Below are 144,179 nucleotides of genomic sequence, written 5' to 3'. Positions count from 1 at the left end.
CACTTTTTTTTTGAAGAGTAAATACATTCGGGCAAGTGGACCCTTAGGTTTTCAATGTACTTTTGTCAGTAACAGCTTTCATAGAGCAGTGAGGTGATGGTGCCTGCAGTCTATATTGTCAGAACAAGAGACCTTGTGTCCAATTTCATGAACCTTTAGGTACATTGACAGATGACTGATTGTCTTAAAATATAGTACATTGAGGGTGCCACAATGAATCTTCATGGGAGTATTACGTTTCCTGTAGACAAAGTGCTCACACTGTCATGTGGAGAGCTTTTGTTTTAGACTCTGATGTCATTGGTTAAATCTAATTCTCTGAAGGACCTTGAATCAGGAACCAATCAGATTGTGGTTCTTTGCATATCACTGAAATAATAATGAGTTTCATAAAGGTTTAATGAGTTCTTGTACAGGATGGTTGTGTTATTTTACTAACTGATTTTAAATTTGCAATGTCTCACTTATAAAGGAGTATTTTTATTTACAATTTAACATTTTTATTCAGGTACTTTATTTAAAATACAATAAATGAATTTTTAAAATAGATACAAAAATAGTTTTTAATCATATACTACATTTATGATTTACTTTCAGTGACAGATAATTTATCTTTATGCATAATGTGTCGTTACCAGACTGCAGACATAGATATTATATTAATATTGTACATTTACAGAACATAGCTAGTCAATTTGTCACAGACTGAGTAGTCAATACCTCTGAGCCTTATAAACACAAGCAGCCATTGGTAGTCTACATGCTTAACCTTCGTCTCTGGCAAGTGAAAACTGAAAGAGTGGTGGAGTGCCTCTCCTCAGCACCACCTATTCTCTAAATGTAGAAACAGAATGAAAATCATGTGTTGGAAGTCTATTAAGATTGACATTGAATAACCATTACATTTACTGTTCCCATTAAGTTTAATTTTCATGTAAAAATGCCCATACCCAGTCCATATGCAAAGCTTGACAATGTATAATTCTAAGTGAGCACAAGTCATGTGTAAAATCTGCATTAATAAGCTACATGGCAGTCTATTTGTTTGGTCTGTGGAAGTTAAAAAACTTTGGCAGTGTATTCAGCTTATTTTGCTTTCTATGTGAATTGGATATGAAAGATATAAATTCAGTAGTCATGCACGAAGAAAGTCCCTATGCATTTTCAGGTGAGTATTACATTCACATGTGTAAGCTCCATACTGTTCTTCAGCAAGCAGTATACAATGTATAACGTGTTAACACAAGAATTAATGACCTCCAACATGATGGAGTTGGACATACAGATGTTGCCTACATAGTCTAATTGTTCAGTTTGTGTAGAATCTGAATATCGATAGAGTTTATATTTATATATAGTTTCATGTTGAGTATGTTATCATATACATATATATTGGAGTCATGGAGTCATACAGGACAGAAACAGGCCCTTCGGTCCACTGAGTGGGTGCTGACTATCAAGCGCCCATTTACACTAATCCTACCCTAATTTCATTTTGTTCTCCCCACATTCCCCTCAATTTACCTCAGATTCCTACACTCACTTGCATGCTAGCGGCAAGTTACAGCGGTCAATTAACCTATCAGCATCTTTGGGGTGTGGGAGGAAACCAGAGCATCCAGAAGAACCCATGTGATCACAGGGACAGCGTGCAAGTTCCATACAGACAACACTGGAAGTCAGGATTGAACTGGGGTTGAGAATCCTGAAATGGTACCAGAGAATGGTAGCAGAGTGATTATGTTGCTAACGTTTTAATCCACATGCATGGACTAATGACAATGAGCAGTGGGGGAATTAGTTAGATAATCCAGAATAAAAAGTTAGTATCTGCCATAGTGACCACAAAACCACTGGATTGTTGTGAAAACACATTTGGTTCATTAATTACTGTCTATTAGGGAAGGAAATCTGCCACCCCTTCCAGACCAAACTCCAGACACATAGTAATGTGATTGATTCTAAATTTATCTCTGAAATTGTCTAACTAGTTGGCTGTGACTAAACATAAAATAAATCAACAGACTACCAAGTATGAACATGATACAGATGTGAAGATATCAAAGGCAAGTCAAGACAAGACAACTCCTCATGAACATGGTTGGGATTGTTAGAAGTTGATCATCTCCGCCCTAGAACATCATTTCAGAAGTTCCTCGGAGTAGTGTCCTAGTCCTAACCATCTTCAGCTTCTTCAGTAATGAGCTTTGTTCCATCACAAGGTCAGAAGTGTGGACATTCATTGATTGTGCAATGTTCAGTTCTACTTGCAACTCTCCATAAAATGAAACAGTTCATAGCTGCATTCAACAGGACCTAGCTAACGGGCAGGCATGGGTAGATAAATGATAAGTAACACTGGCACAACAAGGTTGTCTGGTACTTTAGTTCTCATAACAAGAGTCCAACCATCTGTACTTGATATTCAGTGGCATTTCCTTTACCAAGTCTCCCAGCATCAATGACATGTGGGTCACCATTGATGAGAAATTTAACTGGAACATCTTTATAAATATTGTGGCTGCAAGAGCAATTGGACTGGATATTGTGGATGAGTGATTTATTGCCTGACACTTTAAGGGCTTTCCTCCATCTACAAGGTACATTTCAAGAATGTGATTTAATACTCTTATCTTGTTTGGATGAAGGCACAGAGAGTCCATGTCTTTAAAAATGGCTGTTTTCGTGACCAATGCAAGTTCAACTACATACTCATATTTGCATGACTCCATTGGTAACATGTTCCTTGTGTGGACATTAAAGAGCATTGGAATGAGTACTGAGCCTTGAGGTACTCCATCACTGATGAACCAAAGCTAGTTGACCTTGTTGCAGAAATGGATAAACAGTACCTAAAAGCATATCAGAAAATAAAGGTGATTGCTATATCCAAATGTGACAGTCCAACCAAAGACCCAGGAAGGTCAGCAATGTCCAAAATTAGGTGCAGTGGGAGGCAGGGACAGGGACAGGGTCAGGGGCAGGAGAGGATCCTTTGATTATCAGGCTGATTACAGATCTGCAAATGTGGTCTTGATGTTCATTGTGAGCACCAAAATTTGTGCTTAGGCTAAAATTCCACATGTTCTTTGGGGTTGGTTGGCTCAGGAAAAGGTATGGTTCTCAAGAAGATGATGCATCCTAGGAGTTTGTAGATTGTGCATAAGAATGATGTTGGATTATAACTTCTTGGGTCTTTGATTGGCTTGTCAGATTTGAGCAATAGTCATTTCTTTCTGCCATGATTTTGGAATGCACCCAGATTCCAAGGCTCTGTTGTAGAATATCACCGGCCATCAGAGTCAAACAGCTTTCCTCCTTTCATTATAACTAACCCATTCTTTACTTCCTGTTAGCTGATAATGGTGAATTCTTGTAAAGGGATTGAGATTGGGTTCACTTAAATTTGCAATGGATCTTTTGCTTATTGTTTTTGTTGAGTTGTCCTTTAATGCTTTCCAACAGTTTGGAGGCCAAGGTGCTGTACTGGACTATGGGGGGGTGGGGGTGGGGGGGGGGGGAGTTAATATCCTTTTTGGGTGAATGATATTAACTCCAAAGCTGTCAACTCAGTGACCAAAAATCAATCACTGATCTCCTGGTCCTCACATCCAAGCAAGCACACTGTTCAATATGCTGAAACAGGCTAACATATTTATATATAAGAATAGAGGATGATGAATCTTTGAAGTTTATCTCACCCAGTCATTGTACCCTCCTGGAGCTTGGTCAATTGCCCCTAGGGATTGGAGTGAAATTTCAGAGCTTTTTCCCCAAGTTGGCCTAAGGGCTTTTCTTTGTCTTTTGCCTCTCCCAGGAGGATGCATGTTTTAGGGTGGGTGTGAGGGGGAGGGTGATGATATGCAGAATTTACAGCATGCCAAGTAAAGGACAGGCTTAATGGACCAGCTGGTCTTTACCTGTCCTTTCTCTCTCAATTATGCTCTCATGCAACATTGACTGGAAAATTCACAGAATGAACACAGAGTAGATCATTCACAGAAGATTCTGGAGTGTGCAGTTGGAATGCTTGCAAGCATTTGAAGTACCTCAAGCCAGAGGAGATAAATGGGCTGTCTTCCCCATTGTTTGAGTGGATGATGCACCACAGAAACATTGTAAGTGCTGTTTACAAACAACATGTTGTCACTCTGTGCAACAGATGGGTGCAGACTGTATGCAATAAGGCTGCTGTTTTCTGCCTGGGGCAAGTTGCCCACACACAGATGACATCACATAGCCAGTGCTTGTCTGCACTGTGAGGATACTGTTTATCAGATGAACATCCCAATGATAAACCTGATTATTTCAATAACTTTGGTAAGCATTCCACATGAGAAAATTATTTAGACTTCTGGCTCTTTACCACTTTAAGCAAGGTAAAAATTAAATAATCAGGTTATTTGGTCTAATGAATGAAACACCAACCAAAAGCAACTTTTTAGGGTTCATTATGCTTAAAATCTCTTTGAATTGACATGATGCTTTAAGTTTATTCAAGGTAAAAAGATTTGGTACAATGGACAGTTAATAACATAATGCTCTTATAAATAAAGTAACAATCCTTTGCCAAATTTTAAAATAATCTTTGATGAAGAAGCAAGACACATTGTCAGGTAATAGCTATTGAAAGATAGGCATATATACATTGATATGCAGACATTTTTCAATTTACAAATTTGTTATTTTACAAATTTTCACTAGAACACCATTGACTCTTTGGGGTAAGGTGTCTTTGACTTACTAATCTGTTTTTCATTACAATAAATAGTGCATCCCTTTCTGCCCAGAGTATTTTGGCAACCACTTTACCAAAATACCCACGTTGCATTTTGTCTAGTTCTTTTGATTTGTGAAATTTTGCTTAAATAAAATGATTTCCAGGAAATGACCCCTTTGGTAAATCGAGGAACACCTGTACTGTAAAACATGATATTTTAGTGCAAAGTACTTTAATATACATCAATGACCCTCTTCAATGACATCACTTGTGGGAAGCTTTGAAGGTTGTGAAAACCAATATCCTAGTCTGCCGTATGGATGTCCTGGCAGGGAAGGTGTCTCAGCTATGCATAGAACTGTGGTCATCCAAGAAGCCTGTGAATACCTGGCCAAACGTTTCTTGAATCAATTTTCAAAGCAAAATGATAATAGGAAAGAGTCCATCTTGAAGTTTGAACCCTAACACAGTGCTGATATAAAGTTATTGGCCAAGAACATTAACTCAGAAACTCTCTAGAGCACTAGAAACTGTCTCCACTAATGCTGCCTAATCTGCAGTTCATTTCCATTACTTTTTGCTTATATTTCAGATTTCCAGCATCTGCAGTATTCCAAAGTTGATTCCAAAGTATATCCAAAGTTGATGCCACCTGTGGAAATAAAATGGACTCCTGATCACTAATGCAGATGTCATGTGTGCTGGAAAAACCCAGACCAGATTATTAATCATCTAGGAGTAGTGGACTTAGATCTGGCAACATTGTATTCCAACATTAAGGGACTTGTTGTGGGTGGGGATTGTTTTATGTGAGGTTTGTTGGTAGGACTACAAGTGCACTACGGGGTCAATGGGCCAAGCTACCTCCTGTAGCCATGCAATTATGTTAAAAAGGGAAAGAGGAAAAGGAAAATCTAAAGTAAAATCAGTAGACTCTTAGCAGTTCAGCAGCATCTATGGAGAGAGAAACGGTTAACATTTTTAGTTGATTGCTTTAATCAGACTGGGAAATATTAGAGTTGAAAGAAGTTTAAACTTGCAGCGAAGGTGGGTGGGGGGAGGATTGGAGAGAAAAAAGGAGGATGCCTGTGATAGGATGGAGACCAGGAGCAATTGAATGACACATGTGCTGCCGGTGTCAGCTGAAAGAGAGTTGTACAGAGTGTTAGGTTTCTTTGCATTTCCAATTACTTATATTACATTCAGCACTCTTGGTATGCACTTCTATACACTAGAGAAAGTAAATGCAGATTAAGTGACTGTTTCAAAGAACACCTGCCTTCCATCCACAAAGGTTACCTGTCATATTGATTCTCCAATTCACACCCACTCTGACCTCACTGTCTTTTGCCTCCTACACTGCGCCAAAGAAATTGAACATAAATTTGAGGAACAGTACCTCATTTTCTGACTGGACACTTTATAGCTATTCCACACTTGCATCTCACATTTCCACCATTTGCTCAGGAGGACCAGGCAGATAATCAGAAGAGACAAGTTCTTACTTTGAGTCTTTAGTCATAGCTTCCATCGTGCTCACCCTAATCTGCACATAAAGCAAAGGTTCAGGGTAAACAGGGTAGTGACATCATCAGCCACTCACTTGCTGGAATTGTGGCTGCCTTGGGGATTCATGGCCTTGGTTGGTTTTATACAGTTGGCATCCTGTATCAGTGTTGAATGGAACATGTGGTATGTGTCTGTGTGTGTATGTATACATCTGTGTGAATGTGTGTTGAAAGATGCTGGAAGATGCCTATGTCCATGCCCACCTTTGTGTGAGCATTAAATTCCTGACAATTGAGCTTGGTCTTCAGTCATCTTGATTTCCTTTGCCACAAGATTAAGGCTTCACATTGTTAAGTCTGTATGGTAACTGATCTACCTGGGATAGAGAACTCCAGAGATTTGCCAACTTCTGTGAGAAGGAGTTCTTATGTACCTTAGTTTTAAATAACCACCCCTTTATCTTAACCCTATCTCCCCTTCATTCGAAATTCTCTCACCTGTGGAAACATCTGAACATCTAGCTTGTCATGTTCCATTAAAATCTCATATGTTTCAATAAGATGACCCCTTATTCTTCTAAACTCCAAAGATTACGGGTCCAAATATTTTAGCTGTTTGTGATAGAGCAACTTTCTCATCCAAGGAATTAACATATTAAATCTCTTCAGGACTGCCTGCAATAAGGGGATCAAAACTGCATACAATATTCCAGGTATGACCTCACCAACACTCTGTAGAATTGTAACCATATTTCTCTGTTTTTAAACTCCAACTCCCTACAATAAAGGCCAATATGACATTTGTGTTCTTAATTACCAGCCACATCTGTATGCTGACTCTTTTGTGTTTCAAACACAAGAATATCTAAACTCCTCTGTAGTCCACTCATTTACAATTTCTCTCAATTTAGATGATAGGCATAACCTTATGCTTTCTGACATTAGACTCCATTTGCCAGGTTTGTCCCCTCACTCAGCTTATCTAAATCCTGTTGCAAAGTCCAAATATCATGAGTGTGCCCTTTCCTCCAACATTTTTTGTCACCAAGATACCTTACTGTGTCCCTCCTTCTCCACGTCATTAGTATAGATAGTAAATAATTGAGGGCCAAGGATTTATCCTTGGAGCACTTCACTAGTTACATCTTTCCAGTCTGGAAAAAATCCTTTTTTTGGTCTCTCTTTTTTCTATATGATAATCAGTCTTCAATCCATGTTAAAGCAATTTTCCCAATACCAGGATCTCTTTTCTTGTGTACTAGCCTTTTATGTGACACCTTATCAAATACCTTCTTGAAATCCAAATACAGGCAGTTCCCCGGTTAGGTAAGAGTTCCATTCCTGAGAACTGTAAGTCTGTTTTCTATAGTAACCCATATCGTATCGCTCTGCATGCACTTACTATAATTCTTTTATTTCATTGATTATTCATCCTAAGAGTGACCATAATTAAACTAATGGAATATATGCTGTACCCAGTCATTAATGAATATCATAAAACATTTTATTATTATTTTATGACCATCTTGAAAAATGCTTTAAAAATGTATGGGAGTATTTGTGTAAAGTCAGATTTCCGTAAGTCAGGTCATCTGTAACCCAGGGATCCCCTGTACACAGGTTCCCCTCTCAACTCTGCTTGTTAGATCCTCAGAGAACTCTAACAAATTTGTCAAATGTGATTTCTCTTTCAGGAAACTCTGTGGACAGTTTGATTACATTCAGCTTTCCTAAATGATTAATTGTTTCTTCCTTGATTATAGACTCCAGGATCTTCCTAACAACAGATGTTAACTAACTGGCCTCAAGTTTCCTAGATTTTTTCTCTTCTTGAAAAAAGCATTATATTTGCAATTTTCCAAACCTCTGGTACCTCCCTGAACTCAGTGAGGTTTGATAAATTTCAGAGAAATAAAGGACTGCAGATGCTGGAATCTAGATGAAAAACACAATGATGTTGGAGGAACTCAGCAGGCCAGGCAGCATCTGTGGAGAAAAGCAGGCGGTCAACTTTTTGGGTCAGGACCCTTCTTCAGGATTCAATTTCAACCCGTTGTATAGATTTCAACCAATGGCTCTATTATCTCTGCAGCCACTTCCTTTTAAAACCTTAGATGTAGGCCTTTGGGTCTTGGCAACTCATCTGCCTTTAGTCTCAATAATTTTACCAATCATTTGAACGATTGATACAAGTTCTTCCCACTGATTTGAACCTAGCCCATCTGTTATTTTCAAGATGTTTGCAGAGTCATCCAATATTATTAAAATATTAGTTTAAAGTATCTGGCATTTCCTTGTTTCCTCAGTCTCAATCTCCAGGGGTCCCACACTTACCTTTGCTATCCTCCTTTTTATAGATCCAGAGAAGCGCTTGTTGTTTGTTTTGATATTACTTGCTGATCAATTTTCTCCCTCGTTGTTAGCTTTATAGTCCTTTGCTGCTGGCTTTTGAAAAATTCCCAGTCATCTGGTCTGCCATGAACTTTTACCACTTTGTATGCTCTAATTTTTGATTTAATACTTTCCTTGATTTCCATTCATTGTTATTCTTTTTCATTGAGTCCTTCTTTCTGATTTTGATACATTTTTGCTGAGCATTATGAAATAACTGATTAAATGTCTGCCATTGCTCACCTACTGACCTTTCCTTTAGCCTATTTTCTCAGTTCACTCAGGGCAACTGTTCCTTCATACTTTTGTAATTGCCTTTATTTAGTTGAGAACACTGATTTTGTACTTGAGGTGTTCACTCTCAAACAGTATCTGTAATCTTACCATGTTGTGGTCTCTACTTCCTAGAAAATCAAACAAGTAGTAGTGGCACTTAGAGCAACAGATGGTGTACTTGGTGTGGATAGATGGCCTCCACGAGCACTGTGCACTAGTCATTCCTGTCAATATTTTCGTGGATACATGCAAATACATCAGATGGATTAGTGAGGGTTTGGTCAAGTAGGCTTTTGTCCCTTCTAATGCTTCTTTCATCACTCTTGGCAGGTCAAACTTGCAGTTATGCACTTCAAGCGGTGGCTAGCAAATTGAGTTATTCTTGATGTGGGCATGTAATTTCCCCAACTTGGGTTCATTCTGTGCCTTTACTTTGTTCAGTTCTTCTTCCTAATGGTGTTCAGTATAGGTGAGAATTGATACATTGGCTGAAGGAGGCCATGTATGTCAATAGTTTTCTTGATCATTCTATATGAGAGGTCTGGAATCAATGTTGATGGCATCCAAGGCACTTTGCCATCACCTCAAATACTGGTGAATGGATCTGTGGCATTCACTGGAAGGTATGTTTACTTTGAGATGTTGTCTTCCCAATTTTCTTTAGACAATGTTTGTCATACACTGACACAGGGTTATTGATGAGGACTTTGCAGAATCTATTGGCTGGATATACCTTTACCTTTGTTATACCTAGTGCCTTGATCAATGCCAGGTGGTCTGTTCATAGTTTACATTATTGAGTTTTAGAGTAATTTGGCTTGCTGGATTACTTCAGAGGATAATTAAGATCCAACCATGTTACTGTGGGCTTGATGTCACATACAAGCCTGACTAGAATGGGTAGGCAAATTTTCTACCCTATGGACACAAGGAGGCAAAGTCAAGAGAATTCTTAGGCCACTCCATTATCATTACATAACATTCTCCAACCAGCTTGGGGATGGTCGCAAATATGTTTGGAAGATATGATTCTATATAAGAAAATATATCAGTCTGTGGGACACCTCTTGAGATTCTTCACACCCTTGGTATCCAGTTTGATCCTGTTTGTTCTGGATGTCACAGATATGTCATCACTAAAATTACATACTTCTACCTTTGTAACATTGCTTGACTTGTCCTCCCCTTTCTTCCACTATTTTTCAACTTCACCCCCACCATCACCCACTACCACCCCTACACTTCACTTGGCTTAGACTATCTGTCATTGAAACCATCACATGTATTTGTTACTTCTGGATTTGACAAGTTTAGTGGACATCTGGTTAGCCTCCCTTTTCTCAGAAACTCAAGGTCACCCAAAACTTTACTGCTTGTGTTTGAACTCATACCAAGTCCTATTAACCTATCATCCCCATGCATCAACTTCCGAATTGTCATCTTTTTCTAACACTTTACCCATTCATTTCTTTGTGATTTCCTCTAATGCTCCAAACTATCAACACTCCTCCATTTCTGGCCTGAGGCTCATTCTCCACCATTGGCAGCTGTGCCTTCAGATGTCAGGGTGTTACACTCTGGAATTCCATCTCTAAACTTCCTTACCAATCTATTACAGTGCCAGCGACCCGGGTTCTATTCCGGCCACTGTCTGTAAGGAGTTCGTATGTTCTCCCCGTGTCTGTGTGGGTTTCCTCCCACATTCCAAAGACGTACAGGTTAGGAAGTTGTGGTCATGCTATGTTGGCGTCGGAAGTGTGGCAACACTTGCAGGCTGCCCCCGGAACACTCTACGCAAAAGATGCATTTCACTGTGTGTTTTGATGTACATGTGACTAATAAAGATATCTTATTTTATCTTATCCAACTTTTTCATAATCTGAATTAGGATCACAGCATAAATGTTGTTTTGTTTGACAACTCTTTTGTGACGTGGCTTTATTACGGATGGAACTTCTCAAAGTGAAACAAAAGGGCTTTTACTGCAGCCAAGTTAATTTTTATTCTGTCAGTTTTTAATTCCAGTCTTTGTATATTAACTGAATTTAAATTCCACAGCTAACACAGTAGGATTTGTAGTTATGTCTCTGAATCATTTATTCAGGCCTCTGCAATGAGATAATCATGATACCACCGTGGAAATTAAACAAACTACAGATGCTGGAAATCTGAAATAAAAACTGAAAGTGGCAGAAACACTCAGCAGGTCAGGTATCAATTTTTAGAAAATGAAACAGAGTTAACACTTCAAGTCAAAGAAGGGTCCTGAAATGATAACTCTTGTTTCTCTTTCTACAGATGCTAAGTGACCTGTTGAGTGTTTCTAGCATTTTCTGTTTTATTTTACTGTATTACCATGCCTGGATAAAAGCAGAAGTAATTTCAAATTCTTTTCTCCCACAAAGGATTATTACCTTTTTCTAAAATTGACACTGTCTACAATAATCTTACTGCTTTCTCTGTTTGCATTTAAACAACTGCCAAATTTCCTCAAACTTACAACTTCCACAACCACCTTCTATCTGTCCATATCTTTACCCATCCCATTCTCCTCTATCTCGCTTCAGCATACGGCTTACTTACCTCATTAAGAAGCCATATTCACTCATTTGTTCCTCTCTGTTTCTAACACCTGTAATCTGAGGTTCATCTCCTCACTTTCATCTTTATTGACATCATTCACATGGTTTTGTAAGTTGGTTATTACAATTCTTTAAGAACTGCTTTAATCATTTTAGTTCAAGAAATCTATCCTAATTCCACCTCTTTCACCAGTATTGTCCTTTCTCAGATCTTCCCTTCCTTTTCCAATGCCTGGAGTATGTTGTTGCTCCCTCTCAACTTTCATTCACCTTTCTCATCCGGTTTTATTTGAGCCCCCAAAATCTGGCTTCTGACCAATCTGAATCGATCAACATTACTAAAAAACATTTTCTTCAAATGTGAATGAAACTCCTTGCCTCTTATTCTCCTTCCATTTTTTTTTCATCTATCAGGATACTGCTTTCACCTGATTAAGCTGTCACATAATCTATCTGTATTTACGTAGCTGCCAAATAATTTTTACACCTCTGATAAAAAGTTACCATTATTGTACCTTCCTCAGCCTCCACTCCGCACTTTACTATCCACATGAACGATATTACACAGAAGTAGGGGGTCATTTCCGATGTTATATTCAAAATACCCGCATCAACTTTGCTGCCTTACCCACTGAACCAAAACTTGTTTTCATTCTCTCAAATTTCTTCCTGCTATCTCTTTACCTGAATGTTATCTTTGGATCAGGGTGGCGGTGATGGGCATGCTTGACAAAATATTTAATAGAGAAATAAGTGGTTTAATGGGATTAATCTGAGAGCCAGTATCGACCTGATGGGCTAAATGACCTTCATCTCTGTTGAAAGGAAGTATGGATATGAAGACATCAATATATATGAACCCCGGGTCTTAAGTCTATTAAACAGAAAATTTGAGCATTGTATGTACATTCCTATTCACAAATTCTATAAACCCCATCACAATTATAACTTTTTAGGTGTTAATTACACTGGCAGTTGACAATTGCTTTACTTATGTCTTGTGATTAAGTCAAAGTTATCTGTATGGGGCTAAGAATCAACAAAATATATTGTATTTTAGTCACTTGTTGGCATCTCATTTCAAGAAAGATTGACTTCATGCTGTGATATGCCCATGTCTAACCTCTTATTCGTAAAGAAAAATAATTCTTGAAGCTTCTGCTGATACAATTGGGTAAGAGAGTGGGAGATATTGTTAAAGCTCAGACACAAAGTAAGTCATGTAAATGGGAACAGAAAAGTAAAAGGGGATATAATGCTGATGGGTGAGTGGCCAAAATGTTAACAAGTTTTTAATGTGGAAAAATATGGGGTCATTTACTTTGAAAGAAAAAAGTCACATTGGAATCTTCTAATATTTGACTGTTGATGGATAAATATTGTCTAGGATATTGAGGTCTCAGTAGATTAGTGGGTGCCATGGGATCTATTATGTCCAGATGGGAGGACAGATAGAGCTTCTATTTAACATCCTATCTGAATGAGTTCTCTCTTGGAGATGCAGCACTCCCTCAGTATTTCCTCGATGTCTTCACCTTCATTATTTGCTCAAATCTCTGGAAAAGGACCTGAATTCCAAGCTCTGGAATTCAGACGAGACTGCTTTCACTAAAGAATGGCTGATATGAAATATTGTTCAGTTAGCCAGAGGACTGAGAAAATGCTGGAAATATTCAGCAGCCAGGCAGCATCAATAGAAAGAAATTCAGAATCATTGTGTTGGATTATAAAAGCATAAATCGCTGAAAACACTTGACAGATAAGGCAGCGTCTGTGGAAAGAGAAACAGAGTTAATGTTTCAGGTCAAAGATCCTTCATCACAATTGTGCAAGAGAGAAAAGAAATTGGTTTTAAATTGCAGAGAGGCGAGGGAGGAATGGATAGGACAAAAGGAATATCTCAGATAAGGTAAGGCAAGGGTTGTCATGGAGATAAGCTGTAAATGATGTCATCTGGTTAATGGGTTAATCAGAGCAGTTAGAGAGAGAGAGAATCTGAACAAAAAATCAAAGCTATGAAATGAGGGCAGTTAAGGAGTGAGAACACCAACAAAGTTTTTAAAAGTAGATACTCCAGTAGGTCATGCTATACTGATGGAGAAAAAAATAAGCCTGGATTGGCCACTGGCCACAGATGGACTGGCCACTTGGTATACAGATAGGGCAAACATAAGCTGTTGAATTAGATATTACGTTCAGCAGCTGCATCATGCCTAGATGGAATATGAAGTTCTGTTCCTCAAGGTTGTGTTAAGCCTTGTTATAACAGTGCAGGAGGCCACAAACAGGTAGGCTAGACTGGGAATGGAATGGGGAATTAAAGTGAACTGAACACAAGTGCTCCATAGATCTGTCAAACAATTTGTGTTTGATTTTTCCAGCGTTAAGACCACTGTGAACATTGGATGCAGCCCAGCTTCACATCTTCAGCAACCCAGCCTCAGTAACCAAAGCATGTTCTCCCTGTGACTGTATGAGTTTTCCTTGAGTGCTCTGGTTTACTCCCACATTCCAAACTTATGCGGATTGGTGGGTTAATTGGCCACTGTAAATTACCTCCAGCGTGTAGAATCTAGAGAAATGTAGGGAGAATATAATGTTATTGGTGTAGGATTAGTATAGATGGGTGTTTGATGTTTAATACAGACTTTGTGGGCAGAATGCTCTGTTTCCATGCTGTATGAGTCAATGACTCTAGATTGGAAGAAATGCAGATGAATCACTGCCGGAAGGATTATTTGAATCCTTGGATGGTGGGAAGGGAAAGGTGAAAGGACAGGTGTTGCAGTTCCTCCATTGTTTGGAAAGTGCTTCAGAAGGGAGTGGTTGGTGGAGACAGAAGAGCAGACCAGGAAGTTGCATAAGAAAGTGTTCCTTTGAAATATTCAAAAGGGTGGGAATGGAAAGATATGTCTGGTAGTGGGAATTGTGAAGGATGATCCATTGAATGTAAAGACTGTAGAAAGTCTCACCTTTGGAGCAAATAAGGCAGAGACAGAAGCTGGGAGAATAGAATGGAGTCCCTGCAGGAGACAGGATGGGAGGAAGTATCACTAGGATTGCTGTGGGACTCTGTAGGCTTGGAATGGATTACTTGTCACCAGCCTCTCACCTCAGAGAGAAACAGCAAGATCTGGAAAAGGAGGGGAATTCTCAGTAGCCCACCCCCTGAGATGGAGACCGAGTGATCCAGAAAATGTTGTGTTAGATTACTGACCAATTCTCAGTTTTGACCTGAATTATTATCTGTTCCCTTCTCTACTGATGTTGTCTGGCCTATTGAGTATTCCCAGTATTTCAGTTTGTATTTCAGATTTCAAACATTTGCAATACCCAGCATCTCTCCAAAAGTTGCTGTGGGATCTTTTGTATCCACCTGAGGGGAAAGAGTTTAATATTTCATCCAAATTTAAGACAAATGTATGTTTATGTATGAAGGTGAAAGTCCTTGCAGTAGTTTCCAGATGGCATACGCATTGCAACGCTTGATTGTTTTTCCTTCACTTTCTTCAGTACTACCTATCTAAGCCCTCTCTGATTGTAGGGAAGCAATAGCACATTTTAAGGCATTAGCTTCAGCTTCAACTCCGTTTGGATGTTATCCACTGCAGGGATGCTCCAGGGAAGAGTGCACAAGTACCTGTTTTAATGTAATTGTTTTGCAGAGTTCATGTAATATTTAACATCCTGTCACCACAAATTAGGGGAATTTTATTGTGTGAAAGTACAAAGTTATCAACATGTTTCCCACAATAGATTTTCTCCACTAAAGTACAAAATTCCCAATCCTGTCTTTTTTAATGTTGGTGGGCATCACTGGCAAGGCAAGTATTTATTGCCCATCCCTGTTGCTCATGAGAAAGCCTTCATAAACTGGTGTGGTCCATCTGCTGAAGATACTCCATAGTGTTGTGAAGTAGGGAGTTCCATGGTTCAGACAAAGCAACAATGGAAAATGGCAATATAGTTTCAAGTCAGGATGGCGTGTCACTTAGGGTGAAACCTGCAGGTAGTGGTGTACCCATGCCATTCTCAGTGATAGAGGTCAGGGGTTTTGAGGGAGTTGTTAGCTGGAAGTGGAGGGAAAGAATGTTTGGGTCATGAATGGAGTGTTAATCAACTGGATTGCTTTATCCTGGGTGGCATTGACATCTGTGAGTATCGTTGAAGCTGTACTGATCCAGGCAAGTGGAGAGTATCCCATGACTTGTGCATTATAAATGACAGAAAGAAGTATAAGGTACACAGGATCACAGGAAACCCAGCCTCTGACCTGCTCTTATATCCGCATTGTTTATGTGACTGATCCAGTTGAGTTTCTGCCCAGGAATATTGATAATGGGGGAATTGGTAATGCTATTGAATGTCAGATGTGGATGGTTTGAATCTCTCTTGTTGGAGAGATGTCTGAATATTATCTAAGCTTTGCTTCATGTAGGTATAGACTGCTTCATTTGCTGAGGAGTTGTGAATTGAATTGCACGTTGCATACTGCCAATGAAAATACCCACCTATGATCCAATGATAGGAAGATAGCTATTGATAAAGCAGCTCCCTGAAGATTATTGAGCCCAGAACACAGATCTGAGAAGTTCCTGCAGTGACGTCTGGGCTCTGGGATTCTAGAATAACAGAATGGCTACAGCACAAAAACAAACCTTTTAGCCTATTGTGTCCAAGCCAGCTCTCTATGGCCTTGCAAGTTTTTCCTCTCCATGCACTTTTCCTGTTCTCTGTTGAAGGCCACAGTGGAACCTGCCTCTCCTACATCTACAGGTAATGTGTTGCAGATTACAACTACATGCTATATAAAAAATGTTCTCACATCATTCATAACTTGGGATTGGCTCTTTGATCCATATTTGGACCAAGGCTGTGATGAATTCTGGAATTGAGTGGTCCTGGTAAAACACAAACTGGACAAGAATAACACACAAAAAGTGCTGGAGGAATTCAGTTGGTCAGGCAGCATCCATGGAGGGAAATACAGAGTCGACGTTTTGGGCGGAGACCCTTCATCAGGATTGGAAAGAAAGAGGGCAGAAGCCAGAATGAGGGGGAAGGTAGTGGGTGGGGGAGGGGGAGAAGATGTCTCACCTGGACTCACCTATCACCTGATCTCACCTATCCCCTGCCTGTGTGTACTCCTCCCCCTCCCCTCACCTTCTTATTCTGGCTTCTGCCTTTTTCCTTTCCAGTCCTGATGAAGGGTCTTGGCCCGAAATGTCGACTCTTCATTTCCCTCCGTGGATGCTGCTTGACCTGCTGAGTTTCTCCAGCACTTTTTATGTATTGCTCCAGATTCCAGCATCTGCAGAATTTCTTGTATCACTGGACAAGAGTGAGCAGTTTATTGGTGAGTAAATGCTGCTTGATAGTGCTTTCAGTGATACTGCTTGTGTCACTTTGCTGATGATTTAGAGTTGACTGATTAGCCTGTGATTGGCTGTAATGGGTGTATTCTGCTTTTGTGTGGAGTACATATTTGGGCACTTTTCCACATAATTTTCTAAATGCCAGTGTTGTAACTGTGTTTGAACAGCTTGGTTAGAGGCACAACCAATCTGGAGTGCAAGTCTCCAATACTGGGGGGCAGCACACTGGAATCCATGTTCAATCTTTGTCTGTGTGAAGTTTGCATGTTCTCCCTGTGACCATGTGATTTTCCTTGGCTGCTCCAATTTCCTCCCACATCTCGAAAGCATGTGGGTTGATAGGTGAATTGCCTATTGTAAATTGCCCTGACTGCAGGTGGGTGGTAGAGAGCATGGCTACAATACAATGGGTTATGGAAGTTCTGGTGTAAAATAAAGGGTGCTTGATGGCTGGTATGAACTTGGTGCGCTGCAGGGTCTGTTTTCATGCTGTATCCCTCTATGACTATGACTACAGCTATTGCCTCACCCCATAGTGTTTGCTGTAGTGTTTTCACCTGTTTCTTGATATGACACAGATTGAATTGACTTGGCTGAAGACTGTAGTGGTGAGGATCTTAGGTAGAAGCTGAGATGAATCATCCATCAGCACTTACAGCTAAAGGTAGTTACAGATGCATTGGGTTTACCATTGGGTTGTACGTGCCAGGCTCCACTATTACTGAGGACGAGGATATTCCTGGAATCTCTCCTTTCCCCTCACTGGTCACCACCATTCATAGCCAGATATCACAACACTGCAAATCTTTGATCTCAAACCCACAAAACCCACAAGCTGTTGGTTTTGGCATTTTTTTTTGTCTATTACATGCTACTTTTGCTGTTTAGCATGAATTTTTAAGTTTGATCTGGTGTTGCTTCCTACATTGCCTTCTGCAGAACCATTGAACAAAGTTTGGTCCTCTGGCTTGGAATAACAGCAGAGTGAGGGATATGCTGGGGCAAAAGTTTACAGATAGTGATGGAATACAATTCTGCTGCTGCTGATGGTCCATAGTGCCTCATGAATACCCAGTTTGATCTGCTCTGTATCTATGTCATTTAGCACAATGATAATGCCAGACAGCACCATAGAGGATGTTAGCTATGCAAATATGAGACTTTGCCTCCAAAGAACTGTGCAATGTTCACCTTATGTTGCCATCTGTAACAAACAGATTGCTGAGGATACGGTCCGGTGGGTATATCCCACATATTGGTTCACTAATTACTCACCACAAACTTAATGTGAGAGCTATTGGCACACGTTATGGAGGCTGAATGTTCAAAGCAGACTATTAGGGTATCATTCCTAATCAATGAAATTGCCATATTTAGAGACTTATTTTGTGATGAATTAATTGCATAATGAGCTTTAAACTTTAGAACATGATTTGTTTCTACCAGAATGAAAAATAGCTGATGACTCTTCATAGGTCTGGCTGAGTTAAATAATTATAGTGTGCTTTTATTCCCTATTAGGTCTGACACTGAACTAGTAGCTTCTAAAGCTGTAGGCTGTGAAAGTAAATATGAATGGAAAAGAGGGCTCAGTATTATTCTTCATAAAATCTGGGAATACAATGGGTGGTAGTAGATTGTTCCTCTGAAAATAAAGCAGAGGGAATTGTTCCTTCCTACCTTGGCTGATTTACCCTTCTCATGGAATCCAAGATGTGCTCAAAAGGTTGACAATGGACCCTGTACTTGGGTCTCCTTACAGCAGAAGGGACAAAGCCATGCAGTAGATAGAACAGGGAAGTTAGAGATTTGCGGATTTTGCAAGAACGTTGGTAAAACCAGTTGGTGTGATGGTAACCCGAACTGATGAAGCAGCAGCAGCACAACTAATTTGATGCCATTTAGAATTAATCAATTCTCTTTTGAGAAAAGCCACAGAATGGAGGTAAGCTGCCATGTGTCTTCATGGATTTTGCTATTGATCACAGTTGCCCTCTGAGGTTTTAAGGGAAGCCATCTCCTCAATGTATTTTATACACTATATAGTTAGCTTTGGGGCAGTGGCTGGATTGCTGTCTCTATCTTGATCAAATAGCAAACACTTTTCATAACGCAATTAGACAACAAACAAGTCATTTAACATATATAAAGTTGCCTGCCTGCAGAAATGCTGGCTCGGATCAGAACAGCATCCATAGACAGAGCCAGAAGGTTCACATCAGAAGTGTCCACCTGATTCTTCTCTTCACCAATACATATTGATGCATAGGATTCAAAACACTTTGATAGCTGGTCTCATGAGTTTACCCTGGGCAATCTGCTGGTTGCAGGCTAGTTGCAGAATTAGCAGCCCAGCATCTCAGATAGGTTGGCAAAGGGTAGATGACTTTGAGAAAATCTAAGGTGTATGCTCCCAATAGTTGAGCCACTTAATACCTCCACCCATCCCTGCCTGGCACTTGGGGCCCTACAATTTGTGTATGACCCAAATTTGCAATGTTTTGCAAGCTTGTCATCCATGTCAGCTGAGTTGTCTCTACATTTATTTGATGATAAACCTTATGCAACAACAGAGTGGCAAGTACTTCCTCCACAAGCCTGCCCATTCACTTCCACCTACTCTATGTCCCAGTCCTCCTGCTTCCAACTTTAATCTCTTAGTCACCTACTTTTTTGACAAATAACTAGTAGCTAGCAAACAAAAATTGTTCCCATAAACTCTGGGAGTTGTTCTATATTTTGTCCTCCTTGATGAAGATGAAGAGACAGTCTACAGTGTCTACAAGTGGATTCAATGTCCCCTTGCTGTCTAATATCCTATGATGCTGCCTGCCTCCTTAAAGGAGTCATTAAGACGCGTCACTCTTTCATGTGAGGATTAACCCTTCATTACATTATATGTTGTCCTTACTTTCAAAACACATGCTGCTTAAGTTAAAAAATAATTTAATTCAATTCCATGCAGTAAATTGGAAGGGCATGCAGTGGCTATTTGTCTATTGGAAGATGAGCAGCTGATGTGTACAGAGTTTCACCAATGGTAATTTCACTGGAAGCATGTGAGATAATGTCAATCTAGCTGCAACTTTGACAGAGAGAGAGAAAGCTATGTACATGGGCATTGGTGCTTCACTTTGTCCATCCCGGCAACAAAATGTTGAGGCACTGATTGCTCCAAGGTGACATGATATAAAATACAAGAAGAATGTTAATGGAGACAGTGCACATTATTCTTGTAAAGTCATTACTTTTATTCCCAGGTTGACTTTCTGATCTTCTGGGTTATAAAGGTGGCACTAACAATCTCAGACACCTCTGTCCATTGGGTTCTTACTGTGGCCACACATGGTTTCATGCAAATAATTCTATCTGTCCCACCCTCATTTCTGTCAAGAGTAGCTCTGTCTTAGCAACAGTGACATTTGATATTCTAAGTTCTTTGGTTCTTCTGCTTACTGTCTATTGCTCCATGCTTTGATTTTCTTTCCTCTGAATGAATTGCTTTTCACTTTATCAAAAATTATAGTTCCATTGGTTAGATTAGACCAAAATCTCAGCTTTTCTCCTATGTAGCTTCAAAATGCTGAGCCAGTGATTCCTTCAAGATCATTTAAACTGCTACAGGCCTTTGCATCTTGTAATATTTTCTACTCTCTTCGATAATTGATAATTGAGCCTGCTTTGAGAAGCTGGTCATGGCACACATCAACTCCAGCCTCCCAGACAACCTCAACCTACTGCAATTTGCCTTCAGCCGAAACAGGTCCATGGCAGATGCCATGTCCCTGGCCCTACACTCATCTCTGGAGTATCTGGATAGTAAAGCCACCTATGCTAGACTATTGTTTATTTGCTACAGCTCCATCCTCAGTACTATAATTCCAAACAAATTCATCTCCAAACTCTTAGACCTAGGAATCAACACCTCCCTTTGCAACTGGATCCTTGACTTACTGACCAATAGACTACAATCAGTAAGGACAGGCAGCTACACCTCCACTACAATTATCCTCAACACTGGTGCCCCACAAGGCTGCACCTTCAGTCCCCTACTCTACTCCTTATATGCTCACCACTGTGTGGCCAGATTCTGCTCTAACTTCATTTACAAGTTTGCAGATGACACCACCATGGAGGGCTGAATCTCAAATAATGATGTCAGAGTACAGGAAGGAAATAGAGAGCCTAGTGGCATGGTGTCATGGCAACAACCATTCCCTCAATGTCAGCAGAACTAAAGAGCTGGTCATTGACTTCAGGAAGGGGGGTGGTGCACATGCTCCTGTTTACATCAATGGTGCTGAGGTTGAGAGGGTTGAAAGCTTCAAGTTCCTAGGAGTGAACATCACCAATAGCCAGTCCTGGTCCAGCCACGTAGACGCTACAGTCAAGAAAGCTCACAAGCACTTCTACTTCCTCAGGATGCTAAAGAAATTTGGCATCTGTCCCCTTTGTCACTCACCAATTTTTATCGATGTACCATAGAAAGCATCCTATTCGGATGCATCATGGGGTGGTATGGCAACTGCTCTGCCTGTGACCGCAGGAAACTGCAGAGAGCTGTGGACACAGCTCAGCACATCATGGAAACCAGCCTCTCCTCCAGGTAAAGCAGCATCTCCTCAGTAAAGCAACCAACGTAATCAAAGACCCCACCCACCTGGATATTCTCTCTTCTCCCCCCTCCCATCGGATACAAAAGCCTGAAAGCACATACCACCAGGCTCAGAGACAGCTTTTCTCCCACTGTTGTAAGACGATTGAACAGTCCCCTAGTATGATAAGATGGACTCTTGACCTTGCAGTCTACCTCGTTATGGCCTTTCACCTTATAGTTGGCCTGCATTGCACTTTCTCTGTAGGTGTAACACTATTCTGCATTCTGTTATTGTTTTCCTTTGTACTACCTCAATTCACTGTTGTAATGAAATGATCTGTATGGGTGGCATGCAAAACAAAGATTTTCACTGTGGCTTGGTACATGTGACAATAATAAACCAATTTACTAATTATGCCCAATCACTGGTGGCTTTGGGAAATTTTGATTCCGAGATAGCTTAAAGCTGTCATGCTTGATGATGGAAGATCAAAACTAAATCAGTCTTCTGTGGAAGATTTGGTTTTCCAGTACCTGAGTGAGGGTAGTCTGGGATCTGTTGATACTGACCAGTCAGTCTGTCACATCAATTGGAACTGGAGGAGTAAATTGATAACTTGGCTTCAATTATCCCTGCAAACCAATAATTACACGATAAGTTAGTCCTGCATATACAAGATGCTGAAGCATACCAATGATTTTTTAATCTTATGCTGCGTAATTTTGATCAATGAAACATCATCAGTACCGATATACGTATATATATATTTGATAGCTAGGGGTATTAATTCCTGCTATTGCCAATTAGATCTTTGAATTTTTACAAATGACTGTGCCTTATTAGGGAGAGAATGCACTACATATCAGGCTAACAGAAGCAATTTCTGTGTGGATCTCTCGGACAATGATTTAAAGACTTTTAACCCTGGTGATAGATTTCATTGGTATTGGTTTATTGGTATTGGTTTATTATTGTCACTTGTACCAAAGTACAGTGAAAAGCTTGTCTTACAAACTGATTGTACAGGTCAATTCATTACACAGTGCAGTTACATTGAGTTAGTACAGAGTGCATTGAAGTAGTACAGGTAAAAACAATAACAGTACAGAGTAAAGTGTCACAGCTACAGAGAAAGTGCAGTGCAATAAGGTGCAAGGTCACAACAATTGTGTATCATTGTGTATCATTTATCCAGCTGTCCAAATGGAAAACAATTTTACATGATTATAAGATTTAACAATTTCCAGTGGGCAAATATTTTGCAGACAGCAACATCTGAATCTATGACTGCCACCACACTCACATGTTGAAATTTTGACTTACTTCTTGTCTAATTTGTTGTGCACTATTGATCACTGATGACAAGAACCTCTGGTCTTATGGGTGCCATTTGGTGTATAATTGTTGCGGTAGGTCACCAAGCTGTTACTCAGAAACAAAGGAAAGCTCAACATTGGCCTAATTTTACTGGCCTTCATTTAAATAAGCTTAGGTGGAATTACCTACTGTTTCATGGGTGCTAAAACAGTGCCTGATGCAGGTACCTCAGGCAGCATAAATGCAACAGAGGACCAGCTCAGCATTTCTGTGAATACCATTCAGCCAGAAATGAGCAGAATCCATTTACCAATATAAGGCCAAAAGATTACATACTTTCAAATTTCGAATACTCATCCAGGTTGGGAAACACAGAAACATTATAAAATTTTAAGAAGTACTCTATGTTGTTTCATGGCAACAAGTCCCTACAAGTACAAGCCAAACCCTTAGCCCTAAATATTCAAGGGTAAAGGATGGAATTGCAGAAGACTTGATTGCTCACTGAAAGTTTAGATTGTATTTAGTTTTGCTCTGTGGAGCTTCTACAAAGCTGAGATGGAGCAAAGACGGGTAATTCAGTGAAAAACCTAAGCACAGGGAACCTGAGCAAACACTGTGACATATGCAATCCATTGTGACAGTCTGAAAAATAGAGAAAATAAATTATTTTTAACTTTTTTATATTCCATTTAATAGTGATAACATAAAAATAAATATATTTGAGTCAGTCACTTACTCGGGCCTGACATATTTACCAGGTGAACCAGCCACATCTGTTAGTTGGGTGTAAAATGTCTTCAATAAAAGATGTTTGCTGGTGGCTCTATCTCTGTCATTTGTATCAGTAAGCTGCAGTACCAAAGAGCTTATGGATACTACATTAGCAATGGGTTTGGTATGTTCCTGTTTGAAGGAGCAGCAGGGCAGTAATTAAGTTAAAAAAGAACAGGGTTGTCTAAATAGAGTCAGGAAGATGGTAGGCAGAGGGTGCAAATTACAACCACTAAACTACTTGCCATCTACATGGAACAAATGGAAATGTTCCTGAGGGCAAACAATATTATAAGGGTCTCAGGGGAGGGCACAGAACAGAGCAATACAGCCATATGCATCAGGTGAAGTCTGGTAGTAGGGCTGGAGAAATATGAGGTATTGGTGGGTTTATTACTGACACAAACCACAGATGAGGATATAATGAAGACCTTGAAGGCACATTTTAACCCTCTGCTAACAGAGATCTTCAAGACTTATGGGTTTAGCAGATACAACAGGGACCAGAGGAAAGATTTAGCAAATCGGTGCAAATTTCCTGCAAAACGAGCAAAAAGGTGCAATTTCCTGACCCCGCCATTTTGGATGCTGTTGGATTGTGTAGTGTGCAGATTATAAAATGGGATAATTCGGGGAAAACTATCTGAGGTGCTGGACTTAGCTTTTGAGGCAGATTCAGAAACCTATTAGTGTGGAGATGATGCTTAATAATTTGAGGTAGTTTCACACAGGACATGATTCTGAATCACAAGCGGGGAACAAGCCCACTGAAATGGCAATGGTGGTGGGGTCTTCTTCCTCTTAATGACTAATTACATGAAGACCATAAGTGGGTTCAGCAGGAAACTGGTAGTTTATAGGTGTGCAAATGGCAGGAAAGCTTCAAGTCATGTGGGTACAAAAGGCAGGACCTCTTTCTACAAGTGTTCTGTGAGTCTTCTGGCCTCAGCATACACAATCAGGATGACATACAGTAGTTGGCATTGTCCCACATAACAAGTGATTGTAGTTGTGCAATAATCCTCCTAGGGTTTCACATATATGATAGACACAGATAATGAGGAAGTGGATAAGGTGATGCTGAATAGCATTTATTGCATAATGGAAGAGGATGACTCAGACAGTAGATTTAAGGCACCATATTGATTGAAAAAGCAACGACAAGCATGCATATTGATACTCTGTCAAATCGATGAGATGGACTCTTGACCTCACAATGTACCTTGCTGTGACCTTGCACCTTATTGTCTACCTGCACTGCACTTCCTCTGTAGCTGTGACACTTTACTCTGTACTGTTATTGTTTTTACCTGTACTACATCAATGGACTCTGCACTAACTCAATGTAACTGCACTGTATTATGAATTGACCTGTACGATCGGTATGCAAGACAAGTTTTTCACTGTACCTTGGTACAAGTGACAATAATAAACCAATACCAATACCAATAAATGTATAATTGGTAAATGTTAACTCTGTTTGTCTTTCCACCTGAACTGCTATTTCCAGCATTTTCTGTTTTGTATGGTTGTAGCTACTATAGTAGTTGACAAGTTATTAATCTGTTAAGTTAAATATTAACAATTCATATTTAAAAAGTTATGTGATATCTATAGTCATGCATACTTATGGAGACAATTGTGGTAAAGTAACGATTGCAATACAGATTGTGAGATCAGGTGTGTATGAAGCCGACCTAGAGAAGGGATCCACTGGAATCATTCGTGCCTGGACTGGACACTTTTGACACGTTAACCACGGCCCATGAGTGAAGAGTTTTTTGTTTAGAAGGTGAAGTGCCTGAGTAAATTATATAATAAACACAGAAAATGCTGGAAACATTCAGCAGGTCTGCCAGCATATGCTGAAAGAGAAACAAACTTAACATTTCAGGTCAAGGACCCTTTGTCATGTTTGATTACATTAATAACTGTATATTATATATGTGTAAATAATTATTTGACTCCATAATTTCATATCCAAAATATATAACTAATAGTATAATTTGATGTATGTAAGTAGTATGGGTTTTATTAAGGGGAAGCTCTGTATGAGGTTCAGTGTACCTTTAAGAACTGATTATGTCATGATACATTGTTGTATATGCTGTTGCTGTTAATTGGGAGCTGACTGCCTTAAATAAAGGATGTTTTTTTTGGTATTTCTGCTCATGTTATTTGCCAGAGTTACCAACAGCACCAGAGTCTATGAACATTGCAGCTGCCATTTGCAGTGTTTTCTGATCGATGCATAAAAATAACTCGGCTGTGAGGATACACAATGATCCTGTGAGGAAAAGACTTTATGGCTTTGTATCTCAGATCTTCTGCCCTCATAAATATTCTATCATAGAGTCATAGAGCAATACAGTAAGGAAACAGGCCCTTCATCCCATCTCCTCTATGCTGACCAAGATGCCCATTTAAGCCAACATTTGGCCCATATCCATGTAAACACATCCTCTCCATGTATCTGTTCAAGTGTCCTTTAAATGTTGTTATTGTCCCTGCCTCAACCACTTCCTCTGACAGCTCATTCCATAAATGCGCCATCCTTTGTGTGAAGTTGTCTCTCAGATCCCTTTAAATCTTTCCCCTCTCACCTTAAATCTGTGCCCTCTAGTTTTTGATTCCTTTTCCCTGGGAAATAGACTGTGTGCATTCACTCTATCTATGCCCCTCATGATTTTACACACTCCTATAAGGTCATCCTCAGTCTCCTACACTCCAATGAATGAATCCTAGTCTATCCAACCTCTCCCTATAACTCAGGCCCTTGAATCCTGGCAACATTCTTGTAAATCTTCTTTGCACTTTTTCCATCTTAATGGCATCTTTCCTGTAAAAGGGTAACTGAAATTGTACACAGTACTCCAGGTGCGGCCTCACCAATGTCTTGTACAACTGCAACATAACATCCCAATGCCCTGACTGATGAAGGCCAGTGTGCAAACACCTTCTTCACCACCTTGTTTACTTGTGATGCCACTTTAAGGGAACTGTGTACTTGTAGTCCTAGATCCCTCTGTTCCACAACATTCCCCAGGGCTCTACCATTTACTGTGCCTTAGGAAAATATATTTTAAAAATTGCCACAGGTCACATCATGGTTTTAAGAATGGCTGCCATGTTTGTGGCTGTGACATATACATCTACCACCAACCTTTTGCCTCCATAATGTACTCCCTGAAAGATCCAGCTAACCCATAGCGAATCCCGGGAGAGTAGATCCCATTTAATAGACATCCGCATAGTGAACTAGGCAGACACATGGAAGATGAATTTTTCCCTTTTATGTATCTGCATAAGGATCTTTGCAGTGTCAGACTAGTTTTGTCCTTGTCAGAATGGCATCAGCAAAAACTATTTTCAACAGGTATTATGTCGTGACTCAGCATAATTGAACCCTGGGATAATTCAATTTGCCTCACCAGTAGGAGTAAATTACAATGGTCTCCATCATAAGGGTGAAAGACCAATAACTCACAAGAACTGAAGGATGAAGAAACCATGTCAGTTACCCATGAGCAGAAGAACTTTTTTTGAATGCTTGTGACATAGCAATGATGTTAGAACCTTGAAGTTATCCTATGGGATGCCAATGTTCAAATGCCTAATTTGTTCAAAATTCTTTTGGATGCTATTTGATCATGACATTGAACCTTTTATTTAAAATAAATGCACACTTTAGCTAAAGTAGAAAGGATCAGAATTTCAAATGCATGGAACTTAGTTCTCTCTTATATCATCATATAGATGCAAGTTTTTTTATGCAGATAGCCAGCTCTGCGTAAATATTTTATAGAATACTGGAACAAACCTCTGTCAACCACTAGTTGGTGCTTTGTGGTTTCAGGTTATGGGCTTGGTTTCTCATATAAGTATTAATGTATCAGGGATTTATTTGGGGGAGGGGGCAGATTTCTTCCTGCAGTCTTGCATTGATTGCTCCATATTCTTACCTGTCATCTGTGTATGCCTTTGTCTGATGCCCCGTAGTTTACAGATGCTCTAGTGCTAATGGACCTTCTGTGTATATAATTAAGACTGGTGTAGTCCCTTGCAGAGGGGCCTTCCTTCACACTGGTGAGGTTTATCTGCTCTCAGATGACAGTGCAGGGATTTGTTGATGAGGGACTCCTTCACAAGCATCACCTTCTGGCTATTCTACAACCCCTTGGAGGTTTGCTCACCCAATCAGCATTCAGTGGCCAGATGTCTGGCTCCCAACGGCCCTCCTGAGCCTGCCGCACCTCCTCATCCAGCTTCCCATAGGCTCAAAGATCAAAGGGATCAGCAGTGATAATATAAATTTATCATCTTTCTCTTTCTTCTCATATTTGTGCTCCCTGAAGCAATGCTAAACTCTGCTTTCTGCTGTACAGAGGGAATTGCTGCCAGTGTTGGCTGCTTCATTGCAATTCCCTGCTGCTGCTCAGTGCTCAGACAGCATCCCCAGCTTCCAGACCTACCCACATAGCTCACCATGTTCGCTGAACACTAAAGCTCGGAATCCTGTGAGAATCCAAAGAGTGAAGAAAAAGTATCACTTTATATCACATCCATCCAAAAAAAATCAGGTACATGAGGATGTAAACAATAAATCTAATTCTGACGGGGAACTTAACTCTTTGAGAACCAAGTATATGTCTTTACAGAAAATTAAATAGATAAATTTTATAGGGTTTAATAAAGATGTTTTGATTGAGAAATTACAATCAGTCAAGCAAGGATTGAGAATATAATGTGAAAGCTATCATTGTAGTGCTCCTCTGGGGCTCTCTTTATACTTGGAAGTACTTCCATGCTGCATTTAAACCAGAATAACTCAAGACTGTTTACATATGATAGTCACTTTGCAACTGTTTTCTTGAGGGTCACTGCAGGACTGTGATTATCCCATGTCACTCTCCAATTGTGTTTACATTGGGGCACTCAGGGGTGTATTTATCCTGGGATTATTCTCTTTATTTTTCTATTGTAATTATGCTAGAGGGGATGCAGTTATACCAGAAGGGTTGTAATTATACTGAAGAGTCTATGATGTTGAAGGATAGAAGCATTCATGCAGTGTATGTTATAAGGGTTAATTTTATTGGGGTGGAGGTGAGGTGGTTTAGCTATTTCAAAGAGGCTGTAATTATGTAATACTGGGAGGACTGTAATAGTACTGGAAAGAGTGTATTTATAATAAATGTAAGGATTGTAATGCTGGAGGGACTGTAATTATACCAGTGAAGGTGTATTTTATAATGGCATATAATCACTGGAGAGACTGTAATACTTGAGGGACTGTAATTATACCAGAGAGGGTGAATTTATAATATGGTCTATTTACTAGCGGGACTGTAATCTACAAGGGGCTGTACTACTGGAAGGGCTATAATTATGCCAGGGAAAGTGTATTTATAATGGCATATAACTAATACTTAAAGCACTGTAATGAGGAAGAGCCTGAAATGTGGGAATAAATGATTATGTTGGTAATTGATCTGTAATTATTACTCAGGATTTGCAGTTATACTGCAACAACTCTGTGCTGTAATAGCATTAGAGGTGTAATTATCCTTGAAGGAAACCAGCTAATCTTGAGTAACTCATTGGTAAATATATTTTGGAAAACTTGCATGTTCTGGAATCTAACCAGTTCAAATCTGAAGTCCCAATCTCTCAAAAGTTCAAATCTAATTCTACTAATTTCTCATCTGTTCATATATGATCCTCCAACATTTTACCAATTGAAACCTGACCTTTTGGTGACTAACAGATTTAAATCTGACCTCTCAGCATCTCCCCAGATCAAATCTGATCAGCTTGTTTCCCACCAGTTCATGTCTGATCCTTCAACACCTCATAGTTTTATATCTGAACTCCCAATACCTCGTCAGCTAAAACACAATTCTGCATTGTCTTCACCGCTTCAACCTGATACTGGGGTGTCTCACTACTTCAAATCTGTTCCTCCTGTGTCTCATTTGCCTGAATCTGACCCAATTGTCAGTTGAAATGTCATACACCAATATCACACCACTTCATTCTCATACCAAGTTGTCTCATCAGTTCAAATCTGCTTCTCCTGTGTTTCACCAGTTTGAATCTGATCCCCTGTCATCTCACCTGTTGAGATCTGATAGGTTGGTGCCTTATGAGTTCAAACCAATCCTGCAATGTCCCATAACTTCAAACCTGATCTTACAGTGTCTCAGCAATTCAAATGTCTCAGCAGTTCAAATCTGATCTTCCAGTGTCTCACCAATTCATATCTTATCCCCTAGTCTCTCATCAACTCAAGTTTGGTCCCTTAATGAGTCTATAGTTTCACTGGTTCTAATCTCATTCTTCAATGTTCCATTAGTTCAAATCTTAGTCCCCAAAGACTCCCCATTTCAAATCTGATTCTCTTGGAACCCAGCAGGTCAAATTTTATCCTTCAATGCCTCACCACTTCAAATCTGATCCTCAATTTCTTCCTGTTTAAATCTGTTCCTAAAATGCTTCAGCAGTTTGAATCTCATCCCTCAATGTCCCATCAGTTCACCTTTGGTCCTTCAATGTCTTACTAGGTCAAATCTGATCTCTCATTGTCTCACTAATTCAAAACCGATCCTCCATTGTCTCACCAGCCCAACTTTGATCCTTCAACGAGCCTCTAGTTGAAATCTGACCATTCAATGTCTTGCCCGTTCATACTTTTTTCCCCAATGTCGCATTGGCTGAATTCTTATCTCACAATTTTGCACATTGTGAGATAAGAGTTCAGCCAGTGAGACACTGGGGGTTCAAATCTACTCCTCCTATATCTCACAATTTATATGTCCTCCATGTTCTTACTGTAATGTTTCCAGGTTTTCCTCTGATTCTCCTCCAAATATGCCTGAAGCAAACTTGCATATAACTTTTCATCTTTAGACTTGCTGCCATCAAGCACATTCTATCAATTTGGATGTGTTTCTCATTAACAGCCCAATAATTTTCCATTTCATCATCTTGGGTGAACAGATCTGTCACATCCCTGAATCCCTGGCATGATGCAAAAGAATTCTAAGTGAAACAAAGATAAGAATGAAAATCTACTGTAGCATTTCATCTCCTTCCTGGGCACATTAGGCATAAAATAGAATGTGGATCAGTATTGGGAACAATTATTAGATGCAGAGAACTGATCATTTGTGTCTGAAAATGAACTTTGGTGGAATGTCTGTGCATGCACATGCAAATAGGGAACTTCTATCAGGATCCATTTCCAACCCAGTTCTTCATATGTGCTTGTTCTCCTCAATACTCTGGTGGGAGAAGTGGACGGGATTCCAGCTTCTGCCTAGTATCCAGTGACCTTTGTTTGAAAAACTTTCTGCAGAACAAAAGACTAGAGTTGGCATTGATATTCCTGTAGTTAAGCAACCAGTTTACCACTTATAAGGGTCAAGCATCAATAACAGCTTCTTGACGTGGTACAGGTAGGTACTTAGATGGGAGGGGAATTAATTTTAAGCTCTCTATTTTTGTCATGTCCTTTTTCCCATTAGTATTGTTATGTGTATAACTGTATTTGCATACTTACATCTGTATAACTGTTTCTTCGTGGTACTCTGTAAAACGGCACCTGGTTATGTGTGTGTTTTTACATTGCTGCATTAACTTGTGTGCCTATGCGTTAATTGTTAGGCAGAAGAATGTCAGAAATCAGGGATCACTGTTGAAGATGGAGGTGATGTGAGTCTTTGGAATGCTCTTCCTCAAAGAGCAGTGGAAACAGTCTTTGGATATTTTTAAGACAGGTAAGTAGATACTTAATAAGCAAGAGGGTGACAGCTCACCACAGGAAGATGGTGCAGATTTGTGGTAAGAATCGGATCAGAAATGATCTTATTAAGTACCAGAGCAGGCTTAAGGGGCTGAATGGCCTACTCCTTCTCCTAATGTGTGTGTTTGTATGGATCCAGTTTTGTCCATTCAAACAAGTTGATTTTAAATGAATCTGCCTCAGCTGTGCTAGGGTTAATTTCCCTTGTCCAGCTCATAGCTTAATGTGACACATCAGTATCAGCAATATTACTTAATGTAACTGCTGAATAAGAACTGATAATGATAGGAGTAGCAAAGCAACGAAACAGTTAAACATGATCATGTGACATTAGCAAATTTTACTGTGTCTGTTAGCCACACAGGCTCCTGTTCCACATTATAACAATGAAAAGTTGCCAATAGATGTATATAAATGGGCACTATTTCATGGTTTCCTGGTCAACACTTTGGCTTCTTCAACACTACAGTTCCAGAAATAAACTCAAACCTTCCCAAAGCCTTATCTCCACAATGTTCTGCTGACATCTCAGTATCTGTTGGACTTGGAAATATAGAACAAATTTTCAAAATTTTCATATGATGCAGAGTAAATAGTGAGAAGAATAGTGAAGAACACATAGTGAGACTGTTAGAAGGGGTGGGCACACACAGGAGAGTGCCAGCTTCCACCCTTTGGTGGGAAGAATGTAGCAAGAAAACACTTGCTAACTGGTACAATTTATAGTGCGTTCAGGAAGAGAGAGACATGAGCGTTTGTGTACACAGAACGGTTAGATCAAGAAACCAGTCAAGAAAGAATAAGTAATCCTGACTTTTATAAATGGAGGCTTGAAACAAAACCATGAATCATGCTGAGCTAATGGGCTGAATCGCGCTGAAGGCTACAAGTGGTTTCAGAGAGAACCACCAGTTTGCTGTAGTGCAGGGGTCAATGCACTTCATACTTTTGCATCAACACACTGCAGCAGAGAAGTGGGGAAAGAGATGAAGGTCAGATATGGGTGCATCTCACTCCACTAAATCCAGAATACTTCTGAAATGTATTTAGCTGAGGACTAGATACACTTATACTTGGTCCAACTGGCTTGGCCCTATGCAAGCTTCACTTAAAAGGTAAGGAAAGGTTTGATTATTTTGGTTTATTTTAACTAATATTGATGTTTTTAGTTACTTCCTTTACTTGCATATTCTGGGAAAAAATGGGCAATTCTCAACAACTTGGCCACCCATCATATAAACACATTGAATTCTGCCTCATATCACAACAGATGAAAAAAGCTTTGAGACAGCTGGCATTACCATATCCATTGGCTGGCTGTCAAAGGTGTCAAAAATTATACAAGTGCCTAAATGTTTTTGATATTCAGAAACATTCACAAACATTAAAAAGGGCCTAACACAATCAAATCTATAAGAATTATTAACAATTTAAAAACTAAAGCATTAAAAACATTTTAAAACATTTAAATAAATTCAAGCAATTAAAAAAATACGGACACTTACCTTAGTCTCTTGTAGCCACTCGCCTCCGAAGAAACTAATGGAGAAGAACCCCTTGCAGCAGATTCAACCTGATACAGGTTGTTTGAAGGAATTTCCCTCTGTAAGTGGTAGGGAATCTTGGTATTCTTGCTCCCTCACTGGATTTTAAAATGTATAGAATCCAAAAAATACCACACACAGTTGCCAGCAATTTTGAGAATTAGTCGCTTGTGGGAAAATACTGGCAAATACATTGGCAACTGTCAATTATTCTCTTCAAAATTCAGACGAATCAGTGTAGGAGATGGTGAGAATCTTTTGTTTTCAACAATGTGGTACATTGAAAGGCATACAGATTGAATAGCATTTAATAACTTGTGATAGTTTTAGAATATTTTAAATTGTGGGAAGTAGCGAGGAATACTCAGAGGAGTGTCAATCAAATACAGAGAAAGTGGAAAAGCTATAACAGGCAAGAGGGAGTTGAAAATGAATGATAAGAGGGGGATTTGTTATTTGATGACAGTGTTTTTCTTGAATTCTGTCCAGGAATGTCAGTAAAATTTTAAAATAATTTACAGAAGCGGCAAATAAAACTTGGAACTTCCTGGGTTTTATAGAAAAAGAACATTTCTGAGGGGAATTGTTTGGCATATTAAAAAAAAACTTGAAGATATTTATCACATGCTCTGGGAGTTCCATTCAAGAAATTTATTCACAAGGAGTTAAAGCCATAGATGTCACAAGTTAAAGGTGGAACCATTAAAGAGGCACTGCTTTAAGAACTAAATTGTCCCATCAAAAGCACAGACAAAATGTTACAGCCATAGTATTGCAAGAGGAATGGTTTTCGTGATAATTGGAATGTGCATATTGATAAGTAAAGAACTGAATTATCAAAAAGAACTGAAAAGGTTGAATGATCAGTGGAGCTAGCTGAAGAACTATTGGAATAAACACAGTCCTGAGCAGAGTGTCATCTGAGAATAAAAAGGATAGCAAATTGGGAAATCACATGAAATCAAATTTTTTGGATGCCAGACCCCTTCAAATGCTTTGGGTCATTTCAGAAAAAGATACATATGATTAATTGAAATCCTCAGGAAAACTACAGAAATGTTCATGAGTCATGCTGAAAATAAACATTAACGGAAATTGCAAAGCTTTTGAAGTGATGTTTTATCTCAGAAATGGTGACTTTCATAACTTTAGAAGATAGAAAAATGGTTGGAAAACAAGAACATAAGCAAATTGTTTTCTGTTTGAATGTAAACCTTATTTATAAATAAAAATAGCATCCTCAAATGCTAAAAAGGGCAAACTGGCTTGAAAGTCAATTCACTATGCATCATTCTCTGCACGATATCTAACATGTGCTACAACCTGACCTTTGAGTGATTGAATAGACTTTGTAAAGGAAACCTTATTCTATATCTAATCTGACCTAAGAGACTTTATGGTATAATGTATTCCTTATCAGTATCTTGATATTACTGTGTGAAGCTGTTGGCTGGAAGCACCCTAAAAGCTGCTGTTTAGCACAAAATTCATTCTGGTGTAATTTCATGAAGTTCAACTTGATACAATGAATAGGAACGGTAGGTCATGGCATTATTTCCCTTGATCAGATTCCAGCCTGTAACTCACTCTGAAACATCCATTATTCTATATACAAACCATCTGGGCCCTCAATCAGATTATTGTCTGCATCTCAACCCTGGAGTATCCATTTTTATTTGTAAATAGTTGAATGTACAAGTATCTAAAATATAATTTTATATACATAATTAATTATATATAAATAGTTGAAGCCATTAATTGGTCTTTAGTTTGTATGATACATTTGTTCATTTAATTAACTTTGTGTAGCACAGGTATTGCAGTCATATACACTTTACGATCAATAACCTCCAGAAATTCTTTGCCTTTTTCAGATGATTTTTCTCTGATTGGAGTTCAAGTGCCCCGTTTATTGTACTGACTTGACTTAGTTTTATTCATTTTATGTCAGCCATATATCTTAACATTCAACGTGTTTTGCGCTCACTACAGACTGTATTGCATAAATACTGTAGCTGTATCAGAAAATGAACTAAATTGAGTACAAGATTATACTAACCATGAACATCATTATACTAACCAGCAGGGAACACTATATGGGGGCCATACCATGCACTAAAATATATTATACAGTGAGTTACTTTAGATAGAAATTCAGTGTGAGAGTCAACTTGAAATTCTCTGTGATTTACAAATCCCTCCATGCCTTACCTCTTTTTATCTCCTTCAGCCCTATAAACCTCCAAGATATCTGCATTCCTCTAATCCTGGCCCCTTACTCACTCTCAGCTTTAATCATGCTACTATTGATGGCTGTGTTTCAGCTATCTCGGCCCTAAGCTATGGAAACCCTATCTTAAATTGTTCTACCTTTCTACTTTTCTTTCCTCTACTAAAATGCTCTTGAACAAGGTTTTAGTTGCCTGCTGTCATCTGTTGTTTGCTGACAATTTTTTTAATATCTCTTTTGTGAAGTACCTGGGGATATTTTTGCTATGTAAGGAGCTATATGTGTAACAAGTTATAGGCCATCCCCCAGTAATGAACGTGTTCTGTTTTTACAGTGTTCATAAGTTGATTTCATCTGTAAGTCGGAAAATACAGAAAAATCGCTCAATATGGTAATCGTACCTCTATGGTATTGTAATGAATGGCATCAAAAGCACATAAGACTGATAAGAAAGAACAATTACTAAAAGTAGCGAGAGAGAGGAAACTAGTTCTGCCATTTGTAGGAACAAATGTATGTATGTATGTTAGACCTTTGAATTTAATAACATTATGGGAGCTCGGTTGTATGTAGGAGAATCCATAAGTCAAGCGTTTGTAACCCAGGGATGGGCTATATTGTTGTTCAGTAGTTATGCAAAACTGCTGGTGGCAGTTTAGCTGCCATTATACATAATGCTTAATTTTCCTTTCCAGAACAATCAGTTTCAATGTAAGTTGACATCTGAGCTATTGCTTTTCTGAGATCTTCCATGCTGTTGCTCAGGTTATCCCTTATGGTGAGTTACATCACATTGATCTTATGTCACAAAAAGAGTTATTAAATTTACTGCTGCCTGTGACTGTGTATCACAGCAAACCACATCTTTTGGGCTCAGGCATACTCGTGGTATGTTGGATGTCCCATACCCAAACATTGGCAATATCCTTTCCATGGATCAACTCATCTCTGATTTCCAATTGCCTGTTGCAATATAAAAGCTGAGGATATTGCTGAGCTAACTTCTGCTTTACCACTGGACAGAATACTGAATTCAACGGCAGACAGAAACATACTGAGCTGAGCTCCGGACCAGGGAGGTCTGGTTAAGAAACATGATCCCACTCTTTTGAATGGGGTTGCTGACTATGTTTACAAAGATAAGTGCAGAAACATAGCTCGCTTACTTTTTAAAAATTAATTTTAAATTAATATTTAGATTATTTTTATTTTTGTTTTTTATTTTTTTATTTTATTATAGACATTTAAAAAGAGTTTATGAAAACTTTTGCCAGCGGCAAGCTGTCAAAAGATAAACACATTGTCCCAGTGTGCATCCTTAAGATCTGTCACCTGAGACCTAGTCGCTGCTTACACTCTGCTATGCCTTTGCAGGTAGCTGTGGCAACCAGCCATTAAGGTTGATTGGAACTGCAGCTCAATAAACGGTATGTGTGAGCACGGGACAAACCCATGGGCAAGTGAAGGAAGAGGACCATTTGAAGCATAATCCAGCCAATTAGTATGCAGGAGAGCAACCTGAGGTACAGTTCATCACTGTACACCAGATCACCCTACTGTACATTGCAGTACATTGCACTCTACATGGTTTGAACTTATGGATTGGAGTTCAAATTAATGAACAAGGTAAAAGTAAATGGCTACTGAAATTTCCCTGAAGGAGTTTTCCTCATTCTTGTGTAGAATAAATCATGGACATTTTGTATCACATCTGGTCTGATTAGAAACTGACTGTTTTCATGAGAACTTGAATAAATTTAAAAATAATTTTAACAGATTGTTTTTAGCAGAGCACAATTCAGAGATCCTTAGTTCAAGTGGACAGCTGCATTTTTGAACAGCAAACAAGATAATCCAGTTCTATTTTATATTCTTTATTAACACAGAATCATTGTTATGCTTATTGGTGCAAGCTAAATGCTATTACAAGAGGTTTACGCATTCTCAATAAAAGCAATTTTGCACCTGCTCTCTTTGATACTCACCTGTCTACCTAGGTTTCTTCTTCCTTTGTTCACCTTTCCCATCCTCTCCCCTACCCCTCCCCCACATGGTTCTATCTGCCCATTATCCCCCTCCCCCCCAATCTGGTTTCACCTATCACCTACCACCTCTGTACCACCTCTCCCTCGTACTGCTATATTGGCAATTTTTCCTCTTCTCTCTCAGTCCTGATGCAGGATCTAAGCTTGAAACATCATGCTGCCCATCCTTATGAGCATAACCTCATAAGGATGGGCAGAAGTACAAAGGCACAAGCACCAAATTACTGTTATCTGAAGAAACTAACAAAATGCTGAGGTAATGACTTCTCAACATGTTTTAACCAAGTATAAATTGGTGACTGCATTTACATCTGATCACTCTATGGTTAGGCATTATCTGTGATCAAACCCCTCCATCTGTAAGAGGAACATCATCTTATTAGCACCAAAACATTAAAGCAGACTTTTTAGGACGCAACCTCAGTCAGGTGATTGTTATTAATGAGTACAGCAAGGAATTACAATGAAAAAAAAATGATCACAGATGTGTTTCAGTATTTAGCCCCAGGCCCACATTATTCATTGAGATCATATCATAAAGAATATAATCAAGGCTACTGCAGTGGAGATGAAACGAATTGTGACTTTGTGAAGTTGTGAAGTTGTCTGTTTGTTTGACATTGCTCATGCTGAATGTGGGACAGGTAGAATTCCTCTGGGATCTGTGTCCTGTTTGTAGTACCTGTCCCAGGGATGAGTGTGGCTTTTTTTTTATATATAAAAAGTTATGAGATGCGAGATAAATGTGCACCTATTCATCACTGCTGTGGCATGTCTAGCATTGAGCCGCAGGCAGTTAGCTGTACTGCTGCCGTTTTAACACTCAAATATGCCTTTATTGCAGTCATGGACTTGTTGTTGAATGAGATCTACCAAAGCTTCTCCCTTTCCTGGATAAATGCAGACTAAGTGGTAACACATATTGTGCCTGATACACGATTTAGTCAATCGTTTTATCCTTGTTGATTATGATATGTTCATCTGAATGAATTCACTCCCCACCATCAGTATTCACCTGAACCCCTACTCCAACTACCCCACTGATCCTCCTGTTGCCAGGAACTTGGATCCTATTTAGAAAGCACATTTCAGCCTGAGGCAAGTAGCCACTGTTAAAAGGAAAGTGAGTGCCCCTTTAAGGCTGCTGACATCTGAATAACTGCTTCATCTGGGAGAGTAGGGCTTTTAATGTCAGCCTGATCCCCAGCACCCAGTCCACAGCTGGTGCAGCAGCAGGCTTCCCTGCCAGACCATATGCTGCATGTACTGCTACAATTAACCTCCCAGTAAAAACCTGCACTTGCAAGTCTGTTGGCTCTGGTTTCAGTGAGGTGAAAGGAATGAGCTGCCGCTATTCGTCGGCATTGTTACCACAACAAAAAGTTCGAAGACTGAGGAGTTTAACCTCTGTGTAATGTGGCCGCTTGCAACTCTTTCTTTATTGACAGCTGTCTGGGCAGCTATCATTCCATAAATTAGCAGCAACCACATTAACCCATGAGGTTCCAGTTAGTGTGGCGGAGAGTGTACCTATCTCATCCTGCAAAGTTGGGTTTGGATTAAGATATAGAAACTGAGAAGGGGCCCTATTTTTGCTTTTGATCAGATTTAATCAGTCAGAGGTCCACCTATGTTAGTTTTCTGCTGACTCCTGTGCATTATTTTCAAAACTAAAATCTTAGTTTATAAACCTATTTGTGCATTTGCCTCAGCTTCACTCTGCAGCTTCTCCTTTTATATTTTAGCCTATATGATGTTGGCCTTCTATGCATTTCATCAACTCTCCAACACCATTCCTTCCCCCCACCACCCCCCCCCCCCCCCCCACACACACACACACACACACATTCTTAATTTGGTGACAGTGCTTTCAGCTCTCAAGACCCCAGTGACTGAACACCCTGCACCCCGCCACCCCACACTCTTTTGTGGTGCTAAGGCCTTCCTGTATTTTAAAACATTTTCAAATATATCCTTGGAATCATCTGCTTAGTCAATTCTCTTACTTCTTCTCCCAGCTACTTCTCCATTCTGTTCTATTTGATGCTTTTAGAGTGTTACATTTGTTTAAAGGTAAATACAAGTTAATGATGTTGCACATAAAGTCTTGTGAAATGCATCTTCAAGAAAAAAATCTTGCTGCTTAAACAACTATTTTCCCCTTTTCTTTGGTTCAAAAGACTTTGCAGTACTAGTTATTAATGTTATTATTAAAGTTAATTGTAGCACAGCACCAAAACAACTGTCAAAACTCAAGCTCCATTACTTTAATCTTTGTCCCAAAGAATGATCAAGTGCCAAACATAAAGAAATACTGTGAAAACTTCCATAGATATGTAAAAAAGAAAAGATTAGCAATCGTTTATCTGCATCCCTTACAGACTGAGACAAGAACAAGTATATTGGGGAACAAGGAGATGGGAGAGAAGTTCAACCAATATTTTGTGCCTGTCTTCATGGGGGAATTCAGAGAAAACCCTTTGGAAATAGTGGACAACAACTGGGCTAGATTGAGTGAAAGACAGAAGGAGATTAACATTTAAAAAAAAGGTCAGTATTGGAGAAGTTAATGAAATTAGCAAAATTGAAAATGGATACATCTCAAGGACCTCATAACCTGCATCCTAAGATTTGAAAAGAAGTGGTATGGAGATATTGGGTACATTGGATCTCATCTTCCAAATTTCCACAGATTGTAGAATGGTTCCCATAATAGCATGTGTAACTCCACTATTTAAGAAAGGAAAGAGAGAGGAAACAGAGAACTACAGACTTGCTAGCCTGATATCAGTTGTATGAAAAATGCCAGAATTTTATTAAAGAAGTTGTAGCAGGGCACTTAGAAAATAATAATAACTTTGGGCAAAGTCAACATGGATTTATGAAAGGGAAGTCATGTTTGACAAGTTCGTTTTTTGATACTGCAACTGAGTGTAATATATCCAAGTTTGCTAATGATATTTAGTTGGGTTTAGAGGAAAAGGCAGAGGGACTTCAAGGAGATACAGGCAAGGACATGGCAGATGGAATATAAGGTGGAAAAATGATGGAAAAATAGAGAAAAGCTGAGTGTTTATTAAGTGGTCAGACATCGAAGGGTATTGGTGTTTAGAGAGATCTGAGTGTCCTTGTTCAGGAATCACTGAAAGTCAACATGTAGGTACAGCAATCAATTAGGAAGGCAAATGGTATGTTGGCTTATATTGCAAGAGGATTTTCATGCAAGAGTAAAAACAATTTACTGGAATTATACAGAGACCAGGTGAAACTGAACCTAGAATATTGTGTACAGGTCTGGTCGAAGGAAGAAGATACTTCTGATAGAGGAAATGTAATAGAGCTTCACCAGATTGATTTTTGGAATGTGGTTTGTCCTCAGAGGACACATGAAGCAGACTTTGCTTATACCCTCTCGAATTTAGATGAATGAGAATGATCTCATAGAACCATACAAAATTATCACAGGATATTGTTTTCCCTGGCTGCTGTATCTAGAACCAGGAATCCCAAGCTGAAAATAAGGGGTTGAAAATTCATGTCTGAAATGAGAAGAAACATCTTTACCCAGAAGTTGGTGAATTTTTGGAATTTGCTGCCCAAGCATACTGTGGAGTTCAGGTATTGAGTATATTCAACAGAAAAATTTATAATGTTAAGGGAATCAAGACAAATGGATTCCTTGGAGGAAAATGGCACTGAGTTCATAGATCAACCATGATCTTATTGAATGGCAGAGCAAGCACAAGGGGCTAAATGGGTGTCTCCTGCTTCTGTTTCTTATGTTCTGATGTTGTCTCAGCTTGGATCTAGCACAAAGTATTGACAGCTCACGTTATCTGAAAAAAGTATGTCCAGCAGGAAATGAAAAGGACAAAGTGACGCTGGAAGTCTTGAAGAGGTGAGTTGGCTCAGGTCAGCACTTGGGTGTTAATATCTATCTCAGCAACATGAATGGAACTTTGCAGGAAATTTGATCCCAACGGCCGTGATCTGAACAGGAAAATACAGTATTCATCTCAGTTCATCTCAGTGGTGAGGCAGCATGAGGCCAGAAAATGACAAAGAAAATACATTCTGAAATTTCCTTTCACTTTCCTTGTAGGGTGAAGAGTAAGAATTTTGTACCCCACCCTGCCACAGATTCACCCATACCCACCACAGCAATTGCAGCAGGATAGCCCAAGTGCTGTTTCTGCCTCTTACCTGCTGTCAGAGAATTGCATGAATTTTTGTAACTTCCTGCCAGTTTCCTAACTTGAATAATATCAACAGTCTTGATTTAAATCAGGCATGGGAGCAACGGATGACTATCTATCTGGCCTGCAGTTTATTTCGTAGCAAGCCCCCATTCTGTAAAAACATATCAACCTTTTAACATTCAATTAGTTAAATGAGTGTGTGGGTTGGCTATCAACTCTACTTTGTCCAAATCACAGTCTAGGACCCTGTTGCTAGCTTGGAGTCCAGTGGAAATCCAGTGTTGCTTTAGGTCTTCTTTCTAAAGGAAGTTCTCACACCTGCTTGTTTCTGCTGTTACGGACTCAGTGAAAGTCCCTTTAAGATACAGAGTGTGTGTTTGTGTGTGTGGGGTGTGCTTACGTCAATAGAAGATAAAGGACGTAATGACGTTGTTGAAGAAGTTAGAAGAAGAAGAAGAAGAAGAGAGAGAGAAGGGAGAGAGACACCAGCCTGCTAGTTTTCTCAATCGATGGATGAGAAACTATAACTGTGTCTGCCACTGAAATCTATGTATGGAAGTTGGAAGTAATCCGGTGGAGTTCACTTTGGTGCTGACCTGTAGAAGGAAACAGGTATTTGTGTGTGGACGACCACGGTTCGGATGCTTTTCGGGGTGAGGAAGTCACTACCGAGTAAACACTGAAGTGTCGTTTGGGTTCCATCGTGGAACATTTGGATTTCGTATGTACTCTCTCTATGTTTTTCTACATCCACGTCTTATCTTCTGACAACGGTGGTTGTTGAAGAAGCCCTTGCTCATGTTTCACCTTATGGCTTGTGGAACTGAACTTTAAGAACCATTCCGGAACTTGGAGTTTTGGACTTTGTCACACACACACACGAAGAGTTTAATTTTTGGGGTTAACGTTCAAGGTTTAACATTTTTGAATTCTAACATACTAACATTTTTACTTTTATTTTACGTATTATCATAAGTAGTGATTAATAAAATAGTTTTTAACACTGAATCATGCTCAGTGTGGTTCTTTTGTTGCTGGTTCGTGACACTGCTTTCAGGAAGCTCTAATCAGCAACTTACTGTGTGAAGAATCAATTACTACATTTCTGCAGTGCATTGTGATTGAACCTGGAACCTTTATCAGTAGGAGGCTTTCCTCAGAAGCCCTAAGTCAATCAAGTGGATGCAGTTTACTAGCTGCAAGGTCAGAAGTTTTACATCATATACCCATCAGCAACAAAAAAGAAACAAAAGGGCTGGGAAATTCTTTCAAATGGCCCTATATAAAGGAATTAAATGAAAAATCTGACTTGTGTGGTTATCCTAGAAGTCAATTCTGTTTTGGGTCCTCAATGCAGATGATGTGACTGCACACAGAAGCATTCAGACATGCACAGTGGTAACAAGTGTAATCAAATCACCCTTTAATACTATTTTTACATAATTCCTTTGTGCATGCATTGCCAATACCTCAGTATAATTTAAAGGGATCTACCCTGACCAGAACTGTGCATGTACATCCTTCCACAAGCTGATTCCCTTTATGTTTTCTGAGTCTTTGCTCATACCATCACGCAGCAATCTCTTCCTCTCCCTCATGGATCAGGCCCTCACCACCAGACACCAGGCTAATCATAGCCCTGATCAGGCTAATTGCAGCTAATAGCAACTCAAACCCTCCAAGTCAATTGGGAAAACCTTCCTCTCCGATTTCCTGACACAAGCCCTTGAGATCCCATCTCAATTTCCGGCTGAAGCCCCCCAGAACTTTCTGAACCATGAGCTTTCTATGACCTGTGACCTGAGATCTGCAACCTACCTACCTGAAAGGCCTTTGACAAGGTCCCACATGGGAGGTTAGTTCAGAAAGTTCAGACACTAGGTATCCATGGAAAGGTTGGAAACTGGATTTGAAATTGGCTGTGTGGGAGAAGACAGAGAGTGGTAGTGGATGATTGTTTCTCAGACTGGAGGCCTGTGACTAGTGGTGTGCCTTAGGGATCTGTGCTGGGGCCACTGTTGTTTGTTCTCTATATCAATGATCTAGATGATAATGTGGTAAATTGGATCAGCAAATTTGCTGATGACACTAAGATTGGAGGCGTAGTGGACAGCGAGGAAGGCTTTCAAAGCTTGCAGAGGGATCTGAACCAACTGGAAAAATGGGCCAGAAAATGGCAGATGGAATTTAATGCAGACAAGTGTGAGGTGTTGCATTTTGGAAGGACAGATCAAGGTAGGACATACACAGTAAATGGTAGGGCACTGAGGAGTGCAGAGGAACAAAGGGATCTGGGAGTTCAGATACATAATTTCCTGAAAGTGGCGTCGCAGGTAGACTGGGTTGTAAAAAAGGCTTTTGGCATCCTGGCATTCATAAATCAAAGTATTGAGTATAGGAGTTAGGATGTTATGGTGAGGTTGTATAAGACTTTGGTGAGGCCAAATTTGGAGTATTGTGTGCAGTTCTGGTCACCTAACTATAGGAAGGATATCAGTAAGATTGAAAGAGTACAGAGGAGATTTACTAGAATGTTGCTGGGTCTTCAGGAGTTGAGTTAGAGGGAAAGATTGAACAGGTTAGGACCTTATTCCTTGGAGCGTAGAAGAATGAGGGGAGATTTGATAGAAGTTTACAAAATTATGAGGGGTATAGACAGAGTTAATGTGAGTAGGCTCTTTCCACCTAGATTAGGAGAGATAAGTACGAGAGGACATGGCTTTAGGGTGAAAGGGGAAAGGTTTAGGGGGAACATTAGAGGGAACTTCTTCACTCAAAGAGTGGTGGGAGTGTGGAATGGGCTGCCATCTGATATTGTAAATGCAGGCTCACTCTTAAGTTTTAAGAATAAATTGGATAGATAAATGGACAGGAAAGGTCTGGAGGGTTATGGACTGGGTGCAGGTAAATGGGACTAGTGGAATAACGTTTCGGCACAGACTAGAAGGGCAGAATGGCCTGTTTTCTGTGCTGTAGTGTTCTATGTTCTACCTTGTTCTGCTAGTGTTGCAAAGGTGGAGTTAATGGAGGAAAGCACTTTGGGTGCACTAAGTGTGCAAGGCTAATTCTATTGCACAATATGCCTTCGGCCTTATGTGAAAGGAAGTGCTGCTTTGAGGGGCTGACCCACTCACCTGCTTTTTCCTCCTACCCTATTAATATTTCCCATGCAGGCCTGATTTTCCTTTGCAAGTTATTATGAAATAATATGACTCCCCCAAGCTTTAAGGCAATGGAACTCTAATCATAACAATTCATGACACAAAAATATGATCTCTCATGTTATTTCATTTGCCATAATGAAAATCGTAGCTAACTGTGTTCACTACTTCTGACTGGCAGTTATCAAGGCTGGATGGTTAAGACACCTTCCAAGACCCTTTGTGGAAGGTGTTTAGGGTTAGAGGAGGGATGCATTGTGACTGTTCACTATCACTTGCTGTTTTTTTTAGTATAAAGGAAGAAGGGGCACTCATGCTCATCTGGTCTCTCTAGTTAGGTGAATTAAAATAATCCACTTGAGGTCTTTTTAGCCCCTCATTTAGTTCCATCGAGAATTAGAGGTGAGGCCAACTCAGAGTTGCAAAATTAGTCACTGTTCAAATTCTGAACAGTTTAAATGAATTTGATAAAACGGGGACAAGATCCTCATTTCAGGTAGACTAAAAATTGACCCTATTGATTTCAGCTTTAGCTAAGCACACAGATGCCTCCACTGCAAAATGTTATTGTTGTGCTGTCTGATGCTCATAAATAGGGTGCAACTCTGTAAGAAGTTATATTCTTAGATTTACTAAGATTTGTTTCAAGTACACTTTATCATTAAGCTTCTCCACTAATTTCTCTTTAAGAGTACATTTTTTTTTAAGCTAGGAAATCCACTAAGACTGATCAAGTTTGATGACAGTAGAAAGATACGGTAAATCATTAACCCTTGACTTAAATACCTGTAGGTTGTGAGGAAGGAATAACACCCAAAGGTGTTCCTTGATTGTAAAACTATTAATATTTTCCATTTCTGAGGCTTTCCCTGGTACTACTCAACAAGTCTATTATCACCTGCTTATGTCCCCTTATGTTAAACCTTTTGTGAACAGCTTGCTTCAATTATCTCTGCAAATCCCCTGCATAATCTTAAAAATTTTGATTATCATCTTAATAATCTCCCCATTTTCAAAGAAAGTTTGCTTGACATTTTAATTTTTAAATCCTAATGCCCAGAGTCATTGATTTACTTCTTCTAAACATCAGTTCCTCCCAAATATTTCAGGACTTTCAAATCTACTATGAAAAACAAAGGACTACAGATACTAGAATCTAGATGAAAAATACTATGATGCTGGAGGAACTCAGCAGGCCAGGCAGCATCCGTGGAGAAAAGCAGGCGGCCAACGTTTCAGGTCAGGACCCTTCTTCAGGACTGAAGATAGGAAAAGGGGAAGCCCAATATATAGGAGGGAAAAGCAAAGCAGTGATAAGTGGACAAAAGAGGGGAGGCGGGGTGGGTACAAGGTGGTGATGCGTAAATGCAGGTGAGAGATAGTGATAGGCAGATGCAGGGGAAGAGGGGAGAGCAGATCCACTGGGCCATGGGTCAAAGGTAAGGAGAAAAAAAAGGGGGTAGAAAAAGAGAGGTAGGCTAGGAAGTGGAAGAAAAGAAGAAAGAAGAGGCATAGTTGCAGGGGGTATGGGGGGGAGGAGTGTGGGGATTACTTAAAGTGGGAGAATTCAATGTTCATGCCATTAGGCTACGAGGTTCCAAGAAGGAAAATGAGGTGCTGTTCCTCCATTTTGCGGCTTGGAATTCCCCTGGCAGTGGAGGAGGCCGAGGACTGACACATCAGTGATAGTGTGGGAGGCGGAGTTGAAGTGACTGGCAATGGGAGATGCAGGTCGCAGTTATGGACAGAGCACGGGTGTTCTACGAAATGGTCACCTAGTCTGCATTTGGTCTCACCAATGTAGAGGAGGCCACACTTGGAGCACCAAATGCAGTAGATGATATTAAGGGAGGTTTCACTGCCCCACCATGGGTGCAACACCTGCCCCTACACTACCTCCATCACCTCCATCCAGGGACCCAAACAATCCTTTCGGGGAGACAGAGATTCACCTTTCATTCAAATCTACTGTGACTGGTAATGAATCAGATGCAGAATGATTCATAACGCTTCCTGTCATGCTTCAATCCTTCTTTTGCAATTTCTCACTTCCCCCCCCCCCCCGCATAAGACTTATCCATATCCAGATACAGATAGAGTGAGAAAATAGGAAAATGGTAGGTTGTTACGCACAGAAAATTAACAAAGGAACTAATGTCAGAAAGCAGGGATGAAAAGGACATATTATCCAACTACAACTGAAAAAAAATCCATTGAAAATTAGTTGGATTGGAGTATTGTTGATTCCTACAACCTTTGCTCTCCACGAAGTGTCTTTACTGTTTATAATTATCATCAACCTTCATTATTACCTTTTATGGTAAGTAGAATTGTTTTTTCAAATTGTAATACAGAAGATTCAGAAATTCTAATTCACTAGTGTGCATGGTGAAAATGATTGCCCTTTGTGATCAGGACTTTATTTTATCTTCTGCTTCCTCACTTCTATCCTCATCTGCATTATATCCTCCATCTACGGATGTACATCTTAATAAAAGCAATTCAGCTATCTGATACATATCCATCTCATTTCCATTGTGGGCAGATACTCAGTAAAGGCAGTAACACGGGAGAACAATATGAAGGTTTTGATCTCCTTCATTTATGGTAAACACCTACAAGCCAGAGAAGAGTGTTGTGCTATTAAACTGCATGATGAATTTTATTATAAATTCTAGTCTCTCTAAAAGGGACCTGTGACAAGCCGATTTTCTGTTCAGTTGCTGCTATGAATTAGACAAAAGGCCCAGCAAATTTATTACTAATTTTGATGTCAGCTGCTTCAATCAGTTATTTGTAATTTTGGTCTAGGGATAGGTAAAGTTACACACAAACTTACCTCATTCAAAGTAAAGATTTTGTTTAAATTGATTACCAGAATGCAGGTATCACGAGTAAGGCCAGCAGCCATTGTCTATCACATAGTACCTTGTGATGAAGGCAATGAATGTTTAGCTTGGTGGATTGGGTGCCAATCAAGTGGGCTACATTATTCTGTACAGGGTTGAGCTTCATTAATGTTGAAATTGAACTCACAGCCTAATAAAGAGTATTCTATGGTATTGGGAAAAGGCTTTGGAGAGGCTGGAAGTGAGTCATTCAGTACAGGTCGCCCAGCTCCTGACTTGTTCTTGTAACCACAACATTTATATTTCTGATCCACTTCAGAGTTGACAGCACTGACATAGAATGTTGGTGATGGTGAATCCAGTGATGGTAAGGCCACTGAGTGCCAAAGGGAAGTAGGTCAACTCCCTAGTGTTCTTTATTTGTCACTTCTGTGCTATAATTGTTACATGCCATTTATCTGCTTGTGCTTCTATGCTTTCCTCTTCATTTTCTGAGAAGCCGCAAAAGGAATTGAACTTCTGATCTTATCATGGAAGGAAGGTTATGTTGAAGCATTTATATATTTTTGGGTCTGGGGCAATGTTCTGAAGAACTCCTGCAGTGAAGTGCTGGACAAAGTGACCAGCTTTTCAAAGATGGGAGCATACCATTTGAAATATATCACTGTGCCTGGTCTAGCTGTCAAAGTCTTTTCAGCTTTCTTGTGGACATAAATTATTTTGACTTCACTTGCATGATGGCTTTTCAGCGTGAGAGGTCTTGCTGACCAGGGATCAGTAAGTTCTTGACTTTAAGTTCTAATGATTACTAACATACTATTGCAAGTAAAAGCATTATTCTCAAACTCTACTGTCAGTGTTGTTTAAAACTGCAGGATTAAGAATGAGGACTCACTTTGCAATGCATTTGTTCAAGAAGGGAGGAAGACAAAAAGGGAGAACAGAGCAGTATAGCAGCATAGCCAGTAGCACTGCTGCCTCACAGCTCCAGCAACCCAGGTTCAATTTTGACCTCTTGTGCTTTCTGTGTAGAATTTGCATGTTTTTCCTGTGACTGTGTGGGTTTCCTCCAGTTATTTTGGTTTCCTCCCACATCCCAAAGATGTGTGGCTTGGTAGGTTAATTGACTGCTGTAAATTGGCTGCTAGTGTGTAGATGAGTGGTAGAATCTGAAGGGAGTTGATGGGAATGTTGGGAGAATGAAATGGGGTTGATATAGAATTGGTGTAAAATGGGTTCTTGATGGTTGACATGGACTTGGTGGCTGGAAGGGCCTGTTCACATGCTGTATCTCTCTGTGACTTCATGACTACAGCTAGGACATTGCTGGGCCCCATAGTGCTTACTATAGTGGTATAGGACTGAGTGTGGGTGCATCTCTGAATTCCCTACCCTGGAGATTTGTGGAGGCTAGAACATTGCAGGTACTTAATGAGAAGGTTGATAATCTTTTGAAAGATCAGGGAATTGAGGACTATGTGCAACTGGCCTTGGCAGATTGGCCATTGAATGGCAGGGCAGATTTGAGGTGCCACGTGCCAACTCTTGCTCCTATTTTCTTGTGTTCTTATGTTCCCGTGCTGTCCTGCTCACCTTCTTATTTACTAAATCTTGCCATTCTAGATGGTCTGCTGAGTTCCTCCAGCATCATTGTGTTTTTCATCTAGATTCCAGCATCTGCAGTCCTTTGTTTCTCTTGCCATTCGAGAAACTTATCCAGAAAGGAGAGAAGGAGATGGTGGAGAGATGGTGGTCATGATACATTGGATGATTACATAGCGGAAAAGGCCAGTGCAGGCTAGGGTCAGCCACCCTCAGAAAGTGAGCATGGGAAACTGCAAAGGTTTTTGGGGAGTTAATCTTCAACGCAGATGATGGGCAGTTTGCTAGGCAGTGGCACCTGATCTTTAGGGTGGCTTGTACTGAGTATTGGGACCCCACCTCTCCCAGCCTGGGTACAAGATGGAGTAAATAGCCCCACCCTCTGGGCCACCAGTCCTGAGTGCTGTCACCCTCTCTCCCCAGTCCTCACTGAAGGCTGGTGGTTGGTGACTGAGCAGCTGATTCTCAAAAGGAGCCACTAGTCAAAGACTTGTGGCAGTTATAAAACATTTTTTAAAAAGTATAAGAAATGTTTAGGCAACTTAAGCTTTTGTTCCTCTCAGAAATGAATGTGCCCAAGATAAATTACTGCTATAAATAAAAAGTCAGTATTTGTTTTCCAAGGTTTTGTCTGCCTTGCCTGCAACTCAGCCACAGTGTTTTGAAGTTCATCCCGCAAGTTAGGTAGGGCATTAACCATGAGCCTGATTCCACAGAATTACCTACTGACCTGGATTTGTGTGAGCAACAATCCAATTATTGTAGCACAGAATATGGCAGCAAAACTGCTGTTCATTCACACTACCCTATGTAGTGTGAATTATAGGGTGGCACAGTAGTGTAATGGTTAGCCTAATGTTATTACAGCGCCAGTTCAATTCTTGCCGCTGTCTGTAAGGAGTTTGTACGTTCTCCACATGTGTTACATGGGTTTCCTCCGGGTGCTCCGGTTTCCTTCCACATTCCAAAGATGTACAGGTTAGGAGCTGTGGGCAAGCTATTTTGGTGCCAGAAGGGTGGCGACACTTGCAGGCTGCTGCCAGCACATTCTCAGTAACGCAAAAAAACGCATTTCACTGTGTGTTTTGATGTACATGTGACTAATAAATATCTTATCTTATCTTAGTTGAGGGTAAACTCTACGTTTCAATGGCATGCATGTCAACATAGCATTCCCAGTGTTGCAGCCAGCTGAGCTCCGAAGCTGGAGACCAGTAAAGAGCTTGGTTATTGTGATACCTCTTCACCTGCATTGGCAAATCCACACAAGCATTCAGTCAGGCTAAACCCAACCCAACACGAGCTTCACCTACAGTTTTAAATCAGGGGAACAACTGCAAGAGTCTTTGATAAGTCGGGAGGTCATTTAGATTTTTAAAAAAATAGTTTGGTAGGGAATACATATTAAGTTAAGTTTTTAGGCTTCTTATGTAAACAAATATTAGAACATAGAACAGTAAAGCACAGAACAGGCCCTTCAGCCCACAATGTTGTGCCGACATAGCTAATCCCTCCTACCTACAGAATGCCCATATCCCTCTATTTTCCTCTCATTCATGCACACATCCAAGCCCCTCTTAAAAGCTCCCAATGAATTTGCCTCCACCACCCTATCAGGCAAAGCATTCCAGGCATCCACCACTCTCTGAGTAAAAAACGTACCCCTCACATCTGTTCTGAACCTACCCCCTCTCAATTTAAATGTATGCCCTCTGGTATTGGATCGCTCAACAATGGGAAAAAGATATTGCGTGTCCACCCTACCTATGTCCCTCATATTGTTTTAATAGTTTGAATAATTTTAGTACTTTTATCATTGAGTATTTTAGATAATTTGAAATAGTTTTTGTATATTTTTTTCCATGCAGTATTTTGATTGTTTTGACAGTTCTAGGTAAGCCAGGAACATGGCTTATTCATCCATCAGAGCTTTTTTTTCCAGTGTTTGTGGGTGGGGTTTGTTCCGACCCTGCTCACAGCATAGCTTTCTGATAATGGGAAACTCTTTTGATGTGCAGGACCTTACACGTCAGGATGGAACCAGTAACATGATTCCTCATGAGGCACCTGTGAGGTCATCAATGAATGTGGGTAATTCACCACTGACCACAAATGCTGGCCCAGAATAAATGCTGTCCTGTGTTCCTTTAGCCTGGGCCTGGATATTGGGAGGTTGGGATTATCCCAGTTAATTAAGATCTGGGAGTCATCCTAGGCCTGAGGCTAATTTGTCTCCAACAACCACAACAATTTTCCTTTGTGCAAGGTATGATTCCAATGTGTGGAGAGTTTTCTCCTTAATTCTCAGTGAATAGTTTTACCAGAACTCCTTGTTTCCATTGATCACCTGCTGCCTCACATCTGGACTTGCTTCATTTTTGTACAAGGTTCAAATTAAGTCTGGAATCAGTTGTTCCTTGTGAAATCCAAACTGAACATCAGCGTACACACATAATTGAACCTTGCAAATATAACACTGCCAATAACACCTTCCTGCGGTTTGCTGATGATTGAGAGTAGATTGACGTGGCAGTAATTAGTGAGATTGGACTCATTCTGCTTTTTCTGAACACGACATACCTGGGCAATTTTGCACGTTGATGGGTAGAAACCACTGATGTAGGTGAACTGGAGCTGCAGTGAAGGTAAGCGACTGTACACCATGACAGATATTGGGTTTGTTCTTTCCATTTCTGCATCTGCCCATCTTGGATCAAAGGTATGTAAGAAAAGACAGGAAGGAACATTGGCTACAAAGTACACATCCTGATGTTTCAGCCCTGAATTTAAAGATACATCCTTAGGATCCCTGAGGTTAAGAGAAACTCTTGGGAGAATTGCCTTCTTCCACAGTTAGGATGCTTAAATCGAGCATTCTGACCTGAAATTTCACAGCTGTGACCCTAATGCCTGACAGTGCTTTCAGCAGTATCCCTGCTAATGTTTGTCGGGCCAATGGATGTTTACCTAATTTGCATAGGGGCAATAGGTCACCATCTCATTGCAGTTGCATCCCTGATGTTTACTTGCCCCATGCAAATGGATAATCTGATGCTTGACTGACATTAGATGGGGCAGCTTCCCAGGTACCTTCACCCCTCTTCCAACCCACAATCCTGTTTCTTTTGGCATCCAAACCACTTGAAAAAATTTAGTTATTAAAAAGTATCTTGAAGACTTCTAAGTTCCACTCCAATTCCTCCTCATAATGTGGTTCACATGTCCGATTTACCAATTTTAATCTTGGTAAGTGTCAGGTGATTCACTATAGGAGGACAAACTAGGGTAGGGCATACATCATGAATGATTGTTCTCTGGGGCCTACTGAGGAATGATTGTTCTCTGGACTGTGGTGTATAAGTTCATGAATCCCTAGAGGCAGCAGCATAGGTTGATAAGGTGATGAAGAAGGCTTATGGGATATTTGCTTTCATTAGCCGAGGCATGGAATATAAGAATAAGAAGGTTATGGTATTATAAAACGTTGGTTGGGCTACAGCTGGAGTACAATGTACAGTTCTGGTCATCACACTATAGGAAGGACATGACTACACTGGAGAGAATGCAGAAGAGGTTCATTGAGGATGTGACTTCAGATGGAGGGTTGAGGCGATGATAAGAGACCAGATAGGCTGGGTTTGTTTTCTTTGGAGCAGAAAGGCTGAGGGAAGACCTGATAGAAGTATATGAAATTATGGGGGGCAGAGGTAGCGGAGATAGTAAGAAACCTTTCCCCATAATGGAAGTATCGAAAACTAGAGGGTAAGGAGTAAGAAGTTGAGAGGGGTCTGTGGAAGACCTTTTTCATCCAGAAGGTGGCTAGAACCTGGAATGTACTACCTGAGTGGGTGGTGGAGACAGCTTCAACATTCAAGAAGTATCCACATGAGCAATTGAATTGCCAAGGCATAGAAGGCTATGGACTGAGGGCTGGTAAATGGGATTAGTGTAAATACGTACTTGATGTTGGCATAGACAAGGTGAACTAAAGGGCCCATTTCTGTGCTGTATGACTCTATGACTCCAAGATTTAATGACAATGTTATATCAATGGGTATATTGTCTTCCAGTAACTGGGTGATTCCAAATTAGCCAGGTGGCAGGAAATCCTGTGCGGCCAGTTGTCCAGCTACTCTGAAGATATGGAGTTGAGCTGATCACATATGTAAGACTAAGCTTCCCTCATGGAGAGAAAATGATTATATTCTTCATGGATAGTGAGTGCATGTTGATACAGACTGGCTAGCAAATGGTTGTTCATATAAATGTGAAGCTGGACTGGATGTGTAGTGAATCCATGTGTGTTGAGCTCACTATGTAAAAGGTGACTGGAGGCATGTGTGAGTGTGGCACTGAGTTTGTTGTGTGCCTTGTAAGTGCAGAATTGTGTAAAGAAATCTCAGAAAACCATGCATGGATGCTGATCATAGGGTGACTGAGTTTATTGTGTGGATAGCAAGTGAAAACATACATGAATGTGACACCAAATTCACCATGTGGATATTAAGTGGAAACCCTTGTAAGGTTGAGACAGAGTTCCAGAGTTCCAAAGTGAATCTTTGTCTTTTTATGAAGCGAAACTTACATGGCTCTTTGTGTGTTTATGCCCCAAGGCTTGCACCAGCCTACGTACTCTAATACTATTTTGTTAGTTTCTGCTCTGCTAAGGTTTCTGGTCTCTGAGGTATGACAGAGGATCAAAGTCATCCCAGTAGCAGAGACAGCTGATATTTATTAAGAGAAAACCCTGGAGAGCTGGAAACTGTCAGCATTGAAAATTGCTGCAAAAAACACAAACAGTCCATGTGACGTGAACACACATAGCAAACTTCAGCAGGGTCCATGTATCAAGAGTTGAAGTTGCTGCTTTTAGTATTTATTTTTGTCACCTTGCAACATTGCTTGGTTTGGCTAATTTTGATTGGTTTATCTTTTAACTTAAAAAAACTGGAGCAAATAATTTGCTTTTATTTAACTTGCAATCAATGCTCACAAGGAAACACATCCTTCTTAAATATGGCCCAAGTATAAATCTATCCCACTCCCACTATCACCTCTCCATCCCCACCCTGCTGTAGCTGAAGCTCAAAGATCAACACATCATCTTTCATTAAGGATTCTTGCAACCTTTCAGCCTCAAATTTTGAACTTGATAATTTTCAGTCATAATCATTGCTTCAGTTTTTCTCGATAGCCAGTTGTACCATTACCAGCCTATGCCCGTCTAGGAGGTATGACTCCTGTATGAGAAGTGTGTGACTCCTGTACAAAATGTGTCTCAAGCATGAGGAGTGTGTGCCCCTTGACAACAATGTGCATATATTTTATAGGAGATATGTGTCTTCTATCAAGAACGTATACCTGCATGAGAAGTGTGAATCATATATGAAATATGTGCACATATTAACATATTAAGCAGTATAAATTTTATTTATGATCTGTGAGGATATCTCTCTCTCTCTCTCTCTCTCTCTCTCTCTCTCTATATATATATATATATATATATATATATATAGATGTGTGTGTGTGTGTATATATCTTTGTAGAGTTGTGGCTACTGTGTGAGAATCAGTAATCTTGCTTGAGTGATGTGTGGGAGAATTTGAGACCTCTTTGATCATTTTATGAGATGTTCCCTATGAGGGCACCATTCCTTAAGAAGATGAGTCCAGTATAGGAGTTCCCTGCAAGAGTTGTAGATATTCTGTATGGGAGGAGTTTCTCCATTGCAATTGAACATATCTCTTGTACACAGTACATGGGCAATTTTAAGGATTATTCACTCATTTTCAGAATATAGAACAGGCATTGAACATTTTTTAAAATCTTCTTTTTCTTAGCATATGTAAAAACCCTTCATTGTCCACTCAGCTGCCAATTTGTAACGACCTCTGATTAACCAGCCATCAACCAGTGTGCGCAGTGCCATTCTCCAATCAGCCCTTGACCTTTTCTAAGTGTATGCTAATAGATGTTAACTTCCTGTTAATTTCTGATTTGAGGCTTTAATTGACGTTCACTATAGGCTCTTCATAAATTTTTAACAACTGTTTATTCTTTGTCTGACAATAATTAATGCATAATTAATATTTAAACATTGCCTCTTTTGTGAAAATGAGCATCTGATTTATTTTAATTTTAAAGTTCTTGTGTTTGGGTCCAAGCTATTAAAAAGATCTCCAAACAATTGAATTTCTATTAATGTTTTTTAAATTAGATGGTTGTAAGGGATGATCTCTGATTTGTGGGGAGTTTGTCCTATGTTCCCTTGTGCCAAGCCCACTTGCCTTTAGGGGGGTCTAATTACGCTAAGCAGTGAATGTGGACTTAAGTAGCACTTTCTGTCAATACTTTACTATTAACCTCCTTGGATCTATACATCATGGTATGACTGGGGAGGATGCTTCCCTCTGTCACATGCAGACTTGCTGTGATTTAGTGCAGTTCCTGGGTTAATGAGCTGTGGAGGACAGCCGAGCCCCAGAGGGGAAGCACTCATCCAAAAACAGGTTTGAACAGGAGCAAGTGATAATCCATAGCACAACTTAAAGAGCTGGTACATCTTCAGCCACTTCATGTTTGCTTTGCCTTAAACTGATTTCATTAGCCCACCACAATGAAGGAGGATATTGTACACTAACAGCACCTCCCAGAACAAAGGCTTTCTGAAACCTGAAACTGAAACTAGAACAGATCGATTAGTGCCCTCCTTCTTAGATGCTAATCATGGAAAAAATCTATTTTACTCAGACTAGATTACGTCAGCAATAGTTTCTGGGTGAAACCATGCCAATCACAAAATTAGGCCAAGTACTTCCAGTAATTATTTTATGCATCAGGCATGCATTAAGTGACATTACAGCATCAACATTGCATCTTTGACCCTCTTACAATTTCGATATTGTATGACAGTCACAAATAAACAAGGTGCACAACATGTTGGACTCCCCAGTGAGTTGTGAATTAAAGTATCCAAGCCGACAGATGTTTTGATCATAACATCTGAGAGACCCGTTCTCCAATGGTCAACATATTATTCAGTCATTTTTTTCTTTGCTCCATCATTGTTCATAGCCTTTTTATTGCATGTGCTACAGTGCATCAAGCAGTGGTTCCTGTGTCAATGCATCCAGCAGCTTGCTGTGGTGTTGGGTCATTTGTGGCACCTGATTCTATCAGGGCAGTGGATCACGTGGAGTGACCAGACATACTGAAGATCACATTCCCACCTCCCTTCCCTGCATTTTCCCTCACCTCCATGCCTTTTGTGCCACTGGTCCATGGCTGCCATGGGAATGGGTCCTTTAAGGTCTGATGACCTTCCTTGTGAAATCTTGGCAAAGTTGTTACAATCACGATGATGAAGTGCAGCCACTATTGGGAAATGTGCAGGTCATGTTTTAGTGCATCTTTCTGGATATAAACCACCCTTGTGCTGTTCCAAATATCTCTTTGTCCAAATTCACATTTCTTTGCAGGTGACCTGCATTGTCATTGGTGCCAAACTCATCAAAATGGGTGAAATTCAATTTCTAGGTACAAGTCACCATACTTATGTTGATAATCAATGAAAAAACATTAAATGTTCCCAGTGTGGGACCCATATAATAGCAAAATGGACCCAACATAATATCAACATGTGCAGGTTATAACCATCTGGATAGCAGGAACAGCCTGAATCTTGTTGCGCTTGATGACAGAAACTTGAGTGTAAATAATATGGTTTTAATATTATGAAAGGATGTGATGGGAAGAATGAATAGAGAGAGAGCTTTCCCTCATCTAGAAGAACAAAACTGAAGTCAAGTATTATATGATAATTGCCAAGAAATCAAACACCTAATTTAAAAGGAATGAATGGTTTCACCCCAGAAAGAGCCAAATAGAGGGATTATGCTGATAAGCATAGATGAAGGATGGGAAGAGGCTTATTGAACAGCTTGCTTCTGTACAATCCATTCTATGTAATTCTCTGTAACGTGGGATCTTCGGACCACTGAAGGGAGTGTTCAGAGATACAGCTTGGGGGCTTTTAGGGAGTATGTGTGGAACTCAGTGTGTGAAATTTCTTCTAGCATGCTGATGACGTATTAAGTTAGCTTTTTTTAAAACCTATTTCCTTGCACTGGAAGGGCCATACAATTTCTTTCATTGCTCTTCCTGAATGTGTGGCTGTTTTAAAAGTACTGCATGGTTAACTAGTTAATCTGAAAGTACCTGCAGGAATCTGTGTGCAGAAAGACAGATGACAAATAAACAGAATTACAGCTACTTGGCAGAAAGAATTCAAAATCAATACCTTGGTGTCTGCAAGGGTGAGGATGGGGTGAAAATGGGGTTGAACCTCAACAACCAAAATGAGAGGACTAGTGTAAACTCTTAATCCCATATCTGCCTCCATCCTGTCCACTGCCCAGTACAAACGAGGATAAGGAGCAGGCAGACAAACTATCCAAGGATGTAAGTTCATCATATAACTATTATGATAAGACTGACACCCTTTGAATTAACCCTTTCTTGCACATTTTAGTGGCTGGCCAGGTCTTACACCCAAACAATGACCCAACATTAGGGATCAGATTCCTGGGCTGTGTCTAGAACCAAGCACGCATCCATGGATCAAAGTTCATATCCCCTTGGGACTGGATCTCTCCTGGGTAATGGATTGGAGTCCTCCCCACCAGAACCAGCAGCTAGGACCTTCTGCAAGGCTAATTGTTTGATGTTGCACCAGCAAGGACTTCAGATACACAGTTCCACAGCAAGAGACAATCCAGTGATCCATCCTGCCGAACTGTCCGCCCTTCTTCCTGGATTACATTTGGTGCCCAAGAATCCTAAAGGACAATAGGCATCATCTGCTGATACATTTGCGGCCTTCTGCTATATAAGGGCACTGTGGGGTCTGGAAAACATCATTGACACTGAGAACAACATTTTAAGTTTTTATATTAGTTCATCAGGTTATTTTGTAATGACAAAAGGAATAAATCACTTAAAAAATTGCCTTATCAGATAGTCCTGGGGCAATACAGCATGGAGATCAGAAAATAAAACATGTGACATAGCACAGATTTCCAGACTTCCAATCTAATGCTCTGTTCCCATCACCCCACTCCTGTAACCTATCCTTTTAGTTCAGGTCAGGATGCCTTTTGGAGGCTGCACTCTTGGTCTTCTCTTGGTCTTCTGCTATAGCTGAGTCTGTTACTTGTGTAGGGCCTAAAAAGAGAAGAAAGGAACAAAAGTTTAGCAATTAATACAAGCGGGAGCGGAAGCAGTGGAGAGTAAGCCCAAAACATGACTATATAATGTGTGAGAGAAAGAGAATAGTGAGAAATGAATGTTAATATGGTCAACGTCCTGGAGAATTTATCCGCCAGCTTTACCATTGGTAACACTCCTGAATAAACTACTTTGTCCCTGACCACTCCTTCCACGCCTTGAAATGCTTCTTCTTCAATGTAGTATCAGCCTGGCAGAGGGCAACAGAATTATCAAATTCATTGTGTACCCATTTCACAGTGGGAATATGAGGAAAACCTAAAATATAATTTTGGAGCAGGACGTAATGTTAAAAAAAAGTAACATGTAAGTGGTGATTATTGGAGTCAGCATGGATTTTGTCTGTGTTTGATAAGTTTAGTTTATCTTTTCTTTATAAGACCAAGGACTTCTTTGTTTTTCCATCTCTTTCTGTAAAACCTGAGAAGTGCTCTCTTTGCCCTCAGAAATCACTGAACATTTCCAACCCTTACGTTACACCTTCATCACCCACCACATGGGCACATCATATCACCTAATTCTCAGACCAAATGTACTCACCCCTTGCCTGTTGTCTTTACAGCAGTCACGAACCCCATTGTGCTCTCTCTCATGACAAATCGACTCCTTGTGAATTCACACACCAACTGAATGATTTCTATTAAACATCTCCCTATCCTGTGCAATTGTCTCTTCTTCATTCTCTCAATATATGATAAACCAGCAGAAATACACACAGATGTATTCTCCTCATGTGACATAGCTTTAATGATGCAGGGTTTCAACAATTCCTTTGCCTCCATAGATGCTGCGGAGTTCCTCCAGCAGACTGTTTGTTGCTCCAGGTTCCAGCACCTGCTGTCTCTGGTGTCTACCAGGAGCAGAGAACTCAGCATCTTGATCCTATGGATCACGATCAGGTAGCTAAGGACATAGATGAAGTATTTTCATACCTCCAACCATTATTCCCTTTATAGGCCTCCATGCTGTTCTAACAAGGCCCAATGTAAACTTGGGGAACAAAACTTCATCTTCTGCCTGGACACATTGCCACTTTGTGGATTCAATATCAAATCCAACAATTTCAGGTAGCTCACTTTCTCCATAACCGAATTGAGTCCTGATGAAGGGTCTCGACCCGAAACATCGACGATTTATTTCCCTCCATAGATGCTGCCTGACCTGCTGAGTTCCTCCAGCATCTTGTGTGTGTTGCTCCAGACTCCAGCATCTGCAGAATCTCTTGTGTCTCTGTGTGGCCAGTTCTGCTATATGCTATCCATCTGTAATATTTACTCAGTTCTTCTCTCTTCACTGACACTGACTGATCCATTGAGCATTTCCTACAGTTACATTTCACAGCTTTTACATGTCTCTGGCTTGTTTTCCCTCTCTCTAACTTCCCTCATTAATGTACCAAGCAGATGGCTTCATCAACAGTTTATTACTGCCGCAACTATGGCCCCACCCTATCAGAGCTATTCCCTTTGACCTATCCATTCCTGCACGACCCTCTCTGCAACTTAAAATTAACTTGCTTTCTCTCTTTCCCAGTTCAGATAAAGGATATTGGGCCTAACACATTAACTCTGTTTATCTTTCCACAGGTACTGCCTTACCTGGTGAATGCTTTCAGCATTTTCTGTTTCTCTTCCAGAACTCCAGCACTTTTTTTGATTTTCATCCCCTTTACATTGCCAGGTTGTACATACAGCAAGCTACAATGATACAATAAGCTACAATGATACAGCTAACCCTGTGTGGGTCACAACTCAAAAGGTTCCAGAAGGTTCACCTCATTTTAACCTCTGCTTCAACAGTCCAACAATATCCCCTATGATATTCCTAGAGTTCCCATGTTGATATTTGACAGCCACTTGGACATGTAAGTTGATGCAAACAGGGAAACAAAATTAGTCCTTTCCAAAGAAGCCACCCAGTAGCATTGCTGAAAGGATATAAAGCAAGGGAAGAATAGATGAATATTGCAGAATGAGTTCAACTAAATATATAAAATCCAATGAGATTGGACGCTAATGTTGTTGAAGCCCTTCCTGTGAAGAGAAGCTCATAGCTTATCTTTTGGCATATTTACGATGCCATGAATACAGTCTGTTATAGCCAAATACCAACCAATGTTGCAAATGCTAGGGTCTGATAGTTCTGACTGTTCTCATTGAGGGGAAGCTTATTTATTTTCAGCGTATTGCAAACTTGGACATGGAGAATGAGAACCCTTGTTGCTGTATATCATAGTGGTCTAGAAGGAGTTTTAAAGAAAAAAAGCTAAGCTTGATTTTAATCATGATTGTCATCAGTTACCTGAGTCAGCAGGCACAGGGATGGAGGCTGCATAGATCAGTAGCAGGCTGCCTGGTGAAGGACAACCTCCTGATTGGTGCCCTCAATTAGGCTCAGGAATCAGATGACCAATTAACATTCTGTCTGGTAAGGCCAGGTATTCCCAGGAACACTTGCCCCTTCCTTCCTCCCTCCCTCCCTCCCCTCCTCTTTTCCATACAGGAGTTGGGCGCACCTGTTGTTCAGCCCGGTTGTTGCACCTTCTCCTCCTCTGACTGTTCCAATGAGGTGCTAATGCAGCATAAAAATAAACTGCAAGAGCTACATCAGGGTGAGCGAAGCAAAAAGTCAAACCATTTCAAAGCTGAAAATTCTGCAGTAAATCTGCTATATAAGGAGAAAAACTGCAACACTATAGCCTGCATTTCCCAGTAACCTGTGTGATTCTTTAACTAATGGTGTCTCTGTCAGAACCAACGCTGAGTGATTTTACCCAGCTGGTAGGCCGTTGCAGGTGTTAAAATAGCATTAGCTCCTGTCATTGCTATTTCCATGGCTTCCTGAGGCAACTATTTTACTCTGATGAACATCTTGGACACCTAAATTAAGTCAGCTGTTTCTAAAAATAAAACAGCCGTTATGATTGCCGTGTGACTGGGGCAGTATGTCAAATCTATCAGTTGTTCATATCCTCCACACTCTGTTCATTTATCCAACATGAATGAGTTAAAATTGCTGTGAAACCCTAAGAAAGCAAGTAGAGAATCTTCGAAGAGGTAGTGAAAGCAACTTGAGAACCACAATAGAAATATTACTGTCAGTACATCCACTGCCAACATGATGGCAATTAGTACAAATGAGTACTACAAACTCTGTTATAACAAACTGCTGTTTACTCACTCTCGTTTTCACTCTGAATTGTTAAGCCACTAACAAATGATAATTATTTAATTTGCCAGTGAATTATTTACTTTGGATGCCCCGTTAAACCCAACATAAGACTCAGTAGGATGAAGAGGGAATCAGATATTGAGTGCATGAGACTTTAGGGACTGACTTGGGAAAACCCTCAGGTAATTCTGATAAATAAGTCATCTGGTTATTTATTATATATCATGGGAGTCATTACAAATGCAAATAATTAAGCATTGTTCCTTCCCCTGCTCTGAAAGTGATAAGGTTTATCCTAATTTCTGGGCATGATCACTTCTTTCATTTGGTACTTTAATGACTGAACCGTGTTCAAGATGCTTTACAAAATGACACAACTGTAAAACTGCAACACTGTAGCCTGTACAGAATGAAAGACTGCAGTAGGGAAGAGTTTATCAATGAAAAACCTACAGTACTTGAGGAGTCCTTATGTGAACCAGTTTGGCCACAATCCATTGGATATGATAGGGCACCAATTTTCGAAATAGCTAAATTGTATGTTATGGATGAAAATCCCCTTCAAGGAGATGAAGATAATCTGAGGGGACAATCTGACAGAAAAATATAAGTTGATTGCATTTAAATATACAAAACAACTCTGCTGATGTCTGAAATAAAAACAATATGTTGGAAACACTCAGGTGATCAGGCAGCATCTGTGGAAAGAGAACAGGAGTTAACATTTCAATTCTAGGACCCTTCAAACTGATGAGGGATCCTCACCCTGAAATGTTAACTCTGTTTCTCTTTCCACAGATGCTGTCTCTGATCAGTCAAGTATTTCTTGCATTTTCTGTTGTATTTCAGATTTCTGGCATCTGCAGTTTTCTTTATGTCCATCTCTGATATCCCAATGGGGTTGCCTTATAATTGTATGAGAAATACTGAGCAGGACAGCTAGACAACCTGCCAGCCAATTGCCCACACATCAATCCAGAGCAACCTGATGTCAAAGTGCAAACAGCCACAGCCACTAGGAATTCCCCTCCTTAACTTCAGCCCTATTAAAACATAGCGTTCTAACAGAAGCTGACCTGTCACCATCTGCTACAAGTCACCAGAAGCCTGTTAGCAATCACTGGCAGTGAAAACTGAGAACCCACTTACACCAAAGAGGCCAAGTATGCCCCAGAAATAATCAAAGAAATTCACAAGGCCTCTGATGTTCATCAGCAATAGCAGCTGGGCATCTAGCCCTTGGAAACCAATAATCTGCTGCCAAGTATCCCCAATGAGATATCTGCAGTCAGTTCATAACCACTTGCAAAACACTGAAAAGACAGAAAAGTTTGGAAAAACAGATTGTGCTAATTATTACTGCTATTGGAACAGGCTGATATAACATTGTTGTAAATCACACAAGGTATCCAGAGATGTCATCAATTCAATTGGGCTCACAAGAATTAAACATGTGCTTCAAGACAAGGTCTCTAGTAATGGATCCTCTGGGGTAAAGTGATCACTTTAAGGTAGGATTTAGTATTTACTCTGTGTGGGATATGATTTAGTCAGAAACCAGAGTTTTAAATTTTTTTTAATTTTTAAAAATTTTTTATTTACAGTGGTAACAGGCCCTTCTGGCCCAATGAGTCCACGCCGTCCATTTTAAACCCATATTAACCTACCTGTACGTCTTTACAATGTGGGAGGAAACCGGAGCACCCAGAGGAAACCCGCACAGACACAGGAGAACATACAAACTCCTTACAGACAGCGATGGGAATCGAACCCCTATCGCTGGTACTGTAATAGCGTTGCGCTAACCTAGGTTGAGGATAGACACGGATTCTTTAGATTGGGAGATTACATTAAACAGTTTGCTAGGTGATAAACAGTGGAAAAAATATAAAGTATGTAATAAATTTTAAATACGTATTCCATTGAAAAATAAAATCTCCAGGGTAAATGTAATTGACTTGTGGCTATTTAACAGATTAAAAGAAGAAGGGATGATGCCAACCATGGGAATGTTTCCATTTTGATAATCCTTGACTTTAATTTTACCATCTTCTTCTTATCAGTCCCCTTAGGGTCAAGGATGATTTGTTTCCACTCCACATATATGTGTTCTGAGGTGGCTGATGAGGCCAATATGGGACCCACAGACACTACCACTCTTGGGGCAGGAGGCCCTTGGTGGGGTAGGTGAATGAGTAGTGTAAAGGTGGTGTAGTCCTTCTGCCATTTAAGCTGGGTTTCTCTGCACTCCTGATGAATGGACACAAGGTTCTCAATGCCATCCCTAATGCTCCATCTTGAGCAGTATGAGTCAGTGGTATTCTTGGTGCCACAATTGATCAAATAATGGCTTAATGATTAAGATAGTTACTCAATCCTCAGCTCTGCAGTTCTGCTCTGATTGATGTTTGGACCAAGTATGTGATGTCTGGAGCCAAGTGGTCTTGGTGAAGTACAGACTGGGCACCAACGAGCAGTTTGTTGGTAAAATAGTTGTCAATACCTTCCATTACTTTACTGAACATTGAGTGTAGATTGACTGGGCAGTAATTAGCTAGAATAGATTTGTTCTTTTTGTGAACAGGGCATATCTAGGCAATTTTCCTCATTTTCGAGTAAATGCTACTGATGTAAAAGGACGGAAATGTCTTGGCTAAAGCCGTGGCTATTTAAGGAGCACACATCTTCAGGACTATAGCTGGATGTTGTCTGGTCTCATCACTTTAGCTATACCCAGTGCTTTCAACTAATTCTTGGTGCCACATGGAGTGAATCAAATTGGCTAAAAATTGGCTTTTGTAATGGTGGGGATCTCAGGAGGAAGCTGAGATGGATCATCCACTTAGCATTTCTTGCTGAAAATGTTTGTGAGTGTTTCAGAGTTGTCTTTGGCACTCATATTCTGAGTCCCACCACTATTGAGCATGAACATGTTCTTGTAGCCATGCCTTCTAAATAGTTATCTAATTGTTCACCTCAACTGATGACTTTAGAGCTTTAAAGCATCAGGGAGGAGGTAAGGGAGTCTGAAGACCCACACTCAATGTTTTAGGAACAGTTTCTTCCCCTCCCTCATTAGATTTCTGAATGATCCATGAACCTATGAACACTACGTCGTTATTCGTGTTCCGCACTATTTATTTATTTATTTGTTTGTTTGTTGTAGTAATTTTTATGTCTTACACTGTACTGCTGCTGCAAAACAACAAATTTCACGACATATGTCGGTGATAATAAACCGATTCTGATTCTGATCTGATTGGTTGGTGTCTATCACACACTGATTTTGCTGCTTAGCACACATACTGACTGATCTGTTTTAGCCAGCTTGATACCTTAGTATACCTGGGATTGAACCTGACATGCCCCTCTGCAGTCCCATTTGAACCCAGGTTGATCTCCTGCCTTGATCGTAATAGTTGAGTAAAGGATATGCTAGGCCAGGAGATTAAAGATTGTGGTTGTATACATTCCTGCTGCCGATAATGGTCCACATTGCCTCACGGATGCCCAGTTTTGAACTGTCACATCTTTTGGGAGTCTTTCCCACTTTGCACAATGGGCAAGCATCATTGTTTACATTTTAAAATGACAACGGAAAATCCTTCCCATGATTAACATGAGTGATACATGAATCAAATGTTGAAAAACATCCAAATACATACTATTAATATTACATACAATAACTTGTACAGCATCCAAGTTCATAATAATTAAAACCCTCAAGTGCTTTTCAAATTAACAACATACAAATGCAATGGAACATCAGGCAACTTAACAGCATCCAGACACACTCATACAACATTTAACTTCACAATTATCAAACACAGAGCACTCCAACAAATTCATGCGATATATAAACCCACACTATTCAAACACACTAGAAAAGCAGAAACACAATACTTAAACATGCTCTTACATTAATCAAGCAAACTCATACAGTGATCAAATTCAGAAGCATGCAAATATGTTCCTGGAACTTTCAAACACATAACATTGAAATACTCATGAACGTTCAAGCAAACATTAAAATGTATTCCACTCAAGTACACTTGTACAGCAACAAAATTCACAGTAATCCTTCGCACTGAATTCGCTGCCAAATTCATTATATTCGAATGTAATCACACAGCTTTCAGGCACACAAGCAAAACATTGAATATTTCATACTTTGCATATTTATTTGACACAGAAGAGGCCATTCAGCCCATTAAATCTCTGCCAGCTCTCAGAGCCCATTAGTCTCATTCCCCAGTTGTTTCTCTGTGACCTATTCTGTCTCCCATGCCCATCAAAGCCATCAAAGAATGTGCAACCTCTGCTCAGGCTGCACCCAAGGTCAGGATCAAATTTAGAAGCTGTGTGACAGCAGCGCTAACTGCCGCAGCACTGTACTGCCCATAGTATTTTCTGTCTGCTGCCCAAGATGGACAGTGGCCTTGACTGTCACCATCACCTTTAAATGAAATTCATATTGTTCAAAAACATTTTGTCAGCCTTCAAATTCACATCTTTCACTCTCATAAAGCATTCAAGCACTCTCATAAAGTATTCAAACACATTCATACAGCTTTCAAATTCACATTATTCACTCGTCCAGCATTGATACAGCATTCAAGAACATTGATACGCCATTCAATCATATTTGTACAGCATTCAAGCATAAGCATACTGCCTTCACCTCCACAACATCCAAATGCATTCTTCTAGCCTTCAACTGCATGCAGCTAAACATACCCTGCTACACTCACAGCAAATACAAATTCATATATGCACTTTTCAAACACATTGTAAAGAATTATAGCCCCATTAATTTACACATGATCATCAGCAAAGTGATGGAAGAGATAATCGACAGTGCTCTCAAGCAGTACTTGCTTAGCTACAACCTGCTCACAGAAACTCAGTTTGGGTTCCGCCAAAGTCACTCAGCTCCTGACCTCATTACGGCCTTAGTGGAAACATGGATAAAAGAGCTGAACTATGGAGGTGAAGTGAGAGTAACCGCCCTTGAGATCAATGCAGCATTTGGTCGAGTATGGCATCAAGGAGCCCTCACTAAACTGTAGTCAGTGGGAATCAGAGGGAAAACCCTCCTCTGACTGGAATCATACCTAGCACAAAGGAAGATGGTTGTGGTGGTTTGAGGTCAATCATCTCAGCCACAGGAGATCTCTGCAGGAGTTCCTCAGCGTAGTGTCCTAGACCCAATCATCTTAAGTTGTTCCACCAATGTCCTTCTTTCAATTGTAAGGTCACAGTGTTCAGCACCACTCACGACTCCTCAGATAATGAAGCAGTCTACAACCAAATGCAGCAAGATCTGGATAATATCGTGGCCTGGGCTGATAGGTGTCAAGTAACATTCCTTTATTTCTGGGCTTCTGTGTGCTCCCAACAAGGAGACATGAGGTTCTCAGTGCCACTGTGAATGTTCCTTCTCCATTGTGAGCAGTTATGGCATTCCCATGAGGTGGATTTTCAAAGAGGTCTTGAGAACATCCGAGAATCACTTCCTCTGTCTTCCTTGAGTTCAGAGCAGAGTGCCTGTTCAGGCAGCTTGTGAACAACGTGGCCTCTCCATTGGAGCCAGCTGAGTGCAATTGGGACCTCAAAAGCTGGGGATGTTGGGTTGGGAAAGGATGCTGACATTGGTTCACCTTTCCTGACAGTGGATTTGGAGGATTTTGTGAAGCCAGCATAGGAGGCATCTCCCCAGTGCTTTGAGGTGTTTGTTGAGTATAGTCCATATTCCAGCAGATACAGGAGAACAGGGATCATTGCTGCCTGTTAGACTATGAGATCTATGACAGGTTTGAGATCATGATCTTCAAATATGCTTAATATTGCCAAAAGCTCTGCTGTTGCATTGAAGACAATTATTACTTTTAAATATGATGTCTGTCATCACCAAGAAGTTACATGCAAGAAACGGAAAGCTTTTCATGGTCACAATATGGATCTCTTTTGGGGTGGTGTTTGTGCGAGTGGGGGTGATTGTGTGCACTGGGGACATGCTGGTGGAGGACCTTGATTTTGCAAATTACTTGACTTAGAGGAGGTTCAGACACAAATTCACATCTGAGGACATGCCAGAGACGGTATAACTGCAAACATCTTCAAGAAAAGAGACAAATCCTATCCTGAGAACTACAGAGGGGTCTCCCTGCTGTCTGCCACAGGGAGTCATCACCAGGGTTGTCCTCCACTGCCTCGTCCCTGTGGCTAAAGAGCTTCTCTTTGTGGCGGATTCCTCACATCTGAAGCCTCAGTGGACATAGCCTTCAATGCATACTAGCTTCAGGAAAATAGAAGGAGTAGCATTAAGAGACATAGCCTTCTTTGATCTTACAAAAGATTTGACTTTGTCAATCAAGAGGGACTGCAGAAAATCCTCAGATTTAGCTAGCTGCAGAAATTCATCTCTGTCCTACTTCTGCCGCACAGTGACACGCCTGCCATGATTCTAACCAAAGAGTCATCACAGACCCAATCACAGTGCAGTTTTGGGTTCAAGCAAGGTTGCATTTTACTCTTTTTCTCAATCTTTCTTACTGCAGTACTTTACCTTGCCTCTAACCAGCTTTCTGCTGGAGTGGAGCTGATCTTCAGGACCAAGGTTACTCCAACCCAAGCTGCAATACACAATTGATGCTTCCATATGCACACATTAGGAGGCTAAGTTTCATGTCATCGTCTGCTCATTTGCTGATGTATATGAGAGCATGGATCTTCCATTGAACTTCCTCATATCCATTCAAATACATTGCAATTCTCTCAGACTTGGGAAATTTTAAAATCCAGAGCATTCAAACATGTTAAGCCATCAAACATATACTTACAGCCATCAAATTTACTGCCTTCAAACATGATCATACAGCTTTCGAATATACGCACGCAACATTGAATATTGACTGCCTGCATGCCCAGATGCCCAGTGGCCATCAGTCACCGTCACCTTTAATTGCAATTCAAAGCATTCCAACATCTTCTTCAGCCTTCAAATTCACATCATTCAAACACATTGATTCACCATTCAAACCCACTTACAACAATTAAATATAAAACGTTCATAAGCACTCTTATGCCATGCTCACTGATGAGGCTTTTCTTGGAAAAATCATCTAACTTTTGCTGATTTTCCCCCAACTCTATAGTTCATCTTTCTTCAACAGTTGATGCTGTGTAGCCTCTGCTGTGACAAGATCAGGTAGAAATGTGGCATAGTGCTGGACTATTCCAAGAATTAACCAGAGATCAGTAACATTTTGAGATGTACTGGTTCTGATGATGGCCACAATTTTCTTTTCATCTGGCTGCAGCCCATTTAATTGGTAAATTGGATTATTATTATCATATGTACCGAGGTAAAGTGAAAAACTTTATTTTGCATGCCATCCATACAGATCATTTCATTACATCGATGTAGTACAAGGGAAAACAATAACAGAATGAGAATAAACTGTTACAGTTACAGAAAAAGTGCAGTGCAGGCAGACAGTAAGGTGCAAGGCCATAACGAGGTAGATTGTGAGGTCAAGGGTCCATTTTATTGTACTGTGGAACATTCAATAGTCTTATTATAGTGGGATAGAAGCTGTTCTTGAGCCTGGTGGCACGTGCTTTCAGACTTTTGTATCTTCTGCCTGATGGGGGAGAAGAGAGAATGAACGGGGTGGGTGGGGTCTTTGATTATGTTGGCTGCTTTACCAAGGCAGTGAGAAGTGTAGGCAGAATCCATGGAGGAGAGGTTGGTTTCTGTGATCTGCTCAGCTGTGTCCACAACTCTCTGTGGTTTCTTGCGGTCTCAGGCAGAGTAGTTGCCATACTAAGCCATGATACATCCAGATAGGATGCTTTCTGTGGTGCATCGATAAAAATTGGTGATGGTCAAAGGGACATGCTAAATTTCTTTAGTCTCCTGAGGAAGTAGAGGTGTTCGTGTGCTTTCTTGGCCGTGGCATCTACGTGGTTGGACCAGGACTGGCTATTGGTGACGTTCACTCCTAGGAACTTGAATTTTCCTCATCGTTCAGAACTAAATAAATCACTTCTTCTGCACAAAAGCACATTTGCTTTTTATAAGGGTGACATTATGTTGATGACACCTTCTGAATACTTCAAGTATGTAAAGGTTTTCCTTCTCACTAATGGTTGCAATTAGGATATCATCCAGGTTGCACAAACAATGTTTTATCGCTGACATTATTTCATCCAGAGATATCGGGAATGTTTTTGGAGATGTTTTTACCTTATATTGTAGCTTAATAAGTGAGTACAACCCCTTGTGAATGTTAATTGTCAAGTAGTGCTGGACATCCTTGCGTGCATTAAGGTGGACATGGCCTTGAAACAGCTCTAAATTACTGAAGATCTTTGTCCTGGCTCACTCAGCATATAAATCTCAAGTTTAAGAAAATGGTATGAGTTCATCATTGACCATTTCAGTTAGAGTCACTTTATAATTTCTGCAATGCCAGAAGCTTTTATCATCTTGGGCATCACCATGATGATCGAGGCCTAACGATGTTTTTCCAGTTTATTTTGCTTTGTCTACTGGGCTTTTAGCACAGGACTGGAGTTACAATGGATTGGTTCAACATTATGGTTTGTTACATATATGCATGAGTTTATGCCCCTTTAATGCCTGTGTATGCAAATACGCTTCTACGTTGTTACAGATGATTCTTTAACATAGTTTTCATCTACTTGTGCAAAATATATTTTCTCAATCTGTCCTTAACTCCTCTTTAGCCATTATGCCCTAATAGAGTTATTCATTTACTTAATCAGATTTGCCTTTTTCCTATGTGTAGTAGAGAGAGCTACACATTCCCAAAATATATTCTTGAATGTAATGTATGTCTTACTAAACCTCGGGCCATTTTTTTCCTTTCCAATAATGGAGCAGTCTTTCAGCTGTATCAATATTTCTATCAATGTCTTAATCGCTAATCATTACTTTAACTTTGAAATTGCTGATTTTTATCACTGTATGTGGCATGTATGTTTTGTAAAATTCACTCCTCACATTGCTTATCCCCCTCATTTGTTATGTAAGCCTCTTTTCTGTGGTTTTCTACTGTAATTTTTTTCCATTATATGAAGACACTGGTTGACTGCCAAGACCTGACTTGTCATGATATGATTAGCCCAGCATGCAGAGGTGGTGCACCCTTTCTTACTACACTTAAAACATCTAGCTGCTCTGGAATGACAAACTTGTGTTGAATGATTCCCTTTGCAATAGCAGTAAGATTTCCCACAAGACGATGTACAAATGGAAGGGCTCCCGTTCTTGTCATAGCCACCAAGATTTCCATTGTAACTGGTCTGAGGTAGGACTGCCATTTTGTACTGTCTTCCACTTCAATAGGTACTAAGCTTGACTTTTTTATTTGTGATAAATTTTGCAATCCTTAACTTTTCTTTTGTTGAACTCCAATCTGCACATCATAATTGCAAAATATAATCCTGAGCTTCTAATCTCACCTGACCAACATGGTCACATAGCCACTCACCGTCGTCAAGGAATTCATTATGCTTGCCATCCCACCATGCCACCAGCATAAAGTTTGTGTGCTTAATATGTTCTTAATCTCTTACAAAGTTGACTGCAGAGTATGGAGTGGCAAGAAGGTCAAACACACGGCATGTGATTTATTCTAAGTTTTTTGCATGCTGCCTGTGGAATTTTCTATATATGTTACTGCACCCCAGATAGCATTTAGTCACATGATATAAATGTGTAACAACCTTAAAGCAACAATTATTGCTCTCAACCAATATGCCACACAGCAAGAGTTTTTTGTTTTGGAGTTATTGGAGAATGGGGATCCCTTTTGGATTAACACCACATTTGAAGAGTTTTAGCAAAGGTTGGATCAGATGCTTGAAGGATTTGCTGCTGTAAAGACTTTGATGGATGTTATTCCTGTCTTTGGAGACACACAGACTGTTGCAGAGGCAAAGACAGAAAGATGAGAACCTTGATGAAGAGATATACAGTGAAGCCGTTGAAAGCTCAACATGTTGAAGCTGAAGGCTAAACTGAAGGAAGTTCCCTTCAAGATGATATGGTCACCACAGAGGGGCTCAAGGTAATGTAGAAGTTTGCAGATGGACAGCCCATGCTCCTCGACTTATCACACACATTTTGACTGGGCACCAAACATTTTATGGTGAAGTCTGTCAGCTTTCTCACGCCAGCTGGCCATTGAAAGCCCCTACTAATTTCTCCAGAACTGTATCAGAGTGACATTTCCCTCTGGGAACTAAGCAAGATCTCCTGCCTTGAGAACTGTCCAGAAACTCATGACTTGCAAATCCAAACTCTGAAGTGCCTTGACTGAATGCAACATCCCATTGTCTAAGCTGATGCCTGCTTGTCAGGTTGGGCAAAGGGATGTCTTCAGCATTGTCCTCTTGCTGCTGAGCACTGCTGCCTTAAACATTATGGCTTCTGAATCTACATTCTTGGTGTTTCACCCCTTGTATTGACCTTGTTTAAGACCACCTCCCATTGTCATAATCATCTACCTAGAAGTTAGTCTCTCCTCCTTTTCCACCTCAATTATCCAGCACTGAGAGAGACACAAGACATGAGATAGTTCTTGTCCATACTCTACTTCCTCCAAGCATTCAAGATAATTGAAATAACTCCTACACCACTTGCAGTGGTACAGATTGGCTTCAATTAGCCTTGTCCAACAACTTCAAACTTACTAGCAAAATAAGACCATGTGGATATATATGCTCAGTTAGTACTGTCCGGATACTGACAAAGTAAGAATCAGTTTAGTGCACAGAGCCCTCGTACAAAGTGCTAATCCTTTTTCTTTACTTAGGCAGTCCCTAGGGATCAAGGATAAATAATTTCTACTTGGGTTTTGTGAATTCTGAAATGGCTAATCAAGTCAATGAGAGAACTGCAGGCTCTTCCACAGATGGGGCAGTGGAAGTTGGTGGCACATGTGGATGGGTGGTTTGGGAGGTGCTCTGCTCCATCCGCCACTTATGCAGGATTTTGTATCTTCTCAGTGCAAAGCCTCAAAGTTCTCAGTACCATCTAAAATGCTCTTTCTCCACTTTGAGTGGTCATGGGCCAGAGATTCTTAGAATTATCACTGTTGGCAAAGAGACTGTTGCATTTTTTCAAGGAGGCTTTGAGCACATCCATGAATCTTTTTCTCTATCTATCCGGTTATCTCTTCCTGTGACAGAAAGAGTCTATTCAGGAGTCAGGTACTGGATGTGGCCAACATAGCTGACTGAGTATAATGAGGGCCTCAATACTGGGGATATTGACCAATGAGAGATCACCTGACATTGGTTCACTTGTTCTTCCAATCATTTTGGAAGATTTTGCAGAGACAGCATTGGTGGTATTTTTCCATTGCTTTGAGATGCCAGGGGTTGGTAGTCCAGGTCTCAAGGCTAGGGATCAATCCTGCCTAAGAGGGTTTGAATTTGTCTGCCAGGTATGAGATGCTGATTTTTAAATACGCCTTTGCTCATTTGACTAAAGGCTATGCTGGTGAATTGAAGGTGATGATGAGTTTTATCATCAACGTTGGCCTCCACCGAGATGTGGCTCCCAAGAAATGGGAAGTGATACATGTCCCAATGTCTTACCATGAACCTTTATTGTTGGAGGATGGTGGTGGTGTTGCAGAGGAAGATAGGTAGAGGATCTTTGTCTTGATTGTAAAATGATAGTGCACACAGCTCTCACAAACAATGTTAGCTCACACGGCTCTCACACAGACAAGATAGTGCCCAGACAGTGTTTGCACGTACAGATGTTAATATGCACAGCCTTCACACAAAGCACTACTGTATGCAACCCACACACAATGCAGTGGTTCACACAGCCCTCACAAATACTGCATTCATGCAGCCTTTGCACAGCTGTGTCAAACAGAGCCTTTGCCTGATTTTCATCTATACAATACTGAGCTGACTGCCCCTGTGTACCCGATGAAAAGAAACATTGGTTCAAGGTGATAAAAATCCTGGAAACACAGCAACTAACAATTAACTACCAAGTAACCAGTCTCTTTGCCAACAGTGATAATTTATTCAAAAGCTTAATGAGATTCTCAGGGTTTGTTTGTTTTTCGAACAAGAGACTGGTACACCTGGCATTTTGCCATCATGTCACTTTGACCTGGAAATCTTTTGGGAAATAATCATCTTGAGCAAATGATCAACAATTAGCATCTGGAGTCAGCAACAAAGTGGTGGAATTTACCTCATCGTTGTATTAAAAGTTATTTGTTGATGGTAGTTAAAGCTGGCTTTGATAAATGTTTTGCCTCCTCTCTCGTCTCATCTTGTCCGTTTCCTGTGCTGTACATTATTAATTTATTACCATTATCTTGACACACATTTGAAACCTATTTTTGGTTCCAAATAAATTAATAATTCATTGTTACCTCCTATTATTCTCTCTCTGTTGTTTTGTGTTGTCCAGTGAGAACGATCAATACATTTATAGAAGAAAAATTGAAAAATAGAGATAAAAGTAAACAGGAAAACAACAAAGTTATAAAGATAAAGAAACACACACCTTCTGAAAATGGCAACTGTGAATATCAGTGCTACTACAACTGCAGCTGAACACTGAACAATTACACTGTGCCTTTGCTGCATCCCCAATTGCACTGTCCCTTATAGTACCACTCTCATTCCATGCAGTCTATATTAAAAAGTACCCAATTTACTCTTATTCTTTCACAGAAAAAAATCCAATTAATGCTGCTCTTTAAAATAATGACACAGAAAACATGGCCTGTCTACTCTAGGTGGTATTTATACTACATGAGTCTCTTGCCATTCCACTTATAATGCATTAAATGTACATTGTCTGTTGACATAATAACCCATAAATTTTATTTCTGCTTTGCTGTTTTCCAGGTGCAGACTAAGAGTCAGGAGTCCACTATGGCAGGCCACCCCTTCAAACTCATTCCACACAGGATAATACCGCTTCCAGATTCCAGCATGTCCACAACCCAAATGTTAAATGTGTTATTCTACTATTAAGCTGTAATGCTAGACAGTGATACCAGCATGCAGTCTTTGCACAGTACAACATGCACAAACCAGGAAAATGACAGGAGATTGACAGAGACACCGGGAATAGAATAATGATAATAGCATGGGCATGCACTGAATCTGTAATACAGTCCACAAAGCAGGGACACACACCAGGACTGCAATCCTCTGAAACCCAGCACAAGTGCATAACAGGACTGTTATATGGGCTTATCATGAGCAGATACACATCAAGTCTATAACAACGTTTTGCAAAATGTGGATGTAATACTGCCTCAAACTGTATGAATGTACTTATAAACACAGCAGTAATGTGGCATACAATGTGTATAAGTATCGGAACTCACAAGCATACAGTAAGATACATATACCATCTTGAAGTACAAACTATTGGTAAATTGGCCTCAATGTATAACAGGTTTATTGAGAAAGTCCTGACCAGGATCAAGAAGAGTACCTGTGAAAGGCAGATAATACACAAGTCCCAAAAGACATCAGTTCAATGTCTGACTGCTGGCAAGAATAGCAAATGGGATTTTAAGTTCCCTTATTGTGTTATGGTCAATACATTGGGACTCTATTTGCTAGTGGTAAACACTGAGTGGGATATTCCTGACAATAAGAGATAATTTGGATCTGTCTTTAGGTAGCACAGATCATTAAGAAGAATGGTTAAAACTGCTATAACATGAAGGAAATACTGTAAGGTGTACATGCAACGAAAGAACCTCAGTCTAAAATATGCAGAGGTACATCATCTCTGTCTCTATTACCTCCTCAGTCTGATAATTATCCCAAACCACCACATCCCTCACCTTACCTATCCTCTGTTTCTGGCCTCTTACCTTGTTAACTCTGTCTCTTTAAGTCGGCTCCCTTAAATCTGTTCTCTAACGAGGCTTTTGTTCATTTGTCCTAATTCTGTTGTCAAATTTAATTTGATAAAACTGTTGTGCAGCACATTAGGATGTTGAAAGAGTTACGTAAATGCAAGTTGTTGTTCACATACCAAAACCATAACATGAGACTGTGTGGACATCCACACATGAGACTTTAATAGAGAATAGGGTGCAGGCACATTCATCAAGTCTGCATCTGCAGGGCCACTGATTAGAGAGACAGTATATCAAATGTTGTTCACGTTATGAGATCTGGGCATTCTACAGGTGTTTAGGGGGCCATCCATTTACAGTTAGGTTTAGTTTATAGGGACTGAAAAACTGAGCATTTTATTTTTATGACATGTAATTCCATGAATTGGGAAGAGGATTCTGTCCACTTCCATAAATCAGTAGTTCATAGCATGTGGGCGTATAAAACAAAGGATGCTCATTGGCTGCTGATTTCCTGACTGTTCCCCCTTCACTGAGTGTTCTCTTTCATTATCTTTCACTCAAAGCAGGAAACAGTAGCCCATCTTCCCATCTGTTGTGCTGCTGTAGGCTTAGGTCACCTGTAGGCCTTGTGCATGTTGCCATATTGTAGGTAAGCTGTTTGTCCTGAAGGCCTTGTAGTTAATTAGTATGTATAACTATTCACGTGCCAGCACCAACAGCAGGCAGCTGGATTTCTTTAGGGACCCTTTTCATTCTACTTTGCTGGTGACTAGCTCCAGGCAATGACACAACAGATGAAGGGCGACTGGTTCGGACAACCCTTGGACTCCTTGTGGTCATGTGAGTCAGTGTCAGCTGTGAGGCAGCCGTGCCTTGAAGAGCCTGAAACTCAATTATTTAATTATTTTCTCTTCATTTAACCCAGTAGGCACAATAGAAAAGAAATAGCCAAATGGAAAGCAGTTCTCTCTTTGGTGACTGAATGATTTGTCCACCAGCATCTTTATATAGGAAAGATTCAGCACATTAAACCCAATGAATGTTAAATCACTGCAGGTACCCTGTAAACTTTCATACAATTGATCACATCCAGTATCACTAAGCACATTATCAATAAGCAATTAAATTGTGTGTGCCATCACATTGCTGTGTATTCATTCGCTTTCACATTTATGTGCTAGTTTTCAAATATTTCTGCAAGTTTGGTGCAAGTTAAATTTTGCTGCAACTATTTTGTTGGCAATAAAATTTCAGAATTCATATTGTACACTAATAATTTCATTTATGCATCTCAAAGGGTTATTGGATTCACACTCCATTATCTGAAACCCTTGTCACAGAATCCTATTATAACATACTCTACAGCAAATTTTACATTATAAAAAATCCGACGCAAACCTCTGGTAATAATGAACTGTATTACAATCCACTTATTATGACACTCTCTATTAGAATCTATTTTATAACAAATTTGCACAGTCTTCAGTTAAGTGGTCTGTGGGCAGAATGAGAAGGAGAACATTGACAATTTGAACTACAACTACCACTCATTTACCATAGTATCCAGCACGCTGTGGCTGTCAGTTCCTCAACAGAGCCCCTTGAGTATAAGGTTACAGTGACTTTGCAGCCTGTCACCTATGGAGAAGTGTGCATCCTCTTCTAGAGCTCTCGAGGACGAGATGCAATATGCTTGATTGCCACTCCTCCAGACCTGATGGCAAGAAGTGCCTTATCCTCCTATCACCTCTGCCTCCAGCAGAGGGCAGAGTGGTTCCAGATTTTATGCTCAGAAGTGGCTGCATTGATCATGCCCTGACTTGGGGAGTGCAGTGTATAATCGTGAACCTTCCCAAGATGCTGCCACTATCAAAGACCACCAGTTTGATTAAAGTAGAGGCTTCTTCTTCCACAAACAGAATTCCCAACTACTTTTCTGAATGGCTGCTGATTCTGTGAACACTTACATGGATGCAACTGTATTGATTGTTTTGGTTCTGTGCCCCCTTTAAATGCCAGCTCACTTTGGCTGTCCCTTTAAGTGTCAGGTCTTTGCTATGCCTCCAAATATTGGGCTATCTCTTCTGGGTTGGCAGGCTAATTGGCCACTGTAAATTGCCTCTAGGGTGTAGGTGACAGTCAAATCTGGGGGGAGTTGATGGGAATGTGGGGAGAATAAAATGGGATTAGTGTAGCATGGTTGGCATGGATTTGGTGGGCTGAAGGGCCTGTTTCTAAGCTGTAGGACTCTATGATTCTCTGTTACCTCTGCCTGGCATCTCTTCTAGCTATGCCTTTTGGTACAGTAAAGGTTGGGGACCCCTCAGCGAAGCAAAATATTCTCAGCCCAGGGTAAGGTGGTGATGTCTGAGAAGAGTTGGTGGGGTAAGCAGTACAATGAAGTATGAAGGGCAAGTTCTTTAAACCAAAAGAACTGACTTGCAGCAATGTCTGTATCTCATCACCCACGGCAGTTTTTAAACAGGTTGGAAGAGCAGACGGTGTGTCAGCAAGCTGCTTGGCTGACATGGGTGAGGAAAGGCAAGCTGCAAATATGTTGTGCTCATACAAACGTGGGATAATCAGAGGGTGCTCTTAACTTGTGGTGTTGGCAAGTAGATTGAATGTCACCGGGGTTTAACTGGTATATGTGCTGTACATATGGAGCTGAATCATATCAGTTAGGAAGACCCGAGGTTTTATTCTCAGATGTTATGGAATTAATCAACCTTTGCTCCTGCCTTTTTAGGATTACTGCTGCTGCTCACAATTCTGCACTTCTTGCTTTAAGATGCAAGAAGTTACTTTTGCTGTAATGCCCTTTAATGTCAAATAGCCTGCCAACTCTCATTATCTAAGGTTACAGGTAAATAATGTCCACGTTGATAAATAGTGTCCATGTAGATAAGGAAGCTGAGAGTTGCATAGTAAGAGTCAAGGATATGGCTCAATGCAAATAGAGGTGAGGCACTCATAATCTGAATAAATGATAGAACTTGTTTGAGGGGTCGAAAGGTCTTCTCTTGATCTTATCTTTGATTTTTGAGAGGACTGAAGAAAAATTGCTTGGGAAAGAGATCCTAGTGGGCATGTTCCCTGTAATAGAGGTATTGTACATCATTTATTTGATATATTTCAATTTTGAGTCTCACACATTGAAGCAAAGGGGACAAACATTTCTACCTTTCGCAGTTCAGCAGAGCTCTCCCATGTTTCAGTACATTTAAGTGGAGAGCAGAGAGGGGGCTGACAGCACAGAGCACTCTCTGGAACACAATGCACACACGGGTGAGGTTCCATAATGGATTTCGCTCTTACCAAACAAGCTCTCATTTATTATTTACAGATCCCTGAGATGCTGTTAAACAAGCTGGGGGATGGTGTCAGGCTTTAGCATTTAGAAGGGGAGTTGTTCTTTCAAAGCCTGAGATGGGCAAGTCATACAATTTCCTAAAAATATACAAACCCGCCTCTTCTGATGTAGAAGCTCTGGTGACAACAGCCCTCCTCCTTGCTACCTTCTTCACCATTTTAACAGTGAACAGAAAAGGAAACAAGATCTTGACCCTTATTACACCTTGGCCTCATCCCCAGTGTCACTCTTCTCCGACCTGCTGACAAAATGCTATTATTAAATACCATTCTCGTTTGATTTTGTTACTGTGTAATAATCAAATCCAAAATTGGAACGCTCAGAATTGAAAAGTATTTCCACTGCAACAATATTGCAAGTCATGGTTATCCTACCTGAACAGCAAGGAATTGCCTTGGCAGAAGTTTGTGTAACATAAGAATACATATGGAACTCAGGGGCTCGAACTGCATGGGGGAGGTTTACATGTTCATTTCAGCCTCATGTTACTTCAGTTTGGCTGCTACCTCAGAGCTGTCTGTCACTCTAAACTGCCTGGTATCCTGGGACTGCCTGTCACTCGACTATCCCTGCTATTTTAGGGCTTTTTCCTTCAATCTGCCTGCTAACCTTAGGGCTACCTTTCATTCTAATCTGCCCATTTTAGGAATGACTGTCACTCCAAGCTGTGTGTTACTAAATGGTTGTCTGTTATTCTAATCTTAATTTCTCACAAGTTGCCTGCTTTCTAAATTTCATGAAACGTTGAAGGTGGTTTCAGTCTTATTGCTTATAAATCTTGTTCTTCTGTTGCAGGACTAAATTTCACTCTAATCCCTGTCTTTTGGCTCACAATCACGACTGCTCTGCCCATGACCACAAGAAACTGCAGAGAGTTGTGGACACAGCTCAGCACATCACGGAAACTAGCCTCCGCACTATGGACTCTGTCTGCACTTCTCACTGCCTCGGTAAAGCAGCCAGCATAATCCAAGATCCCACCCACCCCGGACATTCTCTCATCTCCCCCTTCCATCAGACAGAAGATACAAAAGCCTGAAAACACATACCACCAGGCTCAAGGACAGTTTCTATCCCACTGTTATGAAACTGTTGAATGATTCCCTAGAATAAGATTGACTCTTGACCTCACAATCTACCTCATTGTGACCTTGCACCTTACTGTCTACACGCACTGCACTTTCTCTGTAGCGTTTTATCTTGTTTTACCTTGTACTACATTGATGCACTGTTGTAATGAATTGATCTGTATGAACGGCATGCAAGACAAGCTTTTCACTGTACCTCAGTACATGTGACAATAATAAACCAATTTACCAATTTACAATCACACAAAACATTACCCACTCTCTCAGGATGACCTGTCAGACTGCTTTTTGACCACTATTGGGAATATTGGGAAGATGGAATGCAGCTATTTCCTTCAGTCCCTGTCATTAACTTTGTTCTCAGCCTTTTCCATTCTTCTTCCTGTCAACTTGCTGGAACGGAACCAACTGCTTGAAGCTTTGGTGTCACACTTACCTCGGAGTTGATTTTTGGACCATGTCCTGCATCTCTTTTCGTCTCTATAATATTGCCTTACTGTGGTCTCCAGATTGATTCCCGGCATGGCAGGTTTGTCACATGAGGAAAAAGTGAGCAGTCTGGGCCTTTACTCTTTTGAGTTTAGAAAACTGAGAGGTGATTACAGGGCTTGACAGGGTAGATGTGAAGTTGATGTTTCCCCTGGTTGAGCTGTCTAGAACCAGGGGTGAGTCTCAAAATAAGGGTGGGGCATTCAAATCAGAGATGAGGAGACATTTCTTCAGCCAGAGAGTAGTGAATTCTTTACCTAAGGATGCTATAGAGGTTCAGACACTGAGCTATCTATGTTTAGTAAGTTTTCAGATGACACTGAAATTGGTGGAGTTGTAGCTAATGGAGAAGATTGTTTAATGATACAGTGGGACATAGATCAGCTGGAAAGTAGGGCAGAGCGGTGGCAGATGGAATTTAATCCAGACAAGTGTGAAGTAATGCATTTTGGGAGGTCAAATTCGATAGGACATGTAAAGTAAATGGCAGGGACCTAAGGAGCATTGATATATGGAGAGGTGTTGGGGTGGAAGTCCATTGCTCCCTGGAAGTGGTGACACAGATGATAAGGTAGTGATAAAGGCACTTGGTATGCTTGCCGAAGCATTGAGTATAAAAGCTGGGATGTCATGCTACAGTTACAAAACATTGGTTGGACCACACTTAGAGTATTGTGTACAGTTCTGTTCACCACACTGCAGCTAGTCTAGAAAGGAGTCTAAAACTAGAGGGCACAGGTTTAAAGTGAGAAGGGAGAAACTTAAAGGAGATTTGAGGGGTGAGGTTTTCACACAGAGAGTGGTGAATACTTGGAATGAAATGCCAGAGGAGGAACATTTACAATGTTAAAAAGGCATTTGGACAGGTACTTGGATAGGAAAGGAATAGAGGGATATGGACCTAATGTGGGCAAATAGGATTCTGTAGACATGCATCATGGTCAGCATGCATGAGAGGGGGCAAAAGGGCTGGTTTCCATACTGTATGTTTCTATGATTCTATGATATTCAAGACAGAGATTGATATATTGCTAGATATTAAGGGAATCTAGGGATATGGGGCTATTACAGGAAAATGGTAGTGAGCTAAAAATCACCTATGATCTTATTAAGTGGCAAAGCCAGCACAAGGTGCCAAATGACCCAGACCTGATTCTAGTTCTTTTGTTGCCTCAGCTCATCTGCAGTTGAAGCCTTCATTCAAACCTTTGTTATATGAAGACCTAATTACCTCAGAGCAATCCTGGCTGGATTTTCATGTACTCACCATGAACGAGTCCATTGGAAACTCTCCTACTTGTGTCTAAACTCACATCAAGTCCAATTCACCTTTTTACTTGTCCTCAATGTCTCCTGGTTAAATAATTCCCCACTTTTAATGTTCTCATCCATGCTTTAAAGCCCTCCATGGTCTTGCCTTTCCCTTTGCCTGTAATTACCCCCAATCTTACAATCTTCTCCAACACTGACATTCCTCCAATCCTGGTCTTTAGAGCATCCCCAAATTGAATTGCTCCATCTTTGCAGCCCAACTTTCAGCTGCTAAAGTCCTGAAAGTTAGGCTGCATTGACTTTTACTTGAAGTCATTATGTAGCTTGGCAGCGTTGTGTAGAGAAACGGTTGTACTGTTATGCCAACAAGCTTCCCATTTCACAGATGCAGACTTTGATATCCCCATGAATAAGGAGGACAGTAGGAAAAATGTCCTGCATACTGGTGGATCCAAGAAGCCACCAAAGGCTGAGCGACAGAGCAGTGGAAGGTGGTGGCCAAAGTGCTGAATGATGCCCTGGGGATCTGGTCTCAGTGCTGGAATATGAATAATGAACTTGCACTGTGGTTAAAGTCATTGGAACCAGCACCAAATCCCATGTACTAGCAATTATATTACAATACAAAACTTCCAACTTCTCCACCATTCAGACATAGACACCTCAAACCTTACGCACAGGTACAATCTGCTTTCTCTCTTGCAGGGGAATGTGATGCACCAGCCTTGCCTCCAGAAGCAGGCTGGAGTGGTCCCTACTATCCCTGTGGACTGAATCACTTTGATGAAGAGGTAGTTGGGATGTTGTATGTGGTTGTCCCAGAGCCCAAGGCAGATGAAATGCAAATGAGGTTGTTGAAGATGACATTGTGCTCATAAGTAAATTTTCCTCTGACAACCCACTTTTCCTCATCCCACAATCTCATTACCAAATCCCCCTTCTTACTCCATGACCTTAATTTGTGTCTCCCTCTTTTCAGATAACAGGAGATAGCGCTTGGGCAGGGCTCAGCCCCTGAGGGAAATGATTCACAGCATCAGTATGATATGTACATCCATCAGCTCGGACCATGTCAGGACCAGCTTCTGGTGAGTTGGTGGGCAGAACTGGGCTGTGGAAAAGGTTTTCCCACCATTTCCAATTGGAGAACACCAATGAGCCTGCCCACCATGGGAGAGTAGCAGTGGATCTGTGGAAGATGAATTGCAATCTTCTGTGATATAATTTATTCAGTAAAACATATCACTGAATATTTGTTCTCCCCAAAGCCAGCAGGGTTATGGTGCTTTTGGAGGCTTATCATGCGTTACTGTTTTGATCTTTGGCAAATGCCATTTTTTATTGTTTATGAAAATAAACAAATTTCCTAAAATACATAACATAACTTCCATTTTCTTTGTATATGAGAATATAACACTCACACAGAACGGCTGCATTTATGTTCCAACTTTTCTCTCTTCAACAGTGCCCCTGACTATTGCAAATTAGCCAGCTGGTTTTGCTTGCTGGCACTCATGTTTTCTTTAACTCTTATGAGTTACTTGTTGGGGTGTGAATTCAACCTGGTATTTGGATCATCTATTTCCCTCAGACAGCAAGGCCTCTGCATCTGGTAATTCCAGGTGGTTACGCACCCGAGTACCAATAAGCCTGAATCAGGTTAGGTTGGTATTCATTGGGAGCATAACAAAACCACTGATCCATTGCTCCCCATTGTTCATGAAGAGATGGAAGAGTCTGAAGCTAGATCATTCAGTCCCCAGAGTTGTTCGTAGTCCTCAATGCATCTGAAACTTCCTCCATGCTAGGTAGTGTCCTTCTTCCTTACTGAGTATAAGGTTTAGGAAAGACAAAGGTACATTGATGATACATCTATGGAATACACAAGGATGGTTAGTGAATGAATTGCATGATTTTGATATTGATTGAACGTATAATCCTGTTTGTGATTTTTATTTCCTTGTTTCTGAGTTCTATGAATTGTACAGAAGGGAATGGATGATTAGTAAGAGAGGAATCCCAGTCCTATTCCTGTTCTAATCTCATTCTAATTTTAAATGCTTTCTGTAGGACAAACTGACTCTAAACTTTGTCCCCATGCTGACTAATTGTCAGTTTAATCTATGTGGTTATCAAAGGACAAAGTGTCACTCTAATCTTGGCCCAAAGCCTAGAACCAATATCACAGTAATCCATTCCCTCAATCAGTTGAGCTAATAGTTTCCCTAACCTTTGCTCTCTATTCCTTCATTAACTGACAGTTCCATGTGTCCCCTGTCTCAAGACAAAATATCTTCTATTCTTTGCCCTCTATCCAAAGACTATTCCCATAATTTTTGCATCCATTTCCAGGAGTTGTTATCTTTTTCTTAACTTTGTCTCCTTTCCCTAGATTAATTTGTCCACTTTCCCATTTTTAGCTGTCACTCCAGTCATGTCCTCTATCCCAAGTCTAAACATCACTCAAGTATTGGGTCTCAGTTCCAGGACTAATTCTAATTTCAGTTTTTGGTGGGGTAAACAGGTATTCTAATACCTGCTTGTCCTCTATGGCAGGCATTTTCATCACTCTTAAGTTTTTCCATCTGTTCCAAGATTAATTATTGCACTAATTTTCCTCTCAAGCCAAGGTTAATTGATTCTTTATTCCTTTCTCTTTATCTGTCATAGTGCCAGACTAATTTCTGATCTGCATGCTTTAATGCTACTCCAAAACTTTTCCCATGATATCAGGATTATCAATCTAAATTATTTTCTATGAATCAAGAGTAACATGCTTCTCTAAACGTCGTGCTTTTTTTTACCCTGGAGTAATTGTCCTTTACCATTTGCCCTCTGTCCCAAGAGTAATTGTCACTTTCATCTTTGCTCTCTGTCTCTTGAGTAAATAGTTATTTAATCTTTGCTCTCTAACCCAGGGCTACCTGCTATTCTAATAGTTACTTTCTCTGCTAAGAGTGACAGTCATTCACCTCATTTTTCTCTATCCTAGGACCGAATGACACTCTATGCTTTCTATCCATTATCAATAATCAGTGTAATCTTTGCCCTGGATTCCAAGACCACCTGTCACACATATCAATATTTCCCCTTTTCTTTACCATAATGCCACACTAGTCATATCATTCTTCCTGAGTGTGCCCTAGTCCTTCTGCCTTCTCATCAAATCAGTTGTCCATCTACTCCCAGTTTCAACTCTATGAACTTGGCTTATTGCACAATGCCAATAAAAGTTTGAGTATGCCACCTTTCTTTTGTACTACGCATATTTTGCATAGTTGCTTTTTTTGACGTCTTCAATTTTTAACCTTTGCTTGCTTTTTTTTCCATCTGGGAGTCTCTACTGACAATGTAGGTTCCAGGTATAAGGGAAGGAATGTAAAGGGATGAAAGCTCTTTGACTCAAGGGCGATGATGTTGGTGGAGTCAGTGATTGGGCAGTGGGACAGTTTTGTAGAGAGTGGATGGTCATGGATGAGTGTTGCAATGTATAGGGGAAAGACATTAAGTTAACAAGAAATGAGATGTAGAAGTCAAACTTAAAAACACCAAAAGCTTGGATGAATATTTGCATGGAAGTGGGGGACATAAAGATTGAGGCAGAGGTTGTTGGCTATGAACCTGGGCCATGCTGGTCAATAGCACGCATAGGTTAAATGCCACATAACCCTATGGTTATAGGATCATAGAAACATTGTGGCACAGAAAGAAGTCCTTCAGCCCATTGTGTTTTCTATGTGGAATAATCTAGGGATGAGGGAAGGAACAACTCTTCCCATTTTCCCTGCATATTATTTTCAACCTCATGTGACCTTTTTGAGTCTGGCTGATTACCAAGGAGGAAGCTGGAGAATATGACGTTAATCTGCAATGAGCCAAATAAACCAGCTCCAGTGTTGCCAATATTAAGTTGCTTGTCAGTATATTGATGTCAGACATCAAGTTGCAGATGAGCAACTTAATATTGGTAGCAGCTGAGGTGACTTGACTCACATTTAATGTGATATCTTTGGGCGGTTCAAGAGCTACATACATAGAACATAGAACAGTACAGCACAATACAGGCGTTTCGGCCCACAATGCTGTGCCGACCTTTAAACCTTGCCTAAGACTATCTAACCCCTTCCTCCCACATATCCCTCTATTTTAAATTCCTCCATATGCTTATCTAGTAATGTCTTGAATTTGACCAATGTACCTGCATCCACCACCGCCCAAGGCAGCGCATTCCATGCCCCAACCACTCTCTGGGTAAAAAACCTTCCTCTGATATCACCCTTGAACTTCCCGCCCATTACTTGAAAGCCCCATGCCCTCTTGTATTGAGCATTGGTGCCCTGGGAAAGAGGCGTTGGCTGTCCACTCTATTTTAATAGTTTCTGGCTTCAGCTACACATGCGCGCACGCACACGCGCGCACACACACACACACACACACACACACCTGCATGCATGTTTGCTCATGTACAGACTCACATACAGGCATGTTCACAAACAGGCACACACACACACATTCACTCTCTCACACACATATTACACTCGAGAACTGGTAACATTTATGAAAAGAAATTTTCTATGCTTTTCATGACCTTGCTGTGAAGTTCATGAGTAAGGAGACCCAGTGAGAAGAGAGAAGCCACATCCAATATTGAATGAAGGTGGACAGAATAAATCCCTCAGATGTAGAAAAGAAGAAACTATCAAGCAGAGGTTTCAGAAAAAAAAATCCATTTCAGAGGTTAAAGTTCAACAAGTGCTCTCTTCAGTCTCCTAGATCTGATCAATAAGGCCTCCCAAAAACATATTTGGAGATAATGTGAACCAGGAAAATGGGGCAAAGTAGCGAGGACTACTTCTTTTCCTGAGAGAATGTTATTGATGTTGTTCTGCTTTTAAAAGACTAAAGTTGTGTAATTTCTTTTGAGCATTCTGTGGTTGCAGCCTTGTCAGTATATGAAACAAAGACGGCTGTGGCCAGTGGAAATGTCACAGTAAATGAATTCTGCCACTGTTGTCACCTTCCACCTTTCAAGGAGTGGGCGTCACTCTACAATTGTCAGTAAATGTGAGGACGACCTTATGGAAATGATTCTTTCATCCTTTGCTCCCATCTCCTGCCTGGAGTAAACACAATTAACAAGGAGTCAAGACTCTACAATGAAGGTTTTATTACATTATGGTCTGTCCATATAACATGATGCTGCTAACAGGACTGATGCCCATGCACTTGTCACTGAAATTATTGCCCTGGAGAAATCCCCAGAGCTGACAGATCAACTTAAAGGGACACTCCAGTCATGTTTTCCTCATGTCACCTCCAGTTCTGTTGCCATTGCATTCGCTGGTAATAAACTCCTTGGCTGGCGGAAAAGTTTTTCTTTATTTACTCCATCTAAACTGAACATGAAGTTAACTCTCTTTTAAAAATTACTTAAATGTATTGTTTTGCCATTTTGTTACTTCAAATGCTTTTCTGAGAAAAAGTGTTTTGGTTTGTTCATATGGGGCATTAACTACAGTACGAAACTATCAACAGCACAAGTGGAGGTACTTGTCCATTTTAACATATATGACAATTTACATAGAAAACCTAGTACAAATGCCATAGCTACATTTCTTGTTACAGTGCTTCCCTGTACCCTCCATTACCAATAAGGGACTCAGTCTTGCACTGGTGAATATGGAGGAGTTCACTGTGTTATTGTGTTTGTATTCAATATAATTAGATTTACAATCTTAATATACTTCTGTAATGCAGCTCATTTGTGAGTGCTATATGGATGCTACACAAAGTGATGGGGACATTGAAGGCATTGTATAAGGATGTTCCTTGGGCCTAATTGCTTGTCCATCATGATACTGATTAAAATGGTGGATGAAATGTATCATGTATTGACAGAAATCCTGAAGGAATAATTAGAAACAGGAGTCGAATAAAAAAATGGAAACAGGGGGATATGACTTCCATTTTTTTATGAAAGATGTGAAAGTACTTCCCTGGAAATGACAGCCAGTGAGCCTTTCATAGGTTGGATGTTAACAGCTAATGCAGCTATTGCAATGAACAATTATCATGAATCACTACAGTAAGTTTGGTCATGGCAGCTCTGCATGTATTAATAGATTAGGTCGGGTAGGCATGGGAAGCAGGGATTGGCTGAAACTGTTTAGAATTCTTAGGATAATGCAAAAGTGTGTGGATAAAGGGAACTCCATGGACATGGTTCATCCAGACTTCACTGGGAATCTGCACTGCGGTGGAAGTAGAAAATCATGGAATAAATTGAGCATTTACTAATTTGGCTGTACCGTAAGGACGATAGGTCAACTTTGAAGAGAATTATATCTGTGTGACCCCAAGCAACTAGTGAAGCTCCACAAAACTTCTGTTATTCATATAATCTTGAGAAGGTAATAAATATTATCCAGGCTTGCCATTAACTCCAAGATTGGAACGGGGGTGGGGCAAACAACCACAAGCATGTTGCATGGCACAAGCATGGCACAGTAGCATAGCAGTTAGTGTAACACTATTACAGCCCTAGCGATCGGGGTTCAATTCCCGCTGCTGTCTATAAGGAGCTTGCACATTCTTCCCGTGACCATGTGGGTTTGCTTCGGGAGCTCCGGTTTCCTCCCACATTTCAAAGGCGTATGAGTTAGTAAGTTAATATGGGTGTAATTGGGTGGTGCAGGCTCGTTGAGCCGGAAGGACCTGTTATCGTGCTGTATAAATAAAGTTTAAAGCCCTACACACCATCCCCACCCACCCTCACCTCAACAACAGCCAGCCCTCCACCATCTGCAATGCTACTGTGGAATTAACTGCAGCTACCATGTGTTTGGCATCCATAGTACACAAGACTGATCCAAGTGAAGCCCAAGGCACATAATGGTAGCTTCATTTTTGCTGCTGACACAAATAGCTGGCAAGATCCACCACAAAGCAAATTCCATCAGTTTACAGATTTTGATGAGGACACATAATCGGCTGAGACAATTGGCTCCCAAAAGGATAAAACCTACCTGTCTAGAATGACACTTGTACCATTAAAGCAAAAGGCATTAATCTTTGGCTTACAGCAAATGACAAACATTTGGTGGGCAAATCAGTGAAACTCATTGGCCTGTGCATTGCTGTGATAAATAAGGCAAATAGATTCTTGGGTTGTACATCTCATTGAACAGTGGAACAGAATATTGATTTTAGGATGGGATCTTGAGTCAAAATAGGGAATTTGTTTGTCCCCATCGTAAGTATTGCAAACAGTTCTGGTCACCACATTGAAAGAAAGATAACATGGCATTCAGAAAGATACAAGAGGAGGGCTACCCATCTGCTCTCAGCTATAAAAAGAGAATACAGAAGTTTTTTCTGTATGTAATGTCTATGACAAAATTATTAACACTTCTCTCTCCAGAAATACTGCCTGATCTTCTTTTGAAGTTTTGCAGCAGTTTCTAATGCAAAATAAGATAGGTTAACCTTAAAATGACTGAGGAGGTCTTACTGCTCACCCAAAACAGGAATGATGAAGTACAGGAGGAATAGAAGGACAGATCGCAAAACGTTATTAACACAAGAGTTCTGAATAGTTGGAATGGATTACCTGGGGAGGGAATTAAGGTTGAACTGAGGGATATACAGTAGATGGTGAACAATGTACTCTGTTTGAACTGCAATGTCTTCGAGGTAAACTAGAACATTCCTTTTGGGGCCTGCAAATATGCCTTTATATTGTCTGGTTATGCAGTTAAATAAATCCTGATAATTAATTTGATTGCAGTAAATAAAAACACAATGGGAAATACATGGGGTTGTCTCTATCACAAAAAGAAACTTAATAATGTGAACTACTTGAAGATTTCCACATCCCAGTCCACTAGTACGCTATACCTGTAGATTACCTCTTACTCTGAATATAATTTTGTTATAGTGTTTCTTCATCACTTCTGGTGCATTGTTATATTCTGAGATTTCTGAGATTACTGCTGTATTGTATAACAGATGTCATTATAGACAGTAGATTGAATTATAAGCCTTTATTGATGTATTTACATCTCCAGCATGCCTCCTGGTGGCTATATTCTAAAAGTGCTGTCCACATTTATAGTTGATATCATTTAACTTACCATTTTGAGTAAGCCTCTCTCCATGAATGGGGCTATGTCCGTGTTTTGTTGATGAATTCTGTACATTCAGATTTACCTGAAGTACCCATTACATAATGATCCCAAACCGCTGAGTATTTTTAAAATCATTGATGATTGGATGTGCTGGGGAGTTGGTGCAAGTGCAGCTGGGAGTTCTGGCTGTCAACAGTATGAAAAAAATGTCCAAAAGAGAAATTTAGGACTAATGTCAGTAAGTCCTTCACACAAAGGTATGAGTATGTGGAATGGGATTTTGAGCATGATAATTATACAAACCTTTGGAATCAGTTAATAAGTAACTGGATGCTATATTTAGGATTCCATAATTTTCTTAAGAAGCTCACCATCCACTAAATGTTTCTTACTCTACCACGACGCAGAAGGAAGCCACTGTCTCATGAAACCCATGCCAGTTCCAATCAAAGAAATCCTGTCAGTCTCAATTCCTCTCCTCTTTTCTTTCCCCTTCAACCTATTTCCCCTCACAACTCCCTTCCTGATACTTACTGACACTTAGGGGAAATATACAGTCAGCTAACCGACCAGTGTGTCTGTGGAAGGTGGAAGTGACACCAAACCACCTAATAGAATTCTATTTGTTCATGCGGAGAACATACAAAGACTACATAGACAGCACCCATGGTTAGGATCAAACCCAGGTCCTTGAGGCTGTGAGACAGCAGCACTAACTGCTGTGGTACTCTTTTCATTTTCTTTGAACATTGACTAAACCTGGTACTCAGCAGAAAACTACTACGTGAAGTTCACTTTTCCTGAAGGTTCTTCTCTTCATTCAGTGACCTCAAGCTTTTATGTTAGTAAACATGTCCTCAGCAATTATTCCACCAGATTCCGATCACATAGCAGAAATTCAAGAGCTGACAACAGTGTGAAATCAACATAATATTTCCTCACAATTAAGGTCATGGCCAAGCAATTAAACTTTTGTATTTAAGTACCTGTATACAATTTGCCTGATGTTTCTTGTAAGTAGCATTGTCGAAAACAAATTACACATTGAAATCTCACACATAATTTAGTAGAATAAAAGGATATTATCAATGATAATATTACAAACGTATCCATATAGGTTGTAATCTAAATGGGGTTTGCTGCTTTCTTTTAGGAGACTCTTGTACTGGTCGATCCTGACAATCAATGTTGGTTGGTGCAAACGTTCCTTCATTGGCAGCAATCACTTGGAGTGTAAGGTCATCTCTTTTGCAGGTTTTATTTACCTGGGCCTTAAGGTAACCCAATCCTTGAATCACAGACACAGTGGCAGATATTAAAGCTGGACTTAGAAGGCAGGGTAAGGCCACAATTGCTGTGAGATAGTTCAATGTTCTTTCTTTTCTGATATTTATCCATGAGCAGGGTGGGACAATTTTCCTCAAAGGTTCTGCTGTGACAAGTCTTCATCAGATACCCATGTTCTGGCTACCATCTGCCTGTGTGTGATATCTATGCTGCACCTCATTCTGTTGCAAAGCGATGTTTTTTAAATATTTCACTTGACCTCCCACTTCCTTTCTCCCATTCCTGATGATTCAGATGTTTTCACTCTCAACTGATGTTAGATAACATGATGGCATGTCCCTTTTGACACTCACCAACTTTTATCAATGCACCATAGAAAGCGTCCTATCTGGATGCATCACGGCTTGGTATTGCAACTGCTCTGCCTGGGACCGCAAGAAACTACAGAGAGTTGTGGACACAGCCAAGCACGTCATGGAAACCAGCCTCCCCTCCATGGACACTGTCTATACCTCTCGCTGCCTTGGTGAAGCAGCCAGCATAATCAAAAACACCACATACTTGGGTCATTCTCTCTTCTCCCCTCTCCCATCAGGCGGAAGATACAGGAGCCTGAGGGCACATAGCACCAGGCTCAAGGACAGCTTCTATCCCACTGTGATAAGACTATTGAACAGTTCCGTTATATGATGAGATGGATTCTTGACTTCATAGTCTACCTTGTTATGACCTTGTACCTTCTTGTCTACCTGCAATGCACTTCCCTGTAGCAATGACACTTTACTCTGTATTCTGTCATTGTTTTTACCCTGTACTACCTCAATGCACTGTGTAATGAATTGATCTGTATGAATGGTATGCAAGACAAGTTTTTCACTGTACCTTGATACAAGTGACAATAATAAACCAATACCAATACCAATAGATAAAGAGGTCCACAGCACTGAAATTGATGATGCAGCTATATTTCCAGTTTACGAAGTTCTTCCAAGCAGCGTGCTCATGCTGGAGTTCCAGGTTTTTCAGGTGTTTCCTGTATGTCCCCATGTCCCACAACTGTAGAGAGTTGATAACAAGGGAAAAGGATGGGAGTGCACAAAGTAAGCGTAGAGGCCAAAATGGGAGGAAGGATGGAATACAATAAAGTGGAGGAGATCAGATAGAGAATTGATGTTCAGATGACAAGAATATTGGATGGAGGGGGAATAATGGAATAAAAAAGGGTTAAGACATTCAACTGATGTCCTAAGATTCATTTAATTTGTGCAAATGTGTGGACCGTCACAAACATTAACAGAACCGTCAATTGAACACATTCCAAACATATGTAAAAACAAATGTTCAGTAAGTGTATGTCAATCAGAACTTGAAACTGCATTCATTGAACCTGACACAAATATCAATCCAGAACTAATTCACTCTTTAGTTGATGAATCACAAGCTGCTCATGGCAGCTAGAAGTGTTAACAAAACCCAAGTGGTTTTGGCTCTCCATTATCATTGAAAAAGAGTGTGGGTCTTCTACATTCCAACACTACGTCCCATCTGCTCTCAGAGAACTCAGGATTCATCAGTTGTCATCCACCTGCGTTTCGGGATCCTCCACTACCATTCAACCTGTCTCTGATTCACCTCCCCAGGGACAGCAATGAGATGTTGCAGCAGCTTCATCACCTGATATTCATCGCTGATACCTGACACCAACCATCCCAAGCATGTGGCAGACCTGCTGGCTTGACGTTTAAAGGACTGCCTCGACGATCGCAAAGGCGTTCCCTGTGGGGGTCGAATGACTTGCCCCTTTATCTGAGAGCTGGGTATTCCTCTTACATGCTAATACAATGTGATATAATCCCATAGGTTTCAGACTTTTATCTCTTATTCCACACACATCCAGCTGTCATCTCAATTCCCTGTCTTTGTTTTATCTATGTGTTTTGAGATTTTATTACAAAGTTCTTTTTAAAGTCTTAGCAATTTTATTTATTTCTGCTTTGCTCACCCCTGGGATAACTGACAGCTTAAGTGCTGATTAGATAAGAGTGTATAAGGATTGCATCTCTTTCTATAGTAGCTTACGGCTGCCTGCAGATCTTCCTCTCTTTTTCTCTTTTTTACTGGACAGAACTCCACCTTTAGGTTCCAGGACAAATCCTAAGTGATTATTGCTGTGGTTTAGTGGTCTTCAGTTGTGGTACTGTGGGACCAGATCTGGTATTGTGGTACTGGTGGCATCATGGTAGCATGGAGTGCCACACCAAAGTGCCTTTCACCCTCCAATGAGAAATCTTGATCTGAACTTAAAGTTATTGCCTCCTGTAATTTGTAGTTTTTTTTTTAATGACAGTGTTGTCCACAGTATCACAGGCATTACTAATAGATATTTAAGACATCTAATCCATTACATATTGTAGATTATCACTTCAGTCACTTGGGTGGCTCAATTATAAATTATATCATGCAACAAACAATGTGCTGGAGGAACTCGGCGGGTCAAGCAGTATCTGTGGGAGGAAAGGAAATGTTGATGTTTCAGGTTAAAACACTGACAGTTCCTTTGCCCTCATAGATGCTGCTCAACCCACTGAGTTCCTCCAGCAGATTGTTTGCTGCTCCAAATTCCAACATCTGCAGTCTCTTGGTGTCTCTATAAATTGCATGGTCCTCATTGGTATAGACCCACGCAAGTCGAGAGATTATGGCTTCAAACATGACTAGTTTGCATTGAGTTAATGAATCCCAACCAGAATAGTAAAGCAAAAACAAGAACAATTAACATTTATAAAAAACTCCTTAAATATAGTGTAAAGTTTCAAGGGCACCTCACAAGAAAATTTGCCATTTACAAGTAGCCTTAATATCACTTGACAGGCAAGTGAAGAAAAATAGCTACTGATGGCATCTGTTTAAAATGTGTTTATCTATGGGCATTGATTAACGTCCTAGTCAGATTTGATTTTGCTGCCCTGCATTGTTGAATAGCCTGCAGACACTAGCTACTTTACTTCACAGATGGAGAATGGTCACATAAGCAAAGTGCCAGAGGGCAACTAGTGTTGTGAATGGCAGTGGCAGCAGAGAGGTTTAGAAAATAGAACTGTGGCAAAAACATCACTCTCCACACATAAGATATTGTCAGAAAGAGATGATATGACTTGCGCATTAGTTTCCTCTTCTATGCAGGAAACCATGAGCAAGGTCATGTGCAGGAATTCAAAGTTTCCCGTTTTTGGAGGGAAACCTACACATCCCTAATGTCATGGAGAGAATGTTTCTGCTAGTTACCGTCACTTTGGAGTCTTCTTTTAGAGGACCTTTGCCCCTGCTTGCATCCCCTTGTCCATGTCCCTGTAGGCGAAACACATGGCAGAACCAAAGCTCTCTGAAATGACTGCAAGTCCTCATGAAACATTTTGCATAATAACTGTGGAGTTTCCAGGTATCAACATTTATAAACAACACAGGCTGTTGCTCAGAACATAATTCATGAAAATTTCAAAAATTGGCCATGCACATGTCAGTTCCCGAGAGAGGCAAAAATCAAAGAAAAACCCTAGGCCACATCTGGAAGGGAAAAATAAACACTGGAAAAATCCACTCTGATCATCCATGTCCATACTTGCACCACCTACCCCTTTACACCCATCCACTGGTTCAGGAAACCTCATGGACAGGCTCTGACTGACAATAGGAGAAGAATTACCAGAAATGTGTGATTCCAACATGTCATCTAATGGAACAAGTGTATGACCATGATTCTTCCAAACATTAAGACATCCAAATCAACAAAATAACATTTGGGGTTCAAAGTTTCTCTTTTCTGCAAGCCCCTGATTTTCGTCACTCAGCCTTTGGGGAGCCCCTTTCAGAGGCTTAGGCTTTACACTTTGTAAATCCCAGCAGAAAGCTTTTTGCCTTCTTTTAAGATTTTCTATTAATCCCACCTTGTTGGTTAAGTACCAAACCTTATACTTCTTTGTGTGACCTAGGGCAAATTCTTGTGTTATAATATTCCAGTGAAACATCTTACAACCACTAGTAATCTAGAGTTATAGTCCAGAGCCTTGGAATTTCATGGCAGCTGTGGAGTTTAAATCAATTAATAATTAGGAATTTATGAAATCTGATTATTGTATTAATGACCACAAAACAGATGGATTGTTATCAAAACCCATCTGTTTACTAATGCCCTAGAGAGGAGGAAATCTGCCAACCTACCCTGTCTGGTCTATATGTCACTTCAGACCCATAAATGTGGTTGACTCTTCACTGCCCTCTGAAGTGGCTTAACTGGCCACTCTATGGTACCATCATGGCTTGGGTGAAATGGGGAAACAATAAAACAAAAGGGACAACCCAGCCTCAACCAAAGCACCGAGTTTGGACACAGAAAGTCTTCGGTAGCCCAGCAGATCTTGCAAAGTTCTCTCACAAGCATCTTGGGACTGGTATTTAAACTTGGATAGTCCCACAAACTAGTCAAACAACAACCTGATTGAGTTATACCCACAGAATCATAGCTTGTAAACAATGTGCTGGACTCCTCCTTCTCAATCCTTAGGTACATTCTGTCCCACCAGCAGTACAGACTCACCAGTCATGGGGGTTCAGTGGTAGGAAGGAGTTGGTCTGGAAGCCCTCAGCATTGACTGCAGAACCCATGGAGTCTCATGGCATCAGATCAGTCAAGGATCTCCTCCTAATTACCACTCACAGTACTCCCTCAGTGCTTCTTCATGTTGAACAACAGTTGGAAGAAGCACTGAAAGCAGAAGGAGCACAGAAGGTGTTCTGGGTGTGCAACTTCAATATCCATCACCAAGAGTGTCTTGGTAGCACCACTGCCGACCAAACTGGCCAAGTCCTGAAGAACATATCTAGCAGATTAGATCTACAGCAGGTAATGAGTGAACCGCCACAAGGAATAAACCAAGTCTACCTCATCCTCACTAATGTATCTGTGACAGACATATCTGTCCATGATAGCACTGGTAGAAGTACAAGTCCTCATGAAAACAAAGTTTCATCTTCATACCAAGGACACCCTCCATTATATTGGGTGGCATGATAACTGGGCGAGGTTCAGAAGAATTCTGGAGTTCAAAGCTGGGCAACCAAAGCTGGGTTAATGAAAAGACCCTTAACAGTGTTGATGAGCAGAGAGATCTTGGGGTCCAAGTTCACAACTCCCTGAAAGTGACTACACAGTTTGATAGGGCGGTAAAGAAGGCATATGATATGCTTGTCTTCAATAGTCAAGGCATTGAGTTCAAGAGTCAGGAAGTTATGCTGCAGCTTTATAAAACTTTAGTTAGGCCGCATCTGGAGTATTGTATTCAGTTCTGGTCGCCCCATTATAGGAAGGATGTTGAGGCTTTGGAGAGGGTGCAGAAGAGGTTTACCAAGATGCTGCCTGGATTAGAGGGCATGTGCTACGGGGATTGGTTGGACAAACTTGGGTTGCTTTCTCTAGAGTGGCGGAGGCTGAGGGGAAATCTGATAGAAGTTTATAAGATTATGTGAGGCATAGATAGAGTAGACAGCCAGTATCTTTTTCCCAGGGTTGAAATGTCTCATACCAGAGGGCATGCATTTAAGGTGAGGGGGGAAAGTTCAAAGGAGATGTGCGGGGCAAGTTCTGTACACAGAGAGCGGTGGGTGCCTGGAATGTGCTGCTTGGGGTGGTGGTGGAGGCAAATATGATAGAGGTGTTCAAGAAGCTCTTAGATAGGCACGTGTATGTGAGGGAAACGGTAGGATATGGACATTGTGCAGGCAGAAGGGATTAGCTTAGTTGGGCATTTTATTACTAATGTAATTGGTTCAGCAAAACATTGTGGGCCAAAGGGCCTGTTCCTATGCTCTGCTGTTCTATGTTCTATGTTCTAACCATGAACAACAGCAGAAATACAGCTTAATGGTCTGACATCTCATTGACTCTAGCATTACTGTAAAGCCCAGAAATCAACCCCAGTGCAATGAGAAATGCAGAATGGCATGCTGGAAGCAGCACTAACATGAGATACCAACTTGGTGAAGCTGCAAGACCTTACCACATATGTTCCAAGCAGCAAAAACAACACACATGGACAGAGCTAAACAACAAATCAGATCAAAGCTCTGAAATCCAGCTTCATCCAGTTGTGAATGCTGGTGAGCAATTAAACAGCTAATGGGAGAAGGCGGCTCCAGGAACATTTCATTCCTCAGATGTTGGTAGGTCCCAGCATGTGAGTTCTAAGGACAAGGCAGGAGCATTCGCAACAAAGTTCAGCCAGAATTAAAGACATCTTTATTAGTCACATGTACATTGAAACACACAGTGAAATACATCTTTTGCGTAGAGTATTCTGAGGGCAGTACACAAATGTCGCCACGCTTCCTGCACCAGCATAATATGCCCACAACTTCCTACTCTCATACATCATTTTTTTGGAATGTGGGAGAAAACCGGAGCACCCAGAGGAAACCCACTTAGACATGGAGAGAACATACAAACTCCTTGCTGACAGTGGCCGGAATTGAACCCGGGTCGCTGGTGCCGTAATAGCAATACGCTAACTGCTACACTACTGTGCCTGTCCACAATTATCACATGGATGTTCCACCTTGGCTTCATTCCAAGATCCCACCACCCCAGAAGTAAATTTGAAGGCAATGACCATCACCAGTGACATTTCAGCTACCTACCCTTGCCATTCAGTTACATCGACAACACAGAAACCCCTACCATCAACATTCTGGGGATCACCATTGACCAAAAACTCAAGCACAGAGCAGAGCTTATTCTGGAAAATTCCGGCTCTGAATGTCTCTGTATTACTTTGTGCATTGTACATTTATTATAAGTACTGTGGCTACAAGACCAGGTCAGAGGCTATATATCCTGCAGCAAGTGACTCAGCTCCTGACATCCCAAAGTCATTCCACCATCTACAAGGTACTAACGGAGAATGCAATAGAATACTCTTCACTGGCCTGGTTACCTGCAGCTCCAACAATATCCAAGGCATTTGGTATTGGTATTGGTATCGGTTTATTAATGTCACTTGTACTGAGGTACAGTGAAAAACATGTCTTGCATACCATTCATACAGATCAATTCATTACACAGTGCATTGAGTTAGTACAGAGTGCACTGAGGTAGTACAAAGTGCATTGAGGTAGTACAGGGTAAAAACAATAACAGAAAACAGAGTAACGTGTCACAGCTACAGGGAAGTGCATTGCAGGTAGACAATAAGGTGCAAGGTCATAACAAGGTTGATTGTGAGGTCAAGAGTCCATCTCATCGTATAAGGGAACTGTTGAATAGTCTTATCACTGTGGGATAAAAGCTGTCCTTGAGCCTGGTGGTACGTGCCCTCAGGGTCCTGTATCTTCTGCCTGATGGGAGAGGCGAGAAGAGAGAATGACCCAGGTGGGTAGGGTCTTTGATTGCGCTGGCTGCCTCACCAAGATAGCGAGAGCTAAAGACAGAGTCCATGGAGGGGAGGCTGGTTTCCGTGATGTGCTGGGCTGTCTCCACAAAATTTAACACTATTCAGGATAAAACAGCCTGCTTTATTAGTACCCCATTCAGCACCTTAAAGACTTATTTTCTCCATCATCAGCATCATCTACAAAATGCAGCATCTCTCAAATCTGCAACTTCTGCAAGCAAGGAGGACAAACGCTTCAGGTGCAAGGAAAGACCAGTAGCTGTAGGTTTCCCTCCAAGTCACACACCACCTTGACTTGGAAGCACATCGCTGTTCATTCATCCTCATGGGGTCTAAATTATGGAATGCCCTTCCCAGTCCCCAACATTATGAGCATACCTCATCAGAAGGACTGCAGCAGTTCAAGAAGCTGGGGGTCACTATCAACTTCCCGAAGTCACTTAGAGGTGGACAAGGTGCCCAGGTGCGGAAAAATGAATAAGTAAACATCTTCAGGATAATTACATCATTTCAATAGCATTGATCACAGCTGTGGAGGACTTATCAGTGATACAATTCCCTAATCATCCTCAAATGGGGAGTGCAGGCCCATGTTTCTGCTAAAATTGTCCTCTTTATCCTTGTCAGGGAGGGCAGACTCATGCTTCCACAAACAGGTGAGTGTTTTCAGGAGGAAGGGTTTGCTTTCACACCAGTTGATAGCCGCTGTTCATGAATGGATGCTTAACAAGCACCAGGGTGCTGCTCTACCCTGTTGAGTCAATATCTTCAAGATGAAAGGGAAGAAAATTGAAAGAAAGTCAAAACAGACAACTCTCTGTAGGGTTGACCTAACAGGATGGCATTTTTCTCTAACACCAGGAAGAGCAGATCATCATGGAGGAACCGAAGAAGCATTTGAAATCTAAGTCTGGGCATTAAATTTGCTTAGGAAATGATTGATGAGGATACACCATACAGAGTTAGTGGCATACAAGTACTGTTCCCTCAGATCTTCTTCTCCACTAACATCCTAGAACATGCAACAGGACCAAAATAATGTCACAAATCTAATACTAGGAACACATGTAGACACTGTTCTGGAAAAAGAAATATACCCACATGGTGTTATGACTGAAATTGGATACAAAAGTATAAAAGATGTTCTAAATGTTAACAGTTATCTTGCTCAGACAATCATTTAATGCTAGTACATCTGCAAATTGAAGAATGTTTTTAATTTTCCCTGAAGGCTCAGTGGTAAATACACAATGCACAATGTGATACAGAGACATTCAGAGCTGGAATTTTCCAGAATAAACTCTGCTCTGTGCTTAGTTGGGTCATCTGATCGGGAGCACTGGTGGGAATGTTATTCTTGGCCTCAATGATTCTTGGTTATTATCGGGAGACTTCAGCTGTTAAATAGCATGTTGATGACCTTGGATGAAGACAGGTCTGTCCTTGGCGTTAGTGCTTCCAGTGATAGAATAAACTGCAAACACATTTACACTTTCATACTGTCATTATTTTAGCTCTGTTGTTAACCAATTCGCTCTCAATGTAAAGCCAACATTGAATTAAGGCAGATGGAAGAATCTTGGCTTCATTGTTATGTATCATGATGAAAAACATTGTACACTGAGTGTACACAATGGAGCACTACTGGAACATAGCGAAGTATACAAATGTTAATTTCCAGCTTCTAGTGATAATTGAAATTCCTCTAATGGAACTAATTTTCACACATTTTAAGTTTAAAGTTGGTTTGAATGAGGTTGCATTCAGTTTTTAGTCATTCTCCAATTTCATTATTTAACAAAGTTTACCTATTCTTCAAAATAAATTATATCACTCATTCTTTTACCTCACTGATAGTGGTTCTTTAATATTTTACACAAAATTTGCAGATCAGCCTCAACCTGATGTATATATTGAATAGTTTCTGAAATTATTGAGCTCATGTAGCCATCTTTTACACAATGATCATTGTCCTCACTTACGTATTAATATTAAAAGAGGTTTAGATTGTATCAGTACATGGATATAAAGATAATAACATGGAGGTACAACTGACACATTTCATTTCTGTGTGCAAAGCAGCTTCTGCAGGAATACTTATCATTTTGTTAACAGTTAATCCAATAAATACAAAAGATTAATTTAAAAATTTTGCATGTCATAGTTGGTATGAAACGAATAAAGAAATTCTAACATAAGCCCACCATGCATTTTCCAATTGGCGGGGTTATTGCTGCATGTATATAATAGAAATAGCTAGCATTTACATAACACCTTTAATGTAGTAATAGACTGATACTTGGAGTGAGCAGATTATCTTTTGAGGAAGGGTTACTGTAGTTTAAAAGAGTGAGAGCTGACAACTGAAACACATAACATTTTCAGGGGTCTTCACAGGGTGAATATGGGGAGGATGGTTCCTCTTATGGGAGAATCCTGATGTAGGGGTCACTGTTTAAAAAATAACGTGTCACCCATTTATGACAGAATTGAGGCAATTTTTTTCAGAGAATTATGAGTTATTGGAATTTTCTTCCTTAAAAGTAGTGAAAGTAGTCTTTGAATATAAGTAAGGCAAAGGTATATTGATTCTTGATAAGTAAGGAATTGAAAGGTTATGTTGATAGTCAGAAATATGGAGCTGAAGTTATAATCAAACCAGCCATGATCACATTGACTGGCAGAGAGACTCAAGGGGCAAGTTCCAACTCCTGCTCTCAATTCATACGTCACAAAGTATTTTGCATTGGTGAGAGGGATGATACAGAGGAGAAATAAACACAGAGATATTAGTTTAGGTGACCAAGTAGACAGGATCTAGTCAGGGTTTTAAAGGAAGGGATGAAGGGTTTAAGAAAGACTTTCCGGACTTTGGGGCTCAGACAGAGGAGTGTATGTGTCCATTGCATAAAGGGGAATTTTCACAGAGGATCAGCATAGTGGCATGTGTGGGGAAAGAAAGTTTCCAGTGCTTGAAGGACCAGAGGAAATAGCAGACATCAGGGAAAGCGGAGATGGGGCAAAGTCATAGGAGGATATCAAAATGTCAATGAGAAGAATGAAAAATTTAAATTGGAAACATAAGTGAGCAGAGAACTAATGTGGTTTAGAAGGACAAGGGTGATGTGTGATGAAGAATTAATGCAAGTTAGAATCAGGACAATAAAAGTTTGATGAGTTAAAATTTACTAAAGATGGAGGTTGAAAGGTATATATGAAGATGACAGAAACCTGGATTAGAGTTTCAATGACAGATGCGGACAGAAGTCAAGCTGCCAGTGACCACTGGTAATGAACTATATGAAGATAGGTTCCTTGTGATGGGGAAGCTATGGGGTCAGAAAATCATCACAGTGTTAAATACCATACTGTGGTTACAGTCAGTGGGAACAAGAGAAATTCAGGTAAACAGATAAATATTTAGCATTGCATCCGACCAATTCTACTGCAGTGTGGTCACAGACTAATGTCCAATCTTCCCATTTAAATTTGTTTTTACCATTTCTATGTCTTACTCACATTGTGTGGAACTTGATGATATTCGTCAAGAACCTGTTTAGTTTTGAAATATGTTTTTCAAATGATGTTCAGGACTTCCCTTTCCAATTCTCTAATTTTCTGGTCTACTTGCTTTAAACAATCTTAAATATTATGTTATTGTACCGATTACCCAACAGCCATTCAAAGAATTGGCCATTCAAATGACTATTCACAAACAGCAAGAATCCATTCCCACACAACTCATTAAAATCCCAGAAGTTTCCCATTGAGCTGAGGGTCAGTGCTGCTGATTCTGAATTTTGAACACTTCTGCAAAATAAAGCAATGGAGCCAACCTGTACTCAACATTTTACTGAAGCATTGCACTTGAAGTGGAGAGGGCCAGTTATAATGCAACTATAATGTAATAGAATTATTAACTCAACAATTGTTTTTCATTATTTTCCTGCCAAGATTTCATCCCTTCCCTTTTTCATTTAAGGCCCTGTTTGAGTGGGTTCCTCAGGGATCTGCTGTTCTTCAGCACTTTGCCCAGCTGGTCTCTCTGTTGGCATCTACCACAATAGCTGAGTTTCAATTGGTCAGAGGAGCAATTGAAGTTGGAAATAATCCTGCCAGCCAATTAAAACTGCAGATTTTCACAAACAGGAAATCAGGAAGGAAAAGGCATGACTTTAAGAAATATTTTAAAATATTTTACAGAACATGAAATAAATAATGGAACTGCTAATATATTGTAAATCAACATTCATAAACTATAAAAGGAGATCTATTATATTTCAAAATATTTATGTGAGGGGATTGCAATCTATATTACTTTTTAGGGCTGCAGCATCTGCTAAGTAATTATTATGAATTAGAATGCTGATAGAAACTCACAGACTTTTAGTAACAAATTATAATAGTCTCACCATGAAAGAACCTGAAAATAGTTTGTCAATCCCAGAAATTTTCATCCCCCCAACTGACTTCTGTTGCACTGGGTGAAGACCCACAACGGCCGTCTGTGGAGGCGTGGATATCTGCTTTAAACTACACTTGTACAGAAATCACAACGTCGCTGTCAGTTTCACAGTGGGATCTGACAGTTTTGCCATTGTTGCGATTGCTGTATCCAAGCCATTCAATGGCTCTATTTAACAAAATGAGCCTGCTGGAAATCAGACCAAGCTGCCAGGAAATCATCAATCAGCAGTTTGAAGAACATAATACAACATCCTGAATAATCCCAATTCACTGACTACTACAATAGACATTTTTTTTTAAAGTGCACAGTGGGAACTATTTTAGCTGAGATTTATTCTGTTAATCTTTCTTCAGAGAACACGTTGAAGCACTCCCAAAGTAGAGCATTTCTTTCTAATGGCAGGGTTAATGACAGTCAGAGAGCTAATAAAAGCACCGGGCTCCCAGGATAAAACTCTGCTTTGAAAACATACAATTCTTAAAGAGACAGAAAGTCTAATGCCTTGGATTCATTCCAAATGTTGATACTGCCCTGTTTGACAAGTATGTAAAAGTTTACTATTGTTACTGGACTAATAATCCAAAGGCCTATGCAAAAGATCCAAAGACACAGGTTCAAGCCTGCCACTTCATGAGGGGAATTTAAATTTGATTAAGTAAATAAATTAACTAAATCTACCATTTAAAAAATAGTATCTGTAATGGTACTCGTGAAACTACTGAGTTGTTATAAAAACCCATCTAACTCACTAATATCCTTTGAGGAAAGAAATCTGCCATCTTTATCCTAGAACACAAGAAAATTGGAGTAGGGCTAGACCACCAGGCCCCTCAAGCCTGCCCCATCATTCAATATGACCACTGCTGATCTATGCTGGCCTTCTCTTCTGTAGCAGTTACCTGTGACCTTCAATCCCTTGTTCTTTCAAATATTTATCTATCTCTACCTTAAGTATATAATGATCTGGCCTCCGGCACCATTTGGGACAGGAAAATGCGAAGATTCACTACCCTCTGAGAGAAGAAATTTCTGCATCCCTTTATTTTAAATGATCAGCCCCTTATTTTGTATCTACAGACCCTTGTTCATGGCTCTCCCAGTAGTAAAAATAGCTCAATATCTACTCTCTCAACCCTGTCAAGCACCCTTAGGATCTTACTTGTTGGAATAGTCACCCCACATTCTTCTAAACATCAAGCAATACAGGCCCAAACTGTGTTCTTTTATCTTTATCCTGTCTGACCTATATGTTTCACCATTGTATTGACTGTCAACTGGTTTCTGAAGTGCCCCTAAAGATCCTTTCATTTCACCATCGTCTTTCAAGAATTATTAAGGAGAGGCAATATGGTGACCTTTCTGTCAATGCCCACACCATGTGAAAGAATAAAAAAAAGTAAACCTTGCAGACACAAATTATCACATTTTTAGGTTATGCAGTCCAGTAACCTTAGCACAACTTAGACACCCCATGACACTTTGATCTTGTGTAAATATCCTTTTTTACATTACAACATAGTGAGGCGCATTTTTCCCTTTAAGTTTTTGCTTCTTCGGCAAGATATCAAGGTTCAAGAAAAAGAAAAAAAGAAAGAGGAACCATCTGTATTTATGTTTCAGCTTTAACACAGAAAAGAATTTCACTGATGCATTCCCAGACAAAAATTGGAAGCCGTGCCAAAGAAGAAAACATTAGGAGGAGTGATTGAAAGCTTAGTCAAACAGCTAGATATTAAGGGAAACTTATTTTAAGATGGAGATGTTGTGAACGGTTAACTTGAAGCAATGGGCCAAGAAGGGAATGAGTAAAATATGAAGTTTGTAAAGAATAGGTTATGATGCATTCCAAATGTTTAACTGGATCTGTTACTAATCAGATTGGAATGGCTATAAATATACAGTATGTGCAAGTGACAATTTTGTATTGCTGAATAAAAGTTAAAAACTTGAACAATCATACTGGAAAATTACTGTTGACTGCTGAAATTCTGTTGAAGAAGCTTGTGCTGTTGTACTATCATTCATTCATTTGAGAATACTAAATCAAAGATCTTCCAAAGTCCACAGTGTGCGCTTCAACCAACAGTGGAGACACAAAAAATTCTGCAGATGCTGGAATCTGGAGCAATACACAAAAAGTGCTGGAGGAACTCGGCAAGTCAGGAAGCATCCATGGAGGGAAATAAACAGTCGATGTTTCGGGCCGAGATCCTTCAGCAGGACTGGAAAGGAAGAGGGCAGAAGCCAGAATAAGAAGGTGGGGAGAGGGGGAGGAGCACAGGCAGGCAGGGGATAGGCAAGTCCAAGTGAGAGGGGGACGTTACATGGGTGGGGGAGGGGGAGAAGATGCAATAAGCTGAGAGTTGACAGGTAGAAGAAGCAAAGGACTGAAGAAAAAAGAATCCGGTAGGAGACGACAGTGGACCATGGAATAAAGGATGGAGGAGGGGAGGAGAGGAGATGGGCAGGTCATCAAGGTGGGGGAAGAGAGCCACAGGAATAAGGGAAGGCAAAGGAGTTGAGGGGAAGAAAAAGAAGGGGTGGGGTTACTGGAAGTTAGAGAAATCGATGTTGAGTCCATCAGGTTGGAGACTCCCAAGGCGGAATATGAGGTGTTGTTCCTCCAACCTGCACCTGACCTCAACGTGGAAGTAGAGGATGCCATGGATAGACATGTCAGTATGGGAATGGGATGTGAAATTGAAGTGGGTGGCCACTGGGAGGTCCTGGCTGTTGAAGGTGCTCGACAAAGCAGTCACCTAATCTGCGTGAGGTCTCACCGATGTACAGGAGGCCGCACTGGGAGCACTGGATGCAATAAATGACACCCTTAGACTCTCAGGTGAAGCACTGCCTCACCTGGAAGGATTGTCTGGGACCCTGAATGGTGGTGAGGGAGGAGGAGTAGGGACAGGTGTAGCACTTGGTGCAGTTGCAGGCATAAGTGCCGAGGGGGTTATCAGTGGGGAGGGACAAGTGGACAAGGGAGTTGGGGAGAGACCGGTCTCTTCAGAAAGAGGAGAGATGGGGTGAGGGGAAGACGTGCCTGGTTGTAGGATCCTATTGGAAGTGGCAGAAGTGTTGGATAAGGAGACTTGTGGGTGGTAGGTGAGGACAAGGGGAAACCTGTCCCTGTTTTGTCGGGGTGTGGGAGGGGCGGGGGAAGGGGTGAGGGCAGACGTGGGGAAGTGGATGAGATACAGGTAAGGACAGCATTGATGGTGATGGAAGGGAAACCCCGGTTACTGAAAAAGGAGGACATCTCTGATGTCCTAGAATGGAAAGCCTCATCATGGGAACAAATATGGAGGAGGTGGAGGAACTGGGAGAAAGGGATGGCATCCTTACAAGTGACAGGGTGGGAAGAGGTGTAATCAAGGTAACTGTGGGAGTCAACGGGTTTGTATAAAATGTCGGTGGTTAATCTGTCTCCAGAAATGGAGACAGAGACATCCAGAAAGGGGTGAGAGGTATCGGAAATGGACCAAGTGAATCTGAGGGCAGGGTGGAAGTTGAAAGCAAGATTGATGAAATTGATGAGCTCAGTACGGGTACAGGAAGCAGCCCCAATGCAGTCATCAATGTAGCGGAGAAAGAGCTGGGGAGCGTTACCGCTGTAGGCTTGGAACACATAGCCAACAGAAAGGCAGGCATAGCTGGGGCCCATGCGAGTATCCATGGCTACACCTTTAGTTTGGAGAAAGTGGGAGGAGCTGAAAGAAAAGTTGTTAAGGGTGAGTACCAGTTCCACCAGATGGAGGAGGTGGATGTTTTCTGCAGCATTTACATAGAGCAGTACAGCTCAGAACAGGCCCTTCAGCCCACAATGTTGTGCCGACATAGCTATTCTCTCCTACCTACAGAATGCCCATATCCCTCTATTTTCCTCCCAGGTGCGCATCCAAACCCCTCTTAAAAGCCCCCAATGAATTTGCCTCCACCACCCTATCGGGCAATGCATTCCAGGCATCCAACACTCTCTCAGTAAAAATCATACCCCTCACGTCTGTTCTGAACCTAACCCCTCTCACCTTAAATGCATTTAGCTGCGAAGAAAGTCAATAATTCGGTGCCTTGGGAGGCACTTACATGGTAATGCCTGGGAGCACAGGGTGGGTTTTTCACTCACAATGCCATCACTCATAAAATATTCTCATATTTTTTTTACAATATAGAAGGTCATTTGGCCCATCAAGTCTTTGCTGGCTCTCAGAGCAACCTAATCTATCTATTCCCCACTTATTTCCCTATAACCTATTCTCTCTCACATGCCCATCAATCCCCCACCACTCAACTACACCAGGGGCGATATACAGTAACCAAGTAACCAGCACAGCTTTGGCACATGGGAGGAGTGCACCACGTGGGGGAATCCCACACTGTCACAGGGAAAACACGTAAACTCCATGCCGACAGCGTGAAGCACTACGGTCTATGCAAATGTGCGGCATGTCCACAGGAAGAACCTTCAGCCATGCTCCCTTTCCTGGACTGCTCTCTCCCTTGAAGTTAAGGTCACCTTGACTCACAGCTTCCTTGGCACAGGATTTTTCCAAGTGACCAAGACAGATTTCTGCAATGTCTTCTTCCTTCAGCATTAGAGAGATCACCCAGGCACTGTATTTGAGGGGAGATGATTTTATCTCCTTTGGCTTTGGTAAAGAACAATTAATAACACAGATTTTTACCTTGATGTGAAAGGTTACTACTCTCTTGATGTTCTGGTGAATCATCAGAGGAATTTACTGATGGATCACTTTCACGTCTTAGGAAAACACATGATGTCTTCATCTTCAGGGACATCAAAGTGCTAGGCGATTCCATGACTGCCACTGCTTGAAGGGCTGGATCTGTGGGATGGGTGGGATGGGGGGGAGGGGTCAGTGGGGGTCGGGGGGAGTGGCTCCCTCTTACTTCCCTGACTGTTCATGTAGTGCATTCCCTAGTTACAACAGCTGAGTGGCACTACAATGAGAGCCACACATTTGTGAAATTCCATAAGTCTTTTTAATATGAGATTCCATTTCATCCATCAGTCCACAATCTCCCTGTAATATACACCCAACAGATATGGAGACTTCATCTTCATGTGTTGTTTACTGCATAACTGAGCAATCTGAAGATTGCAGCCAGTGCCAGAGCAAGAGGCAGGACTGAGGTCCATGAGGCACAGGCTGAAGAACAGCAAGAACAAGAGGGGATGATGAAGAGGAAGGCAAGCAGAGTGGAACAGCATCAATCTACTATCCCAGCAGAGCAGAGGATGGAGGCATTAAGTGGGTGTTCTTCATAAGGAGCATGCTAAATCATAAGTCTCAATGCAGAAACAGTAACTTCTTCACACTCCTATTCTTAGCTTCAACATCGTTCACAGTAACCAGCTGTGAGACACCTTTGCAGCACAACCTCCACTATCACATATGAATGAATGAATCCTGATCCATTTACTGCATTGCTGACTATGATTGTGTCCAGTAGTTGCACTCACCTCGACATATCTTGTGAGAACATGAAAGTTAATCCTGTATTTCTTGGATTAATGGGGATTTCACACAAGGAGGAGACAGCTGGAGACATCTCAGACAGACTCTTCTCATGTTTGCCTTGGCTGGTCTTGTGACCTCTTTGATACACAGGACCTCCTTCCTGCCATCTATTTCTCTGATGAGGGATTCCTGTCCCTTCAAGTGAACTCTTGCCCTCTCTCCTGCAGCCTGTCTGTAAATCACTTCAACACACTTTCAAATGCCTACTTTGACAATTTCACAACTTTTTGCAAGGGATTAGATTGGGTGCTAACACAAAATGCCATGATGTTTGGTGCACCAAAAGAAGATGAAATCCAATTTCCAAACAATAATCTTGTTAAGTGGTATAAAATAGGTCATGTTTGATCACCAAATGGTTTTCTGCTCCAATTAGAGGAAAGCTGTTCTGTGTTAAGTGGAAGGGATACTGTTGTTGATTGTTGGAACTGACCTGAGATCAGATCAGGAATAGACAACAATAAATTGTGGTTGAAAAGCAAAAAAACTGCAGATGCTGGAAGTCTGAAATGAAAACAGAAAATGCTGGAGATACACAGCAGATTAGGTTACATTTGTGAGGAGATCATTAACATTTTAGGTCAGTTATCTTTCATCAGAACTGGAGAAGTGAGAAAGCAAGCATGCTTTAAATTACAGAGAGGTGAGGGGTGGAGGGAGCAAAGGGAATGTCTGTGATAGGGTGCAGACCAAGATGTCAAGGTGACGTAAAAGTTGTTGGTGCCATTTACGATGATTACAGACGATGATGAATGCCTGTTGATCTCAGCTGGTTTGGCTGCAGGAATGTAAATCGAAGGAGATGAATCAGAGTAGTAGAGAGGGAAAAAAACATGCTGGAATCATGAGATGCAGAACACACCAGTTGCTGGAAATCTGAAATAAAAGAGAGTATTGAACATAGTCAAAGGATCAGTTGGCTATGTGGAGAGAGAAAATCTGAGTTAATGTTAGCAGGAGGAAGGCCTTACATCAGAGCTGGACAATTCTGACACAAACAGGAAACTGTGGAATTCAATATGGAATCCCAAAGGCTACAATTTGTCTAGAGGGATGATGAGCTGCTGCTACTCAAGTGTACAATGGGCTTGTTGGATCCGAGTAGGAGGCTGCTCCACTGCCCTTTCAGTTTTTAGTTCCACCAGTTGCTTGCTCTGCCGTCTTCACTAAACATTCCCCTTCTCATGCACTTTCCCATGCAACCCATTGACCCCCCGGCTGACAATTTATTCTTTGCATTTAAACACTGAGCACGGTGGCTCAATACATGCTGAAGATTTACAGGTTGCTCACCAAAGAGGACCTATCCCAATCCAAATTGTTAACCAATACTCTGTGGCCACCGAGGGAGAAGTAATGATTCCAGCAACACCCTGTCAGGGCCTCAGAGGATCTGCAGATTGTAGCGATTTGTTTCGCATAATTTATTAGGTACTCACTGGTTTAAGAAGCCTTTGCACATCCCAGGTTAAAAGGGCACCTCAGTCACCCATTACATTTCCTGACCTCCAAGTGCAAATTGTCAGAGTGTGTACAGAACTGAGGAAATGAATTTGTTCTATAGCCGTTGCTATTTCTTACTGTGAGGGATGTCATTCCCTACAAGACTCTCAGAAGCTATTTGTACTATCTTCATTTAGAAGAACAAAGGTGTTAATTAGTTGTTATCATGAATTGTTAATCACAAAATCAGCTTTGCAATTACACCACTTAACACTATGGAGGACCTATCAGTGGTAATTCCACCATATATTCAAACTTGCCTTCCTTCTGTTTTGTTTGTCACCACTTTGTCTATGGAATCCTCAAAGTTCAGGATCAAATACCCACTGAGCCAGCTATGCCAAACATCCCAGACTCAGGCTAATCCTCACACAGGCGTAGAGTTCCACCTTTAAGCTGTGACAAATGTTGGTCTATTTTAGTTTGAAATTTGACAACTCAGTCTACCAGTGAAAGAAAGCAAGAGGTTTATGTATTAATGTTGTGAAATCAGGTAATCCCAAAGCGCCTTACAGCCAGTGAAGTAGTTTTGACGATCAGCCCCTGACTTGAAATCCTTGTAATTATTTTTAATCTATGGTCCGTCTATTCATCCATTAAGTAAATTGATTTTACAGCTTCCTCGTTGAAGGGTATACTTTTCTATGGGGATGATGCATGTTATTGTTTCCGGCCAAGCTTCACATTTTGTCCCCTCTGTCATTTTAGCACTAAAGGAATTTTATTATTTCTGTAATCTGTTGCCAGTAGCACATTGAAGATACACATTTCTCTCTAACAAAAACAGATGGAGAATTATATTTTGATAGTTTAACTGATACTTTGCAAAAATTTGAAATGATAATCACTCCTTAAGTTACTGAATGAACAACAAGAGACATTGGAGGGAATTGAAGAAATGACTGAAGGCAGGGAATAATTTTGAGGTGAGAGAGAAGACTAGTAGTGCCCATAGATCAGTACCTTTTAATGGGCTGGCTGGAGATGATTCAAGAGAAGCCTCTTGCTGAATGTTCCCATTGTCTCAGTATACCATAAAGTCTCAATTGCTATTCCAGCTAAGATCTTGCAAGAGATCTGCTATCTAAAATTTAGCTGGTCGACATTTGACAGCCTTGGTGATAGAAAGAAGAACATTTCAACTTCAAATAGCTTATTTACAATAGTGAGCAGATGTTAATAATTAATGACTGTAAAGAAGGGCACATGAAAAGAAACTCAGACTGGCCATCTTACCTGCCTGCTCTTACATCACCTAAGTACCTGCTCTATCCCACCAAAACAAAGTGAAATTCTTCCGCTGCAGAAACCACGGAAAGTGCTAACAGTGCAAGCTTGTTGCAAAAGCTCCAGTCGCAAGTTTAAGATGTGCAGCAGAAAATACAGAACTTGCATCTGTGTGTGTCTTGGAAACTCCAGAGATCCCAACATACTTCACAGCTAATGAAATACTTCTGAAGTGTAATCATTGTTGGGAAATATGGTGTATAACGTAGTGAAATATGGTGACTAAATTGTGCATACTCATAACAATATGAAATGCAGAACTGGATTATGTTTTCTTTTAATGTTAGTTGAGAATTGGACGTTGATAGGATGCCAAGACATATCATTTGGGCAGTGCCATTTGATCTATAGCATCCATTTGAGAAGGCTGATGGATTCTTGGCTTGATCTCTCATTCAATAGATGACATCTCCAATTGTATAATATTCCTTTAATGTAGAACTGATGCATACCAGCAATAATAATCCCCAAAAATAAATGTTGTACATTCCACTCTATCCCAGTGGTTGACAATGGATTTTAATAACAGGGTTATAAAAATACTAATTTCTCTTATAGTCACATCCACTGATCAATCTATTTAACAATTCAAATACCGTTCTCAAGGAAGTTAATATCTGGTTCCCATATCCTCTCTTCAAAATCCTCTTAATTGCATCTCTGTCACATCACCAATCTCCACACCTATGTTATCCATTGTGCTGAAAAATCTCTACCATAAATCAAAAACCTTCAGGTCTCCTATCCTTTACTATCTTGTTAATGTCAGCTCACCTGAAACTCTGCTTCTCACATCTTCTCCTCATTGAGTTCCAGTTGCCATTCACCCCTTGTTGACCAATTATACTTGTCCTTATGTTTAAACTTCTTTACTACCTTGCATGTGTCTGATTCTGTAGCCTCTTGAACACCATCAGAAGGCTCCTTTTCGTTTAACCCAGCCTGTTGCCTGCATTTGTGCCTCACTCTCCAGAAATCACTTTCCTTAACCTCTCTACTTCCCTCTAAGACCCAACTTTTTGATCTTCCTGAATATATCCTTCTTTTGGCTCAGCGCCCATTTTATCATGGAGTGTTGTCTGTGTTAGAGGCACCTTATAACTGAAAGTTCTTGCTGGTTTTCCTTCTGAATGGACTAAATTGCATTGTTATGATGATTTCACTATCAGGTGCCGATTAGTCAGTGATAAATCCCCTAGAATCCGGAATATGCTATTAAATATGGAAAAAATATTAGCTGGGCATTCTCTTAAAAAAGTTTCCCAGGTGGACTTTAGTCCTCATCTGGCCCAAATGAAGATTCAATTTGGAAGAACTCTACTCTATGGCCTTAGACTTTGCTGATCATTACTGGTAATCTCCATACTTGTAAACAGCAAATTCAAAAGAAACCAAGAGCCCAAGATGTGCATCCATAGCTATTGACTCATCCATATTTAATGTGTACAATAAGACAAGACTTCAAAGGCACAATCCCTCTGCAGGGTAATTGACTGTTAATATGTTCCTGATGCTGTCTGGGTAATCATTTCTGCTTAATGCCATCTTTGGGGACACTTACTTTCACAAACATATGGGAGCTAGTTGCAACAACAGCTGTCTGTTAGATATTGCACAAAGTTCAGGTGTTCTCTTCACAAATAGATATAACAGAATATGTATCAACAGGCCCAAATCCACAGACAGAACAGGTTAGCATTCATTCTGATAACGAACTGCAAGGACTCTATCAATAATGAGCTAATCCATGTAAACAAGCAAGCAACTGGGTTGCTTTTCATCACAGCAGTGTTAATTACTGAACTGTCACAGTACGGCAGCATTAAGCAAGAGCAAAGTAATATTATGCGCTGTAATCTTTATGATTTAATTAACTAATCAAGGGAATAGGGATGAAGGCAACATTGTAACATTCGAATTGTAAATGCAATGAGTTGGATCTTGCAATTAATTTACTTCTTATGAAAGATGAAACCTTTGAGTAGGGACAGAATGCTTGGAGATGATATCTATCTTTTACATACCTGGTGCTGAGGAAATGTCTTTGACTATTCTTATACATTAGTGTACAGACTTACACTGCTCCTTCGGAAGAAAGAGCTGAAGAGAAGTGGACGTAGATTGTCTCTAGCTACTGGATTTTAAAGCAAGCAAGTCGTTGTCCGTTCCTGCAGTTGTATCACCATAACACTCAAATGAAGTGTCACTAGTTTGTAACAATATAAAGCTTTAATCCAACATAGGAAAAACAGTTCAAATAAAATGTTTCTCCAACTGTATCATATAATTCAATAAAATGCATATTATCCTGGATATTATCTTCAGAAATAATTCTGTACCTATGTAATCTGCATATATGAATATAAATCTGTAAAATTTATAGAGGAAAGCTGTGGGGTGAAAATCCTGTTGGGCCTCAAACCTTATTAAATGAGCAGCTTACAAATAGTGATTATAATATAACTGAATTTAACATTAGGTTTGGGAGAAGAGTCCCAAACCAAGATTTTAAAGTTAACCAAAGCCAAACTTTGAAGGAATCAGAAACAATTGATAGATTTTTAGTGCAGGAAATTCAACCTGAGGTAATAATATTATTGAATGGTGGAAAAGGCAGACAAATTATCTGGTCTTGCTTCAGTTTCTTATGTTGTTGTGTTCCTATTACAAAAATTGACCTATTAGAAACAGAATGAACAGCAAACAAGTAAACCTATAAGTAATAGGAAATATTCAAAGATATTTTTGGTGAGACCTAATATTAAGTCAAACACTTAAAAGACAAAGGCCAAAAATTCTTTTTGTGCATTATATCTTGGATATAGATCAACTATGCATATGCTGTCATGAAAATAATGTGCAACATGTGTTTTCATTTTGCTTCTACAAAATTTTTCTGTGCTGATAAGGCATGTAAACACTGTGGGCTTCACATACGGAAAAAAAGCCGTAAGTGGAGAGCTGAGGCTCACTTTGGCTTTATATTAAGGATAGTCAAACCATACATGCCCAGTAACCAGGGAGGGTAAGGCATCCATTATTTTGCAGAGAGGTTCTTCTTTAAGAGTTCTTTATTTTAGATTGCTTCTTTTCACTATCTCTGCCTATGGATATCTTCAGTCACCACACCCAGCCTTCTTCCACCTTTATCCTGACCATCTCTCTAACCAAATCATCACTTGATGATCTCCCAACTCATTTCTCCAAACAATAGTTCCCAACCAAACCCCACACACCACCCCCCAATCCTCTCCAATAATTTCTCTTCCCCTCTGATTCCTGATCCCTGACCATCCCCACTTAGCTCCTAAGCCCACTTCCATCATGAGTTCCCCTCACCTTTATGGCTGAAGCAGACATGTAAAAGGATTTTGTTTGAGGTACACTGCCAGGCAACAGAATCAACACCAGGGAACCAGCAATGTCAATCATTTCTGTGGTCAACAGTGCCTGTAAGGGATAAAGGGAACTTTCAGATAACTTACAGTTTTTTTTAAAAATTGAGCTACTTTAAATGTAAATGATTTAAATATGTTTAATTGCCTTTTTCATTTTATAGAGTTTTAAGCATCTCAGTTTTAAAAACATTTTAAAATGATTAATAATTATTAAAATTTGAACAAATTTCTAACCCTTTCAATAGCATCATTTTTGAAAAAGTTTTTGAATATTCTCTAAGTTTATGATATTCAGAAACCTTCTAGCTCTTTTGACAGTTTTAACTATGATGGGGTAGGAGGTTTGCTAAATTAGATGTCAAAACAGTTTTGGTGTGGGCCTTTCTGTGTATGATAGCAAAGGCCTGTGCTACACAGGGCCTTGCCAGACAGTTGCTAGCTTCAGGGACTTGCTGTGATAGATGCAGGTCAGGGAGCAGTGAGTGTGGCAGCTAACTGCTCACTCTGGCAGCCGGGATGTAAACATGGACGTAGTGCATATTGCTCCACTGGCCATTAAAATAAATTGGTTTGTAAATTACAGGAAATAAATCAAAATTGTCTAATTGAGTAACTGAGCCTTGACTGTGCATGCCAACTTATGAAGGTCATATATACTAGTTTTGGCCTACAGCAATTGGTGAGGGAAACAACATGAAACATAAACCTACCTGATTTCACTCTTACCAATTTACTTGAGCATTGTCCATTATAGCATCAGTAGGAATGAACACCACAAAGCCAACATGGACACCTGCCTCCACAGTGAGGACTCCCTCCATCGCACTGGGTGGCATTACATTCATGCTGTATGGGACGTATTCAGAACAGAAGTAGTATCTCAAAACTGGGCATTTACGAGATGTTGTGGACCATCAGAAGCAACAGAATCAAACTTCTCCACAGTTCGTAAATTCATTGCTTGGAACATCCCTCACTTTAGCGTTTCTATCAAGTCAGGGCACCAACCCTGGTTCAATAAAAAAAGCATGCCAGGAGCAGCAACAGGTGTACCTGAAAATGAGGTGCCAACCTGGCAAATCTACAACAGAATTACATCTTAATCAGCAGAAGCTCACTGGTAAAGATAGAACTAACAATTGGCCATCTACTGGATCATATCAAAGCTCTAGTCTTGTCATATTCTGCCATGAATGGGATGGGCAGTTTTACATTTAATGGAAGGGGTTTTCACAACCATCCCCATCTCAATAAAAGCACAGTTCAATGGGTGAGTACAAAAGGAACAAATGAAATGTCAACCATCTTCAGCCAGAAGTGCCAAGTAGGTGATCCATCCCAGCCTCCTTCTTTGACTCCAGTCATCACCGAAGCCTGATTTCTACCAATTTAATTCACACTTTGAGATATTAAGAAAGAGTTAAGTACATTTGGTACATTGCGTGTAATTGGCTCCGATAATATATTAACCGTACTTCCAAACAACATAACAGTATTAACAATAGCAAGTGTCCTACAATCAGCATCTTGAGGTGTCGCAATTGTCCTGAGACTTAAATTGTACCAACCACAAAATCTGTGTATAACAGAGCAAGTCAGAGCTTGGTATTCTACAAACGACTCACCATTGAACTCCCAAGGGCAGTGTTGCAGTCTGATGTTTCATACCCTCTACAAGCCACAAGCCTTCCTGGGACACTGTCCTGAGGAAGCTTTGCAAAAATGTTCTAGAATCTAATGATTAATCTTCAACAGATAAATCAGCTATCTGAGTTTCCTGGCTCCATTTCAGACTGACTTTGTCTCGGCACTACTTCACATGAAGGAAATATTTCAGATCTGGTTTGTTCTACTACATGTCTATACTGGATACACAATCTGATGAAAATCTCTGAAACACCTATTGGCATTTTTTTCTCTGTACCATTTGCAGCATCTGTAGTTCTATTCTTTCACTTTAGGGACTACTTCATGTCCCACTGTTCTCATTTTCTACCTGCTGGTTATATATTAGCAGTAGTTTATAACTTCTTCCTCTTGGAATCTGGCTCATGTTCTTTGATCCCTTCTGTACATACTCACTGTCAGACATTTAGAAATGAGCATTAATCCCTAAGCATGTTCCATTCAGAACCACTGCTTAATACTTGCTTATATTAGTGAAGGAGTTTAAAATGCTTTCTGATGAATCTTATTGCTTGAATTTCTGGGTGTTGTGAAATCTTTAACAAAGCAACAAAATTATCTATGTATTTCCTATCTATGTCTGTCAACCCAGGTTCATCTAACATCCTCAGCCTTAATGTGACAATGTTCATGTTTGTGCAGTTAAATGAAGTTAAAAGCTGAACACTATGTAAGTTTTGGGGAAGCCTGAGGGGATTGAACTGAGTGGCTCATCTTCAAAAGCTTCTATGAGGCAACTTCAAGGGGAATTCAGCTACTGATACAAAGCTGAATAAAAACTGAGTGCAGATTTTTCTAAATTATCTAACTAATAGGGAACAAAGGCACTTAATCAATATGCCAATGTTGGTGTGTGTTTTAAAACAGTTAATGTTATCTTTCACAGCTCAGTGGCTTGGAAAACCTTCACTTAATGCAATGTTTTACCAGCAAAATGCCAATAATTAGGATCCTAAAATACTTCACAGATATTACTAGATCATTTGCTTGAGGAGAGTTTTGTACTTAATGAGTCACGCAAGAAAAAGTCTGAACAAAAGCAATCTCACCCTCCACATGTGCATTGACCCTTTCAGGAGAATTAAGTTTACATGGTGGAGGTAGACACAAAGAAGTTATTCAATACTTAACATGGATAAAACATGGTAGACTATAAAAAAAAACATGGTTCTATAAAGGGAATGATGAAAAGTAGATTGTTCAACCATTCCACCAAGTTTCTGACCTAGCCACAATAACTTACCAGCAGCTTCTAACATGGAAAAAAAGGGAACATCAGAGGAAGTCAGCCCAAATTATTACTGAACACCTTATAGTGGCTGAATGGAAGCAGCTTTTGCAGAGGTGGGGAAACAGGTTGCTCATCCTGTTAACATTCAATGGTTTATTGCCTCTGTGATCAAGGAGGGAATAAAATGGAAGATTGTGATAGTCTCAGAAGAATATAACAAAAAATATATGTGGTCCTGTTGCTTGTGTAATGTCCCAACTGAAAACCTGCTGCACATTTTCCAATGCATTGGCACAAATCTACAGTTTTGTAGATAATCTCAGATTGAGATAAATGTTTCAAATATTATTTGAATGAGTTGAAATGAGTTGAAAAGGGTTAATCAAGGTCTGTCTCCACGCCACCCATCAGTACACACCTGACCATTGGCCCCTTTAAGCACCTTTGTACTTGGCCTCAGGTCATTGGCCTTTTGTGATTGATTAGTCCCTGCTGGCACCGGACCATTGGCCTTTTTGAACTACCTGGGCTGGACCCCCCCCAGTCCTCCAGCACTATAAAGAGTGCCACATGTGCCTGGTTTGCTCTTTTTGATTGCTCCGAGGAATCGTGAAACAACGCTGGAGAGACCACTGGTAAGGTGTGCACTTCAACAGGGTTAGGAGCGTTCTAATTTAGTATTCCTGGTAGCGTAGAGCTGTGACTGCACTGAGTCAAGGGGTGGCGGATATCGTATTGCTTTTCCTTGATTGTTTGTACCCAGTTTGTTGTGCATGCGTGTGTGTATTTTGCCCTTGTTGCGATTTTCCCACACTCCCTATCACCGGTGTGTGTGTGTGTGTGTGTGACCCCGTTACCTTTTCCCTGTGTTTGTCTTTGTAAGTAAATCATTTAACTCTAAGACTGTGTTCAGAGTCCTTGTCCTTCGAGACCTCAAATCTGTTTCACAACACCCCTCACCAGTGGATACAAGCCTAGAATATCCAGCCTTTCTTTGTATGACAACCTCCTCATTCTAAGTATCAATCTAGTAAGTCTCCTTAGAACTATTTCTGATGTCTGCACATGTTTCCTTAAATAAGAAGACCAATACTACAAAGTACTCCAGATGTGGTCTCACCAATGCCCTTTATAACTGAAGCATAACCTCCCTACTTTTCCATACAATTCTCTTCCCAATAAATGATACCATTCTATTGGTTTGCTGTACCTGAATAGCAGCTACTTGAGAATCATGCACTCAGATATCCAGATCTCTCTGTACATCAGAGTCACTCTCCCTTTAGATATACCTCTTTTATACTTTTCCTGCCAAAATGGATGATCTTACATCTTCCATACTCCTTTTGCCAGATCTTTGCTCACTCATTTGACCCATTTGTATTCCTTTATCCTATTTGTAATTTACTTGTCTACCTACTTTTGTGTCACTGGCAAATTTAGCAACTATATCTTCAGTGCCTTTATCTAAGTTATTTATATAAAAAATTGAGGCTCCAGCATTGATCCTGTGGCACACCATCTTGTCGATTGAAAAGGGTCCATTTAAGTTTATTTTCTGTTATCCAGCTGATCTTCTATCCATGCCAGTACATTACACTCCTAGACAGTGACATTTTATTTTCTGCAACAACCTTTGACGCAGTACCTTACCAAATGCCTGCTGGAAATCTATGTATAGTACATCTGCTTCTACTTCATCTACAGTGCATATTACTTCTTCTAACCGCTCCAATAAATTGGTCAAACATGATTTCCTGTTCACAAAACCATGTTGACTTTGTCTGATTACCTTGATTTTTCTGAGTTCCCTGCTATAATGTCTTTAATAATAGCCTCTGACATGTTTTCCTATGACACATGCTAAGCTAAATGGCTTGTAGTTTCCTGCTTTCTGTCTCCCTTCCTTTTTAAATAAAGGACTTACATTTCCTAATTTCCAATCTAACGGAATCTTTCTTGAATGGAACTTTGCAGTGGAATATTCCTCCTGCAAAATGTGGGAAGTCAGGGGACCTCACAGACTCCTTGATGACTGCATCTGTGGGAAGTGCACCCAGCTGTAGCTCCTGACAGACCGGATAAAGGAACTGGAGCTAGAGTTGGAGGTACTCAGGATCATCCAGGAATCTGAGAATATCATAGATTTTATGGAGGTGGCCACACCCAAGGTACAGGCTTCAGATAGATGGGTGACCACCAGGAAAAGTAAGAGGAATAGGCAGACAGTGCAGGGGTCCCCTGTGGCCATTCCCCTCATTAACAGGTGTACCTCTTTGAATACCGTTGAGTGGGATTTTCTTTCATGAGCTATAGCAGCAGTAGTCAGGTCTCTGACATTGTGACCGGCTCTGTGACTCAGAGGGAAAATGTGCAATCAGACAGGGCAATAATGATAGAAGACTTGATAGTGAGGGGGACAGACAGGAGATTCTGTGACCACAGAAGAGATGCCAGGATGGTGTATTGCCCCTCTGGGTGCCAGGGTCAAGGATGTCTTTTAGTGGCTGCAGAAAATACTCGAGGGGTCGGGCAAACAGCAAGGAGTATTTGTACATTTTGGTACAAATGACATTTGTAAGAACAAGGGATGAGGTCCTGCAGAATGAGTATAGGGAGTTAGGTAAGAGGTTAAGAAGCAGGACCTTGAGGGTAGTGATCTCCGGATTACTCCTGGTGCCACATGCCAGTGAAGACAGAAATAGAAGGATAGCTCAGATGAATTTGTGACAGAGGAGCTGGTGCAGGGGGCAGGGATTCAGGTTCTTGGACCATTGGGATCTTTTCTGGGCTAGAGGCGACCTGTACAAGAGGGAAAGGTTGCACTTGAACCAGAGAGGGACCAATATCCTTGAGGGAAATTTGCTAATGCTACATGGGAGGGTTTAAACTAGATTGGCAGGAGGATGAGACTCTGAGCAGGAGCAAGTCATGGGATAAAGTGGTATCCAGTGAGAGCGAGTTTAGTCATCAGGATACCCAGGGGCACAGTAAAAGCAGAGAAATGAATACCCAGTTAATCTGCACTCATTTAAATACACAAGGTTTAACAGGTGAGGGGGACAAACTCAGAGCATGGATTGGCTCTGGGGACTGGGATGTTACAGCCATAACAGAAACATGGCTGAGAGAAGGGCAGGACTGGCAGCTCAATATTCCAGGATACAGATGCTACAGGCGTGACAGAGGTACAGGTAAGTGAGGAGGGGGCGTTTCCATTTTGATAAGGGACGACGTACAGCAGTGCTTAGAGATGACACTCTTGAGGGATTGTCCAGTGAGGCCATATGGGTAGAACTTAGAAACAAGAAGGGGATGGTCACTCTAGTGAGGCTGTATTATAGACCCCCCCAGTAGTCAGCGGGAACTTGAGGAACAGGTGTGTTGAGAAATCGTTCAAATTTGTAAGAAAAATAGGGTTGTATTGGTGGGAGATTTTAATTTCCTTGGTATTATCTGGACTACCCAGAGTGTTAAAGGCCTGGAGGGGGTGGAATTTGTGAAATGTGTCCAGGAAAGTTTCCTGAGTCAATATATAGAGGACCCAACTTAGTAGGGTGCAATACTGGATCTTGGGGAACGAGGTAAGGCAATAACCAAAGTGGCAGTCAGGGAGTGCTATGGCTCTAGTGACCATAATTCTTTTAGTTTTAAGACAGTGATGGAAAAGGATAGGACAAGTGCCCAGGTGAGGGTCCTAAACTGGAGCAGGGCTAATTTGGGGGGATTAGGCAGGATCTAGCAGGCGTCGATTGGGTGAGCCTGTTTGAAGGGAAAGGAACAAATAGCAATTGGGAGGCTTTTAAGAGTGAGATATCAAGAGTCTAGGAGCAGCATGTTCCTGATAGGGTGAAGGGTAAACCTGGCAAGTTTAGGGAACCTTGGCTGATGAAGGATATTGAGGCTCTGTCAAGAAAAAGAAGGAAGCATACATTGGGTTTAGGAGGCTGGGGATGAGTGAATCCCTTGATGACTATAAAATGATTAAGAATGATCTTAAAAGGGAAATCAGGAGGGCAAAAAGAAGGTATGAAATGGATCTGGCAGGTAAGGTTAAGGAAAAACCCAAGAGGTTCTATAGCTATACAAAGAGTAAAAGGGTGGCTAGGGAGAGAGTAGGTCCCTGTAGAGATCAGCAGGGCTGCCTATGTATCAAGCTGCAGAAGATGGGTGGGATTTTTGACAAATACTTCTCCTCTGTGTTTACTGAGGAGAAAATCATAGTTGCTCAAGAAATAAGGGAAACCAGTGGAGATGTTTTGGAAGAAATTCATATTACCATAAAGGAGGTATTTGCAGCCTTACACCACATTAAGGTGGATCAATCCCCAGGGCCTGACCAAGTACATCCTCGGACCTTGTAGGAAGCTAGAGAAGAAATTGCGGAGGCCATTGCGGAGCTATTTGCTTCGTCATTAGCCACTGGTGAAGTTCCCGAAGACTGGAAGGTGGCTCATGTTGTTCCATTGTTTAAGAAGGGTAGAAGGACAAGCCAGGGAACTACAGGCCGGTCAGCCTCACATCAGTAGTGGGGAAGTTACTGGAAGGAATTCTGAGGGATAGACAGAGTCTGACTAGGAGGAGTCAGCATGGCTTTGCGTGTGGAAAATCTTGCTTGACGAACGTTTTAGAGAATTTTTTGAAGTAACCATAAAGGTAGATGAAGGTAGGGCAGTGGATATTGTCTATCTGGACTTTAGCAAGGCATGGGCGGCTGATCTAGAAGGTTATGTCCCATGGAATCTAGGGAGAGCTAGTTAGATGGATACAAAATTGGCTTGGAGGTAGGAAGCAGAGGGCAGTGGATGAAGGTTGTTTGTCGGCATGGAGGCCGGTGGCTAGTGGTGTGCCACAGGGGTCGGTGTTGGGACCCTTGTTATTTGTTATTTATATAAATGATTTGGATGCAAATGCACAAGGCTTGATTAGTAAGTTTACGGATGACACGAAGTTGGGAGATGTTGTTGATATTGAAGAAGGTTATTGTAGATTACAGGGGGATCTTGATCAGTTAGGGAAGTGGCCTGAGGAGTGGCAAATGGATTTCAATACAGATGAGTGTGAGGTGATGCACTTTGGAAAGTCAAACCAGAGTAGGACTTATACTATGAATGTTAGGGCACCAGGGAGTGTAATGGAACAGAGGGACCTAGGAGTACAAGTGCATAGTTCATTGAAAGTGGCATCACAGATAGATGGGGTGGTGAAAAAGACGTTTAGCACGCTGGCCTTCATCAGTCAAGGCACAGAGCATAAGAGTTGGGACATTATGTTGCAGTTGTATAAGTACTGCAACATAATGTCCCAACAGCAGAGTCCTGTGTACAGTTTTGGTCACCCAGTTATAGGAAAGAGGTGCAGAAAAGTGCAAAAAAGATTTATGAGGATGTTGCCAGGACTAGGGGGCCTGAATTATGGGGAGAGGTTGGCCAGGCTAGGTCTTTATTTCTTGGAAGGTAGGAGAATAAGGAGCGACCTTATAGAAGTCTTTAAAATTATGAGAGGGATAGATAAGGTGGACGGTAAAGGCCTTTTCCCCAGGGTAGGGCGCATAGACTTAGGGTGAGAGGGGAAAGACTTAAAAGGGACCTCTGTTCCATTACACTCCCTAGTGCCCTGCCATTCATAATATAAGTCCTACCCTGGTTTGACTTTCCAAAATGCAGAACCTTACACTTATCTGTATGAACTCCATTTGCCACTCCTTGGGACCTGAAGGGCAACTTTTTCACACAGAGGTGAGTATATGGAGTGAGCTGCCAGAGGAAATGGTTGAATCAGGTACAATAGTATCATTTAAGAAGCACTTGGATAGATACATGGAGGGCTGGGGCTTAGAGGTATATAGGCCAAACGTAGGAAATTGGGACTAGCTGGGTACGCACCCTGGTCAGCATGAACTTGTTGGGCTGAAGAGCCTGTATCCATGCTGTATTGTTCTATGACTCTATGATTCTAAGACCCTAGGATGAAGCTCATCAGGACCCAGGAACTTGTCAGCCTACAGCTCCAACAATTTGGACAGCACCATTTCCTGTTGACTCTAATTTATATCTGTTCCTCCATTCCTACTCTGGGGATACTTCTGGGATATTATGTGATCTTCTATGGTGAAGACAGATGAAAAGTTCCTGTTTGGTTTACTTGCCATCTCCATGATTTCCATTATTAATTCCCGATGTTAAATTCTCATTTGATCCCAAAGGACACCAAAATCTCTCACCTTGGGGAAGCAATGATAGCAGCTCTAGCATGTGAGTTTGAAAAAAATCATTCTGACTTCTCTATCAAAATTTCATCCTTCTCTCAAATGATATGAATATTCAATGGTTTCTTCTTGATATCAGCTCAGTTCTATCTCTTTGGTCAATGCATAGAAGGAGAGTTTACATGGCAAAGGACAAGCGCTTACAGCTCTCAGCTGTTGCTTGTACATTGGATTATCTACAGTTTTTGTTTATACATCCAGGATATGTCCTTTAAGATAGTTATTAGAACAGCTGAAAGCTTAAAACCAATCTCTACTCCATAGCCTGCGCCATATCTAAGCCCATCCTTCTCATTCTTCAGACTGATTGTCAAGCAGACTCTGAATAAACTTTGAACAGACTGTTCAACTGTTTTGATCTAATTTTTAAAGAGGTCAGAACCCATCTGAGCAGAACACATTTAAAATAAATTGAACCTTTATACCAAATCTCAGTATTAATCTTTATAATCTAATTATCTGTATGCATGTGTCATGCCATAAAAATGGAAGGTATGGAGGGGACTCCACAGCCAACATGTCTTGAGAGGGAGAAGGGAATGATAAAGAAAATAAAAGTCTGTGTTCTGACACAGAATGCAAACTGGAATAATCAGTGGTTAGAGTTTGACTCTGGAGTCTTTCCAGCATCTGTGCTGAATTAGCTGCTGTCAGCTGAGGCATTGATGTGGCACTTTTCCGTAGGGCAGAGGGATGAATTAGCTACTGTTTCCATTGTTTATGCAGTGATTTCTATTAGAAAGTGTTGCTATCAGCTGAGCAGATCGTTGACCTCATTTGTGAAGCAGCTCACATTTGAACAGCCCAACAGCAGTTAATGTCCTTGCTCACATCAAAGACAGATGATCTGGTCATTACCTCATTGTGGGAGCTTGCTGTGATCAAATTAGCTACTACGTTTCTCATTTTCCGTCAGTGAGTACACTTCAGAAGTGCATCATTGCTTTAAAACTCTTTGACTTTCCTGAGGTCTTGAATGATGCTGTATCCCCTTCCCTACAGAATCCTTTCTTGTTATTCCTGTTAATCACAGTTCTAAAATGACCACTCAGTGCAGTGTTAGAAGGTTACAAGTGATAACACTATATTCTGCATTCTGTTATTGCTTTTCCCTTTGTACTACATGGATGAACTTATGTTTTGAAATGAACTATATGGATGACAGCCAAAACTAAACTTTTCACAGTACCTCAGGATATGTGACCATAATAAGTCAATTCCAATTCCAATTCCAATTCCAATTCTAAATCACCTTCTTTTCTTGATGTAAACTAAGATGTTGTAAATGATAAAAGCTTTTTCCAGAACAGCACTGTTCTTTTTATCTAATCTCTTCAGGGTTAGCATTTTGTATAGTTCTTTGAGCATTTCTACCATTCACTGGAATGGGCATGGTGGTACCAACACATCCACACAAGCTGGTGGTGTGGGGCTGGAAACTTCTAAACTACCCTAGGACACACAGGAACTGTAAATGTGTTCCTTTCAGTCCCTTGGTGTGTTTATTCTTGTCAGAGAGGGAGTAGAATCAATAATCTCTCCCAGAAGGTTTAACCTCAGCTTCACTGCTAATTTTTCTTACTTAAAATCTGAGTTAATGTGTCTGAATTAGTGCCACTTCCACTGACTTTCTGAGGGGCAGCTTAAGGAAGATTAATGGGAAATTGAGCTGAGCTCTGAATCTGCTCATGTGTCAGACCAAGCATCTGTTAACATTTTTAATCAATGGTTTTGTGCTTTCCTTGTGAGTTGCACCCTTCTGCTGAGCTTCAGTCTGGCAGCTGGCATCCTATCATTTCAGTAAATGGCCATTCTATGTGTGTGAGCCTGGTCAATGGGTACCACTATGATCATTGCTTGTAAGCTGCTTTGTGAAAATGCCCAATTCTGTCTTCACCTAGCATCCAGTTCGCTGAATTACTGGATAGTGGCAAAGGCCACTGAATAATGATAACCACTTCACCCACTTTTGGCCCGTGGGCAATTTCTTGTGTCCCCAAGGGCTAGGCCAGGGGAGACCAGCCACCCCGGAAGGAGTCAGGAATCAAACGACTGTCACTGAGTTCACTAACATGGTATTTCCATCTGTGGTATGAAGACTGACTTCTGACAGAAGCAGCTGAATGTAGCACAAAGATTTTCTGTTCCTGAAGAAAGAACGAGAATGCAATTTGAATCCTCCATTCTGATTTAATTTAAATAAAGAAAGGCTTCAGTCTTTTAGGTACTGACCTTTCTAATGTGTGCTCTTCATTTAAAATGCTGTATATTACAAACTGTTGCTGTTCAATTCATGGTTTTCCTCAGAAACAAATATCAGCAATAATTTAAATTGATATTTACATAAAATGAATAATCCCAGCTCATCTCACAGTACGAGATGAAAACCAGTGCACTTCCACTTGAATGTAACATTTCCTCTGCATTTGATCAAACATTGGTGCCTTGAGAACCAAAGTACACATGACATGTTTTATAAATAATCCAGAAAAACCTTTCTCCAGTTTGCAGAACTTATAATAAAGCAAGACATTTTGTAACTCTTTGCAGTCAGACATTAAGTATGTTTCGGGCTCAATATGATATCTTCCTATCACTTCCCTGCATTCCTCTATTCAAACAAGACAATAAGTGAGGTGATAATGGGCTGCATTGGTATCCATGCGTGATTCATTACATGACTTGGACTAGTAAGAATCATGAGTTCCTTTTTTTCCTAATTCCTGGCCAGCAGGTGTAACCCTGTGTGTTATTTTTAGCACATTGGTTAACGTATTCAGCTCAAACTCCCATGTGCACATTTATAAGATTGCTTTTCCAATCAGCGCATTCAGCACCTATTGGGTTGTTACAGTATGTTCCTATTGGTGAAACTTACCACATCATAGAAGCTGTATGTGAAGCTGTGTCCTGTGGTTTAAAACCTGTTGTGGCCTAATTCTGTGTTCTGTATGGAGATTTTAATTGGCTCACAAATTCTAACTCACTGGACAGTTTTCCATTATTTATATTTGTTTCATGACATGCTGAGCCTGCCTTCTTCCAGCCTCCTCTGTCCTTCTGTGCTTACCTTGCAAGGCAGGAGCTGTCATTGGGTTCATTGGTGATCAACCTGTTTGGTGAATGGGATAACTTTATGTCCCACCTTCCCAATTACTAATGTGTCTGATGATATAAAGTGGCTTATTTTGGTATTAATAGCATATTATGAGGATCCTACACTTTGAGACATTGTAATCTATTCAAATACTTTGAAATATTTCTTTGAAAATAAACATTATTAAAAATGGTAAATTTACTTGAAACACATTAAAATATTAGCAAATAATGAAAAGCAAAATAAAGTGCAACAGAGTAAACACCTGCAAAGCACTTGCCTTTTTCCACAGGGTCAATAACCTCAGTCGAATGAGATCATCATTCATTCATCAGCCCTTCCTGGTCTAAATCTGAGGGCCAATGGCAGAGCAGTGCCACGCTGAAGAATGGGTCAAAAGCTTTTTCAAAGAAAGAAAATAGTGTGTTTTACTTATAAGTAAATATTTAAATCTGTTGTTTGTGCAAGCATCAATGACATCTTAACATAAGTAACATAAACTCATGTGTCAGTTGTTGTTTGTCAACAATAAAGTGCAGACATGTTCTGAAGTTGCTGGTCTTTCCTGGAGATTATTTTAGACTAATTCCAGACCCATTCTTCAGCATGGCACTGCTCTGCAATTGGGTTCAATGGTGACTCCAGCAGTGGAACAGATGATCAATGTGCCAGCATCCCATTTCCAGCAAGTCTTTCACCCCACACTTGCGGGTGTCCAAGGCATGCTTGTAGTTATTAGCCAGTCTGATTCAGCTCATTACCTTCCAGATGAAATGAAATGATAACATGACCTTTTTCTATGCAGATATTGCAAGAATCACTCAAAATTTGCAGCATTTTATATTTTTGTTTCAAATTTCCAGCACCTGTAGCTTTTTGCTTTTTGTTCAGGCTAAATTTTAATTTGCTTTTAGTTTCTCCATTAAACACCAAATTCCATCTGCTACACCATTCCCTGCAAAATACTCCCATGGTTCATTCAGCTCTTTCCTAGGTTCCAGATTTTTCATTTTCCTGCATGGCAATGCACCTGTAAGGCGAGCCTCTGGTCCCACATAGGTTAATGACAAGAAAGGTATTGTTAGTCCTGAGAGGACACACATCTGAGCAGCCAATATTTGTCTGAGAAACTATTGTTCTCAAAATCATCAGTGAAATTAAACTTGCCGTCTTTGTCTGCTGTACCTCAATGATAACACTCTCAGTCAAAAATGTATGGGTTTAAGCCCCACACTAGGGCATTTTAAAGAACATCTAGGCTGACTCTTCAATGTAGTACCTAGGGAGTTTGCACTGTCAGAGATGATGCCTTTTAGGTGAGTCATGTCTGTCCCTCAAAGGAATGCAAAAGATCCATGACACTATTTTATAGAGGAAAGGGGTTTTTGCTTGGCCTATGTTTATCCCTAAACCAACATCACTGTAACAGATTGTCCGGTCATATACACAATTTAGGACTAACACATTTTTTCTTGGAGTGTTGGTGCAGTTTATTTGAAGCTGGTCTTGGAATTAGTCTAAAGTAATCTCCAGGAAAGACCAGCAACTTCAGAACATGTCTGTACTTTATTGTTGACAAACAACAACTGACATATGAGTTTATGTTAGTTATGTTAAGATGTCATTGATGCTTGCACAAACAACTGATTTAAATATTTACTTATAAGTAAAACACACTTATCTTCTCTCTTTGAAAAAGCTTTGCATATCTATACACTAATTATAAGCTTAGTCAGACAATTTGCCTTCTTGCATTCCAGTCTCTAGAGTCATAGTTAATTCTTGACCTGAAGAATGTGCACCATTCTGACTTGATTCATTGTTGATTTATGGTCTCTTCCCAGTGGCTGATCCCATATCCTCTTCTAGAATAAATTTATCATCACAATATGTTCTGCTGTAACTCCCACTGCATTCATTTAATCTATGTGAACTTTCTGACAATTCCTCCAAGTTGTAAAGCTATCATAAAGTTCTGCAGATGTACTATCTTGCCACCGTTCCACTTTTTTGTATCATACTTGCTCAACAGCTTCAACACTCTCTCACGTTGTTTGAGCTGCTGCTCCTTGTTCCCAATGAGTTGTTGGGATGTAAATCATAATTTTGTCTTGTTTCAACTGTTGTCCCTCCTCTCTCATAGACCCTTCATCAGAACTTAGACAAGGTGCCGCATAAGAGGCTGATTAATAAGATGAGAGGTCATGGAATTACAGGTAGGATAACAGAATGGGTGGAGCATTGGCTGGTTGGCAGGAAGCAAAGGGTGGGAATAAAAGGATCTTGTTCTGGTTGGCTACTGGTTACTAGTGGTGTTCCGCAGGGATCGGTGTTGGGGCCGCTTCTTTTTACCTTGTACAGTAACGATTTGGATGATGGAGTAAATGGCTTTGTGGTTAAGTTTGCGGATGACACCAAGATAGGTGGAAGAGTAGGGAGTGTTGAGGAGACAGGAAGGTTGCAGAGAGACCTAGATAGTTTAGGAGAATGGGCAAGGAAATGGCAGATCAGATTCAATGTGGAGAAATGTGCAGTTGTACACTTTGGAAACAGAAATACACGAGCAGATTATTATCTAGAAGGAGAGAAAATTCAAAGTACAGAAGCACAAATGGACTTGGGGGTACTCGTGCAGGATACCTTAAAGGTTAACCACGAGGTCGGATCAGTGGTAAAGAAAGCGAATGCTATGTTGACATTCATTTTGAGAGGTATAGTGTATAAAAGTAAGGAAGTGTTGATGAGGCCCTACGGGGCACTAGTGAGGTCTCATTTGGAATACTGTGCACAGTTTTGGGCCCCATATCTTAGGAAGGATGTCCTGATGTTGGAGAGGGTTCAGAGGAGATTTACGAGGATGATTCCAGGAATGAAAGGGCTTATGTATGATGAGCGTTTGTTGGCTCTTGGACTGTACTCACTGGAGTACAGAAGAATGAGAGGGGACCTCATAGAGACATTTAAGATGTTGAAAGGACTGGACAGAGTAGAGGTGGCTAGGCTGTTTCCCTTGGTGGGTGAGTCCAGGACCAGAGGGCACAATCTTAGAATTAGAAGGTACAGGTTTAAAACAGAGATGAGGAGAAATTTCTTTAGCCAGAGGGTGGGGAATTTGTGGAACTCCTTGCCAGGTACAGCAGTGGAGACCAGATCATTGGAGGCGTTTAAGGAAGAGATAGATAGATATCTAAATAGTCGGTGTATCAAGAGATATGGGGATAAGGCCGGAAATTGGGGTCAGAATAGTTTATTTTTGCACCTGCCACCCCCAATTTCTCATTTCTTTTTCTTTATTCCCTTTTCCTTGGAGCAGACTCGATGGGCTGAATGGCCTACTTCTGCTCCCTTGTCTTGTGATCTTGTGATCTTGTGAACTGAGTTTCTGAGGAAGGGCTACTGACCAAAGTGTTAACTGGTTTCTCTTTCCACAGCTGCTGCTTGACTGCCTGAGTTCTTCCAGCATTTTTGTTGTTGTTACAATTCATTTAGAGTGAGTGTCAATTAAGACTGTAAAGTTATCATTACCTTTCTGACAAAAAAATGACGTGGACTCTCTAAAGTGGTGGCTTCAACTACCTCTACTTGTCAACATACAAATATTCTGGAAATCATATTCATTTATAAAATACTGTTATGTTCTGAATGTAACTTACTTAACATCTACCCTATAGCATAGGCAATTCTACGACTCCACTTCGGGTATCCTTGATCAGTGGACAATTTAAAATTTCAATTGTAAGAAGGTCATATATCTACATTTGAAGACTTATCTGAATCGGTCTAACTTTTGTGAGCTTTAGAACTGTATCTTGCTGTGTGGTCTCAGGGATTTCTGCAGCCGTGACTTAAAAAGTTATCATTCATCAATTGTCAACTAAAGATTGTATCCTCAGTTCCTACAGAAGAATCTTTGTGTGGAAGCTTGGATAAAACATTGTGTTTGTTTGGGAGATTAATACTCAATGGTATAGTGCAATAGTGTAACAGAACTTTCCTGACATAGCATTCTGGAAACTGCCATGATAGGAATTTGGATCTAGAACAGCTGATTGGAATTTGAGATCCATAATTAAAATGAGAAATCTTCCCAATAGAAAATGACGAAGCTTCATTCCAAAAATGAGAGCTAGCATCTCTATCTCTATCAGTGTAACATTTCAAAATTCTGTTCACTCTTATTTAGAGGGTGAGATGCAAATGCTGTTGGCTTCTCATGGATGTCATCCAAGGTGGAACGAATAATAGTTCCTACACTATAGTCTGAAGCAGCATAACTGAGCATCAATGTCCTCATCATTATGTATGAATAAGGACCACTGTTTAAATTCTGTTTTCAAAAGCCATATGCTTTCTGTTGAGCATCATTCCATCATTAGATTTTATTCTTTGCAAGCAACTAGTGCCATGGTATAAGCAACATTTTTAAGTATGTAAAAATATAGAGTAATAGGAAACCATACCCAAAAGAGATCTGAGCTCTCCCACATTCTCTGGTCTCATTGCCTTAGCAATGATTAATAGGTTGGTGTACACCTCCAATTTGAGAGGGACAGAGAATGCAGTTGTTTGAGAACCTGTTTTAAGATACAAAAACTGTCTTCCTCACGAGTAATGGCCATAAGGGCATCATTTTGGTTATAGAATCACGTTCTTTATAGGATCTTGTTCAATCTCAATTGAAAAATTTTTGGTGACCATTTAACTCCATGTGGCAGTTTGGTATAAGAATACAGCTCCTTTTGTGTACTTATGGTGAGGTAAGCCTGACTTGTTCCTCTTCACTTAACTGAGCATATGTGTGTGTCATATTGAACTACGTTAAGGACTTGGTCCCCACCAATTCTGCTTTATGATCTTGAGGTCCTGGCAGCAGGTAGTATTTGTTATTGCCACCTGATTGAGGGTCACTTTAAGGTTGCTGCATAATCTTACCATCTTGTCAGCTTTGGGTACCACAATGATTGGGGATGTCCATTCGTTTTGAGAAGTTTCTACTAAGACTTCATCCTTCTTTAGCTCATCAATATCTCTCTCCACCTGAATTTTTTTTTCAGCAAGTATGCCATGGGTTGAGGTTTGGCATCAGACTGGATGTGTATGTGTGCCTTGAAGCCAGTAAGGCCAGTTTAAGCATCCTTTAAGATGTCTTCATATTTGTATAATAACAATTCCAAGCAGGATTTTGCAGTATCTAAACATGTCTTTCCAATTGATCTTTGGATTTCTTAGCCACTCCTTGCAGAGTAACTATAATCATTCTGTGTGGTCAGCTCTGGTTAATGGCATTTTAATCGCTGGCTACCATACCACATAAGGCATTATATATTTCACTATACCTCACCCCTGTATGTCTGAAGTCTAACAATACTTTGTCAAAGGATGATGAATTTCCTGCTGTAGGTGTCCCTACCCATGATAGAACAATCTGCTACTATATGAATATTCATTCCAAAACCTCACATTTATTTGTACTTTAATCTTGTCATATTGCTGCTTCCCACTATTTTTATTGCTGTTGTACATGCTGCATGTTTAATTCTGTTCTCTCTGAACCAGCTTCAGTCTTATGCAAACACCTTCTGTCTATTTCACTGCTGTACAAGTTCCTCTGTGTGAAAGGGTCACATTGGTAGTATTGCTTTGGTTAGTTGATCTGCATTTAAGTTTATCTGCGTTTTCTATATGCCATAAGAACATTAGAAATAGGAGCAGGAGTAGGCCGTCTGGCCCATCGAGCCTGCTCCGCTATTCAGTAAGATCATGACTGATCTGCTCGTGGACTCAGCTCCACCAACGTGCCTTTTCTCCCATAACACTTAACTATTATGCCAAAATCTAACTGTGTCTTAAATATATTTAAGGAGGTAGCCTCTACTGCTTCCCTGGGCAGAGAATTGCACAGATTCACTACTCTGTTGGGAAAAGCAGTTTCTCCTCATCTCCATCCTAAATCTATTACCCTGAATCTTGAGACTATGTCCCCTGGTTCTAGTCTCTATGTCCTGTCTTCTGACACACGTAACACCTTGCTTCCTTAAAAGGAAGACTCTTGCTATGAATAGCTGCCCATAGCAAGAATTCTTACATTTATGTGTTGCTGACCTTGTTTCTGGAATGGAGCTTTCACAGGTGTTTGCTGCCATGTTTGAATCTGGTGATCAATGAAATTCCTTGGCGTTTTTCACTGCATTTTCATCATGATTGCAGTGGTCGAGTCAGATCAACGGGAAGACTACATGCTTAAGAAAATTGGAATAAATCCTTTCATCATTTAAGCCAAACATGAATCTATGCTTCAGAATTCACCAAAGTTGCAAAGTCTGATAAATATTTTAATACAATGGTACAGTCACTGACTTTCTCCGATGACTTGTCCCCATATGCTAAACCTGTAATTCTCTGCTCTTTCTAACAACTGTGGATTGAAACAATCATCCAATTTCTGCATGACTTCTATGAATAGACAATTTGTGTCTTTCTGTGGGGCTATCAGATTAATAAAGTGTGATACTTCTCAGAGCTAAGTTCTATCAACAAAACGAACTTCTGAAATTCTCGCATAGAATGTTGAGTGTCTGCACATTTTAACATCCTCTACTTCAAGAATATTGTTAGTCCTAAAGAACATTTCCATCTCTGCCATGTTCCCTGTAAAGGACTCACATTTTCCACTGTACAGTCCCAGGTTGCCCATATAGCTTGTCTGTGCTGGAGTCACAATTTTGTCCCAGTCCCCAAATAAGTAGTAGCACTGTTTCACGCAAGCCTCATTTGCCCTATATTGACGTCTTCCATAATCATTGTTTCCCCCCATGCTATAGACTATCTGTGTTCTTCCTCTTTTTCTGGAATTGTTGCTGCCTGTGCATGCTTATCAACTAACTGTGCATCGAGGAAAACCTTGATACTTGATCTATTTTCCCTCCTCCCACTGTGGAGTTTGAAGTTTGATGTTCAGTGCTGACTGCAGAGTGCTTAGTCACTTCCCAATGTCAAAAACATCAAAAGTAAAAGCAGCAACACGCCAAATGGTCACTCCTGACTTCAACATTATCATGGCTGATCTTTCACCTCAGCTCCACTTTCCTGCTTTAACTCCATATTCTTGATTTCCTTAACATCTAAAGATATGCACTGTCTCCAGAAGACACCAAGAGCTTCAGAACACAGGTGTATGTCTTTTTGCAGACTAGCAACAACTAATACATATGCTTACATCATGAATGGTAATGTCATTGTGCCATGGAGACACAAGAGAGTGTAGGTGCTGGAATCTGGAGCAAAAAATGAGCTGCTGAAGGAACTCTGTGGGTCAGGCAGCATCTGTGGGGGGAAATTGGACAATCAACATTTCAGGTCGAAACACATGTGACTCATCAACACATTACAGTACAGAGTTGGCAACCCTTTCAAGGTTGCATTTATTGCCCTCCCGAACTATCCTGAAGAAATTCCTGAACCATTGCAGTCCATGTGATGAAGCAGTTCTCACAATGCTGGTACTTAGGAACTCCAGAGCCTTGGGCCAAGAACACAGGAAATCCTGTGTTCTTGGCCCAAGCTGAGGAAATCCTGCATTGTCCTGGGACTATTATGATTGGCTTTTAGCAACCTTACCTTACTTAGCACAAGGCATGGTTCCATCCAGTGGAGAATTTTCCTCTTGCTTCTCTTTACTTCTATTTTGCCAGGACTCCTGAAGTCCACCAATCAAATGCTGCCTTGACATTCAGGGATGTAGCAGAATGGTGGGTAGGTGGGGCCAAGATTTATATGAAGAGAAGAGCTAGTCAGTGTCTTTTTCTTATTCTTAAAAAATCATTCTATTCTGAACTATTTCTGTTTTCACTCAAGTCACTCACACTAACTAAGCAATGCTGCCATCATGTGCTGCAACAGTTGCATTGCAGAAGAGTTAGCTTAGGAAATATTAAACCAACAATAATCACCTGGTTTCCCTTGTAATTACAGCACAGTGTCTTCACAATGAGAAGTTTCAATTGTAGAACATCATTTCAATTGCAGAAGCATCAGCTTGGCTGTACAGAAAAGGAGTGCCATAAGTCCATGTCTGGGGACAATGGCAGCCTGACTGAAATGTACAGAATGCACAGCAACTCAGCATTGCTTAAAATTCCCTGAAAATATTGCCCAAGTGATGAATTTAACATCAATGCAAATGTTTGAAGAGAACTTAGGAGCTTGTGTTGAGTAAAACCAAACAGAAGTTAACTATTAAATACAGCAATTTAATGACAGTCACTGGCAGGAATGATTTTCTCTCTGTGTAGTTCCTCTGCTGCTGACAGGGTGGAGACATTGTACAACAGTTGAATTCAGGGACAATTTGTAACTAATGATTTTCTCCAATGGCTGGGGAAATGCTGAGAGAAGAGAGCCTGGACCCAGTGGGGACCATTCCCAGTGTTTTCATGCTTCTGGATTTTCTTCTTCCTACCTGATGAAGCTAACTGGTGGTTTGTCTTTCCCTTTTATAAAGGCATAGAGTCAACAAGTCATAAGCAAAGAAACAGGTCCTTTGGCCCACATAGTTTGCACTGACTATCAAGCACCCATTTACACTAATCCTCCATTAATCCCATTTTTGTTCATAGTTCCCACATCAGAGGTCGGTTTCTGCTGTGTAACATTGAGAACAAGACTGCAAATGTAAGGCAATTCTCTATAACTCACTATATTTGCTTTTGTGCTAAACGTACCATCCTTAACCTGAAGTTCCCACTGTTAGTGTTTAGAAGTGTAGGTGTTGTTGTTAAAATGCAGTCTATCTGAAATTGAGTACACTTCCATAAAGTTATAGTGATCTTCATATCTTGACAATTGCTAGAAAGAACAAAGTGATCAGTGATTATCTGCCAGTATATTATAGTTGGCTGTGAAATATATTTCTTATAATTCCTTCATCTCATCTTACGCAATGACCGGGTAACCTCATCCCATATCAAGCATGAAGAAGAATTATTTGAATGAATTGAATTGTTCAATAATAATACCACATCAGTTTACTTCCTTTTTCTCCATTCCTCTTGAAGGAATTTCACACACAGGCAGATAGACAATTTACACAGACATGCACACATACAAGAGAAATAAAGGACTGCAGATGCTGGAATCTAGATGAAAAACACGATGATGCTGGAAGAACTCAGCAGGCCAGGCAGCATCTGTGGAGAAGAGCAGGCAGTCAACGTTTTGGGTCAAGACCCTTCTTCAGGACTGAAGATAGGAAAACGGGAAGCCCAATATATAGGAGGGAAAAGCAGAGCAGTGATAGGTAGACAAAAGAGGGGAGACGGGGTGGGCACAAGGTAAGAGGTAGTGATAGGCAGGTGCGGGGGAGGAGGGGAGAGCAGATCCACCGGCACCTGCGTTCCATCCAGGACCATGATCTGCATCTCCCTGTTGCCAGTCATTTCAACTCCCCCTCCCACTCTATCACAGATATGTAAGTCCTCAGCCTCCTCCACTTCCAGGAGAAGTCCAAGCGCAAACTGGAGGAACAGCACCTCATTTTCTGTCTTGGAACCTTGCAGCCTAATGGCATTAACATTGAATTCTCCCAGTTTAAATAATCCCCACCACAACCTGCACCCCTCACCCTCCACATCACCCCCAACCATGCCTCTTCTTTTCTTCCCTTTCCCAGCTTATCTCTCTTTTTTCTACCCCCCCCCCTTTTTTCCTCCCTGCCTTTTACCCATCTCCCGGTGGATCTGCTCTCCCCTCGTCCCCTGCACCTGCCTATCACTATCTCTTACCTGCATCTACCCATCACCATCTTGTGCCCACCCCGCCTCCCCTCTTTTGTCCACCTACCACTGCTCTGCTTTTCCCTACTATATATTGGGCTTCCCCTTTTCCTATCTTCAGTCCTGAAGAAGGGTCCTGACCCAAGACGTTGACCGCCTGCTTTTCTCCATGGATGCTGCCTGGCCTGCTGAGTTCCTCCAGCATCATAGTGTTTTTCATGCATATCATCACACACATGCTGGTATAAAGACCCAGGAAACAGAAAGTCAGAGCAGGAATCCAGTCTGTGGCATTAATAACCTTCTCACCGTGGATGAGATCAGTTAACTTGGCATGTAGCAAAGACTGAATACTGCTGGATTGCATGACACAGTGTCATACTGGTTGCTCACTTAAATCATGACAGAAGAGCAATGAGTTGCCATCAATACTTTTTGTTTTTCATTTTCACCAAGTGAAGATAATGATTGAAGTAAAAAGGTAAGTGCACTACTGTTATTTGATGTGCTCAGTGTGGTACTCATCTATTTAAGGAGCAGATCATTCTGTATACAGTAAAACTCCAATAATCCGCTATCCAACCATTTGGAAATACCAGTGGTTTGGTACCCAACTCACCACAGGTTTATCACCATGTTCCCATTAACTCACCAGTGCCCTGGTTCCTGCCCTCCCCTCTCCTCACCAGAGCCTCAGTTACCATGCTCCCATAAACTGACTAAGGTTCTGGTTCCTGCACTCTCTTTCTCTCACCAGGGTCCTGGTTCCTGCCCTCCTTTGCACTCACTAGCATTTTGGTTCCCACACTCCCTTAAAACCAATCTGATACTGTTTCCTATGCTCCCTTTAAGTTTACTCATTCATTGAAAAATGTATTATTCTACTGCGTACCATAAAGAAAACAGTGAATTAAAAGTATATTGGAGTATTAATAGAATGACATCTGCTAGTCCAGAAAATCTGCTTGTCTGGCACCACCAAAGTCCTGAGTCTGTTGGATTAATAAAGTTTTACTGTATGTTTTATTGTATTTATATATTAGAGCAAAGGTTGTAATTCTACTGCATATTACAGCCAAACTGTTCAATGTTATTCTAGTGTGTAAATTATTCCAGAATGAAATAATTCCAATGAGTTTGAAGTGGATAAACTAATTCCAGAGCACATTATTCCTTTGTGGAAAGCACTTCCACTGCAGGTGTGATTTAATTACACAATTTCATATGTTGTGCAATTCCTCCGAGAAGAAATATGCTTATTTAATACTTTTGGTGGTGTAGCAGTTAATGCTGGTGCTGCATAACTCCAGTGACCCAGATTCAATCGTGACCTCTGGTGCTGTCTAGATGGAGTTTCTACGTTCTTCTTGTGACTACATTGACTTCCTCTGGCTGCTGCAGTTTCCTCCCACATTCCAAAGACATGCAGGTTGGGAGGTTAATTGGTCACTATAAATCATCTCTGGTGTAGATGAATGGCAGGAATATCAAGCTAACTTAATGGGCAAGTGAGAGAGAATGCGTTACAGGAAATAAATAGAGGAATGTCCTGATGCAGGATTATGACCTGAAACATCGACAATTTGTTTCCTCCCACAGATGTTGCTCAACCTGCTGAGTTCCTCCAGCAGATTGTTTGTTACTCCAGATTGCAGCATCTGCAGCTTCTTGTGTCTCCAGTGGAGGAATGGCTCTAATGGGAAGGCTCATAGAGCTGTCATAGACTCAATAGGCTGAATGGCCGCCTTCTACGTCATAAGAAAATATGAAATATGAACTCAGTTACATAAGGACATAGAAAACAGGAGCAGGAGTAGGCCATTTGGTCCTTTAGACCAAATGGCCTACTCCTGCTCCACCATTCAATGTGATCCTGGCTGATCATCCACTTGAGTACCCTATTCCTGCCTTCTCCACATTTCTCTTGATCCCTTTGGCATTAAGAAGTATATCTACATTATTCTTTAATATATTTAATGACTTGGCCTCCACTGTCTACAGTGCTAGACAATTTCATAGGTTCACCGCTGTCTACGTGAAGAAGTTTCTCCTGATCTCAATTTTAAATGGCTTGGACCATTATCCTGAGTCCGTACTCTCCAGCCACCAGGAATATCATCCTGTATAACCACCTTCCTGTAGAATTATATAAGTTTCTATGCAATCCCCTCTCACTGTCCCGCATTCCAGTCACTATAGACCTTAATTGACCCAATTGCTCCTCACACATCGGTACTGTCATCGCAGGAATTATATGTATTGTAAATAGCTAGGGCTGAAAGCAGTGAAGCTTTCATCACATCATTAGTTACCATCTGCCACCTGGATTTCTAATCTCTGTTCCCTGTCTGTCAGCCAATTCTCAAGCCATGCCAGTATATTACCCCTAATCCAATGTGTTTTAATTTTGCACACTACTCTCTTATGTCTTCTGAAAGGTATTCTGAAGGTCTAAGTATGCCACATCCACTGATTCTCCTTTATCTATTTAACTGGTTACATCCTCAAAAAACTCCAGTAGAGTTATTAAGCATGGTTTCCCTTTCATAAACCCATGCTGACTTTGTCCAGTCCTGTTACTTCTCTCCAGGTGTTCTGATAATAACATTTTCCTCACAACTGATGTTAGCCTTACTGGCTTATAATTCCCTATTTTTTTCTCTTCTTCTGTTTTTAAATAATGGGTTTATATTTGCCACTCTCCAATCTTAGGAACTGCTCCAGAGTCTAAAGAATTTTGAAAGATAATCACCAATGTATCTACTATTTCCCCTAGTACTCTGAGATATAGATCATCAGGCCCTGGTGAATTGTCAGTCATTAGACCTGTTGATTTACCTAGCAATATTTCTTTATGAATACTGGTTTCCTTCAGCTCCTCCTTTACTCTAGACCCCTTTCTCCCTAACATATGTAGGAGGTTATTTGTGGCCTTAATTGTTCTGTTAGTTCTTTGTTTTCCTCATTTCCCCTGTTTCTGACTGCAGGGGACTCATCATTGTACTCAGATTCTCCGTCTATAGGAGGCGACATTGTGAACACCAAATGCAGTACACTAGATTGGAAGAAGCTTAAGCAAATCACTGATCACCTGGGAAGACTAGTCTGTTAATTACTCCTTTCTCATTGATAATATCCAGTCTGAGATAACCTGTTCTTTAGTCAACTCCTCAATGTAATGGTCTAAAAAAAATCACATACACACTCCAGGAATTCTTCCTCCATAATTAGGTTGCATAAACTACTTTCAGTGTGTAATGGAATTTAAGTATATAAGAATTACATAGACTTGGATCTTGTGGTAAGCAGTAAAGGACGAGATTCACCATTGACCTTGAAGAATGCTCTACTGTAAACATCCCTTTTCCACTGTCACTTGCTACGGAGGGATCCCTGATGTCCAGCACCAAGCAAGCTAAACAACCAGTCTCAGTAAAGAAAACCAGGAAGGCCGACTAGGAAGGAAAAAGCTAAATTTTTAGTTAATGTCAACATTTTACAAGCAAAAAAGAATAGGTTAGTCATTCATTTAAGAGTGAGCTGCTTGCTGAAATATTACAAATAAACATCCTTAAAAAACATTATTTTAAAATCCATTGTACTTTGAAATAATTGTATTAGGAGAATTACATTCTATATTAAGCTATAATAATGGTTCTGTATGCTTTCAAAATCTCACACACATTTTCATGATATTTTATAGTGAGACTTGTTCATAAATATCTGAAATTTTAATTATTTCTTCTGATTTCCCCTGAATGCAGTGGGGAAAGCTATAAAGCGGAGCAACCTAGGGGGGAATACATCACCAACAGTATCCAGGACTTCTGTGTTCAACCATGCATGTGTGGAAACCCTGAAGTTACTATCAGTTTCACAGTGTAGTGATGACAGAAATTGATAGTTTTGTTGCCATTACATTTGCAAAATCTGATCTGCTGCTCATGTAGTCATGGTATATAACATGATCTCAAAGTGTCAGCAGGTTTAAACCTTTTGATATTTTTATATAATTGTTTACAGCATTATGATGCGAAGCATGGAGCAACATACAATCTGATTGGCAACCATATCCATTTGTCAACTGAGTTAACTTTGCTGGGATGGTATTGCTGTAGCCATGGCAGTAACAACATGTGTAATATTGTCCCTCAGCACCTGAGAGATTAATTTAAGTCTGACATCATAGACTTAGCATCTTGGGTGATGTTACTTTGGAAAGAGAATGTATGACCGGAGCAAGTCCCAGTAAAAGGAAGTTATAATTAAAAACTTATTCATGGTCTGAGTCACTGTGGAAAACCCTTGCCTCTTTCAGTCTAACTCCAAAGGGTTGTAGTATTATACACTTTTGGAACTTTTTATTCCCCAGTGGAGATAACACAAGCAAGAAATGCATCACTGTGAGCCAGAATCTGATGACAAACCAAAATCACATAAAAAACAGATTCACCAGAGCTTCTGGGGGCAGTTTCTAAAAAAGGGTGGACTGCAAAGATATGAACTGTTCACCCAAGACACTCATTAAAGTTGCCATTTCCTAGAAAAGGCTGCAATGGAGTATCTCAGCCCATTGCTTGAGTTGCACTGGTGGCTCCTCTGATCATCCCTTTTATTCCAGTGTTATAATGTACAGAGTATAAACACACACAGGATACGTGGGAAGTGAGCAGAACAGCAGAGCAAGGATAAAGGGAGAGGAAACAAGGAATGAAGCAAAAGGGTGGGGAGTGAAATGTGAAAACGGGTTGATAGTGAGAAAGAGACAGATTGAGACAAAAAGCTAAAGTGAAATGGAAAGAGGACGAGGATGCAGGAGAAAGAAAGCAGGGAAGTTGGCAGCAGTCAAAAGAAAGGTGAAATCAAGAGAGCAAAGTGAGAATGAGACGGATGAGGCCAAGAGCTGGAGAGAGTGGCAGAAACTGGGAAGGATTTGATCTGTTTGAGCTTTCTGGGCTCAATTGCTGCCGTCACTAAAGAGGGAAGTAAAATGTTCTTGTATTTATCCTTAATGAGGATCCTGGGGCAGGAGTATTTCTCCAACCTCCAGGGTGCCTCTGCCACCCACCAGTGGCTACAATCATCCAGCCTAGTGCTGTTCGTTCTCCTGCACTCCAATCTAGGGTCTTACCTCCAGGTGAGGCAAGCGACCTAAGAGCAAACAATCCACAGACGCAGGGTTCCCAGACCTTTTGGATGAAACCCATGGCCCAACATTGGCCAAGATTGGACACCTGTGTCGACCTGGACTAATTTCTACCTAATAGGGAAGCAAACAGAAAGAAGGAGAACCAGCTGGCGGAGAGATAAAGGGAGAGAGCAAGTGGTGCGGAGAGGGAAAGTTGGAGCAGGAGAGGCATGCTATAGACTGGTGTTAGTTATCCCCTTGACGTAGGAGAATCAAAGAGGAGTTGACGGACATGTGTAAGAGGGAATAAATTGCAGGGGTACAGGGAAACGAGGAGAGAGGGAAGGGGCTAGGAGATGGTATGGACCCAAAGAACTGAATGGCCTCTCTCTCTGTCTTTATAAGATAAAGAGAAAGTTAGAAGGCATAGGGTGAATAATTACAACCAAGAAACTGAAGAGTGGAGGAACGGATGGGGAGGATAACAGGGAGAAAAAGCAGGAAAAAGACAGAAAAATTCCTCTTCTCAGTTTTCCAGCACATTGTAACCAGGCGTTTCATTTTGCTCAGCTAGCTTGGGAACTGCTCAGGAGTGCCCTGTCACTCACAACCTTCAGTTCTTTGCCTGAACAATGACTCTTGAACTCTGCTCTGACCAGACGATAGCTTCTCATTCACCCCATCGGATCCGTGAAAGGCAAGAGGCGGATCTCAGCAAAAGCGAGTTGTGTAGCATCACCCTGATTGTTCCAAACTATACATTCGCTTCTCAGATCACAGTGAGACTCTTTCAGGAGCTTTTCATGTGCACTGTCCCTCAGAGCTGCTCTCGTTCTTCTTGAGGAGGTGGAGGGTGAATTTATTTGCAAAAGCATTCTACGGAGTCAGGACTATTCTCTGGAAGCAGCCTTCCGTTTGACAGCTGGATGTGTCCTGTGAATTCCCGGAGCATGCATTGCAAACAAAGTTTGAGGGCAAATGAAAGCAGTTAAATGTCAGCCTCAACCCCTCCACAAGCTGAAACACAAAGGAAATGCTTCGGCAGCTTTAAATGTAAGCAATGCATGCTGGGAATGGAAGCCATACAGAAAGAAAGAGAGGTTTAGGGATACAGAAAGGCAATGAAACAGAAAGAGCTGCCTAGTAGCTGGATTGCATCTATTTTTGCATCATTATAACATGGATGAGTTTAGTGCTCAAGTACCCTGAAAAAGAACTCAAACAATTGGCCACAATCCAGGTTGAAATGGCATTAAGGTCATTTACACCCAGTACAAGCAGTAAAGCAGGACCTGTGTGATTCCCAATGAGACCTTACCCAGTTTTCCACATCTCCCAACACTCCATTACACAGCACTTAGAAATGACTGACAGTCCTTAGATTTGATGGGTTGTTTTGTCTTAGGTAGTTGCTGGAGCTGCATGCCAGTCAAGTGGAGAGTATTCCATTACATTCTTGACTTGTACCCTGCAGATGGTGGAAAGGATTTGGGTTCCAAGAAGTGAGTTACTTGCTGTAGGATACCCAGCCTCTGACATGTTCTTGTACGAGGAAGTACTTATATGGCTGTTCCAGTTGAATTTCTGGATGATCTTTAAGGGATATGTGGTTAGAATCTCTTTTTTGGGGGATGGTCACTGCTGGCATTTCCATGGCATGAATGTTACTTGCTACTTATTAGCCCATGCCTGAATATTGTCTAAGGCTTGCTGAATCCAGGCATGGGCTGCTTCAATTGCCGAGAAGTTGCGGATGGAATTAGATATTGTGCAGTCATCATTGAATATCTCCACTTCTAATCTTATGCAGGTTCATTGATGAAACAGCTGAAGGTGGCTGGGCCTAGAATACTGCTCTGGTGAACCTGCACAGTGTTCTTCTGCGAATGGATCTTGACAGCAGCAGAGAGGGCAATCCAAACATGACAGTGTGGCCAAAGAACTTCTGCAGAATGTTACATATCTCAGTGGCATCAGTAGCAGAATGTCTGAGCTTGTGAACACAATCTTCTTCAGAGCCTCCGGCCCCAAGCTCCCTGAGTTAGCCAGGGTGGTCAGCCGTGCCCATAAGGACACCTCCAGCAATAGAATAAGAACAGAAAGTGCCAGAAACACTCAGCGGGTCAGGCAGCATCTTGGGAAGAGAAACATAGTTAACATTTCAGGTCTGAGACATTCTGTCAGAACAGGAAGAGGAATGGATGTCAGTGGTGTCACCACTGAAGCAGTCAATGCAGGGGAAAAAATCCCCTGATAGTTTTAGCAGGAACTCTGTGGACGTCTTGCAAAAGCACTTAAGTATGTCTTGCTCCAATAATATAGAGCTCTAGTGAGACCATGTCTGAACTATTGCGTAGAGGTCTGGTCTCCCTATCCAAGGAAGGAAGGTTCACT

The sequence above is a fragment of the Pristis pectinata genome, chromosome 8 (assembly GCF_009764475.1).
Source record: "Pristis pectinata isolate sPriPec2 chromosome 8, sPriPec2.1.pri, whole genome shotgun sequence".
NCBI classification, from domain to species: domain Eukaryota; kingdom Metazoa; phylum Chordata; class Chondrichthyes; order Rhinopristiformes; family Pristidae; genus Pristis; species Pristis pectinata.
This window is presented reverse-complemented; position numbering follows the sequence as displayed.